The 144,179-nt window shown below is 44.2% G+C and overlaps 1 long non-coding RNA gene across 1 annotated transcript; it reads left to right on the top strand.

Annotated features, from left to right (window-relative positions):
* The first annotated feature begins 39,186 nt into the window (after positions 1 to 39,186).
* On the top strand, positions 39,187 to 94,627 carry LOC141221110 (uncharacterized). Its single transcript, XR_012289185.1, has 3 exons — positions 39,187 to 39,365; positions 59,950 to 59,978; positions 94,313 to 94,627. It is a non-coding gene; the product is annotated as an uncharacterized lncRNA (long non-coding RNA).
* The last annotated feature ends 49,552 nt before the right edge of the window (positions 94,628 to 144,179 follow it).

The following is a 144,179-nucleotide window of genomic DNA, read 5'->3' as shown; positions in this document are numbered from 1 at the left end:
GTCACGGTCTACCTCCACATCGACCCGTGAACGGTTACCTGCTGTGATGACCGATATGAGCACAGCCGTGGCCAAAGGTCAACAGGCCGTATTAAAATTAATTTCTTTGGGGAATCGAAGCCACACAGCGCAGGAGCTCTGGAATGCCATCAAGCAGCAGAGCGACGTGTGGTTTGTGCCAGCGAATCTCCAGCCAGGCATGGTAGTGTGTGACAATGCCCGAAATCTGGTGGCAGCTCTGGGCCTAGGCAACCTCACTCACATCCCATGTCTGGCACATGTGCTCAACTTGGTCGTGCAGAGTTTTTTGAGGGACTATCCGAATCTTGATGCACTGCTTCACAAGGTCCACATAGAGTGCCCTCACTTGCGGCGTTCCAGCATCGCAAGATCGCGCATTGCAGCTCTGCAGCGGCGATTACATCTTCCGGAACATCGCATCATATGTGACCTACCCACCAGGTGGAATTCAACGTTACATATGTTGGAGAGTTGTGTGAGCAGCAGGTAACAGTAATGGAGTACCAGCTGCAGCAGGCGCAAACAAGTCGCAGTGCGCGCCGTTCACACTTCACCACCACTGAGTGGGCCTCTATGAAGGACATTTGCCACGTTTTGTGTGCCTTCGATTATTCCACGTGGATGGCGAGTGCAGATGATGCACTAGTCAGCATGACTATCCCCCATATCTGCCTGCTTGAAAAAACACTGCAAGCACTAAGGGACGAGGTTTTGGAAGAGGTGGAGCATGAGGAGTCACAAATGCCATCTGCTTCTCTACAGTCTGCGCAACATGGTTCCTCACAAAGGCCTACGCAGGGGACACTTTGTGAGGAGGATGAGGAGGAGTCAATGGAGGAGGAATACATCTGTCCAGAGGAGGGAGGTACACAATGCTCTAGTAGTCAGTATCTAGAGCGAGGGTGGGGTGATGCAGAGCAGGCAGAGATCACGCCTCAAGCAGGGGACAGCGTTTCTTGGCCAGTTGGCAGTCTGCAGCACATGGTTGATTTCATGCTGCAGTGCCTGAGAAAAGACCGCCGCATCGCCCACATTCTCAACACGGCTGATTATTGGGTGTCCACCCTCCTAGATCTTCGCTACCGGGACAACTTACAAAGCCTCATAACACCGTTGAACCGGGAGTCTAAAATGCGGGAGTACCAAGACGCACTGGTGCATTCCATCATGTTCTCCATTCCAACCGAGAGCAGTGCTGTTAGTGCTTTACAAAGCAGCTCAGTGCGTCGAGACAGTGGAGGAAGCTCTACACAAAGAGGGAGCAGAAGCAGCGCCTCAGCACAAGGCAAGACCAGTATGGCCCAAATGTGGCAAAGTTTTGTGTCCCCGCCGCCACAAATGTCTACACCATCACAGACGGCTCCAGTCAGCAGGAGGCAACGTTTCCGTCAGATGGTGACAGACTACATGTCTTGCCCTCTCAGTGTACTCCCAGACGGCTCTTCTCCCTTCAAGTTTTGGGTCTGTAAGCTGGATACATGGCCAGAGCTTAGCCAGTATGCATTGGAGGTGCTAGCTTGCCCTGCTGCTAGTGTATTATCGGAACGCGTCTTTAGTGCCGCAGGTGGTGTACTAACAGACCGTCGCATGCGACTATCCTCCGATAACGTTGACCGGCTTACTTTTCTCAAAATGAACAAGGCCTGGATCTTGCATGAATTTGCCAGTCCTCTTCCAGAATAAATAATTGGTTGGCAACAGTATCCAGGTCTCCTGTTGTGTTCATGTTTCTACCACCTGAACTGTAATCCCTGAGCTCCAACACTGCCAGTTGCTGCTCAGAAGTGCTGTCTGCACAGTCAACACTTGCTGCCGTGTTATTGGGGTTCAGTAACGTCGGCTGTTCCCCTGCTGTGCGGACGGCAATTTCTCCTGCTCTGTCCTCATTCACACTACTACAGATTTTAAAGTTGCTCCAATTACACCTCTGGCTCCTCTGTTTTCAGTATTATCCCTGAGCTCCAACACCGCCAGTTGGCGCTCGGAAGTGCTGTCTGCACAGTCAACACTTGCTGCCGTGTTATTGGGGTTCAGTAACGTCAGCTGATCCCCAGCTGTGTGTCTGGCAAATTCTCCTGCCTTGTCCACATCCACTGTACTACTGATTTAAAACTTGCTCCAATTACACCTCTGGCTCCTCTGTTTTTAGTATTTACCCTGGGCTCCAATACCGCTAGTTGCTGCTCAGAAGTGCCGTCTGCACAGTCAACGCTTGCTGCCGTGTTATTGGGGTTCAGTAACATCATCTGTTTCCCTGCCGTGTGTCCGGCAAATTCTCCTGCTCTGTCCACATTCACACTACTATTGATTTTAAACTTGCTCCAATTAGGCCTCTGGCTCTACTCTGTTTTTAGTATTTACCCTGGGTTCCAGCACCGCCAGCTGTTTCCCAGCGGTGTCTTTGGCACGGGTACTCCCTCCTGCCCAGCCTGGTTCCAGCACGCCAGCTGTTTCCGGGTAGTGTCAACGTCACTTTGCCTCCAATGCGTTGTCCTGTCGTGTTGCGGTCGGGTTAGCCGACTCTGTGGTGCCTGCAGTTTAGGTGACTCCTATGTGGGCTGCAGGATCTGGCAATGAAGGCTGGTTCCATAGTGCCAATAGGACAAGCACCCCCTGTAGGACTGTGGGTTTTGGTACTGCGGCCGGCTCGCGGCCTTGCAACTTATTTTTACATGGGTACCTTCTGCTACCCATCCGGGTTCCAGTACCGTCAGCTGGTTCTCGGCAGTGCCTTTGACTTAGGTGCCTCCTTCTCGGTATCCAAGTTCCACCAACGTCTGCTGGTCCTTGGTAGTGCTTTCTGGCACAGGTACCTCCTGCTCAGTAACCGAGTTCCAGTACCGTCAGCTGGTCCTCGGTAGTTCCATTGGCTCTTGTACCTTCTGCTACCCATCCAGGTTCCAGTACCATCAGCTGGTTCTCGGCAGTTCCTCAGCCTTCTTGTACCTTCTGCTACATTTCCAAGTTCAAGCTTTTTGAAATGGTTTTTGATAATCACTCTGGATCTCCCTGACCAGGACCCTGAAGACGAGGACCCTGAAGACCACCCCGAAGAAGACGAGGACCCCGAAGACGAGGACCCTGAAGACGAGGACCCTGAAGACCAACCCGAAGAAGACGAGGACCCCGAAGACGAGGACCCTGAAGACGAGGACCCTGAAGACCAACCCGAAGAAGACGAGGACCCCGAAGACGACGACCCTGAAGACGAGGACCCTGAAGACGACCCCGAAGAAGACGATGACCCCGAAGACGACCCTGAACACGAGGACCCTGAAGACCACCCAGAAGAAGACGAGGACCCCGAAGACGATGACCCTGAAGACGAGGACCCCGAAGACGAGGACCCGGAAGACAACGACCCTGAAGACGACGACCCTGAAGATCACCCCGAAGAAGACCAAGAAGATGACCCTGAAGAAGTTGACCAAGAGGACAAAGAAGAAGAAGACAACCACCAAGATACAGAAGAACAAGAGACAGATAACCAAGAAGCAGAAGTACAAGAAGCTGCAGAACAAAAAGCGGAAGAACATTAAGCATAAGACTAAAAATCAGAGCAAAAGATAATATCTAAATTATAAGCAGAAGATGACTAAGCAGTGTATGGGGGTGAGTCTGTTCCTCCTCGTGGTGCCCCTGGAAAAGACCTGCTGCTGCAGGCCAAACTGAACGCGGACATATCCTGTTGTAAATCTTTTGTGACGGACAGAACGAAAGGTGTAATGTTCAAACTTTTATAGATAACAACTACAGGAATGCCTTTCACAAATAAGAATATGATGAAGAAGAAGAAGATGAAGAAGATGAAGAAGTAAAATATGAAGAATAATAGTTGAATAAGAAGAATATGAAGAATGTAAAAAAAAAAGAATAATAGGAAGAAGGTGAAGAAGAAGAAGAAGAAGAAGAAGAAGAAGAAAAAGATGTAGAAGGTGAAGAAGAAGTTGATGAAAAAGATGCTGATGCTGAGGATGATGAATGGGGAAAGTGTGGGAGAAGTAAAAAAGAAGGTGAAGAGCATGGAAGTAATGAAACATAAATATCTGACAAAATATAAAAAAACTTAACATAGTCAATATTTCCGTAACTCAGAACGTCTTAAAAAATATTAATTCCTGCTATTCCATTTGATTGGGCTAAACCTCTATGCCTTTATTGTCTCCCCCACCTCCCCCAATACATTATACATTATTCTTAGTTGTTTTCCTTCATGTAGAATTAACCTACAAGGAAAGAAAGGGTTTATTTTTATTCCGATATTTCTGTCCCATTGACTTGCATTGGTTTCCGGTATCGGTATCGGAATCGGCGATATCCGATACTTTTTGGGTATCGGTCCGATCCGATATTTCCCGATATCGGAAGGTATCGCTCAACACTAGTCAAGAGGTTTTGTTTACGGTTGGTGACATGGTTTGGTTGTCCTCTAAGAATCTGCGGTTGAGGATTCCTTCTAAGAAATTGGGCCCGAAGTTTGTAAGGCCGTTTAAGGTGCTTCAGGTAGTTAACCAATCTGCTGTTAGGTTGGAGGTTCCTACCTCCTGGAAGATTAATCCGGGTGTTTCATGTTTCCTTATTGAAAAAAGCTGATGTTTCTGATAGGGACGCCACTGTCTCTGTTCCTCCGGTGGTGAAAGACGGTGAATATGAAATTTCTCGCATTCTTAATTCTAGATGGCATAGAGGGAGATTGCAGTATCTCGTCGCTTGGAAAGGTTTCGGTCCCGAGGATAACTCCTGGGTAAGGGCGGATGATGTCTCTGCTCCTAGACTTGTCGGAGCGTTTCACAGGAGGTTTCCTGATAGACCTGGGCCTGGAGGATCCAGAGGATCCTCATAGAAGAGGGGATACTGTTAGAACCCTCCTGTTAGTTTTTTTCCTATTTTGTTGGTCACATGACTTTCTGCCTATATAATCCAGCTCCGCCCTTCTGGCCTTACTGGACTTCAGTGTTACATTTACTCTTAAGCTAGCCAGGTTCCTTGTACCTTACTCTGTAGTTTGCTTGGTCTTTTGACCACTAGTACTTTTTGTTTGTTTGTCTTTGCTCTGCTACAATTTCTGTTAGGAGGTGTCCAACTATATCCCAGTCCTTAGTTCTTGTAGGGACCCCTCCATTAGATCTATAGATCTGTGTTCAGACTAGCCGAGGACTTAGGCGGGTCTGTTCACAAGGAACAGGTCCCCCGCTGCATCGTAGGGAATCAGCTTAGTCCTATTGTAGGGACAGTTTTCCTATCTTTCCTTAGTGTTTGTAGCAGTTCGTAACAAAAGCATCTTAAACCTCTGCTCAGCATGCTCCTGGATAAGAAGATTCCCTATAGATGGGGCTTCCCCTTTGCTTTAATGGCTCGCAGGGATGGGGTGTCAGCAGCGCTCCGCTCTATGGGGGATTTGGACAAGTTTTGTGGGGACCTCTAACTAACAGCACCGAACATTCCGGAATGGAACAATCTTTGCCCCACGGAGGCTCCACCTCCCGTATGGCAAAAGGTGGGGAGGCGGGGCAAAGAGGGAACGACGCCTCGCAGGCCTGGGGAGCAGGGCCCGTCCTCTGGAGTGCATAAGAATAACTATGGTTGACTGTAAAACCCAGAGCATAAGCGGCTTCGCTAGAGGGTTTACTTTTTGTCTTTATCGCTCTTTTTCACTTACAAGCCGGTACTCAACGTCAAGTTCTGAAATACTTATGTTTGATTTTTTTCTATGCCTTAAATGAATGAATATTTTAAAGTGTCACTTTGACAACCTGTTTATAAATGCCCAGTGGGGTTCCTTGGGTTTCAGGACAAGGATTTTGGTTATTGTTTCTCATCTCACAGGAAAGTTTTTTTTCCCCTTTTTCTGGACTCCCTCCAATATATTTTTCCAAAGGGTTGTTGGATAGCAAGAACATTGTGATTTCCCTTAACTGCATACTACGTTTTTGAAACTTAGTGGGCTCACCTTGTGCCACAGTAATAACCCTTTTCCAAGAGTTACTCTTGGGAAAATTGTTCTGATCTGTATTGATATTTGTACATGTTTTCTCTTTATGTTGGTTTGTTTCAGTCTGTGTCTCCCCCGCATCCCACTGTCTTTCCCCTCCCTCCTTTTTACCTTTTCTTTTCCTTATCAAGAGAGCAGGGGTTATTCATGGAGCTCCTTGGCAGGTCATTATGGGGCGGGAGGCTGCAACGATTGTCAGTGAGTATGATTATAAGCAGTAGCTCACCTTTTCTCACTAGCAATGGTTAAGTTGATCACTTTGAATGTAAAGGGGCTTAATTCCCCTAGAAAAAGAAGGCTCACACTGCAGGAGTTGAAGGCTCAGAGAGCGGACATTGCCTTTTTACAGGAGACGCATTATAACCGGAGTGGGACGTTTAGATTTGCGGTGCATCATTACCCTTTTGCCTACTCTGCCTATAACAATAATAAAAAGGGTGGAGTGGCCATACTTATATCATCTTTATGTCCAATTCAAATCTCTAAATCTCATGAGGACCCGGCAGGTAGATTCTTGATACAGGAGGGCTTTTTTCAGGGCAAAGCAATAATATTGTGCAACATTTACGCCCCAAATTCGGGCCAAATACCCTTTATTCGCAAGGTTCTAGCTAGCCTTCGACGGCTGCAGCCTGGGGCATTGTTGGTGGGGGGGGACTTTAATATCCCGTTCTCAGAAATAAATGATAGGCTTGCCTTGAGGGGGAACCCTCCATCTGCTGGTTCGTCCCGATTATCATTGGAATTTAGAAAATTGATCCGGGCAAATTTCCTTTTTGATATGTGGAGAATAGATCATCCCAAAGAAAAAGCTTACACTTTTTATTCAAATCCGCATCAGACTCATACCAGAATTGATTACTTTTTTGCTAATATTGTCACACTTAGAATTATAGAGAATGTAGAGGTGGGGTCCATAACATGGTCGAATCATGCGCCGGTAATATTAAATTTTAAGTTGGGTCTCAGTTCATCCAGAGCCTGTCACTGGCGACTGCATGAATTTCTGGTAAAGGATCCCTGTATTCGAAAATCTTTATCAGATCATTTAACCCAGTATTTTGAACTAAATTTGGGATCTGTGCCCTCCCTTCCTATTTTGTGGGAAGCGCATAAGGCGGTAATAAGAGGGTGCTGTATTGCAGAGGGAGCGATGCTTAAAAAAAATTCAAGGCAATTTTTCTCGAATCTTAATTCTCAGATTCGCCTTCTGGAACCTAGATTTGCCTCTTCTCCGTCAACTGGGACTCTGAGGAAGCTGTTGGCCACTAGGTACAAATTGAAGGATCTCTCCATCTGTAAAGTGGAGAAGATGCTTGTATTTTCAAAACAGAGATATTATGAAAAGGGGAACAAGGCCCATACCTTGTTGGCTAGGCAATTGCAGGATCGCTCTGTGGCCGCGGCTCCTCAGGCTCTTAGAGACGATGAGGGAACTACCCACTATGACCCGGGGGAATTGTCAAATATCTTTTATAAATTTTATAAGAAATTATATAATCTTCAGGACCCACTGGCAGGCAATCCAGAATATATGCGATCAAAGATAGACAGCTGTTTTCGGAAAATTAGTCTACCAGTTCTTTTGACGGAGGCACAAGATTCCCTTAACAAACAGATCACTCTTGAGGAATTAACTGACATTTTGAAAGATTTGCCCCTGGGTAAGTCACCAGGACTGGACGGTTTGACCTATCTATATTATAAAACTTTTGCGGATATACTACTCCCCTATATGGTTGACCTTTTTAACTCCTTCCTGACGGGAACCCCGATTCCTAGCTCGCTGTCTCATTCATATTTGGTGTTAATTCACAAGGCTGGTAGAGATCCCCTTGACTGCGCCAGCTATAGGCCCATAGCCCTCTTGAACTCGGACTTAAAAATATTTACCCGTCTCCTTGCAAACAGACTGAATGTCTGGCTTCCGCACATGATTCATAAGGATCAGGTGGGGTTTGTGCCCTTCAGGCAGGGAAGAGACAACACAAGGATGGCTGTGGACCTGGTGGATGTGGTCAATAGGAATAAGTCTCGGGCGCTTCTCCACAGTCTTGATGCGGAAAATGCTTTTGACCGCCTTAATTGGCCCTTGTTAAATGGTTAATTATGGAAATTCATTTGGAATGTTAATCGATAATCATTTTTCTGAGTTCTATGCCTCAGTCATCGTGTCTAGTTGACATGCGCTATTTGTGTGTGTATTTTTGGTTCACTACCATATGTAGAACAGGTGTCCATAAAACTGGCTATAAAAGCCCATGGTACAGAAAGGGGGGGCTCTCTTGCTCTTCCCACCCCACAAGAAGAATCTTCATGCTGAGAAGTATCTGACATGTAGGCCTGGACACGTGCTGGACAAAGACATGATTTACCAGCCAGGATCCAAGGAAAGATGGGTGAATCTCAACAATTAAGCTAATTATGGACAAATGGACAATTACTTTATAACTAATTATTGTATGTACCTGCTGCAATCTGATTCTTTTTAATGGACAATCCAAGAATAAATAGATACATTTTTTTATAAGAATATCGTGATATTGATACTTTGCGAAGTCCTCAGTAGGAAAAAATAATACAGGAAGAGTATTATTTTACAATGGTGAGCCAGCCAGTCCTGTTTTTTCGTTTTTTTTTTTAATTAAGTAAGTGAATTTCTTCAGTGAACAAGGGGGGAAGTCCTGACGAGCTGAACAGCTGTTGTTCACGTGTCAGTAAATTCACTAATTTGTCACGAGAAGCAGAAAGGACCTACACACAGGAAAAGAATCAGACGAACTAAAGACAGGACGTGCTGATAAAGAGAAGCTAAGGAATCTTAAGGTAAGCAAAATATGGATATAATTTCTTCTTTTGCTAAACAAAGTAATATTAATTTCAAAGTTAATGTAGGAGATGATATAGAAGTTTTGTGGCTCAGTTTATACAAAGAATGTGAATTGCAGAATTTACAGTTAACTTCTAAATTGGTAAATAGAGACAAACAGAAATTGAGAAATATTCTACATTTGGTAGATTTTTTTCATAGTCTTGTGTTAGAGATTTCTAAGCAGGAAAATAGTGTAGAAGTGTCAGATGGTGATACTGATTCTGACTGTAATGTGGAAAATGAACAAGAAGTAAGACACGTGTCTGTAACTGAAGGTGACCTTGGGTCTGACCAAGAGACGGACATACAGAAACCTGACATGGGAGGAGACATGACTGACATACGAGAAACTGACATATTAGGTGAAGTGGGAGGAGACGTGAGTGACGTAGGAGGAGCGGACGTTCAAGAGCCACTAAAAATATCAGAGAATTCAGGAATTACCCAGGCTCAACTACAAATTAAAATGAGGAAAAATTTGCTGAAATTATACAAAATCATGCCAAAATATGATGTCAAAATCCATGCCTGTAGAAATTCAGAGACATTTGAGAGCTTCTCTGATAAGTTTGATTTATCCAATGAGGAGAGGAATCAATTATTTAAAATATGGATTCCTGTCACATTGTCCAGACGTTTACATTTAATGCCCTGTGAAAATGACTCTCCTAATGGATGGGAAAATGATTCGGACAGATTAAGATATTTGATTTATTGTGTCACAAAAGATTTTCCCAACATAGAAGATCTGCAGAAACTAAGGATTGGTAGGAAGGAATGTACATATACATTCATGTCCATATTTGAACGGTTGTACAAAGCTCTCATCAAAAATGGAAAAGTACAACAAATGATAACAACTTTTGTACAAAAATTCAAATTCCTAGATCCAGTATCTAGAGTTATAGCGTCACAAAAAGAATCCCTATTCAAATGTGCGCAGTTGCTGGATTCTGTTAGAAAACATGAGAATCGTGCAAAGAAAATAAATCAAGTTAATTTTATAAAACCAGGAAAGGTAAAATCTTACCAAAAGCCAATATCAAACTCTCCTAGACTGAGTCATCCCCATAGTGAACTCTATCAAATACGCAGGAGATTTCATATCTGTTATAAGCCATATCAGCCAGTGTAAGGATCCATCTCTCCACAGAATGAGTTAATTCTCAGTCAGAACTGTGATTCTCTAAAAAGGAAAATGGCCGAAATAGACGGACAGAGACAGGTGAGACGACCGGCTCACAGTGACGTCATGGAATGTGGACAGAAGAACAGACAGTTCTCTGAGGTTTTGAAGGATAGAAAAATGTCTTTCCTAAATAGGGCGTTCCTGGAGATATTTGAGAGAGACAGAAGATTTGGTTTAGGGAGTGGCTAAGGAAAAACTGTAATTATGATGTTGTATCAAAATGTTATACAATGTCTCAATATTTATTTATAATCTTATGCAGTAAAATTGTAGTTACATAGTTTCTAGTAGTTCATGTATGTATATATATATATACACTTGTCTAAGTAGAGATTGTGTATAATTGTATTTATATATATGTTTATAAAATATATATATATTAATTAATAAATTAGAACTTCATATATAAATTTAAGTAACAATATTTTGAATTACATTAGAACCAACCAATATATGTATAAGATATTTAAATAATTCTGTTTCTGTATGAATTTGATATTTAATTTTATTTTCTTATATTTCCTTAGAGTTTTCATTCCAAAGCAGGATTTGATCAAACAACTCTAAAATGGATTTATTTCTTTATTCACACAGGAAGTGGAAAAAATTGCATGATTTTATGTGTGTTACATTTTAAAATAATAACAATATAACTAGTTGGACTATAATATATATGTAATACTTATTAATTCTTTTGTGTTGCTAATATTTTCTGTGCATGAAGTGTTCGTTTTAACCTGTAGCTTTACAGCATGACGTGTGACAGCTGCGGCCTTGAATTTTGAGCTAATAGTATAGGATCCCATTCATTCTATTTCCAGCTGATGTAACTTAAAACCTGGCAGTCAGTGAGTAAAAAAAAAAAAAGGAACCTAAGGACATTTCTATTTTTGCAAGACAATAGTTTTTTTAAGTGTCTGAAATTTTAGTGACTTACTCTCATATTATATAATATGTATTTGGGGAATATTCAAAGAAATATTAAGATATTAAATCCGCATTAATAAATTGGGATACAACAATTTTGGGTTAAATATATATATCTAAAACTTCATATGTGGAATGTTTGAGTTGAACAGATCTGTGAATGTCAGAGTGAAGGTGACAGATGAGCAAATCAGCAGCTGCTAAGCGTGATTGATGTGACAGAGGGCTTGTACGTTTGTATGTTTGAAAAAAAATAAATAAATGTTTCTTTATGTGAAGGTACACAAATATATTTAATTCTGAGAAAAATTATAATACATAATTAGGTATTATCTACATATATATATATATACTTCTATATTTCTTAATAATTATTATTTCTTGATTTAACTAATAGTGGATAAGAGCAACCACACATCAAAATGGTTTACAAAGCAAATTTATATTTAGAATAATTTTCCACATGATAATATTCTTGAATAACTATGATATTATTTTTAATGGTTACCTAAATAGGTACACACCTCTCTTTAGACAAATCTATGCTACTCATCGATATGAAATTTATGCACAATATTTCTAGAAGAATAACTATTTTTAATTTGGTTCTGATATATACATAAATTTTATAAAATAATATTTTTGGTATTAAGGGGGAAAATGTGTTTTTGATCCTGATTACATAATCACTTTTGATCAATACTTATTTTCCACACATTTTAATAAAGAAGAAACAATAATAAGGTACAATGATATAATTTAGAAGGGTATTACATGCAAAGTTGCATAGTTTAATAATTTTTTGGTGATACAAGGTTATGACAAATATGAAATCATCCAGATAATGGAGATATAAGGGTATTTTTTATGGAGAATATAATTACTCTGCATTTGTCATTAAAATTTAAAGGCCTTATTTTTATTTTTATTCTTATTTTTACTCTTAATTTTATTTTTCATTTTTCAAATTTTATTCTTACTTATTTTCTTATTTTTCCATTTTTCATTTTTAATTTTCAATTTTGATTTTAATTCAGTTCAATATTTCAATTGAGAAAACACATTAATATTTAATGGGGTAATGTCAAGTACAAAGAATATTGCTTCATTAAATATAATGATGATATGAATAACTATAAGAAAAATGTTTACATTTTCTGAGTAAACACAACAATTCATTCATTCATTTATTCATTCATTCATTCATACATACATACATTCATATATTTATTCATTTTTGATCCATGAGTATACATACATTCTTTGGTATTATTGGTTTAATAAAGATATAAACACTTGTTGTTTCAAAACACACTGACACCTATGGGTTGAAAAAGGTAATTACACCTATGACATAAAAATATTTTATCACATGGAGAACTTGATTGAATTATTATCTATTATTGTTTATTATTCCAAACATAATTTATTTTAATATTTTGCTAATAATTAGATGGATATTATTGATTGCTATGGTACGCTGTGATATTAGAGGTTAGGAAAATTGCCAGATTTGGCATCAGATTAGGGAATGAAGACTTCAATCAAGACATCGCAATTATGAATTCTATCTTAATAAAGACTTTTAATTTTTATAAATCAAAGAGATTCTCAAAAGTTACAAAAAGAAGCAACTGATATCCGGACGTCTCAGAAGGTGTGAATGCTGAGTGATAATAGACTGTGTCAATTACATACAATACAATTCACACCACTGATCACCAGGACGGCAGAGGACGATGATCCTGAATGAACTGTGTTGTGTTCAAGTTTCATCACGTTCCAGTGGTTTCTTATCACCTGTAACGCTTCAATGAAAGCTGGTGAACAGGTAATACCTGGCATATGTGTCCTGTATATAAAGGACTGAGTACTGGTTATGGTGCTATATAAAGCAGCGAAGTGTCAAGTTAACCCTTGCTTTACTGACCAAAGACGTCACATCTGTTCCAAAAGTGACACTAGACCAGTGCGGACATATGGAAGATTCCAGAATATCGCACAGATATTAAAGCTACATTTCATCCATGGACTTTGTTTTCTTATCAGTTGATACACATGATCTTTCTAATAAAGAGTACAGTTTATGGACTGCACAATAATGAACACAATTATGGACTGTACCATATCTACACGCTGTAATTTATTTCAAAGGAGTTTTCATCTAAAGACTGTGTTATAAAAGAACCAAGAAGAAGATAAGACGAAGACCCGATGACATCAGATGATGACGATTGAACCCGCGATTACTTCAATTTAGATATAGGGAAGTATAATTATACATATTAAATGAATATTAGTCACGGCTTACCATAACATGAATTCACATCATTATATAACAATAATCCGATATTGATACTATTATTACTATTATTATTATTATTATGGAAATTTAATGATATTGCCAAGGAAGAAGGAAAGAAAAAAATGATTGATGAATGTATCTTCTTTTGAGAATTTTCAGTTAAAGTCCTTTTATTCTCAAAAAAGGGGGAAATGTTAAATGGTTAATTATGGAAATTCATTTGGAATGTTAATCGATAATCATTTTTCTGAGTTCTATGCCTCAGCCATCATGTCTAGTTGACATGCGCTATTTGTGTGTGTATTTTTGGTTCACTACCATATGTAGAACAGGTGTCCATACGACTGGCTATAAAAGCCCATGGTACAGAAAGGCGGGGCTCTCTTGCTCTTCCCACCCCACAAGAAGAATCTTCATGCTGAGAAGTATCTGACATGTAGGCCTGGACACGTGCTGGACAAAGACATGATTTACCAGCCAGGATCCAAGGAAAGATGGGTGAATCTCAACAATTAAGCTAATTATGGACAAATGGACAATTACTTTATAACTAATTATTGTATGTACCTGCTGCAATCTGATTCTTTTTAATGGACAATCCAAGAATAAATAGATACATTTTTTATAAGAATATCGTGATATTGATACTTTGCGAAGTCCTCGGTAGGAAAAAATAATACAGGAAGAGTATTATTTTACAGCCCTTTATGTTTGAGACAGTGAAGACTTTTGGGATATCAGGTGCTTTTCTAACAGCACTAAAGGCCCTTTATTCTTCTCCCACAGCGTCCATTAAACTTCCCCATTGTGTATCACCCAGTTTCTCTATAGTAAATGGCACAAGGCAAGGCTGTCCTTTATCCCGGCTCTTGTTTGCCATGTGTATCGAGCCTCTAGAGGCAGCAATAAGAGTTAATCCTGACATATCGGGGGTGGAGGTAAGGGGTAAAGTATTTAAAATTTCCCTATTTGCAGACGATGTGCTACTGACCCTTACGAATCTGCATATCACCCTCCCTAATCTTAAAGTGATATTTCGGGAATATGGCATGATCTCAGGATATAAGATTAATTCTAAAAAAACAGAGGCACTTCCACTAAACCTTCCCCATTGTAGCATCGGCAGCTCTGCCCCCCTGCCAGGCAGAGACGCCATCCCACTCACCTCCTCGCTCCCCGCTCTGCGTTCACCAGCGCTCCTCTTCCTGCTGCTGGCGCGCGCAGCTCCCCGGGCACTGTGCTTAGGACACGCGCGCTCCCTCCCTCTTAAAGGGGCCGCGCACGCCGTCCTAAGGAGTCCCCGGCCAATAGCCGTGGGTCCTCCCATATATAAAGCACCTCCTCCAAAAAGGAGGTGCCCGAGCAAAAGTTGTTGCACAGTGTTTCTGACCTCTGCTTCAGCCCTCAGGTCCCGCTGCTAGCCTGACTACCAGTCTTGCCCGCCAGCCTGTTACCTGCCTGTTACCTGTCGTGCCTGCCAGCCCGCTCACCTGGGAGCACTTGCCTGTTACTTGCCTGTTACTTGCCGTGTCTGCCAGCCCGCTCACCTGGGAGCACTTTCCTGTTACCTGCCTGTTACCTGCCGTGCCTGCCAGTCTGCTCACCTGGGAGCACTTGACTGTTGCCTGCCTGTTACCTGCCGTGCCTGCCAGCCCGCTCACCTGGGAGCACTTGCCGTGACCACCTAGAGACTCCTGCAGTCACTTGCCGTGACCACATCGAGACTCCTGCCGTCACTTGCCGTGACTACCTGCCAGCCCACCTAGAGACTCCTGCCGTTATTTGCCGTGTTTTCCTGATAGCCTACCTGGAGGCTTCCGCTCGCCACCCTGCCTGCTGTTCCGGTCAGTCCCTGCCATCTGTACCGTGGGAGTCACCTGCTCCCTTACAAGGTGGTCCCCAGAGTAGCACCTGGTCCCTCGGCTCGGTCCCTCCCTGGTCACGGAGTTAGCCGCCGTACGACCAGGGTCGGTCCAGCAGGTTGATACTTAGTTACGCCCCTCTGGGTCCCTCCTTGCACCGTAGCACAGAGGTTCCACCCCCCGGACCCGTAACACGCATGAAGAATTAGATCATCTTAAGCTGAATTAAAAATTCCGGTGGAAGTCAGAGAGTATCAAATATCTGGGGATTAACATAACGTCAGACTATGGGACCCTGTTTGCTCATAATTTTCTGCCCCTTTTTAAAGAATTGAAGGGTCTTATGGTCAAGTGGGCCAATCTTCATATCTCATTTTTGGGGTGGATATCGGCGGTGAAAATGTCCCTTATTCCTAAACTCAACTACTATTTTGAAACTCTACCAGTTGGGGTTCCTATGGGGGAGTTGAGGGCTCTCCAATCCTGCATAATGAAGTTTATATGGAATAATGGGAGGCATAGAATCTCCAAGCAGGTACTGATCTCGGGGAGGGAGCAGGGGGGGTTATCGGTCCCGGATGTGGTAAAATACTATTGGGCGGCTCACTTGAGAAGGATTCCTTCGTGGTCATCCCTTTGGGCATATAATTAGTGGACAGAAATTGAAAAATTATGGATAGCCCCAGTTCATCCGAATTCACTGCTGTGGTCTGAGAAATCTGTTAAACTCCAAACCACTTTACTGGGCCCTATGCAATTCACTAGAGACATATGGGACACCTGTAGGGGGAGATTTCCTCTTTCTTCTAAACACTACCCGATGATATCGTTTGTCTTTCAGCCTTTGCTCCCTCAGAGCCTAGAATCATCGATGGTTCACCCCTGGATCAATGCGGGATTATTTAGATTTGCGGATATAGTGGACAGAAACACCTTAGTAATAATCAGTTTGATTATTTAAAAGAAAGTTTTAACATCACTAATCGGGAATTCTATAAGTACATACAGATTCAGTATTTTGCAAGATCCCTGTTTGGCTAATATAAAGTGTCCATCCCCACGGAGTTTGAGAGGCTGTGCAGGAGAGGTCCCTCTACCAAGGGGTTGATCTCGGATAAATATAAAACAATCAATTCACCGGTGGGTGGACCCATCTTCCAGCACCCCTATATGTCTAAGTGGGAGGGATTCTTGGGAAGGAGGCTTTCCCCTCAGACATGGCAGACAATATGGTCTAAAGCAGCTAAGACATCAATTTGCACCCTATACAAGGAGAACCAATATAAAATTTTAATGCACTGGAACCATACGCCGGATATCCTGAATAAAATAAACCCGCAGGTCCCGAGTATATGCTGGAGATGTGGATCATCTGTCGGCACTCTGACACGTTTTCTGGACCTGCAGCAAAATAGTTCCTTTTTGGGAAACAATAAGAAAACTGGTTCAGGAGGTGCTATTTACAGAGATTTCTCTGGAGCCCTCTGTTTTCATTCTCAATGTGACCCCTAGGGGAATGGGTAAACATTCTTCCAAATTGCTCCTCCACTTGTTGACAGCAGCGAGATGCATGATTGCTCTATGCTGGAAAAGGGACTCACCACCCTCTAGACAAGAGTACTACGCTAGGGTCTGTGATGTGAGGTGGATGGAGTCTTTGAACACAAGTCTTAATGCAAAGATGGACCTGTTTAAGACAGTATGGGCCCCATGGAACTACTATTGGGCGCAGCGTAGTGAATGACCAACTGTTTCATGATCTTTGTCTATATCATTCTTCTTTTCCCTTCTTTCTCTCAGTGTTGTCTTAGTTTTTTTTTTTTCTCTTTTTCTGTGTTTCATGGACTGTTATTTAAAATGGATTTCATATCAGATATTTGAATTTGAAAACTTTAAAGTGATCTCTAATGGGTCGTCCTGTTGGAGGCCTAAGTGTTTTCTCTGATATGAAAATGTGAATGACTTCTCTGTGTTCTATGTTTCCTAAAAATATGTGAAAAATTTTAATAAAAATTACAGTTATAAAAAAAAGACATCCCAAATGATGACCTGAACGTGGCACACAAAGAGTTTGTGAACAAACTGAAGGATATGGAGAAAAAATTCAAAGACTTCCAAAACCCTCTGAACACACCAATTACATTGGCAGAAATAACAGAAAGGATCACACTGATGAAAGGTAAAAAAAAAAGCCAGCGGCCCAGATTGGATACTCCCAGAAATGATAAAATACAGCCCGCCAGACATCCAGGGTGCGATAGCAAAACTATTCAATATTGTACTGCAGACTGGCTACTTTCCCAAAAACTGGAACTGAGGACTCATAACCCCGATACATAAAAATGGGGATAAGTACGACCCAGCAAACTACAGGGGAATATGTGTCAGCAGCAACCTGGGGAAACTCTAAAACTGCATCCTGAACAAGAGGATCATCATCTTCCTCAACCAATACAATGTCTTCAGCAAAAGCCAAGGAGGTTTTATGCCAAATCTCTGCACCACCGACCACATCTACACCCTGCACAGCCTCATCAAGAACCATTTCCACAATACAAAGCATGAGAGGGTCTATGCCTGCTTTATAGACTTCAATTAGGCCTTCAAATCAGTGTGTTACCCAGGGCTAGTCCTAAAACTACTGGGGAGCAGAATATGATGCAGAACATATGATGTCATCCAAAGCTCCTACACTGAGAACAGCTGCAGCATGAGGGTAAATGCAAGGAGGATGGCCTGTTTCCAACAGAACTGAGGAGTAAGACAGGGCTTCAGCCTCAGTCCAACGCTCTTCAATATTTACATCAACAAGCTGGTGGTGGCTCTGGAGTCCTTCTCAGCACCAGGACTCACCCTGACACAGAGGTGAAATTTCTGCTCTATGCTGATGACCTTGTGCTGTTATCACCAACTAAGAGAGGCCTCCAAGTTAATCTGAAATTCCTAGAGACCTTCAGCACCACAGGGGCACTGCCAATCAACCGGAAGAAAACTAATACCATGGTGTTCCAAAAAAGAAAGCAGATACCAGCAGGCCGCACCCCCTTCATAATAGACAGCTGTCTACTTACGGAAACCAACAAGTACACCTACCTGGGCCTTGAACTCGGCCAATCAGGGAGCTTTAAGCAAGCCATACAGTTGCTGAAAAACAAGGCGTGCAAAGCCTTCTATACCATCAGAAGACATCTTTACCATCTTAAGGCGCCTGTAACCATCTGGCTAAAAATCTTTGATACCATCATTGCCCCAATCCTTCTGAATGGCAGAGAAGTCTGGGGTCCAGTCTCATACCCGAACTGATCCAAGTGGGAACGTTGGACCAACAGAAATATTCCACCTAGAGATCTACAAACTGCTCCTCCAAGTCCATCGGAGCACATCAAACAGCGCCGGCCAAGCAGAGCTGGTCATATTCCCATTACACCTTGTGACCCAGAAGAAGGCAATATCATTCTCATCTATAAAGTAGTAGTCCCAGCTACTACCATCAACAAAGCCTCGCTACATCAGGAAGCCCCAGGAGAACGAACCCCCCAACACAAATCATCCCAAACCAGCCTGACCAAGCCACCAACCTGCATGGCCTGACAAAAGGTTAAATCCGGAAGATGGTACACAACGGCAAAGAGGAATATATCAGTGTCTGGAGGAACGACATAAACAAATCACAGAAACTGATGATATACCAGAACCTACAGAAGGGATACAAACTGGCCCCATAGCTAAAGAAACTAGCAAACTCCAAAGAGCGACAGATTCTGAGCCAGTACAGACTGAGCGCCCACAGTCTATTCATCCAATCCGGGAGGCACTGACAGAACTACATGCGGGAAGAGCGCAGACTCTGCCAGCAGTGCCCCCAGGAGGTCTTGGAGAATGAGGTCCACTTCTTGCTGAGGTGCCCCAAATACTCAGCAGTGAGGGACACTCACTTCAGGACACTGTCTGATCTCCTCCCAGACTTCACCTCCATTGAGGAGGAAGAGGAAAGTGCAGCGGCCACAGCAGTGCAATATGTCAGTGCCTGCCACAAACTTGGGAACTCCCTATAGTTCCAGTGACAGATGACTAACCTGACTGGAGGTTGGCTTTGAGCAGGATAAGTTAGGGTTTTTATTGGTAACATTTTGGGGTACATAACATTTTTGATTGCTTTCAGTATAAGTTCTACGCTGAGCACTTAAGTTGGGGTTTCCGTGTAAATCCCGCAAAAATGCGATATAAACTAAATCCCCCACGGAACCACTCACTGTAATGAGGCAGATGGAGATACTTTGGACTCTGTTTGCTATCTGTTCCATGGTATCCGTCTTCAGACGTGCACAGAACTGTGGTCGACCACACGTGTGCGCTAAAAAGACACTTAAAATGATAAAACGTTGCCGGAACAGAGACCAGACTGAGTCTAAAGTGACTCCATCTGCCTTATCTGAATCACATTTTTTGGGGGGATTTGTGTGTCACCCCAGGCCTGGATGCCACAAATATTAAAGGCTGTGTCTGAGAGCAGGAGGGAGGTTACCTGGTCAGGGACAATTAGCATACAGCACCTGCTGTCCCAGGCCAGTAGGGGGAGCTGGCTGCCCCTATAAAAACTGGAACTGAGGGCAGGGTTAGGGAGAACTGGATGACTTAGCTCAGGACTGAGACTAGTCCGAGAGAAGTAGGGACAGTTCAGCTGTAGCCGAGGAGTCCGTGATGCAGAGGAGAAGCTGCGAGCCAGGGACAGAGGGGACGAGAGCCGGTCCAGGCTGAGAGAACTACACTACCGGACATTGGGGTCCGAGGCTGTCAGGGTTGCAAGCCCAGCAGCAGAGAACCAACCCGCGAGGGATTTCAGGTCCCTTGGCCTAAGAAGCCTGGAGGCTCCGCCACACAGAGGGACCAGTACAGCACGGAGAAGCAAAAGGTGCCTAAGGCCCGAGTCACAAGCCATACAGGCGAAGTACACGGCCAGCTCAGGGACGTGGGCTATTACAACACGAAAAGGGGGATAGTCAGCAAGGGCAGAGAGAGAACGGTAGGCCTTCACACTCACCCTGACCAGTGGGTCTCGCCCGAATGCTCTCAGACACCCAGGCCCATTCCTACCCGGTACTCCTTTTGGGTCATTAGTAATACCTACAATAAAGACCCTGGACTGTTTGAAGCGGATTCTGAACTCTTATTATTGCGGCCTGCACTATCACCTCCAGCATTCACATACGCTGCCCTGAGGCTACACTCTTCCCGTGGGGAGTTATCCTATCCCTGTGCAGCACACCAACATCAGCCTCAGCGGTCTGCCTTGCAGCGGCTGTCATCCCTGACCGCAATCCACGGGTAGCGTAGTCGGACATTCATAACTCTACAAATAGACTGCCACAGCATTTGGTCTGACCACCCTGAGCCACGGGATCGGGTTGCCACTACTACCCCCATCATCGCACTGAAGCCCGGTTCCGGGTGCCCCACGGCCCAGGGGGCGAGTCAGCTTTTGGCGTAGTCGGCAGGATTGTGACCAACCCGCCACAAACGGGTATTGCGTGCCTGAAAAGACTGCAGAGATTTCCTGCCATCCGGAGCCGTTTCCCGCCATCGGACGCCATCTTCAGGACGCCGCGCGGGAAGAAGAGGGGCATGGACGTCAAAAACGCGTGAGACTTGAAGCTCCGCCCTATGCTGAGACGCTGCGCAAGGTCCTGGAAGGGGAGAGAGTGACGCTGACGTTATCACCCCGCGACGCAAGGTCCTCATCCAGAGCATCGCGAGCGGAGCCGCGGCCTACAGAAGAGGATCGTCGGAAGGTAGGCCACGGTTAACTAGGGGGGAGGAAGATTCGGACGCGGAGGGACCCTCTACCACCAGCGTAGCCGCTGCAGCTGTGATGCCGTTTTCCATGCCCTATATCCTGGCTACCACAGTATGCTGGCGAGTCGCATACCTTGGGCGACTTTAAAGAAAGACTGTATAGCTTATTCAAGGTTTATCCCCTGACAGAAGAACAGAAAGTAAGCATACTAATAGGGCAGTTAACTGGTGCGGCCCAACGTGAGGTAAACTCTTGGAAAGCTGAGGAGAAAAGGACTGTAAAGGGGGTTCTGACCCGTCTGCGGGACACCTTTGACACCCGTACCTCAGCAGAAATCAAAGTGCGGTTCTATGGCTGTAAGCAGCGAGCCCAAGATAGTATCAGAGACTATGCCTTGAACCTGCAAGAAGCTCTGGGAACAATCAAGCAAGCTGACCCTGGCAGCGTGCAGGACACTGATAAACTGTTGACTGACCAGTTCATAGAAGGTCTGCTGTCCAGCGCCCACAGAACCCAGCTGTGCCTCATGGCCCTACAGAACCCCGTTTTGACTTTTGCGCAGTTCAAAGATAGGGCCATCCGGGTGCTCCGAGAACCCGCACCAGGTGGCGCTGTGGTTTCCCGGCGCCCCGCCATCACTTTCCACCAGGGGGTGGCGCCCTACCCCGCAGACCTTGTGGGGGCTGATGCGCAGGCCCTAGATCCATCCCAGCCTGCAAACCTGCACCATCAGGTCCAAGAACTAACAAAGAGTGTGGCTGCACTGACCAGGACCGTACAGTCGTTGCAGATGGAACCGTCAAGACCAATCAAGTTGGCTTCCAGTCTGGAGGATGTCCCGTGGTGTCGACAGAGAAGGATCCCGTCGTTCAGAGGGAGGCCCACCGACCGTTACACTGAGGATGGACAGCCGATTTGCCGCCGTTGCAGCCAGCCAGGACACATAGCCAGGTACTGTACTTTAAATGGGTCCGACCTGGGGCAGAGGGCCAACCCCCAGGCATAAGGTCATCAGGCCCGTCTAATTGGCGCGATAAGTACGTGGGGGGACGCCCGGTCTTACCCGTAGTGCTGGACGGTATCCTCATGAGTGCACTGCTGGACACCGGGTCTCAAGTGACTACCATCCCCTACGTACTTTTCAAGCGGTACTGGAGTGACACTGATATAACCCGTTATCCAGACGATGACTTAAGCATCATTGCCAGCAATGGCCAACCCGTGCCGCAGGTGGGGTTCAGAGAGGTGACCATCAAGATTGGTAAGGTTGAACTGCCGGCACAGGGAGTGATCATTGTGGACATTGACCGTCGTGAAAGTCACCCTAAAATAACCTTGGGTACTAATGTGATCGAAAACTGTCTTTCAGAAGTAATTGTGATTTTGCAGCAGGTGGCGATGAATGCGAGCTCCAGTCAACAGAGGGTCCTCCAGAAAGAGATAAGAGCCCTGATGAGACGGCAACAGATAGAACTGTCTGGTGGTGAGATCGGTAGCGTGAGGATAAGCGACCCGTTCCCCATTGCCATGCCTCCCAAAAGTGAAGGGAGTGGAACACCACATCCCCACGGGGAGCCACCCACCAATAAAAGAGAGACACAGACTTGTACCCCCTGCACATTATCAGAACGCAAAGGGCATGCTGAGAGAAATGAAAGAAGCTGGGGTCATTAGAGATAGCTGTAGCCCCTGGGCAGCTCCCTTAGTTTTGGTTAATAAAAAAAGACGGTACCATGAGAATATGCGTGGACTATAGGAAGGTCAACCGTATCACCCATAAAGACGCGTACCCGTTACCTAGGGTAGAGGAGTCTTTAGCAGCCCTAAAATCAGCTAACTTCTTCTTTACTTTGGACCTTACTAGCGGGTACTGGCAGGTTCCTGTGGCAGAGGCTGACAAGGAGAAGACCGCCTTCACCACCCCGATGGGATTAAGTGAATTCAACTGTATGCCATTCAGGCTCTGCAATGCACCAGGGCCTTCCAGAGGCTGATGGAATGCTGACTAGGGCACCGAAACTTTGAGACGGTCCTACTCTACCTGGACGATGTTATTGTCTATTAAAAGACCTACTAGGACCATCTAAAGCACCTGGCCGAGGTGTTCGAAGCCCTGGCAGGCTATGGCCTGAAGGTGAAACCCTCAAAGTGTCACCTGTTAAAACCGAAGGTACAGTACCTAGGGTACGTGGTGAGCGCTGAGGGAGTAGCCCCCGACCCCGACAAGGTCACAGTAATCAAGAGCTGGCCAAGCCCCTCTAACATCAAAGAAGTGAGGCAATTCCTCGGGTTGGTAGGCTACTACCGAAGGTTCATCCCCGGGTTCACTAAGATGGCAGCCCCTATGCAAGACCTCCTGATAGGGCAATCTAAGACCAGAAGCCAAAAGCCACCCTTCAAGTGGGACAAGCCGGAAGAGGAGTCGTTCCGACAGTTGAAGATGGCCCTCACGGGGGATGAGATCCTGGCCTACCCTGATTATGGCCAGCCTTTTATTCTCCACACCGACGCCAGTAATGTGGGGCTGGGAGCCGTACTGTCGCAGAACCAACAGGGCAGAGAAAGGGTGATCGCGTACGCCAGCCGGAAGCTGAGGCTCACTGAAAGAAACCAGGAGAATTACAGCTCCTTCAAGCTAGAATTCTTGGCAGTGGTGTGGGCCGTCACAGAACGGTTTAAGCATTACCTGGCCTCCGCAAAGTTCACTGTGTACACGGACAACAACCCGCTGACACACCTGGACAATGCAAGACTTTGTGCCCTAGAACAGCGGTGGATGGCCCGGCTATCCAATTATGACTTCACAATCAAATACCGGGCCGGCAGAACCAACGCCAACGCAGACGCCCTATCAAGAATGCCCCACCTACCTGAAGGAGAAGACGACTCGGAAGAGCTGGAGGAAGTAGAGCTCCCTGCGTTCCACCGGTATGGGGCCACTCAGTACTCTCACCGGGTAAGAGACAAAGACCTAACCACCGTCATGTTCAACCCCTTACCCCACCACGGCTGGGCCGAAACGCAAGATAGTGACCCTGCAATTCGCCTGGTGAAAGACCTGTTAACCCAGGCAGATGCTAGCCCTGGATTGGATGCTCCAGAGGGAGCCAAGCAGTTGTGGAAGGAGAAAAGCAGGCTATTCCTCTATGAAGTTAAGCTGTGCAGAAGGCTTGTCAACCACCGGACGCACGAGCTGACCTGGAAGGTAGTGGTCCCAAGGCGAGATGCGGCAATGGTCCTGGAGGCCTACCATGACAGAGCGGGACACTTCGGGCGGAAGAAACTGGAGTTCTTACTGAGAGAGCGGTTCTACTGTGGATCGGTATGAGAGGGGCCATAGAGAACTGGAGCAGGGACTGCAGCCCATGTCACCTCAGAAGGAAGGACCGTACCAGCCAGAAGACACCCTTGAGGCCCATCGTCACCAGGCAGCCTCTTGAGCTGGTAGCTCATGTGAAGTTGGCTCCAGCCGGTCCGGCTACATCTATGCCCTCACGATTGTGGACCATTACTCCTGGTTCCTGGTGGTGGTTCCTGTTAAAGACCTGACAGCCCAAACAGCGGCCAGAGCCTTCCAGCAACATTTCTGCCGTCCAAACGGGTATCCGGAACAGGTCTTGACAGATCAAGGTCCAGCGTTTGAGGCGGAAGTCTTCCAGGAGTTCTGCAACCTCTACGGCTGTAGGAAGATTTGGACAACGCCTTAGCACCCGCAAACCAACGGGCTGTGTGAGAAAATGAATAATATCATCATTGATCTCCTCAAGACGTTGCCCCTGGAAGAACGCAGCCTGTGGCCGGAGAAGCTGCCAGACCTGATTGACTTGTACAACCATACCGCGGTGAATGCTACAAATTGCACCCCGGCTTACCTGATGCGGGCAAGACCAGGTAAGCTGCCGATAGACCTGGAGATGGGAGTCCTGACACCCGAGGACACCTCCCCAGAAGCGGACTGGGATACGGAACGGCGGCTACAGTACAAGAAGGTACAGGAGAGTGTGGAGAGGAGTCTGGCTCAAGCGAGAGAAAAGCAAGAGAGGCTCTTCAACCAACACGCCCCTGCTGGCCCCCTGGAACCTGGTGAGCAGGTCCTGAAGTGCAAGAGAAGGCTTCACAAGCTGGACGAACAGTGGGAGAGAGACCCGTACACAGTACTGCAGTCCGACCACGACAACCTGAAGGTATGTGTGATTACCAAGGATGGAGGAGAAACCACTAACACCGTCTCCAGAGACCACCTAAAATGGTGCCCCGAGCAACTGCAGAGTCCAAGTGGAGATCAAGCTGACCTTGAACCCGCAGAGGACAAGGAAGAAATGATCAGCACCATTCTCGGAGAGTTCCCCCGGACCCGGACTCGGATAAATGACGCGATAGTGGTACCCGTCCTACACTTCCTTCAACCTACCCAGCAGGAGCCTACAGGAGAGCAGGAAGAACAAGCGGAACAAGCAGCGCCGGAGGCAGAAGGACCCATGCCAGCAGCCCAAGAGAGTCAACGCTCTGCTGACAGTGAGCCTGCCGTGCCTGCGGTAAGCCAAAGAACCCGCAGACAGCTGCCTGCCCTGCCTGTGAACCCAGCTAGTAGCTGTACCATAAATGATAGTGGGGAAAGCCAGGGTAAACCACCACCAAACAGTGGGTTACGGAGGTCAATCGGAGCACTACTGGTCAAATACCAGCTCGCTGGAAGATCTAAATGCACAGTGTATATATTTAATGTTTTATGTTTGTACCCTGGGTATTAATACTGTTTTCCAGCTTTCCTAGATACAATGGACTGACAGGTTATGGACAGTAAATAACCGGAACTACCATGTAGATAGTTGCACCTGGTGCCCTCTTTCGACGATGACCACGGAAGAAAAACCTGTCCGGCGTGGCCCCCTTGTGGTCGAAAGTAGTTAGCTTTTACCTTGCTGCCACGCCCAAGGCCAGGAACTTGGGGTTTATACGGACAGGTCCCCACATTGTGGAAAACTATACCTAGTTGGGTGATATGGACACCCGGTCACGGAAGCGCCGTGACCTTAAGGACAAAATGTACTTGTATATATGTTATGTTATTGTTTCTACCTTGTATTTGTGTTTCCTGTTAGTCCCGGAGTACTAAATTTTACTAGGGGGGAATGTGTCACCCCAGGCCTGGATGCCACAAATATTAAAGGCTGTGTCTGAGAGCAGGAGGGAGGTTCCCTGTTCAGGTACAATTAGCATACAGCACCTCCTGTCCCAGGCCAGTAGGGGGAGCTGGCTGCCCCTATAAAACTGGAACTGAGGGCAGGGTTAGGGAGAAGTGGACGACCTAGCTCAGGACTGAGACTAGTCCCAGAGAAGTAGGGACAGTTCAGCTGTAGCCGATAAGTCCGTGAGGCAGAGGAGAAGCTGCGAGCCAGGGACAGAGGCGACGAGAGCCGGTCCTGGCTGAGAGAACTACACTACCGGACATTGGGGTCCGAGGCTGTCAGGGTTGCAAGCCCAGAAGCAGAGAACCAACCCGCGAGGGATTTCAGGTCCCTTGGCCTAAGAAGCCTGGAGGCTCCGCCACACAGAGGGACCAGTACAGCACGGAGAAGCAAAAGGTACCTAAGGCCCGAGTCGCAAGCCATACAGGCGAAGTACACGGCCAGCTCAGGGACGTGGGCTATTACAACACGAAAAGGGGGATAGTCAGCAAGGGCAGAGAGAGAACGGTAGGCCTTCACACTCACCCTGACCAGTGGGGCTCGCCCGAATGCTCTCAGACACCCAGGCCCATTCCTACCCTGTGCTGCACACCAACATCAGCCTCAGCGGTCTGCCTTGCAGTGGCTGTCATCCCTGACCGAAATCCACGGGTGGCGTAGGTGGACATTCATAACTCTACAAATAGACTGCCACAGCATTTGGTCTGACCACCCTGAGCCACGGGATCGGGTTGCCACTACTACCCCCATCATCGCACTGAAGCCCGGTTCCGGGTGCCCCACGGCCCAGGGGGCGAGTCAATTTGCCCTTCACGACCTTGGACGTATCCATACGTCATGGAAGGGAAGGCTATGTCCTGAAGATTCTGCACGCACAGGAGTTGTGTGCGCGCGATTGCCACCGGGTGTTCATCTGATATAACAGTTGACACCCGGTTCTCACTGCTAAGAGCGGTCTCTGGCACTTTAACCCCATAAATGCTGCGATTAATATTGATCACAGCATTTAGAAGGCAGGGAGAGGGAGGTTGCTCGCTCTCCCCTCCGATCCGCGCTCCTGCAAAGTCATTGCGAGGGCCCGATCGTTGCCATGGTAACCTGAGCTCGTCATGACAACATCCGGATCAACATCCAGGCTACGGCAAGCCCCTTAGACCATGCTCAGATTATGGTCTAAGAGGCTTGTGTCAGTGCACCACTGCACAACTGACAGATAAAGCACTGTAATTAAGGTTGAGCGAGTATGTTCTGTACGAGTATGTTCTGTCTGAGTATGCTCGGGCCGAGCTCCGAGTATTTACAGCTGCTCAGTGATATGTTTGAATCCCTCCCGTGTGCATGATTTGCGACTGCTTGACATCTTTATTACATGTGAGGAATGTGTAAGAAACAGACATTCCTCACATGTAATAAAACTGTCAAACAGTTGCAAATCATGCACACAGGAGCGATTCAAACATATCACCGAGCAGCTGTAAACACTCGGAGCTCGGCCCGAGCATACTCGGCGAAAGGGTTAATAGAACATACTCGCTCAACACTAACTGTAATGCTTGGGCATGCTTTATAACAGCGATCAAAGTGAAAGTCCACTTGATGGACTAAGTCGAAAGATTTTTTAAAAAGTTTAAAAAATTTGTAAAAATGTAAAAAAAAAAAAATAGTGAAATAATAATTAAAAATTACATTAAACCAATAAATAAGTATTTTTATGTAAAAAAAAAAACAAAAAAGTAAACATATTTGGTATTGCCGCGACCCGACCTATAAAACTGTCAAACTAGTTAACCCCTTTAGTGAACACAATAAAAATAAATATTTTAAAAAAGAGGCAAAAGCTATGCTTTTTTATCATACTGCCGAACAAAAAGTGGAATAAAACAACAATCAAAAAGACGAATGTAAATAAAAATGGTATAGCTGAAAATGCCATTTTGTCCGGCAAAAAGCAGGTTGCCAAACAGCTTCATCAGGAAAAACATAAAAAAGTTATAGCTCTCAGAATAGAGTAATGCAAAAATAATTATTTTTTCTATAAAATAGTGTTTATTGTTTACAAAATAGAGTCACTGATAGGGGTTTTTCACTGTTTAGGCACATCAGGGGCTTTCCAAATGCGACATGGCGTCCACTCTCGATTCCAGCCATTTTTGAGTCCAAAAAGTCAAACTGAGCTCTTTACCTTCCGAACCCTGCCATGTGCCTATAGAGTAGTCTTCTCCCACATATGGGGTATCAGCAGGGCCAGCATCAGCACTTGGGCAAGCGGGGGTGCTCACTCACCGTTAGGGACCCTGGTGCGCTATGGGGCCAGTGAGTCGGGGGAGCATGGTGCCAGCATTCGCGAGTGAGCCCCCATGCTTTGTTCAGGGCCCTGGCATTTATACTTACCTCATCTCAATGCTCTGCAGCTCCGGTGTCTTCCGTGTCTTCTGACACTGTGATGTGTCAGGGCAGAGGGCGCAATGACATCAGTACACTGTGCCCTCAGCTCTGACAGTGCAGAGAGTCAGAAGACGCTGAGGAGTCCTGACCTGCCACCAGCAATGAAACGTGAGTATTTATTTATTTTTTTTAAATGTATGGAGCATTATATGTAGCCCATTCTCTATGGAGCATTATATGGGGCCCATTCTCTATGGAGCGTTATATGGGACCCATTCTCTATGGAGCATTGTATGGGGCCCATTCTCTATGGAGCATTATATGGGGCCCATTCTCTATGGAGTATTATATGAGGCCCATACTGTTTGGAGTTTTATATGGGGCCCATTCTCTATGGAACATTATATGGGGCCCATTCTCTATGGAGCATTATATGGGGCCCATTCTCTATGGAGCATTATATGGGGCCCATTCTCTATGGAGCATTATATGGGGCCCATTCTCTAAGGAGCATTATACGGGGACCATTCTCTATGGAACATTATATGGGACCCATTCTCTATGGAGCATTATATGGGGCCCATTCTCTATGGAGCATGTGCCCAGAGGCATAGCTAAGGGTTGGGTTCAGGGGGGGCAAAACTTCTGAGTGGGCCCCTAACCATGTAACCCTGATTACAAATATGGTGGTGCACCCTAATAGTGGAAGTAGGAGAACTTCAGCAGATGACCGTGCTGTTGCTAAAAGAAATCTTTATACAATGATTAACACTGATATTACTGCCATACTGTGTTGACCATATAGTAGTAGATACCAGTATTGCAGAGCATATAAGAGATTACAGTACAGATATATATAGTACCTTACAGGTGACGTCCTTTCTGCTAGAGTCATTCACTTTTCCCGTCTTTTCCACCTGTCCCAGACCGATATAACGACTTCTCCAGCCACAGCTCATCTGCAGAGATCACAACAAAGACACATATGACTTCTCACATTTCAGGCACCAGCCCCATCTATCCCAACCTGCACAAACCCCTCATCCTGCTGATACCCCAATGCTGAGCCGCTGCTGCTGAATGTGTCCCTATTACTGATCCTCTTAGTATCCCAAATAATAAAGCCCACCACTGTGCCCCCTCATAATAATGCTAACACTGTGCCTCTTACAAAGTAAAATCCCCCCTTTGTGCTCTCTAGATGGTAAAACTACCCCTTTAAAATATTACTGCCCTGTGCAAGTGCCCTAGAAAACAGTGCCCACATTTTGCCCCTAAAAGTAATAATGCGTCAGGTGCACCGTTGACGGCCACAATACCGTAAGTGCCCCTATAACAATAATGATTCTTAAGTGCCCACTTAACATTTAATAATGTCCACTGATTCCCCCATGTACAGTAATAATGACCCATGAGTCCCCAGCATTGTTTATGTGGTCGGTTAGTCATGTGACTACATGTATGTTATTTGCATGTGTTGACTAGACTCTCACAGCTTGTCTCAATTCTCTTGTATTGAGAGAAGCTAGTCGACATATGCAAATAGCATACATGTGGTCACATGCCCGCCCGATCCCACTGTTGAAATTGGGGGCTCATGACAGCAGGCGCACCATACCCTGTCATGATTTGCCCGTCTGCAGTCACATAGAGTGACTGCAGACTTTTATCCCAAGCCCGCACAACCCCTTTAATAACTTTATACAAATAATAAGCTGCTTATTATGAAATTATTATTAAAGGGATTGTCTAGTCTGAAGCTACAAGTCTGCTGTGACTATGTGACTGCAGACTTGTGAATCCTCACATTGCATGCACAGCACACTGTCTAGGCTCTCTGGTTCGGGGAGCCGGTTGTCATGAGACCTCAAGTATGCGATTTGCATACACCTGGCCACATTCCGACTAGACTGTTTCCGGTCTTGCTCAATACACTTGTATTGAATGGGGCCGCGAAGTTGGAATGGGGCCAGGAGCATGTAAATCACATACTTAAAGGGGATTTCCCACGAACAAAAGTACATTTTAATCAATAGTTACTGTAATAATAATCATTTCTACAATTGGATGTATTTATAAAAATGTTCCTGTGCTGAGATAATCTTATAAATGTTCCCCTGCTGTGTACTGTGTAATGGTTGTGTCTGACCATACAGAAACATGGTCTGATTGTACCACACCTCCTGGGCAGGGGAGGAAGCAAAAGAGCGTACAGACATTACAGCCGGGGAGCACAGCTGATTCTTTCTTTTAAGTAAAACATTGTTTAAAATGGACAGGGAAATGTTTTACCTCACAGAAAGAATCATCTGTGATCCCGTGCTATAATGTCTGTATACTCTTTTGTTTCCCACCCTGTCCAGGAGATGTGGTATGATCAGACCATGTTCCTGTATGGTCAGACATTACACAGTACACAGCAGGGGAACATTTATAAGATTATCTCAGCACAGGAACATTTTATTTAAACACATCCAATTGTGGAAGTTATTATTATTCCAAGATCTATTGATTAAAATCAACTTTGGTTCATGGGAAAAACCCTTTAACCCCTTAAGCCTCGGAGCATTTTCCGTTTTTGCATTTTCGTTTTTGCTCCCCTTGTTCCCAGAGCCATAGCGTTTTTATTTTTTGGTCAATATGGCCATGTGAGGGCTTATTTTTTGCGGGACGAGTTGTACTTTTCAACGCCATTACTAGTTTTACCATATCGTGTACGGGAAAACGGGAAAAAAATTCCAAGTGCGGTAAAATTCAAAAAAAGTGCAATACCACAGTTGTTTTTTTTTTTTTACCACGTTCACTGAATCCTAAAACTGACCTGCCCTTCTTATTTTACAGGTCATTACGAGTTCATAGACACCAAACGTGTATGGGTTCTTTTATATTTAAGTGGTGAAAAAAATTCCAAAATTTGGTAAAAAAAAAAAAAATAGCGCCATTTTCCGACACCCATAGCGTCTCCATTTTTCGTGATCTGGGGCTGGGTGAGGGCTTATTTTTTGTGCGCCGGGCTGACATTTTTATTGATAAAATTGTGGGGTAGATCCGATGTTTTGATCGCCCGTTATTGCATTTTATTGCAATTTTGCGGCGACCAAAAAACGTAATTCTGGCGTTTAGAATTTTTTTCTTGTTACGCCGTTTACCGATCGGATTAATTATTTTTTTATATTGATAGATCGGGCGATTCTGAACGCGGCGATACCAAATATGTCTATGTAGGTTTTTTTTTTTAATATTTTATTTTGAATGGGGCGAAAGGGGGTGATTTAAACTTTTATATTTTTTTACTTTTTTTTATATTTTTAAAAACTTTTTTTTTTTACTTTTTGCATGCTTCAATAGTCTCCATAGGAGACTAGAAGCAGCAACTGTCCGATCGGCTCTGCTACATACAGGGGACGAGCAGGTCCCCTGCATGCAGCAGAAATGGTCCTGTGCTATGAGCGCCGACCAATAGGTGGCGCTCATAGCGACCAGATCATGACAACCACAGGCGTCTGCTGCAGACCTTGGGTTGTCATGCCCACCCATCGGTGATCCGCGATCACGTGACGGGGTCGCCGATGGGCGGGGCTTATGCCGCGCTACCCGGAAGCGCGCGTTAAATGCCACTGTCGGAGATTGACAGCGGCATTTAACATGTTAACAGCCGCGGGTGGATCGCGATTCCACCCGCGGCTGTTGCGGGCACATGTCAGCTGTAATAATCAGCTGACATGTGCTCCGTTCAGTGCGGGCTCAGCGCCGGAGCCCTCACTGAACGGGGGGTACGCAAATGTGCGTACCAATACGGCAAGCATTGTTAAGGGGTTAAGGTCACATGACAACCCGCTCCCCGAACCAGAGAGCCCAGACAGTGTGCTGTGTGTGTAATGTGAGGATTCACAAGTCTGCAGCCACATAAAGTAACTACAAAAGACAAAAAATATATCTCATACCCTACCATCATTATACAGTTATATGAAAAAGTTTGGGCACCCCTATTAATCTTAAGCTTAATGTTTTTTAAAAATTGGTGTTTTTGAAACAGCTATTTCAGTTTGATATATGTAATAACTGTTGGACACAGTAATGTTTCTGCCTTGAAATGAGGTTTATTGTACTAACAGAAAATGTGCAATCTGCATTCAAACAAAATTTGACAGGTGCATAAGTATGGGCACCCTTATCATTTTCTTGTTTTAAACACTCCTACCTACTTTTTACTGACTTACTAAAGCACTTTTTTTGGTTTTGTAACCTCATTGAGCTTTGAACTTCATAGCCAGGTGTATGCAATCATGAGAAAAGCTACTTAAAGTGGCCACTTGCAAGTTGTTCTCCTGTTTGAATCTCCTCTGAAGAGTGGCATCATGGGCTCCTCAAAACAACTGTCAAATGATCTGAAAACAAAGATTATTCAACATAGTTATTCAGGGGAAGGATACAAAAAGCTGTCTCAGAGATTTAACCTGTCAGTTTCCACTGTGAGGAACATAGTAAGGAAATGGAAGAACACAGGGACAGTTCTTGTTAAGGCCAGAAGTGGCAGGCCAAGAAAAACATCAGAAAAGCAGAGGAGAAGAATGGTGATATCAGTCAAGGACAATCCTCAGACCACCTCCAGAGAGCTGCAGCATCAACTTGCTGCAGATGGTGTCACTGTGCATCGGTCAACTATACAACGCACTTTGCACAAGGAGAAGCTGTATGGGAGAGTGATGCGAAAGAAGCTGTTTCTACAAGCACGCCACAAACAGAGTCGGCTGAGGTATGCAAAAGCACATTTGGAGAAGCCAATTTGTTTTTGGAAGAAGGTCCTGTGGAGTGATGAAACCAAGATTGAGTTGTTTGGTCATACAAAAAGGCGTTATGCATGGCGGCAAAAAACCACAGCATTCCAAGAAAAACACTTGCTACCCACAGTAAAATTTGGTGGAGGTTCCATCATGCTTTGGGGCTGTGTGGCCAATGCCGGCACCGGGAATCTTGTTAAAGTTGAGGGACGCATGGATTCCACTCAGTATCAGCAGATTCTTGACAATAATGTTCAAGAATCAGTGATAAAGTTGAAGTTACGCAGGGGATGGATCTTTCAGCAAGACAATGATCCAAAACACCGCTCCAAATCTACTCAGGCATTCATGCAGAGGAACAATTACAATGTTCTGGAATGGCCATCCCAGTCCCCAGACCTGAATATCATTGAACATCTGTGGGATCATTTGAAGAAGGCTGTCGATGCTCGGCGACCATCAAACTTAACTGAACTGGAATTGTTTTGTAAAGAGGAATGGTCAAAAATACCTTCATCCAGGATCTCATTAAAAGCTACAGGAAGCGACTAGAGGCTGTTATTTTTGCAAAAAGAGGATCTACTAAATATTAATGTCACTTTTCTGGTGAGGTGCCCATACTTATGCACCTGTCAAATTTTGTTTGAATGCAGATTGCACATTTTCTGTTAGTACAATAAACCTCATTTCAAGGCAGAAACATTACTGTGTCCAACAGTTATTACATATATCAAACTGAAATAGCTGTTGCAAAAACACCAATTTTTAAAAAACATTAAGCTTAAGATTAATAGGGGTGCCCAAACTTTTTCATATAACTGTATATAAATGTAAAGCAAAGTTGCATATTAAATATAGGGTACTTAGTGAACTATTTTTGATCAAAAAAAGTATACAAAAATAGTTCACTAAGTACCCTATATTTAATATGCAACTTTGCTTTACATTTATATATAATGATGGTAGGGTATGAGATATATTTTTTGTCTTTTGTAGGTTTTGCTTCTTTTTGCTAGTGTGAACATGCTCCTATTTCTTGCATGTGTACCATCTTAGACCTCAGTTCACATTGCTTGGTTTTTTAGCCACATAAAGTAATTGCAGACTTGTACATTTAGACCAGACAATCCCTTTAAATGTTGTACAGCTCATGCCATGGTTAGTGTATGGGGGTTTGTTATACTATCAGGCAGGGGCTTATAATAAGACCTAAACGGTAAATATAATAAGGCTGGTTTCACATGTCCGTATATTTCCGGTATCGGAAAAACCGGTACTGGAGATATCTGTTTCTTGTATGCCGGTGTGTGTTATACGTGTTGCACCCGTGTGCGGCCCGTGTGCCGCATCAGGATCACACGTACGGGCGGCTGGGAATCAGTGTCCAGGTAGCGCTGCCGAACGCTGCCCTCATCATGGTTCAGTGCCATCACTGCGATCATCACCAGCAGTGGCAATGATGAGGGTAGTAGTAGTGTCTGCTCCTGCAGTGTCCCTGTGTAAAAATAAGAATAAAATAATAAAATCCGTGTGGTATGTTTTGCGGAACGTGCATCTGCAAAAAAACGGACATGTCAGTGTGTGGAGCACACGGACACACGGTCTGTGAAAACACACTGACATGTGATCAGACCCATAGATTTGAATGGGTCTGCGTGTGTCAGTGTCTCTAGTACGTGTGGAAACTGTCACCACTCGTACCGGAGATCCTGACCTGTGAACGAGCCCTAAGTCCCCTACCTCCCTATCTCCACCCTCCCCAGACAGCAACTATGACATGAGATTGCACATAATCTCAGAACACAAGGCCCTCAGCGCCACCCCCACCCCCACTACCCCAATTCAGCTCCCCCTCTTCCCCTCACATTCACCCCACTGTCTCCCACAGTAACATCATATGCTGTCATTTATTTTAAAACTAAAAAAACTGGTTCCAGCAGCACTTACATATGAAGGTGATTGATGACTGGTCCGGGCCAGGCCCTGTCTTGGCACAGGTTGCACAACCTAACTGCAGCAGCTCACTAGGACCCAGGGTCCAGCGTGGACCAATCAGAGCACTGATGGTGTGGAGCTAACCGCAGCGCTGCCAGCCTGTAGAAGAAGATGAGGTTAGCAGCACTTTAGCCCTCACCGTGCACTGCACTGAGACTCTGCATTTGGCTGCTGTGCTGTGCAGCCTGCAGAGTCTCAGCTCAGAAAGAGAACAGCAGCGTCACCTCAGAGAGCCGCGGTCGCCTTCTGCTTAACAGGGTGGGCCCCTCAACGTGACGCCCCCTTTACCCCCCAGTAGGTACGCCACTGATGGGGCCCATTCTCTATGGAGCATTATATGAGGCCCATTCTCCATGGAGCACTATATGGGGCCCATACTGTATGCAGTATTATATGGGGCCCATTATTCTGTATGGAGCATTATATAGGGCCATTATACTGTATGGAGCAATATATGGGGCTCATTATACTGTATGAGGCATTATATGGAAGCCCTTATTCTGTATGGAGCATTATATAGGGCCCATTATTCTGCATGGAGCACTATATGGTGCCCATTATTCTGTATGGAGCATTATATGGGGTCCATTATTCTGCATGGAGCAATATATAGGGCTCATAATACTGTATGGAGGACTATGTGGTGCCCATAATACTGTAAGGAGGACTATGTGGTGCCCATAATACTGTATGGAGGACTATGTGGTGCCCATAATACTGTATGGATGACTATGTGGTGCCCATAATACTGTATGGAGGACTATGTGGTGCCCATAATACTGTATGGAGGACTATGTGGTGCCCATAATACTGTATGGATGACTATGTGGTGCCCATAATACTGTATGGAGCACTATGTGGTGCCCATAATACTGTATGGATGACTATGTGGTGCCCATAATACTGTATGGAGGAATATGTGGTGCCCAGAATACTGTATGGAAGACTATACTGTTCGGTCTAAAATGAAGACTTTAGAATCCTCCCAGGTCACGCCCTGTGCGCTGCGGGGATTCACCAGTTTCTGAGCTATTTACAATAGATATCACTCATGTAATGTAAGAAATAAGTGAAATCTTGGGCATTGTACTATACCTACAGTATATTTCTCTGCTGTATCTGTGCATCATGTACCATGGTATGTGGAAAAGGGGCCCATGAGACACTTTCGCCCAGGGTCTACGAAAAACTGGAGCCGGCCATGGGTATCGGAGTACTCTGGAAAAATTGCACAACAAATTTTGGGGTGCATTTTATCCTGTTACCCTTGTGAAAATATAAAATTTGGGGCTCAAGCAACATTTTTGTGAAACAAAGTAAAATGCTAATTTTTTTCTTCCACGTTGTTTTAATTCCTGTGAACCAATTGAATGGTTAATAAACTTCTTGAATGTGGTTTTGAGGACTTTCAGGCTATGTGCCCACGATTAGGCTATAGCAGTGCTTTGGGCACAATGTATTTTCGGTGCGTCCAAAAAGCTGGGACCGATCACGCAGGTGTTCATTAAACACATGCGGATTTACAGCATCCAATACATTCTATTGGGGAAATTTCTGTTGCGGAAATGCTGACATGCTGCGGCTCGTAAAAACCGCGCCACGGGTGAGTTTACGCGGCATCAAATAGAAGCACAGTGGGCATGGGATTTCTATAAATCCCACCACTATGCTTCCAATATGGAACAAAGCGTTTTGGACGCAGCACTGCTATTACGGATCGTGGGCACGTACCCTGAAGGGTTCAGTTTTTAGAATGGAGTCACTTTTGGGTATTTTCTGTCATATAGGCCCCCCATAGTCACTTCAAGTGTGATGTGGTCCCTGAAAAATGGTTTTGTAAATTTTGTTGGAAAAATTAGAAATTAATGGTCAACTTTAAACTCTTCTAACTTCCTAAAAAAAAAAAAGTTTAAAAAAATAGTGCAGATGTAAAGTAGACATGTGGAAAATGTTATTGATTAACTATTTTGTGTGACATAACTCTCTGTTATAAGGACATAAAAATTAAAAGTTTGCAATTGCGAAATTTCAGATTTTTTCACAAATAAACGCAAGTCATATTGAACAAATTTTACCACTGGCATGAAGTACAATAAGTTAGCAAAATAAAATTTCAGAATCACCGGGATCCTGTTGAAGCGTTCCAGAGTTATTACCAGATAAACGGACGCTGGTCAGAATTGTAAAATTTGCCTGGTCAGGAAGGTGAAAACAGGCTTTTAGGGTGAAGGGGTTAAAAGGAACCCCCAATGTAAGCGGTCAATGGAGAGCGCAGGATAAACGTGACCTGAGTTTTATTCTGATTTTTGGTAGGTAGAATGAACAAAAAAATAGCAGTACAATAGTCCTTATTTTTATTTTTGTGCGGTTCCTCGTGCGGTATAAGAGATAAGGTGGATTTATTCTTGGGTCGGTACAATTACAGCGAAACCAGCGTTATATATATTTTTTATGTTTTGCTGCCATCACAGTGTAAAATGCTTTTTTATAAAAAATATTTTTTTCATCGCCATATTCTGAGAGCTGTATTTTTTTTATTGTTTGGCGAACAGAGCTGCACGAGGTCTTATTTTTTGCGCGAAGCCCCATTTTGGGGAACAACATTTTTTTGATCACTTTTTATTCAAATTCTTTAGATGCAGAATGAAGAAAAAACAGCAATTAAATGATTGATTGTTTCAATTTATTTTTGTGTGGTTGATGTTATATAATTTTTATGCTTTGCTACTTTTATACACTAAAAACAATATTTTACAAAAATGGATTTGTTTTTGCTCCGCCATGTTATGAGAGCTATAAGTTTTATTTTTTTCTAGAGTAAGTCATATTAGGGCTTGTTTTTTGCGGGACAATTTTGAGTTTTCTTTTATACCATTTTTCTTTATATATGTATTTTTGATAACTTTTTATTCCATTTTTTGTGTGTTAGTATGATGAAAAAGCGACATTTTTGGTGTTATTTTTTTTTTTACTGTGTTCACCATACGGATTAAATAATGTGACAATTTTATAGATCTGGTCGTTTCAGACGCGAAAATTCCAATTATGTGTACGAGTTTTTATCTTTGTTATAACGCAAATGCTGCTTTTTGTGATTTGTGTGTGCTTCCTTTTGGATTTTTACAGACATTTTATTTTTTTTTTGTTTTACTTTTTCACTTAGTCTCACTGCGGGACATATATAATTTTTACTTTGATCGTCGTTGGTCTCTAACAAGCCACTGTACCCTGTGGTCATCACATGGGGTCATTTAACCCTTTAGATACAGCTGTTGCAAGTAACAGCGTTATTTAACGGGTTAATCGGACCCCATCGGTTCCAAATCCGTCCGGGCCGATGCCACAGAATGCCAGCTGTCATTTAAGGGGATAATAAATATTTTTAATCTTGATTCAGGCGTCGCTCCCTAAACACTGGACCCCCGTGCCTAGTGGCGAATACGGACCTGTGGACTGTGCATATAGTGTACATGGATGTACACATGTGGGTGACTGTGCTGTGTGTCAGCGCAAGGATTTCCATATGTGTGGCTATATACACATTACTCCAGGATAAAGGCCTGGGAGAATAGCACTGGGGACTCTCTCAGCAGCCTGCTCTGTAGGCAGACTAGAATCCCCTCCATTCCAGCAGCCATGTCACTGATAAACTGTCTACAGCTGGTGCCTGCTGTGATAGCCTCCCCTTCAGGGGCTCCAGTCTGGTCACCTCTATTCAGAATGGAGACCTGTTGGAAGCCATATTCCACACACAGCAAAAGCAGCTTCCCTTCCTGGAGACAACAGCAATGAGAGCCGTGTGACGTGGAGGCTCCGCCCCTCCCGATGACGTCACCGCAGAGTCTAGCATCTCGAGCTAACGCCCGCAGAGGCAGTCGCTGGTATACTGCGTGCAGTACACAACGTATCTGGCGGGAGCGGGTGAGAGAGAGCGACCGTTACTACAGATACAGCGACATCCACTGCGAACAAGAAGACATCTTCTCATCTCCAGGAGACTGTGGCAGCTGGCAGGAGATGGCCATTCTATCAACACCTAAAATGGCGAGGCTGGTAAGTTACAAGATGGAGGCGCTGTGTGCTGATGGGCTGTGAGAAGAGCAGGCAATAGAACTTCCCTGCCTAATCAGCCCTGATGTTACTGAGTGGAAAAAAGCTTTAGAAATCATTTCTACTGTCCCTGTTTCCTGTGCTAATGAGGGCTTTGCCTAGTGGGTGTTAGGTCCCTCCTTCCCATGTTGTCAGGCCCCTGTTGGTGTGATAACATCATTTGCGCGAGTGACATCATCGCCGCTCATGCAAATCTCGCGCATGCGCCGCTCATTCCGGCAGCGTCACTGCATCTCTGAAGCCAGGTGTACAATTCCCCGCATCAGAGGCGCACTGCGCATGTTCGGAGGTTTAGAAGATGGTTTGCGCCTCTGATGCGGGGAAGCGTACACCCGGCCTCGGAGAAGCAGTGACGCTGCCGGAATGAGCGTCGCATGCGCAAGATTAGCATCAGCTGGCGATGACGCCGCTCGTGCAAATTATGTCATCACGCCAACAGGGGCGTGACAACATGGAAAGAGGGCTGACTAGTCTGGGGAACGAACGCCCTATCGACTAGTCAAACCTTCGTTAGCATAGGTAATGGGGAACTTGTGAATGTTTTTTAAACCTTATTTTCACTCAGTAACGTTATACGGGGCTGGTTAGGCAGGGAATTTGCTGATACATAGGTGAATGCTTCTGGGTTGGAGGGCATGGGGGACCTGACAGGTTCCCTTTAAGCATATTCACATAAGGGCAGCACGCTGCATTGTATTTTATTAATGTCATTTTTTTGTGGTAAAACCTGTAAAAAAACAGAAAAAAATAAATTGCAGAATAAGAAACCTACTTCAGCATCGTGCTTGGGCTTCTGATCTTTTCTGACCTTAAAGCGCACCTGTCAGCAGGATTGTGCTCAGTAATCTACATACACTGTCAGGTGGGCGCCATTACCATGAATAATATGACACCTTGGCTGATGAAATCCATCCAGTGGTTCTTGTTTAACCCCTTCATGACCAGACCAGTTTCCATTTTTGTGTTTTCCTTTTTTGCTCCCCTTCTTCCCAGAGCCATAACTTTCTTATTTTTTGGTCACTATGGCCATGTGATGGCTTATTTTTTGCGGGACAAGTTGTGCTTTTGAACAGCACCACTGGTTTTACTACATCGTGTACTGGAAAACAGGAAAATTACAAGTGCAGTGAAATTGCAAAAAAGTGCAGTTCCACAGTTGTTTTCTTGGGGTTTTGTTTCACCATGTCTGCTGAATGCTAAAACTGACCTACCATTATTATTCTCCTGGTCATTATGAGTTCGTAGACACCAAACAGGTATAGTTTTTTTACTTAAGTGGTGAAAAAAAATCCAAAGTTTGCTTAAAAAAAAAAAAAAAATGGCTCCATTTTCCGGGACCCATACCATCTCCATTTTTTACGATCTGGAGCTAGATGAGGGCTTATTTTTTGCGCGCCAAGCTGACGTTTTTATTGATACCATTTTGGGGTAGATCCGATGTTTTAATCGCGGTTATTGCAATGTTGCGGCGACCAAAAAAAAGTAATTATAGCATTTTGAATTTTTTTCACGTCACACCGTTTATCGATCGGATTAAATATTTTTTCATATTGATAGATCAAGTGATTCTGAATGTGGATATGTGTATGAGTGATTTTTTTTGTTTTATTGTGAATGGGGCGAAAGGGGGTGATTTAAACTTTAATATAATTTTTTTAATATTTTTAAACTTTTTTTACTTTACACTAGCTTCAATAGTCACAATGGGAGACTAGAAGCTGCAATTCTCTGATCGCCTTTGCTACACACAGGGGATGATCAGATCTCCTGTGTGTAGCAGAAATGCTCACCTGCTATGAGCGCCGACCACAATCTGGCAATGACAATGGCTAGGGTCTCCTGCAGACCTGGGTTGTCATGCCAACCTATCGGCGACCCACGATCATGTAACACGGTCGCCGATGTGCGGAGCCAACGACACGCTTCCGGGAAGCGCGAGTTAAATGCCGCTGTTAGAGATTGAGAGCAGAATTTAACTACACTGTGTTCCAAATTATTATGCAAATAATATTTTCTCAGATTTTCCCAAATTACCTATATGAATTGCAGTCATTGTAATTTTCCAGTCAAATAACTATTAGAGTACAATTGAAAGGTTTTTGTACAAACTGCCTATGATAACAGTATAGTTTTAAAAAATAAAAAACTCAACTGCACTCAAAATGCATGTTCCAAATTATTATGCACAGCAGAGTTTTCAACCTTTTCATTTTAATAAAGAACAAAAAATTGTCATTTTTGAAATTATAAGCATTAGCAGGTTATTACAAACTGAAATCAAACAGTTTTCAACTCAAAACTTTATTCTAGGTGATGTTACATTTGCACATAGGACCGCTTGTTCGAAAGGAGCTTCTGAACTTTTTCATCCATTGAATTTGTCAGGTTTTGGATGGTTTCTGCTTCCAATTGTTTTGCCTGAGGACAGAATACCCTCCCAGAGCTGTTGCTTAGATGTGAACTGCCTCCCGCCATCATAGACACTCCTTTTGATGATGCCCCAGAGGTTCTCAATGGGGTTGAGGTCAGGGGAGCATGGGTGCCACACCATTAGTTTGTCCCCTTTTATGCCCATAGCAGCCAGAGATGCAGATGTGTTATGTGCAGCATGAGACGGGGCATTATCATGCATGAAATGATCTCGATGGTCCAGATGGATGGATTGGAGGATGGCTGGTTGATGGACACCCCATGCAAACACGGCTACGGCGCTAACAAGGAGGAGGTGGAGTAATGTTTTGGGCTGGAATCATGGGGAGAGAGATTGACGGCCCTTTTAGGATCCCTGAAGGGGTAAAGATGAACTCCATAATGTATGTTGAGTTTCTCAAACAGCACTTCCTTCCATGGTTCAAGAAGAAGAACCGTGCATTCCGCAGCAAGATCATTTTCATGCATGATAATGCCCTTTCTCATGCTGCACATAACACATCTGCATCTCTGGCTGATATGGGCATAAATGTGGACAAACTTATGGTGTGGCACCCATGCTCCCCTGACCTCAACCCCATTGAGAACCTCTGGAGCATCATCAAAAGGAGTGTCTATGATGGTGGGAGGCAGTTCACATCTAAGCAACAGCTCTGGGAGTCTATTCTGTCCTCAGGCAAAACAATTGGAAGCAGAAACCATCCAAAACCTGACAAATTCAATGGACGAGAGAGTTCAGAAGCTCCTTTCGAACAAGCGGTCCTATGTGCAAATGTAACATCCCCTAGAATAAAGTTTTGAGTTGAAAACTGTTTCAATTGTACTCTAATAGTTATTTGACTGGAAAATTACAATGACTGCAATTCATATAGGTAATTTGGGAAAATCTGAGAAAATATTATTTGCATAATAATTTGGAACACTGTGTAGTTAACAGCCACGGGGGGGGGGGGGGGTGGATCGCTATTCCACCCGCAGCTGTTGCGGGCACATGTCAGCTGTATATATCAGCTGTCGTGTACCTGGAAAGCTGCGGGCTCGGTGCTGGAGCTCGCACCAAACAGGGGGTTCTCACGTTTGTCATACTATTATGGCACACGTCAAAAAGGGGTTAATTTTTACTTATAGTTTGGAGATGATGATATGCTCGTGCTCTGGGACAGCCTGTAGGGTGGGCTCTATCTGGTGCTCTGCTTATACAGTCAGCTATATGCTCTTATGACAGGTCACTGATCGTTCAGTTACCTGCCTCCTATTTTACATGTTATATACATAATGTGGGGTTAGAAAAAACAAACAAATCAAGCAAAATGGCGCCCGCACAGGCACAATAGCATCTATCGCTTGGCCATAGATGCTACTGTGCACGTGCCGTGGCCATTTTGTTGGAGCAAAAGAAAAATTTGTCTCCAGAAAAATGGCCACGTCACGTGCGCAGTGGCATCTATCAGCAATCGAGGCTCTTAATCTGCGCAAGCCCCGCCCACTGGTGGCTGGCTCTTGCGCATATTGAGAGCATCACTTGGCGATAGATACTATTGTAATTGCTCCGCTGTCATTTTGTTGGAGCAAAAAATCTGGCTCCAGCAAAATGGCCACAGCACATGAGCAGTTGAATCTATCGGCAAGTGATGCTCTTACTTTGCGCAGGCCTTGCCTACTGGTGGGCGCCGCTTGCGCAGAATAAGAGGATCACTTGCCGATAGATGCTACTGCACTTGCGCCGCAGACATTCTGCTGGAGAATAATTTTTTTACTCCAACAAAATGGCCGTGGCATGAGATAGATGCGCCTGCGCGAGCGCCATTTTGATTGATGTCATTTTTTTCCCCCCATAATGTATACACTATGTAAATTAAAAATTGGAGGCATGTCAGTGATCGATCAGTGAGCTGTCATAAGAGCATACAGATGTAAGCAGAGCACCAGATAGAGCCCACCTCACAGACTGCCCCGGAGCACGAGCATATCATTATCTCCAAACTGAAAGTAAAAATTACACAAGAACCACGGGACGGATTTCATTAACCAAGGTATCATTTTAATGTGTGTAACAGCGCCAACCTGACAGTGTATGTAGTTTACTTAGCACAATCCTGCTGACAGGTTAATTTTCAAGGAGTTGTCTGCTCTAAATCATTAAGTCTGCAGTCACTCTGTGTGCCTGCAGACTTCTGAATCCCCACAGAGCACAAGGTTTAAAAAACATTTATATGGTCCTCATTTCCTATGCTAATCAGGGCTTCGACTAGTGGGTGTTAGTTGCTCCCAGAAGAGTCAGCCTCCTTTCCATGTTATCACGCCCGTGTTGGCGTGATAATTTGCCGCTCATTCTGGCAGCGTCACTGCATCTCTGAAGCCAGGTGTATGCTTCTCCGCATCAGAGGCGCACTGTGCATGTTCGGAAGTTTAGAAGATGACTTCCGTACATGTGCAGTGTGCCTCTGTAGCCAAGAAGCGTACACCCGGCCTCAGAAAAGCAGTGACGGTGCCGGAATGAGCGGCGCATGTGCAAGATTTCCATGAGCGACAATGACGCCGCTCGTGCAAATTATGTAATCATGCCCCATCAACTAGTCAAAGCCCTCATAAGCATAGGCAATGGGGAGCATGTGAATGTTTTGTAAACTTTGTTTTCACTCAGTAATGTTATACGGGGCTGGTTAGGCAGGGAAGTTGCTGATACATAGGTGAATGCTGCTGGGTTGGAGGGTATAGGGGATGTGACAGGTTGCCTTTAAGCTTACTCACATAAGAGCAGCGCACTGTTTTGTATTTTATTAATGTAATTTTCTTTGTCGTAAAACCCGTAAAAAAACCCAGAAAAAATAAATTGCCGAAAAAGAAATCTACTTCAGCATCGTGCTTATGCCTCTGATCTTTTCTGACTTTAAAGCGCACCTGTCAGCAGGATTGTGATTGTGTGCCCACACTGTCAGGTGGGCGCCATTACACTGATTAAAATGATACCTTGTTTGACGCTTGGCGATAGATAATACTGCTCATGGTCTGCGGCCATTTTGTTGGAGCAAAAAAAATTAGTCTTCAGCAAAATTGCTGCATCGTGTGGGCAGTTGCATCTATCAACAAGCGATGCTTTTAATCTGCGCAAGGTGGGCGGCGCTTGCCCAGTTTGAGAGCATCTCTTGGTGATAGATACTACTGCACACGCACCACTGCCAATCTGGCTCCAGCAAAACGGCCACGGCGCATGCTCAGTTGCACATATCAGCAAGCAATGCTCTTAATTTTTATCATTTTAATCAGCGTAACGCTGCCAACCTGACAGTGTATGTAGTTTACTTAGTACAATCCTACTGACAGGTGCACTTTAAAGGGGTTGACAACTCTAAATCTATAAGTCTGCAGTCCCTCTATGTAACTGCAGACTTATGAATCCCCCAGAGCACACACTGTGAGCTGCGGGGATTCGCCTGTGTCTGAGCCATATGCGTTATACATACTCCTGGCCAGATTCCGACTAGTGGGTGTGGCTTCGCTTCATGCACTTGCATAAAGTGAGGCTGCGCCCCAACTAGTGACTCGACTGTTCAGTGAGCGTGGCTTATATGTAAAGATGGTCTGAGATCAGTGGCCCAAAGTCATTTAACCCTTGAAAAACACCAGTTACTGGCTATTTGCCCCCTTTGATGGCAGTTCTCATGCCCAGAGCATATTTAAACGGGCTAGAATGACCTGAACTTGATGCGCCCATCACTATGTATGTAATGGTGGTCAGAGATCAGTGACCCAAAGTCATTTAACCCTTGAAAAACACCAATTATTTATTCAAATATGTGAAAATTGGTTATATCTCCACTTTGATGTCAGTTTTGATACCCAAAACTTATTTTGGCCAGGCTGGAGTGACTTGTATTTGATGCGGGCAATCACTATGTAATGGTGGTGTGAGATCAGGGGCCCAAAAACACTTAACCCCACTGCCCACTTTGATGCCCATTTTTGTGCCATTGTTATAACTTTTGTAGCTGCTCTTAATTGTATTCTAATCAGGGCACCTCGCTGCATTGTATTATATTAATGCATTTTTTTTTGTCAAAGCGCACCTGTCAGAAAGATTGTGCTCAGTAAACCACATACACGGTCAGGTGAGCGACATTAAACTGATTAAAATGATGAAATCCATTCTGTGGTTCTTGTGTAATGTTTACTTTCAGTTTGGAGATAATATGCTCGTGATCAGGGACGGCCTGAGGAGCCTCCTATTTTACATAATGCATCCATTAGTGCGGGGTAAAATAAGAGTCAGGTCAGTGAAGGCACAGTGACCTGTAATAAGAGCATACAGATGAATATGTAAGCAGAGCACCAGATAGAGCGCCCCCCCCCCCCCCACAGGCCGCCCCGAAGCACGAGCATATCATTATCTCCAAACTGAAAGTAAAGACTACACAAGAACCACAGGACGGATTTCATCAACCAAGGTATAATTTTAATCAGTTTAATGTCGCCCACCTGACAGTGTATGTGGTTAAGGCTGTGTGCCCACGATGCCTCCCAGCCTATGGCCCCGATGCTGCGGAGGGGCCGCATGCGGATATTCAAATGAGCGGCACCTTTTTTTTTTACCTACGGACTTTCCCCATAGAGGTTAGGTCTATGGGGAAAGCCTGCAAGCGGACCTGCAACTGAAATTGACATGCTACGGTCTGGAAAGACGCGCCACATGTCAGTTTCCGTGAGTGAGCCACAGACGCATAGTAGACATAGAATTTCTAGAAATGCCATCCACTATACTGTAACATTTGTCTCCTGCTTATTTGACGCTGCATAAGTCCGCAGCGTCAAACCTGCAGCGGCTCCGGATCGTGGGCACACAGCCTACTGAGGACAGTCCTGTTGACAGGTGCGCTTTAAATCTGTAAAAAACAGAAAAAAATAAATTACCTAATAAGAAACTGCCTAATAAGAAACCAACTGCAGCATCGTGCTTCACACAGCTTCATACTACTACAGTGGTGGCCAAAAGTATTGTCACCCCTAAAATTCTGTCAGATAATACTCAGTTTCTTCCTGAAAATGATTGCAATCACAAATTCTTTGGTATTATTCTCTTCATTTAATTTGCTTGCAAGGAAAAAACACAAAAGAGAACGAAGCAAAAATCAAATCATTGATCATTTCACACAAAACTCCACGGTATGCGTGGCCCCCTCAACCCCCAATCCTAGGATGCGTGGCTCCCTCATCCCCCAATCCTGAGATGAGTGTCCCCGTCATCCCCCAATCCTGGGATGCGTGGCCCCGTCATCCCCCAATCCTGGGATGCGTGGCCCCCTCATCTCCCAATCCTGAGATGAGTGGCCCCCTCATCCCCCAATCCTGGTATACGTGGCCCCCTCATCCCCCAATCCTGGTATGTGTGGTCCCCTCATCCCTTTCACGCTGCACACATACAAAAAAATAAACATTTATACTCACCTTTCTTCTCTGTGCTCCAGCGCTGCGGTGTCCTGTTCTTCTGAGGAGTGCGGCGCCGGAGTACGCACGTGCCCATACTTTGCTGTCCTGTGCCATTTTGCTGAAGACACACTGAAAATGTGTCTTCAGTAAAATGGCACCGGATAGCGCTATACGCATACGCCGACTACGACACCTTCACTCCTGCCCTGGTCTCTGGCGAGAAGAGAGGTGCTGTGGCAACGCTCCTCCCGGTCAGGTAAGTATGTAAGTATGGCGCCGGAGATCATGGTATGCGTTCAGTGTCTTTTCATACTGCGAACTTTGGCGCCATATACTCCTCTTACCTGTAACAGCTCCATGCATTTATCTGTCTGGAGCCAGACTGCGCAGGCGTGTCTAGCTTGTGCAGTCTATAGAGGCTTCAGACAGAGGGACGCTTGTAGTGTTATATTATAGATACACATGCACAGCTTCACACTATAAGGTATGATAGTAGTGTGACGCTGTGCCTGTGTATATAACATCTAGTGGGGAGTTCACACTATAAACTATAAAGTGTTTACATAGCTCTATACTATATACTATTATATATTATATACCTCGTCGTGTAAAGCTGTGCATGTGTATATAATATATAATGAAGCGTTCACACTACATACCATAAAATGTATACATATCACTATACTATATACAAGAGCATCTCACTAAATTAAAATGTCATCAAAATGTTAATTTCAGTTCTTCAATACAAGAAGTGAAACTTATAGAGTCATTAAAAACAGTGATCTATTTCAAGTGTTTATTTCTGTTAATGTTGATGATTATGGCTTACAGCCAATGAAAACACAAAAGTTATTATTTCAGTAAATTAGAATAATTAACAAAAAACAAGCTTTTAAAAATGTCCCTTAGTCTGTTTCAGTAGGCTCCACAATCATGGGGAAGACTGCTGACTTGACAGTTGTCGAAAAGACAGTCATTGACAAACTCCACAAGGAGGGTAAGCCACAAAAGGTCATTGCTAAAGAAGCTGGCTTTTTACACACTGCTGTATCCAAGCATATTAATGAAAAGTTGCGTGGAAGGAAAACGTGTGGTAGATAAAGGTGCACTAGCAACCGGGATAACCGCAGCCTTGAAAGGATTTTTAAGAAAAGGCTATTCAAAAATTTGGGGGAGATTCACAAGGAGTGGACTGCTTCAAGAGCCACCACACACCGACGTATCCAGGACATGGGCTACAAGTGTCGCATTCCTTGTGTCAAGCCACTCATGACCAATAGACAACGCCAAAAGCGTCTTACCTGGGCCAAGGAGAAAAAGACCTGGACTGTTGTCAGTGGTCTAAGGTGTTGATTTCAGATGATAGTAAATTTTGCATTTCATTTGGAAATCAAGGTCTCAGGAGTCTGGAGGAAGAGTGGGGAGGCCACAATCCAAGCTACTTGAGGTCTAGTGTGAAGTTTCCACAATCAGTGCTGGTTTGGGGAGCAATGTCATCTGCTGGTGCAGGTACACTGTGTTTTATCAAGACCAAAGTCAGCGCAGCCGTCTGCCAGGATATTTTATAGCACTTCATGCTTCCCTCTGCCGACAAGCTTTTAAGAGTTGAAAATTTCTCCAGCAGGACTTGGCACCTGTCCACACTGCCAAAAGTATCAATACCTGGTTTAAAAACAACAGTATGGCTGCGTGCACACGATGCTTTTTTCATGCGTTTATGCTGCGGATTTTCCGCTGCTTAAACGCATCAAAAACGCATGGTAATCCGCACCCCATGGTCCCCAATGGCATTCCGCAATGTCAATGCACATGCTGCGGATTTTTCCGCAGCGTTTCTGCAGCGCAAATAAATCCGCAGCATGTTCATTAATTTTGCGGAGGCGCCGCCATTGACTTGCATTGAGACGCATATAATGCGCGTCTGTACATTTATACAAGCGGATTATATGCGTCTCTATGTGCGGATGGTACCCAGTTCTGGAGGAGAGGAGACTCTCATCCAGACCTGGGTACCATTGTACCTGTAAAAAAAAGAATAAAATAATAAATAAAGTTTATATTCACCTGTCCGGCGGCCCCTGCAGCGCTTCTCCTTCCAGGACCTGAGATGACGTCGCGGTCATGTGACCGCAGGCTGTCTCGCGAGATGCCGGCAACCCGGAAGAAGCCAGGACGAGCGCGACAGCACACGCGGCGGGGGATCGGGGGTGAGTATAGCTTTATTTTTTTATTTTTACGGTCACACTATGTAAATCCATGCCTTTTGCATGGATTTAAATTGTGTGACCTAGTTGTCAAGCACTTTCCAAGTGATGCTATCGCTTGGAAAGTGCTCGTCAGTCCGCATGCAGAAACACATGCGTTAACGCATGTGGGTACGCATGTGAATCCGCATGTATTCTGCAGGAAAAACGCATGCACAATCTGCATGCGTTTTTTCTGCCAGGGAGATGCAGAAATGCTGCAGAAATTTTCTGCTTCATTTCTGCATCGTGGGCACATAGCCTATCACTGTGATTGATTGGCCAGCAAACTCGCCTGACCTTAACCCCATAGGCAATCTATCGGGTATTATCAAGAGGAGGATGAGATACACCAGACCCAACAATGCAGACGAGCTGAAGGCTGCTATCAAAGCAACCTGGGCTTCCATAACACCTCAACAGTGCCACAGGCTGATCGCCTCCATGCCACATTGCCGCATTGATGCAATAATTGAGCCCCGACCAAGTACTGAGTGCATTCACTGAACATACATTTCAGTAGGCCAGCATTTTGGATTTTAAATTAATTTTTCAAGACGGCGTTATGAAGTATTCTAATTTACTGAGATAATGACTTTTGTATAATGATTGGCTGTAAGCCATAATCATCAACATTAACAGAAATAAACACTTGAAATAGATCACTCTGTTTGTAATGACGCTATATAATATATGAGTTTCACTTTTTGTATTGAAGAACTGAAATAAATTAACTTTTTGATGATATTCTAATTTAGTGAGAAGCACTTGTATCTTGTATACAGTACTGAGCATAAGTGAGTACACCCCCTGTATTATCAGTACATTATTTTTACAATGCTCAGCATAAGGGCGGTTTCATGCGTCTGGATATTTCCGGGACTGGAAAAACCCATATCGGAGATATACATATCCGGTGTGTCTGTGTGTGTCACACTTGTGGCGCATCAGGATCACCCGTACCGGCGCCTGGGAATCAGTGTACAGTTCCCAAGCCCTGGGTGCTATATTCTGCCCTCATCATTGTTCTTTGCTCGCGCTGTGATCAGCACGAGCAAGAGACAAAGTTGGGTGTAGTAGTGTCTGCTCCTACAGTGTCTCAGTGTAAAATAAGATTAAAATAATAAAATACATTTACTCGCCTGTCACCACACGTACTGGACACACTGACATGTGAAAGAGCCCTAAGTAGGTACTCCCCCTTATTATTGGTACATTATATATACAGCACTCAGCTTAAGTAAGTACACCCCTCTATTATCAGAACATTATATACAAAGTGCTCAGTGTGTGTACACCCGTTTATTATTAGTACTTTATATAGCACTCAGCATAATTGAGTACACCCCCATATTATCAGTGCATTATATATACAGCAATCAGCATAAGTGAGTACAAACCCTGTATTATCAGTATATTATATAGAGTGCTTAGAGTAAGTGAGTGCACCCCCTGTATTTTCACAAAATTATATATAAAGCTCTCAGAATAAGTGAGCACACTCCTGTATTATCAATACATTATACATAAAGTACAGACCAAAAGTTTGGACACACCTTCTCATTTAAAGATTTTTCTGTATTTTCATGACTTTGAAAATTGTACATTCACACTGAAGGCATCAAAACTATGAATTAACACATGTGGAATTATATACTTAACAAAAAAGTGTGAAACAACTGAAAATATATCTTATATTCTAGGTTCTTCAAAGTAGCCACCTTTTGCTTTGATCACTGCTTTGCACACTCTTGGCATTCTCTTGATGAGCTTCAAGAGGTAGTCACCGGAAATGGTTTTCACTTCACAGGTGTGCCCTGTCAGGTTTAATAAGTGGGATTTCTTCTTGCCTTATAAATGGGGTTGGGACCATCAGTTGTGTTGTGCAGAAGTCAGGTGGATACACAGCTGATAGTCCTACTGAATAGACTGTTAGAATTTGTATTATGGCAAGAAAAAAGCAGCTAAGTAAAGAAAAACGAGTGGCCATCATTACTTTAAGAAATGAAGGTCAGTCAGTCCGAAAAATTGGGCAAACTTTGAAAGTGTCCCCAGGTGCAGTTGCAAAAGCCATCAAGCGCTACAAAGAAACTGGCTCACATGAGGACCGCCACAGGAAAGGAAGACCAAGAGTCACCTCTACTTCTGAGGATAAGTTTATCCGAGTCACCAGCCTTAGAAATCGCAGGTTAACAGCAGCTCAGATTAGAGACCAGGTCAATGTCACACAGAGTTCTAGCAGCAGACACATCTTTTCAACAACTGTTAAAAGGAGACTTTGTGCAGCAGGCCTTCATGGTAAAATAGCTGCTAGGAAACCACTGCTAAGGACAGGCAACAAGCAGAAGAGACAAGTTTGGGCTAAAGAACACAAGGAATGGACATTAGACCAGTGGAAATCTGTGCTTTGGTCTGATGAGTCCAAATTTGAGATCTTTGGTTCCAACCACCGTGTCTTTGTGCGACGCAGAAAAGGTGATCGGATGGACTCTACATGCCTGGTTCCCACCGTGAAGCATGGAGGAGGAGGTGTGATGGTGTGGGGGTGCTTTGCTGGTGACACTGTTGGGGATTTATTCAAAATTGAAGGCATACTGAACCAGCATGGCTACCACAGCATCTTGCAGCGGCATGCTATTCCATCCGGTTTGCGTTTAGTTGGACCATCATTTATTTTTCAACAGGACAATGACCCCAAACACACCTCCAGGCTGTGTAAGGGCTATTTGACCAAGAAGGAGAGTGATGGGGTGCTACGCCAGATGACCTGGCCTCCACAGTCACCAGACCTGAACCCAATCGAGATGGTTTGGGGTGAGCTGGACCGCAGAGTGAAGGCAAAAGGGCCAACAAGTGCTAAGCATCTCTGGGAACTCCTTCAAGATTGTTGGAAGACCATTTCCGGTGACTACCTCTTGAAGCTCATCAAGAGAATGCCAAGAGTGTGCAAAGCAGTCATCAAAGCAAAAGGTGGCTACTTTGAAGAACCTAGAATATAAGACATATTTTCAGTTGTTTCACACTTTTTTGTTAAGTATATAATTCCACATCTGTTAATTCATAGTTTTTATGCCTTCAGTGTGAATGTACAATTTTCATAGTCATGAAAATACAGAAAAATCTTTAAGTGAGAAGGTGTGTCCAAACTTTTGGTCTGTACTGTATATACAGTATATATATATATATATATACACACACACACATACAGCGCTTAGCATAAGTGAGTACACCCCTGTATTATCAGTACATCCTATATAATGCTGGACTCGTCTTTCTTTCCAAAGCCGGGATGGGCGGAGACTGCTCAGTGTGGCGCCGGAGTCAGCACGTGCGCATACCGCACTACGGCGCCATTTTATTGAAGACACTGTGCTTGCGAATTCGCAGATACAGTGTCTTCAACAAAATGGAGCTGGATATCGCAGGATGCGCACGTGTCTACTCCTGCACCATTTTATTGAAGAATTCTACTACAACATCAGTATAGCAGTGCTCACAAGCCGGCCATCACCATTATCCTTATAGTCAGCTTGTGCGCACTGCTATGTTGACGTTGGAGTACATTACTTCAATAAAATAGGCGCTGTTTTATTGAAGACACTGTGTATGCAAATTTGCAGACCCAGTTTCTTTAAAAAAATGGTGCAGGATAGCGCTGTATGTGCACATGCTGACTCCAGCGCCATTAAAGGGGTTGTCCAGTACTTTATATTACCCCCCCCCCCCCCAATGTATCCCCCCGGGTCCCCTAAGGATTTTTGTAATTACCTTATGTTGCAGATACTGCCTGTGAGCAGCACGATCACTGGCCGCTCACAGGCATGACGTGAACCCCGACTACAGCCGGCTCTGACATCCGCTGATGTCACGACAAGTGCTGGCAGCAGCCAGGGGTCTCTGTCTTCTGCGTTCCGCGGTGGATGCCAGGCTGTGAGCGGGGTTACCCTCTACCCGCGTCACACCCGGCATCCACTGTGTGCTCTGCCTCTCCCCATTCATTGGGAAAGCGCGCGGTGGATGCTGGGTGTGACACGGGGTAGCCCCGCCCACAACCCAGCAGCCACCGCGGGGACCGCATCACTGATGTCACTCCTCACTTGTTGTGATGTCAGCGCGGGGTCACGTGATGCCTGTGAGCGGCCAAGGATAGCACCGCTCACAGGTAGAAACAGCAACCTAAGGTATTTACAAAAATCCTTAGGGGCCCCGGGGGGGATCCATTGTGGGGTAATAAAAAGTACTGGACAACTTCTTTAATAAAATTAAAAATGTACCAGTAAAAATGCTTGCCACGTGGGCGTAGAACGTGTTTAATAGCTAGTGCAATATATAGTGAGGCATTCACACTATAAGCTATACAGTTTATACATAGCTCTATACTGTCATATAGTAGATGCCTCGTTGTGTGAAACTGTGCCTGTGTATATAATATATAGTGGGTAGTTCACACTTTATATTGTATACATAGTAATACGCTATACTATCATATAGTATATACCTTGTATATAGTATAGAGATCCGTAGATCACTACTAGCTTCACGATCACCCAATTAAGATTATTAGCTGCCACCACCAATCAGTTCCGGTCGATTGGATGCCTTATAGGTAGCGTGTGGCTTTGGGGGAGGAACGATTACAGAGCAAAAGAAACAGAACTATTACATTTTATATTTAATCCAAAGGGAGACAGTGTTTATGAAAAAATATACAAAAGATTTTACAAAGGGAGACAAAACAATACAGCATATACAGTTACAGAAATAAAAGGGATTAACAGAAAAGCTTACTATACCGATCGCAGAGACGATTCAGTTTAGATGAAGGAAAGCGCTTCGATTTTACTGTTAAGGAACGTGGCCCTTGCTTACACGAAAATATGTATCTTCCAGCATGAGCGAAGATCAATATTCGGCTTGATCTTTTATGCCTGATTGGGCCCTGCCCACACACTCCCCTGTGATGATGTCACGTGGGCTGGTCTGCGCCCTTCATGTTTTTTTTTAAATCTCTTAATTTCTGTGATATCTCCTCGCTCGATGATCGCAGAAGTTAGCAAGTGAATCCATATTTTTTATTGTGATTTTACTTTTCCTTAGAGATCAAACATGACATGGCTGCTTTCAGTTATCTTTGCCCTGTTGCGTTACAGCTCAACGGCAGGGCTCGCAGATATGGAAAAATATGCATACTGTTCCCCACATAGCCCCGCTGCTAAAAATATAGGTCCCATCACAATCAGAATTATAGAAATTCCCCTATTCCACACTTACTTTCGGTACCTAAAAGTCTGGAGATTAAACGCATTTGCAACTGGAAATGACCCGGCTATTCTCAGGAGTGTGATAGATTCCCTTTGAAGCCTAAGGAGATGTTTCCTATCTCTCTCAGGTGTCATACTGGTTACCTTTACACAACTCATTCAGTCTCTAGTCCAGGGGTCCTCAAACTTTTTAAACACGGGGCCAGTTCACTGTCCCTCAGACTATTGGAGGGCTGGAATATAGTTTTTTTTAAAAAAAACTATGAACAAATTCCTATGCACACTGCACATATCTTATTTTGATGTAAAAAAACAATACAGGAACAAATACAATATTTAAAATGAAGAACAAGTAAAGTTAGATAAACCGGTATTTCAATAGGCAAGTAAATGTCCCCAATAGACACCATAGGCCCCAATAGGCAGGTAAATATCCCCAATAGGCAGCATAGGTCCCCAATAGGCAGGTAAATATCCCCAATAGGCAGCATAGGTCCCCAATAGGCAGGTAAATGTCCCCAATAGGCAGGTAAATGTCCCCAATAGGCAGCATAGGTCCTCAATGGGGAGGTAAAAGTCCCCAATAGGCAGCATAGGTCCTCAATGGGCAGGTAAATGACCCCAATAGGCAGCATAGGTCCTCAATAGGCAGGCTATTTCCCCCTTATAATGCCCCATGCAGGCTGTTCCCCCCTTATAATGCCCCATGCAGGATGTCACCCCCCATATAATGCCCCATGCATGATGTCCCTTTCTCCCACCATATAATGCCCCATGCAAGATATCACTCCCCTGTCTTTATAATGTCCCATGCAGGATGTCACCCCCCCATATAATGCCCCATGCAGGATGTCACTCCCCTGTCGTTATAATGCCCCATTCCGGATGTCACCCCCATATAATGCCCCATGCAGGATGTCCCTTTCTCCCACCATATAATGCCCCATGCAAGATATCACTCCCCTGTCTTTATAATGCCCCATGCAGGATGTCACCCCCCCCCCATATAATGCCCCATGCAGGATGTCACTCCCCTGTCGTTATAATGCCCCATGGAGGATGTCACCCCCCCATATAATGCGCCACGCAGGATATCACTCCCCTGTCGTTATAATGCCCCTTAAAGGATGTCACCCCCCATATAATACCCCATGCAGCATGTCACTCCCCCATATAATACCCCATGCAGGATGTCACCCCCCCCATATAATGCCCCATGCAGCATGTCACCCCCCCATATAATGCCCCATGCAGGATATCACTCCCTTGTTGTTATAATGCCCCATTCAGGATGTCACCCCCCCATATAATGCCCCATGCAGGATGTCACTCCCCTGTTGTTATAATGCCCCATTCAGGATATCATCCCCCCATATATTGCCCCATGCAGGATGTCACTCCCCTGTCGTTATAATGCCCCATGCAGGATGTCACCCCCCCCCATATAATGCCCCATGCAGGATGTCACTCCCCTGTCGTTATAATGCCCCATTCAGGATGTCACCCCCCCATATAATGCGCCACGCAGGATATCACTCCCCTGTCGTTATAATGCCCCTTTCAGGATGTCACCCCCCCCATATAATACCCCATGCAGCATGTCACTCCCCCATATAATGCCCCATGCAGCATGTCACCCCCCCATATAATGCCCCATGCAGCATGTCACTCCCCCATATAATGCCCCATGCAGCATGTCACCCCCCCATATAATGCCCCATGCAGGATATCACTCCCCTGTCGTTATAATGCCCCATTCAGGATGTCACCCCCCCCATATAATGCCTCATGCAGCATGTCACCCCTCCCCCATATAATGCTCCATGCAGGATGTCACCCCTAATATTATGTCCCATGCCTCCATACATTAAAAAAAAAAATGCAATACTCACCTCCCTCCTCCTCACCTGCTGCAGCTGCTCAATTCCGGACTCCAGCGTTGCCGGCCTCATCCTGCTCTGCGCTGCCTGTGATGGCTCAGGGGAGGGCACGGTGTAAAGACGTCACCGCACCCTCTGACCTGACACGTCACAGGGAGCGTGCTCCAGGAAGACAGTGGATCTGCGGAGGCACGAGAGGTAAGTATCCGGCTGCCGGGGCCATGAGCAAGCGGGGGGAAGGGCGGGCGCTGGCACCGCTCTCCTCTGCCCCCAGCTCGGCGGGCCGGATAAAAATCCTCCGCGGGCCGTAGTTTGAGGACCCCTGCTCTAGTCCATATGTTTCAAGGTGTCTATTCATCGCATGTGTCTTTTACTAAGGGCTCCATTTCTTATGGTAATTAGCCTGAATAATTAAGTTTGGCACTTCTTGTGTGCACTGCCACTTTACATTGAAGCAGCTTTTTAGATTGTCAGCTTTACTCCTTACTATGGTATAGGGTTTGTGGGGATGAGGGGCTTGGAGAGAGAGATATTTTTTATATTTCCTGACAAATAGTATACAGTATGGAGCTATGTATACAATATGTAGTATATAGTGTGAACTCCCCACTATATATTATATGCACAGGCACAGCTTTACACAATGAGGTATATACTATGTGATAGTATGTGGTATAGCACTTTGTATACAAGATATAGTGTGAATGCCCCACTAAATATGATGTACACATGCAAAGCTTCACTCTGAGCTATATACTATACAATAATATATAGTATAGAGTATGTATACATTAGTATATAGTGTGAACTCCCCACTGCATATTATATACACAGGTACAGTTTTACACTACGAGGTGTCTACTAGATGATGGTATATAGCAATGTTTCCCAAACTCCAGTCCTCATGGCCCCCACAGGTCATGTTTTCAGGATCTTCTTAGTATTGCACAGGTGATGGAATTACTATCAAGGCATCATGAATTCTCTAACCTGTGCAATACTAAGGAGATCCTGAAAACATGACCTGTGGGGGCCATGAGGACTGGAGTTTGGGAAACACTGGTATATAGTATAGTGCTATGTATACATTATATGGTATGTAGTGTGAACTCCCCACAATAGTGATGGTCCGAGTCAAAATCAGGTCACTTTAACTTGTCTCAAGCATTAGAACTGGTATTTTTAGGGGTTAAATTACTTTGGTTCACTGATCTCACACCACTGTTACACATATAGGGATGCCCTTCATCAAACATAAATTCTCTAGCCCAGCTTAAACGGGTTCTGTGCATCAGGACTGACATCAAAGTCGGCAATTAGCCTATTTTTACAGATTTGCATAAGTTACTTTTTTTAATTGGTTAAAGGGGTACTCCGGGGAGATAAAAAAAAAAAAGTTGTACTGTTCCTGCACTCATACACTATAAAGATGATATGCCCAGCGCGCTATAATAATCTTTATAACTCCTGCTCCCTGCTAGTAGCCCTGTGAATGAGACATTATCAAGGGGCTGCTATTAGAAGCTGTGAGCAGGCGATGCCCTCGACATGTCCCCTCACCTGGGACTGCAGACAGGGAGACATTATGGGGCTGGTGTGACAGGCGCTGCTTTTCACTGCACTGCTCACCCCTCTGTCTGGGATATTACAGCAGTGTGCAGCTCCTCGCTGTTATTACCCAGTCTAATAGTTGTTTCCCTGCCGACAACGGGAGTTGCCTCGCCTCCTCTCCTCAGGCTACCTGTTCCCTACATGCGGGAGCAGCACTTAGTGTATGATGTAATGACCCAGGCGGGAGGGGGTAGCAGTGAAAGAGCAGATCCTGTCACGGAATTAAAAGGGTTAAAAAGATTATGTATCTGCACTGGGCATCTCCTCTTTATAATTTGAGTGCAGGAACAGTCCAAAAAAAATGTCTATCTCCCTGGGGTACCCCTTTTAAATAACTGTGGGCCAGTGATCTCACATCACTGTTATACAATAGTGATGCCCTGCATGAGATTCAGGTCACTCCAGCATGGCCCAAATGGGTTCTGGGCATGTGAACTGGCATCAAAGTGGGCAAATGGTTGTATGACTTAGTACTACTGGTTTTACTGCACCACCACACAGAAGAGGAAGACCCACATCACAGTTTCCTTCCGGATGGCCAAAGTGGTTATTAATCAGAAAAGCTGGCATCAAGGTGGGCAAATTTCAACTTTGTCGTGGGTTGAATAAGTTACTGATTTAGTTTTTTTTAGAGTTTAAGGGGTTGTCCGGCCTTAGGCTACTGTATGTACCTGCAGACTTGTGAATCCTCACATCGCAAATATTGCTCACTGTAAGATTTCTCCGATGGCGGCACAAGGAGTTGGCGGTCATGTGTAATTTGCATACTTCAGCCATATCCTGACTATATGAGCGTGACCTCCCTCAATGCAAGTGTATTAAGTGAGGCTGGATACAATCTAGTCAGAAAGTGGCTGGAAGTATGCAATTTGCATACTTGTGGTCACATGACTGCCCACTAATGGCGCTGGCACCGGAGGATCCTCACAGTGAGCAGTGTGTGCATTGTGAGGATTCACAAGTCTGCAATCACATGCAGTGACTTCAGACTTGTAACCTAAGGCCGGACAACCCCTCTAACTCTAAAAATAAACCAGTAACTTCTTCAAATCAGTACAAAGTTACAATTTTTGTCCACTTTGATGCCAGCTTTTCAGATCAGTAACCACTTTGACCATCCTGAAGGAAATTGATTATAATATGGGTGTTCCTCTTCTGTGTGCTGGTGATGTAAGACCAATATTCATTCAACCATTTAGCAACACCAGATACTTATTCAAATCTGTGAAAACTGGCTAATTGCCTACTTTGATGCCATTTTTGATACCCAGAACCCATTTGGACTAGGCTGGAATTACCTGAATTTGATGCAGGGCATCACTTTTTCTGTAATTATGGTGTGAGATCAGTGGCTCAGGGTTATATAACTCTTCAAAAACACAAGTTATTCGGCTGTGTGCCCACGATGCGTTTTTGGTGCGTTTTTTGTTGCGTATTTGCAGCGCATAAACGCTCCAGAAACGCATTGCATACCTTTTCCCATGACTTCCTATGACATTCTGCAAGTTCTGTGCACATGGTCAGGATTTTTTCTGCGCAGAAAATTTTCTAATAACTCAATTTGGTGACAGTTCTATTGCCCAGAACCTGTTTGGGCCAGGTTGGAGGAACGTGTTTGATGCGTAGTATCACTCTCTGTGTAAATCCTAAATACTTGACATTTTTTTTTCTTCAGCAGACAAAGCTTAAACGGCACAGAAGAGGGTAAGTCTGATTTCATTCTCTTATGTCCATTACTAGGACAATATCTTTATAAATACTGTGTTTTCCTGGATATAAAACCTACACCTAAAATAAGCCTTTGCATGATTTTACAGAGTTTTTGGCGTATGCTTGAAATATAATCCCCAAAAATAAGCCCTAGTTACAGTTAAGGCCAGCATTAAAGTGGGTGGAGAGCAAACTGGGCAATTGACCAAGACCCCAACTCTCGTCGGTTGTGTGCCCACGATGCGTTTTTTAAGTATTTCCGCAGCGGCAAAAACGCTGCAGAAATGCTTAAAAAACGCATGGTAGAAGGCCTGCCATGTTCCCCAATGATAATCCGCACGTGCTGTGCACATGCTGCAGAAATTTCCGCTGTGGATTATCATTGCGGAAAAAAACGCAGCACTACCAATTATTTTGCGGAAGTGCTACGTTTTCGCCGCCATTGACTTGATATAGAACGAATGGATTACGCATCACTGTATATGTAGATGCACATTCCATGCGTTCTAATGTGCGGCTGGTACCCAGGTCTAGAGAAGAGGAGACTCTCCTCCGGACCCGGGTACCATAGAAACTGTGAAAAAAAGAATAAAATAAAAAATAAATATGATACTTACCTTCTGGCGGCCCGCGGCGCGCTCCTCCTTGCTTGGTGGCAGTTCGCGATGGAATGAAGGACCTGCGCTGACGTCACAGTCATGTGACGGGTCACGCGACGCTGACGTCGGCAAGTCCTTCAGTTTACCACTGCCAGCAGTCGGGACGGTGAAGCAAGCCAGCATGGGCCATCGGAGGGTAAGTATATATTTATTTGTTTATTTTTTGACATTCTCTCGGGTCACACTATATGCCGGTTGCATGGATTCATATAGTGTGACCAAGTTGACAAGCACTTTCCAAGTGATGCTAAAATCGCTTGGAAAGCGCTTGACAACCCGCATGCGGAAATGCCAGTGAAGAACACTTCACTTCCGCATGTACCTGGCAGGAAAACCGCATGTACAATCCGCATGTACAATCCGCATGTACAATCTGCATGTACAATCCGCATGTACAATCCGCATGTACATTCCGCATGTACAATCCGCATGTACAATCCGCATGTACAATCCACATGTACACTCCGCATGTACATTCCGCATGTACAATCCGCATGTACAATCCGCATGTACAATCCGCATGTACAATCCGCATATACAATCCGCATGTACAATCCGCATGTACAATCCGCATGTACAATCCGCATATACAATCCGCATGTGTTTTTTTCTGCCAGGGAGATGCAGAAACGCTCGGGAAAAATCCTGAGCATTTCTGCATCGTGGGCACATAGCCTTAGAGGTCACCAGCGTTTTTATTCCGAGGTTAAGACTTCCTAAGGACGTTTGGTGACATCAAGGTCATTTGACCATGATCTCACCAAATTTTATTTAACCCCTTCACCCCCCAAGCTTGTTTTCATCTTTCTGCCTGCCCAATTTTTACAATTCTGACCACTTTATGAGGTAATTACTCTGGAACGCTTCAACGGATCCCACTGATTCTGAGATTGTTTTTTCATGACGTATTGTACTTCACGTTAGTGGTAAAATTTGTTCAATATGACTTGCGTTTATTTGTGAAAAAAATGGAAATTTGGTGAAAATGTCGCACTTTTCAAACCTTTAATTTTTATACCCTTAACCCCTTTACAACCTTGGACGTATGAGTATGAATCCTGAACAATTTACCTCCCCCACTATTATGCCAAAACCAGAATGAGATTTTTTTTTTCACTGTACTTAATTTACATGCATAAAAGAGACAAAGCATGAACAAGAGATAATTCTGCAAAAAAAAAATCCAAAAACGCACCAAAACAACATAAATAATGCAGCAAAACCTCTGTTTTTGACCCAGCTGATTTCCTTCCAGAGATCAGTTTTGCTGCAGATTTTTGACATAAAAAAACAACATGTGTGAACAGGGCCTAAAAATTACACGCCTCAAAGTCCTCAAAACCACATTCAAGAAGTTTATTCCTTCGCAGGAATTAATGCATCACAAGAATTAATGTGGAAGGAAAAAAATTAACATTTTATTTTTTTTCTAAAATTTGTAACTTTAGCCCCAAATTTTTTATTTTCACAAATGGACTCCAAAATATTTTGTGCTATTTCTCCTGAGTGCGCCAATAACACATATGTGGGGGAAAGCTACTGTTTTGTCGCACAGCGGCTCGGAAGGGAAGGAGCACTGTTTGACTTTTTGAATGCAAAAAATGGATGGAATCGACTGCGGACGCCATGTCACTTTTGGAGACCCCCTGATGTGATTTAAAAATGGAAACCTCCATAAACTAGACCATTCAAGGCGGGGGCGAACACTGACATCTTGGGGACCCTGTGCAAGAAATGTGCCTAGAACCCCTCCTTTTATGGCATTTTATATATGTAATAAAAGAGGGCACTGTGACTAACAGAAATAACAAGAATACACTTGTTATACAGTACAGACCAAAAGTTTGGACACACCTCATTTATAGATTTTTCTGTATTTTCATGACTATGAAAATTGTACATTCACACTGAAGGCATCAAAACTATGAATTAACACATGTGGAATTATATACTTAGCAAAAAAGTGTGAAACACCTGAAAATATGTCTTATATTCTAGGTTCTTCAAAGTAGCCACCTTTTGCTTTGATGACTGCTTTACACACTCTTGGCATTCTCTTGATGAGCTTCAAGAGGTAGTCACCGGAAATGGTCTTTCAACAATCTTGAAGGAGTTCCCAGAGATACTTAGCACTTGTTGGCCCTTTTACCTTCACTCTGCGGTCCAGCTCACCCCAAACCATCTTGATTGGGATTAGGTCTGGTGACTGTGGAGGCCAGGTCATCTGGCGTAGCACCCCATCACTCTCCTTCTTGGTCAAATAGCCCTTACACAGCCTGGAGGTATGTTTGGGGTCATTGTCCTGTTGAAAAATAAATGATGGTCCAGCTAAACGTAAATCGGATGGAATAACATGCCGCTGCAAGATGCTGTGGTAGCCATGCTGGTTCAGTATGCCTTCAATTTTGAATAAATCCCCAACAGTGTCACCAGCAAAGCACCCCCACACCATCACACCTTCTCCTCCATGCTTCACGGTGGGAACCAGGCATGTAGAGTCCATCCGTTCACCTTTTCTGCGTCGCACAAAGACACGGTGGTTGGAACCAAAGATTTCAAATTTGGACTCATCAGACCAAAGCACAGATTTCCACTGGTCTAATGTCCATTCCTTGTGTTCTTTAGCCCAAACAAGTCTCTTCTGCTCGTTGCCTGTCCTTAGCAGTGGTTTCCTAGCAGCTATTTTACCATGAAGGCCTGCTGCAAAAAGTCTCCTCTTAACAGTTGTTGTAGAGATGTTGCTGCTAGAACTCTGTGTGGCATTGACCTGGTCTCTAATCTGAGCTGCTGTTAACCTGCGATTTTTGAGGCTGGTGACTCGGATAAACTTCTCCTCAGAAGCAGAGGTGACTCTTGGTCTTCCTTTCCTGTGGTGGTCCTCATGTGAGCCATTTTCTTTGTAGCGCTTGATGGTTTTTGCAACTGCACTTGGGGACACTTTCAAAGTTTGCCCAATTTTTCGGACTGACTGACCTTCATTTCTTAAAGTAATGATGGCCACTCCTTTTTCTTTACTTAGCTGCTTTTTTCTTGCCATAATACAAATTCTAACAGTCCATTCAGTAGGACTATCAGCTGTATATCCACCTGACTTCTGCACAACACAACTGATGGTCCCAACCCCATTTATAAGGCAAGAAATCCCACTTATTAAACCTGACAGGGCACACCTGTGAAGTGAAAACCATTTTGGGCGACTACCTCTTGAAGCTCATCAAGAGAATGCCAAGAGTGTGCAAAGCAGCCATCAAAGCAAAAGGTTACTTTGAAGAACCTAGAATATAAGACATATTTTCAGTTGTTTCACACTATTTTGTTAGTATATAATTCCACGTGTGTTAATTCATAGTTTTGATGCCTTCAGTGTGAATATACAATTTTCAAAGTCATGAAAATGCGGAAAAATCTTTAAATGAGAAGGTGTGTCCAAACTTTTGGTCTGTACTGTATATATATATTCAGTCAGTCTGAAAAATTGGGAAAACTTTGAAAGTGTCCTCAAGTACAGTTGAGGCCTCTCCTCACTCCATTCATTGTTCTCTCCCCACCCCCATCATTGACCTCTCTGCACCCCCCCATTATAATCTCCCCCACTCCTCATTGTCCTCTCCCCACTCCATTCATTGTCCTCTACCACAGGCGCGCACTACATGCTGACGTCATCAAGCCGTGCGCGCCTGTATGAGAGAGAAAGCACTGGGCAGGAAGCAGAGGATGGATTCGTGCAGCTCCGCAGCCATTATCTTATCTCCTGTTGGCAACGGAGATGCATCAATCGCTCCCTGCCCGCTGCTCATAATGAGGGCAATTGCCCTCATTATTAGCCACCCTGCAAGGGCCCCCCTGCACCTCCGAGCCCACGTGCAGCTGCACCGACGGTATGTCCGCCCCTGTTTCATGGAATGTATATAGATGTGTGTTGAACACGTTGAACTTCCAGATGCTTCACAGAAGTTTATAATGTAGAGCCGTGAAAATAAAAAGTCACATTTTTCCCACAAAAATGTTCATTAAGCCCCAAATGTAGATTTGATGAAAGCCGGCCGGTGGGTGCAGCTCTCTGGCTCCCCCTTACCTCTCAGGTGAGTCAAGGTACTGCACCTAGAGTAAGTGGTGCCAGGAAGCTGCTACCAGGGGGGGAAAGCACGGTGGTGTGTTGTCCCTTACACGTCACCAATCCGTGACGCCACGATACAGGCACAACTCTCTGGCGCCCCCTTGCCTCTCAGGTCAGTCAAGGTACTGCACCTAGAGTGAGTGGTTGCCGGAGAGGCCGTCCTGTAGCCCTCTGGGTATTTGAGGCCCTCTTCAGTGAGGGCGGTATATATATTCCCCTGGCTGCGCCAGTAATATATATCCACACCTCTGACCGTCACTGCCAGCCTTCCTCAAATCCCCCAGATGGTATGCTGCCACCAGTTCTCGTTTGATACAAGCCCGGTCCGTTAATAGACTTGTATCGGGTCAGGAACCAACCCAGTAGCGTTTCAGCCAAGCGTTTCCGGACCAATGGATTCGTATATGCAGAGTAAAGGATACAGCCCACGATTAATTTATGATTTAATCGATTATAAGAATACACTAGATTACAAGGCTATACCATTAACTATACAATGGTATTTTGGCCAGAATAAGAAATATAGCAATTAGAAGTACAAAACACAGGAATAACAACGATAAATCAGTTACCGTTCTTGTGGTGCAAGGGAGGATTGCGATCCCACAGGTTCAAGCTTAGTTGCAGTCGTCCAGGCCTCAGTAGCACATGGCAAAGGTGCTCCTCCCACTCAGATACCTGGACCCGACGGTAGGAGTTGTTCACATCATCTCCTGGGTCAAACTGAGGGGGTTTCTGACTGTCGGCTATACTAAAGTCCTGTCACGCCCACTCTTGGTGATGTCAGTTTACTAAAACCCGCCCCCCAACCAATGCTCATTTTAGCTTCATTTTAGAAAAGTACCCATAACTTTCCCTGGGGTGACCTCATTGTATCACCAGAGGTCTCATCGTGATCCTCCTCTTGTGGGGAAGCCATTGACTCTAAACATGCCTCCCCTGAGACCTTGTATATGGTTCTTCTAAATATCCAGCTTTCCAGGCCACTCAGGGATTTATGAGTCCCATGATTGTGTCCGCGGGCACCTTCCTCACATGATACATTTTATTTGGGTTCCCTAACTTGTATCGTGTGGTTAGAAATTGATAGTGTATCTTGTAGCTTTTGGGTGGCCATTTTCCACAAAGAAAGCACATGGTTCCTGGACAATGGAAAGGTTTGCAGGCATGCACAAATGGTTTGCTTTTGGTTTCCAGTGACATCAAGGTGTTAATTACCCCCCTGGGGCCTAGCTGACTCTGTCCTGCTTGGACACAGAAAAAATGGCCCATCTATTTACCATATCAAAAACGTTTCTGGAGACTGATCTCCAGAGGTGGGGGCGAATTGCTCTGTTTACCAGGGGCTGCAGAAATCTGACATGGTAGAAGCTGTGTGACAATAGGGAATATCTTCAGGTATGACGTATCATACCTAAGATGGCGGCTAACTTTCATGACACAGTAGAATTTTCACAAGGGTAAGAAAATGCACAATACAATTTGCTGTGCAGTTTCTTCTGAGTACGCCAATACCCCATATGTGGAGGAAAAGTACTGTTGGTGCGAATATCAGGTCTCGGAACAGACGTGCCATTTGAGTTTTTGAATGCAATATTGGCTGGCATCATTAGCGGATGCCATGTGGTGTTTGGGGAGTTCCTGGTGTGTCTGAATAGTGGAAAGCCATCCCCCACAAGTGAACCCATTTGGGAAACTAAACCCCTGAAGGAATGTATCTAGATGTGTGTCGAGCACCTAGAATTCCCCAATACTTCGCAGAAGTTTATAACATAACTTATGAAAAAAAAAAAATCACATTTTTCCCAACAAAATTTTTAGCCCCAAATTTTGCATTTTCACAAGGGTAACAGGAGGAAGTGCACTTTACAATTTGTTACGCAGTTTTTCCTGAGTACACCGATGACCAATATGTGATGGAAAACTACTGTTTGGGCGCATGGCAGGGTTCGGAAGGGAAATAACTATTTGACTTCTTGAATGCAAAATTTGCTGGGATCACTAGCGGACGCCATATCGCATTTGGAGAGTCCCTGATGTGCTTAACCCCTTACTTACCGGGGACGTATTAGTACGCATATTTGCGTACCGCCGGTTCAGTGAGGGCTCCGGCGCTGAGCCCTCACTGAACCGAGCACATGTCAGCTGATTCTTACAGCTGACATGTGCCCGCAACAGCCGCGGGTGGAATCGCGATCCACCCGCGGCTGTTAACCAGTTAAATGCTGCTGTCAATCTCCGACAGCAGCATTTAACGCGCGCTTCCGGGTAGCGCGTCATAAGCCCCGCCCACCGGCGACCCCGTCACGTGATCGCGGGTCGCCGATGGGCGTGCATGACAACCCAGGGTCTGCAGCAGACGCTTGTGGTTGTCATGATCTTGTCGCTATGAGCGCCACCTAGTGGTCGGCGCTCATAGCACAGGACCATTTCTGCTGCATGCAGGGGACCTGCTCGTCCCCTGTATGTAGCAGAGGCGATCGGACAGTTGCTGCTTCTAGTCTCCTATGGAGACTATAGAAGCATGCAAAAAGTAAAAAAAAAAAGTTTTTAAAAATATAAAAAAAAATAAAAAAATATAAAAGTTTAAATCACCCCCCTTTCGCCTCATTCAAAATAAAATATATAAAAAAAAAAACACATACACATATTTGGTATCGCCGCGTTCAGAATCGCACGATCTATCAATATAAAAAAAGAATTATTCCGATTGGTAAACGGCGTAACGAGAAAAAAATTCTAAACGCCAGAATTACGTTTTTTGGTCGCTGCAAAATTGCAATAAAATGCAATAACGGGCGATCAAAACATCGGATCTACCCCCAAATGGTATCAATAAAAACGTCAGCCCGGCACGCAAAAAATAAGCCCTCAACCAGCCCCAGATCCCGAAAAATGGAGACGCTACGGGTCTTAGAAAATGGCGCTATTTTTTTATTTTTTTTTTTACCAAATTTTGGAATTTTTTTTCACCACTTAAATATAAAAGAACCTATACATGTTTGGTGTCTATGAACTCGTAATGACCTGTAGAATAAGAAGAGCAGGTCAGTTTTAGCATTCAGTGAACATGGTAAAAAAAATAAATAAAAAACAACTGTGGTATTGCACTTTTTTTGCAATTTTACTGCACTTGGAATTTTTTTCCCGTTTTCCCGTACAGGATATGATAAAACTAGTAATGGCGTTGAAAAGTTCAACTCGTCCCGCAAAAAATAAGCCCTCACATGGCCATATTGACCAAAAAATAAAAACGCTATGGCTCTGGGAACAAGGGGAGCAAAAACGAAAATGCAAAAACGAAAAATGCTCCGGGGCTTAAGGGGTTAAACAATAGAAACTAGACCCCTCAAGGAATGTATCCAGATGTGTGGTGAGCAACTTGAACCCCCGGGTTCTTCATAGAAGTTTATAAAGTTGAGCTGTGAAAATAAAAAAAATCAAATTTTTACAAAAAAAAAGTTCTTTTAACCCCAATTTTTTTTTTTTTCACAAGGGCAACAGGAGAAATTGCACCATACAGTTTGATGTGCAATTTCTCCTAAGTTTGCCGATACCCCATATGTTGTGGAAATCTACTGTTCGGGTGCAAGGCTCAAATGGGAAGGAACGCCATTCAACTTTTTGAATGCAAAATTGTCTGGAATCGGTAGCGCATACCATGTTTTTTTTTTCATTATTTTGTGATTCTTTAACCCTTTCCTGACTAGCAGTATATGTACGGCGCCACGGGAGCTGCTTTCCCGCAAACCGCCTACATATACTTCCTCGCATCGGGCGGGCTCACAGAGACCGCCACCGCGATCAAGTGCGAGTGTTAGCTCTATATGAGGACTGACACCCTGTAGCAGTGCCCATGATCAGTGCTAGCACTGATCGCGGGCTTTTAACCCCTATGATGCTACTATCAATAGTGACAGCGACATCGAGGAGTTTCGCAGAGGGAGGGAGCTCCCTCTCTGCGCCCATCGGCGTTGTGCCGATGGTCTCCATGGTGACCCTGGGCCGAAAGATGGCCGCGGGGTCACCCAGGGGCGATGACCTGTAAGCTCCTGAATTTTATTTAAGAAAAATGTCCCGAAAAGCTAATTTATGAATCATAATAGGACCAGTTAAAACATAAATTTTTATTGACGAGGGTTTTTAAAATGTCAAAAATATGACCACGAACACACAGACACCATAAAGTGTTAGGGTGCATGCACACGGTCAGTGTTTGCTGCGGATTGGACGCAGCACACTTGGTCTGCTTCCAATCTGCAGCGGCCAGATGTTACAGCATAGTGGGTGGGATTTATATAAATCCCATGCCCACTATCCGTCTGTCTGCTCCTGCGGCTCACCCGCGGAGAAGGACATGCGACACGTCTTCACAGACCGCAGCATGTCAATTTCTCTTGCTGAAATGCTAGTCTCCGCAAGAGAAATTGACATGCTGCTGTCTGTGAAGACTATACATTACACTAGTAGAATTTCTCTTCCATACTGCAAAAGAAATTCTACTAGTGTAATGTATAGGCTGCGGTGACGCCGCATGTGTTCAATAAACACATGCGGATTTACCGGTGTGCAGCGCTTTGGACGCAGCATCAGTATGCTGCTTTCAAAGCGCTGCCATTCCTGACAGTGTGCACATACCCTTACCCAAAAGAAACTTTTCAAATACCTCAAAATTCTGTATATTGACTATCTAAATGACCCTAATTTAACACCTATCAATTTCCCTGCCTAACAGCGGAGGTTGGCACCCTATCGGGAAAGCGTTACGGCGCCCCCGCTCCACGGCGGCTAGCCCTCAGATGCCCTGGATGACCCGAGTCAAATGTCTATATCCAACAGGAGAATGGAAAAAATCTTCAGGCACCACTGTGTGATATTTATATAGCTGAACACCAGCAGTGATAAAGGACAATAATAGTGGTGCAAAGGCTAAAGGATGGCATCTATGCAACAAGTAGAAAAATGAATAGCAGTACTCACCTTAGTCCTTTGGCTAAAAAGTCCTTTATTTCGATGCAGCGGTCTATCGGAGGTGCAGCGCAGACAGCGGGGAGACGAGAGGACGACGGCCGTTTTGCGTCTTACAAGCGCTTCTACACATAGGAGGAGTTTAGTATACATAATTAAAAGTTAATTGATTAACATAAAAACATTCATTAAAAAAAACATACAGATGCTATACAATATTTTAGAAAGAGACTGCCATATCTAGGTTTTCATTTAGCCCTAGCGGGCCCTGGGCTTCTGCTTTTAATATCCATTTCCCTTCTCTTGCTAACAGGAACTGATTGTGATTTCCCCCTTGTATGGGGTATTTTAACTGTTCAATGCCTGGAAATTGCAGTACACGAGGGTTTGCATTGTGACACTCCCGAATGTGTTGAATCAATCTAGGTGAGCCTTTACCAGAGGAAATGGAATCATAGTGTTCTCTAAATCTGACAAATGGTTTTTCCAATATAATAGAATTTACATGGACAGTATAATATTATAATATAATATTTATTCCTTCTATATGAAAATAATGGTTTGTTCAAAGCTATATCACAGAGATCCGGATCACTTTCAAGTAAATGCCAATTGTTCCTTACTGCATTCTGTATTAGATTTGTGTTGGCACTTTGTTTAAAATTAAAAATACATTTTCTCTTTTGGTTAGAATCTACTTTTGCATTTTTATGTTGTTGTTTGATTAATTCATGTTGTTTTTTCTTGTGTGCTCTATCTTGTGCTTCTCTCGGTAGTGTAATTGGGTATCTATCCTCTCCTAGAGAACCTGTTAGTTCCTCTGCCTGTTTCAAAAAACCTTGATCAGTATTGTTAATTTTTCTTATGCTCAAGTATTGACTATATGGTACAGTTCTTTTAGTATGAGAAAGATGTGCACTGTCATAATGAAGTAGCATATTGGTAGCTGTTACTTTTTTTCATATAAAAGGAATAAAAATTTGGGAGATTTATTGATACATAATAGATTTAGACGCACTACCGAAAAAAAGACATAGTTAGAAGAAAATTCGTTGACTGGAAATTACAGGTGTGGTAATTGTTCTTTTTGCCAGGCACACATTACAGGGAAAAATCTAAAAATAGGAGCTATATGGCACGAAGTAAAATAATTTCTCATGCAGGACCAAACATGTGGTATATACACTGCTCAAAAAAATAAAGGGAACACTCAACACATGATCTGAATGAATGAAATCTTCTCATTGAATACTTTGTTCTGTACAAAGCTGAATGTGCTGACAACAAAATCACACATAAATCACCAATGGAAATCAAATTTATTAACCAATGGAGGCCTGGATTTGGAGTCACCCCCAAAATTAAAGTGGAAAAACACACTACAGGCTGATCCAACTTTGATGTAATGTCCTTAAAACAAGTCAAAATGAGGCTCAGTATTGTGTGTGGCCTGCACGTGCCTATATGACCTCCCTACAACACCTGGACATGCTCCTGATGAGGTTGCGGATGGTCTCCTGTGGGATCTCCTCCCAGACCTGGACTAAAGCATCCACCAACTCCTGGACAGTCTGTGGTGCAAAGTCACGTTCGTGGATGGAGCGAGACATGATGTCCCAGATGTGCTCAATCAGATTCAAGTCTGGGGAACGGACGGGTCAGTCCATAGCTTAAATGCCTTCATCTTGCAGGAACTGCTGACACACTCCAGCCACATGAGGTCTGGCATTGTCCTGCATTAGGAGGAACCCAGGGCCAACTGCACCAACATATGGTCTCACAAGGGGTCTGAGGATCTCATCTCATTACCTAATGGCAGTCAGGCTACCTCTGGCGAGCACATGGAGGGCTGTGCTGCCCTCCAAAGAAATACCACCCCACACCATTACTGACCCACTGCCAAATCGGTCATGCTGAAGGATGTTGCAGGCAGCAGATCGCTCTCCACGGCTTCTCCAGACTCTGTCACATGTGCTCAATGTGAACCTGCTTACATCTGTGAAGAGCATAGGGTGCCAGTGGTGACGTGCCCAATCCTGGTGTTCTGTGGCAAATGCCAAGTGTCCTGCACGGTGTTGGGCTGTGAGCACAACCCTCATCTGTGGACTTCGGGCCCTCATACCATCCTCATGGAGTCGGTTTCTAACCGTTTGTGCAGACACATGCACATTTGTGACCTGCTGGAGGTCATTTTGCAGGGCTCTGGCAGTTCTCCTCCAGTTCCTCCTTGACCAAAGGCGGAGGTAGCGGTCCTGCTGCTGGGTTGTTGCCCTCCTAAGGCCCCCTCCACGTCTCCTGGTGTACTGGCCTGTCTCCTGGTAGCACCTCCAGACTCTGGACACTACGCTGACAGACACAGCAAACCTTCTTGCCACAGCTCGCATTGATATGTCATCCTGGATGAGCTGCACTACCTGAGCAACTTCTGTGGGTTGTAGAGTCCGTCTCATGCTACCACGAGTGTGAAAGCACAACTAACATTCAAAAGTGACCAAAACATCAGCCAGAAAGCATTGGTACTGAGATGTGGTCTGTGGTCCCCACCTGCAGAACCACTCCTTTATTGAGGGTGTCTTGATAATTGCCAATAATTTCCATCTATTGTCTATTCCATTTGCACAACAGCATGTGAAATTGATTGTTAATCAGTGTTGCTTCCTAAGTGGACAGTTTGATTTCACAGAAGCTTGATTTACTTGGAGTTACATTCTGTTGTTTAAGTGTTCACTTTATTTTTTTGAGCAGTGTATATTATACTGTCCATGTAAATTCTATTATATCGGAAAAACCATCCGCCCTTTATTTGTCAGATTTAGAGAACACTATGATTCCATTTCCTCTGGTAAAGGCTCACCTAGATTGATTCAACACATTCGGGAATGTCACAATGCAAACCCTCGTGTACTGCAATTTCCAGGCATTGAACAGTTAAAATACCCCATACAAGGGGGAAATCACAATCATTTCCTGTTAGCAAGAGAAGGGAAATGGATATTAAAAGAAGAAGCCCAGGGCCCGCTAGGGCTAAATGAAAAGCTAGATATGGCAGTCTTTTTATAGAATATTGTATAGCATCTGTATGTTTTTTTAATGAATGTTTTTATGTTAATTAGCTTTTAATTATGTATACTAAACTCCTCCTATAAAGGAAGAATCTTTTGCACTTCCTTTATAGTTTGGACCCGTAGAAGCGTTTGTAAGTCGCGAAACGGCCGTCGTCCTCTCGTCTCCCCGCTGTCTCCGCTGCACCTCCGATAGACCGCTGCATATGATTGTCCAGAATGCTATGACAAAAAGGACTTTTTAGCCAAAGGACTAAGGTGAGTGCTGCTATTCATTTTTCTATTTGTTGCATAAATGTCTATATCTCCTAACAGGAAGCTCTGTTTCTATACATAGATCACTCCTAGTGTGCTAAGGGTAAGTCATAATGCAACAAATGATAATCAATCAAATTATATGAAATTAAAGTAGTGTCATTATCACACACCTCTGTTTGAAATCACTATCTTACTGATAATAATGGAAAGAGAAGTGATTCAAAGTTCATAGTGCTATAACAATCAGGTCCATAGCAGATCAATATTTAGTTGATCAGACCTATACATTTTAAAAGATTATACCATAGTTTAAGTGCACTGTGCATGAGACAAAATTGACCATATAAATGTGATTTAACCAATTGCACCAGCAGCCCATATGGATCACACTTATATCGATTTATGAATACATATAAGGAGACTTTAATAATATCTTCCTTAGCAATGTGAGCAATTATACTTCAAGGATAATAAACCATGATAGAAACAAAGTACTTATCAATGTGTGATAAAGATGCTCTACATCGCCTCTACATGTTTCGCCCTGTTAGCTCTTCAGGAGGCCTGATGGCAGGTAAATGTGGTGGATATTTGCATGTCTGTCTGATTCAACACATGTCCTTTTATACATAAATAGGAGAACTATTGAGTATAATGGCATAAGAAGCTTTATTTCATAAATAATTCATTTAAAATTAGTACATCACATCAAAAATATGAAATATTATAAAGACAGAGACATGCAGACAAATAGTCCCAATTTTTATTGCTGACCTCTACGAAGGGTCCATCCAAGGGGTCATAAAGCATACTAGTGCAGGGATAGAGAGAGAAGCAAGTGATCAAACGGCTTACATGCAATTATACTAAGTTCATGGAGCCCACTCTACCACAAGAGCTAAATTGCACCTCACTCACCGAGTAAAGGAGAGCCCAAGTCTGAGAGGAACGGCACAGGGACTGGTCAATGGCAAAAGAGAGCCTCGACGCGCGTTTCGCCGGTGATTATCCTTGGCTTTCTCAAGAGACGTGTGTGGTTGCGCTTTCAGGACCTTTAAATATGCCCCCAAGAGATCATGTGTATTGTCACGTGACTCTCCAATATGGCCGCCGAACATCAGATGAAAGGCTGCGCATGTGCTGCTGCTACCACCGCCTCCATGTGCGCGCCCCAGCCGTCATGACTTCGGCACGTGACTGGAAGTGCGGGTAAGCGCTATTCCCGGCGACGCGCTGAAGGCTTATTGACAGCTGAGCGCGGCCATAGGGCGGGAGAGACCGGGCGCATGAGCACAACATCTGCTCACAGACAGGCATAGGGGGAAATATGTATGTAATGGACAAATCTACTCCCAAGAATCAATGTGGTAGCAAATTAAAGTGCCATCCGATCATAATAATATTCATGCATTGAACCTAATATCACAAAGTATGAGGGATTATAGCACTCAATGATAATCATAAGGATGCTAGCAAACATCAAAATGCAAAGGGGAAACATACATTATACAAAATATATGTGCATATATTCTTCGCCATCTATCCAATCTATTACAGATATCAGGATGAGAGGGGTCCACAGACAAAGTTCGTCTCTACAAATGGTATAGAGTAGACGGTTTCTAAAGCGCAATCACTATATAAAAGAAGTGAGTACAAATAATAAGAACAAATAAAAACATAGAACCATGGTCCCTAAATTAGGGACCATGGTTCTATGTTTTTATTCTTAATTTTTTAAAATTTTATTTGTTCTTATTCTTTGTACTCACTTCTTTTATATAGTGATTGCACTTTAGGAACCGTCTACTCTATACCATCTGTAGAGACGTATTCTGTCTGTGGACCCCTTCCATCCTGACATCTGCAATATATTGGATAGATGGTGAAGAATTTGTGCATATATATTTTCGTATAATTGATGGCGCCTTAAGAACCGTCTATCCCATACCATTTGTAGAGACGAACTTTGTCTGTGGACCCCTCTCATCCTGATATCTGTAATAGATTGGATAGATGGCGAAGAATATATGCACATATATTTTTGTATAATGTATGTTTCCCCTTTGTATTTTGATGTTTGCTAGCATCCTTATGATTATCATTGAGTGCTATAATCCCTCATACTTTATGTGATATTAGGTTCAATGCATGAATATTATTATTTCCCCCTATGCCTGTCTGTGCACAGATGTTGTGCGCATGCGCCCGGTCTCCCCCGCCCTATGGCTGCGCTCAGCTGTCAATAAGCCTTCGGCGCGTCGCCGGGAATATCGCTTACCCGCACTTCCGGTCACGTGCTGACGTCATGACGGCTGGGACGCGCACATGGAGGCGGTGGTAGCCGCAGCACATACGCCGCCTTTCATCTGATGTTCGGCAGCCATATTGGAGAGTCACGTGACTATACACGTGATCTCTTGGGGGCGTATTTAAAGGTCCTGAAAGCGCAACCACACATGCCTCTTGTGAAAGCCAAGGTTAATCACTGGCGAAACGTGCGTCGAGGCTCTCTTTTGCCATTGACCAGTCCCTGTGCCGTTCCTCTCAGACTTGGGCTCTCCTTTACTCGGTGAGTGAGGTGCAATTTAGCTCTTGTGGTAGAGTGGGCTCCATGAACTTAGTATAATTGCATGTAAGCCGTTTGATCACTTGCTTCTCTCTCTATCCCTGCACTAGTATGCTTTATGACCCCTTGGATGGACCCTTCGTAGAGGTCAGCAATAAAAATTGGGACTATTTGTCTGTATGTCTCTGTCTTTATAATATTTCATATTTTTGATGTGATGTACTAATTTTAAATGAATTATTTATGAAATAAAGCTTCTTATGCCATTATACTCAATAGTTCTCCTATTTATATATATATGGTTTTGAGTAGGCACTTGTGTGTGAAGATGGGGGTTGGCCCTCCTCTTTAGACCCCCTACCCACACTATCTATTATGTGGGCCGCAGTTTGTTTACATGTCCTTTTATATAGAGCTCCCTCTCAAACAGTCTCCTCCCCAATCATTTTGATAACTTCCTGTGTAACCGCCCCTTTGACCCTCTCTAGATATAACCCCCATTACTCAATAATCGCCGCTCAGTGTGCCCTGATATAAACCACATATGAAGCAGTCAGGCTAAGATCATTTAAAGCTCAGAAAGCGCAACCCATCCACCACCATACATTATCACGGAGTACGCGCCTATCAGCCACCGCAGGAAGTGACGCGTCCCACTGATGCGATGCGTTCCGACTCAGGATGCTCACCTTAATGCTATGGAACACACAGTACTGCACATGACCGGAAACTTTACACCGGAAATAACGTGTGCAGATGAAGCAGTGCGATCCAGCCTCAGACATTCTCCTTGCTACTGTGGAGCGCACGGTACTGTGCATGACCAGAAACTCCGCTGGATAACAGCAACAACCAATTTAGGTGTGCCCAACCCTCTGATTCGCTCCAAACGGGAGCGCAACCACTGACCACCAATATACATAGCCAAAGATAAAACTGTGGATACCATATTTATCACAACTACTCTATTGGTTGATAAACGTGGGAAATTGAGAGACAGATAAAATTGCAATTACTCTCTAAACCTCACCTTCAATACTTATACATATGATAGAGTATTTTATAATCACATATATTTACAGAGCGGCAAGGCAAAAAATTATACTAAAAATAAGGGGATGATGAAGACTGATGATACAATAACTTTTTTTAGGGAGGGGTAGAGGACAAGACAAGAAGAGGGGAGAGCAAGGAGGAGCTCCATTGACCATATAGGACAATCAAATGTGTATGTGTGTATATCTGTAAATATATATACACTACAGACCAAAAGTTTGGACACACCTTCTCATTTACATATTTTTCTGTATTTTCATGACTATGAAAATTGTACATTCACACTGAAGGCATCAAAACTATGAATTAACACATGTGGAATTATATACTTACCAAAAAAGATTGAAACACCTGAAAATATGTCTTATATTCTAGGTTCTTCAAAGCAGCCACCTTTTGCTTTGATGGCTACTTTGCACACTCTTGACGAGCTTCAAGAGGTAGTCAACGGAAATGGTTTTCACTTCACAGGTGTGCCCTGTCAGGTTTAATAAGTGGGATTTCTTGCCTTATAAATGGGGTTGGGACCATCGTTGTGTTGTGCAGAAGTCAGGTGGATACACAGCTGATAGTCCTACTGAATAGACTGCTAGAATTTGTATTATGGCAAGAAAAAAGCAGCTAAGTAAAGAAAAACGAGTGGCCATCATTACTTTAAGAAATGAAGGTCAGTCAGTGCGAAAAATTGGGAAAACTTTGAAAGTGTCCCCAAGTACAGTTGCAAAAACCATCTAGCGCTACAAAGAAACTGGCTCATATGAGGACCGCCCCAGAAAAGGAAGACCGAGAGTCACCTCTGCTTCTGAGGAGAAGTTTATCCGAGTCATCAGCCTCAGAAATCGCAGGTTAACAGCAGCTCAGATTAGAGACCAGGTCAATGCCACACAGAGTTCTAGCAGCAGACACATCTCTTCAACAACTGTTAAGAGGAGACTTTGTGCAGCAGGCCTTCATGGTAAAATAGCTGCTAGGAAACCACTGCTAAAGACAGGCAACAAGCAGAAGAGACTTGTTTGGGCTAAAGAACACAAGGAATGGACATTAGACCAGTAGAAATCTGTGCTTTGGTCTGATGAATCCAAATTTGAGATCTTTGTGCGACGCAGAAAAGGTGAACAGATAGGGTATGTGCACACGATGCAGAAATGAAGCAGAAAATTTCTGCATCATTTCTGCATCTCCCTGGCAGAAAAAACGCATGCAGATTGTGCATGCGTTTTTCCTGCGGAATACATGCGGATTCACATGCGTTTCCGCATGTGGATTGACAAGCGCTTTCCAGGCGATTTTAGCATCACCTGGAAAGTGCTTGACAACTAGGTCACACTATATAAATCCATGCAAACAGTATGGATTTATATAGTGTGACCCGAGAGAGTGGTAAAAATAAAAAATAAATGTATACTTTACCCTCCGATGGCCCGCGCTGTCCAGCTCACTCCGTTCTCCCTTCCGGCAACACTGAATTTAAAGACCTGCCGACGTCAGCGTCACGTGACCTGTCACATGACTCTGACGTCAGCGCAGGTCCTTCAATTCACTGCAAAGTGCCGGGAACCAAGCAGGAGCGGTACGCGGGCCGACAGTAGGTAAGTATACATTTATTTTTTATTTTATTCTTTTTTTTACAGATTTTTTAATGGTACCTGGGTGTGGATGAGACTCTCCTCTCATCTACACCCGGGTACCATCCGCACATTAGAACGCGTGGATTACGCATCTACATATACAGTGATGTGTAATCCATGCGGTCTAATGCAAGTCAGTGGCGACGAAAACGCCGCATTTCCGCAAAATTAATGGACATGCTGCGGAGTTTTGAGCGCAGCATAAACGCTGCGGAAAAATCCGCAGCATGGGCACAGCATATGCGGATTTCCATTGGGGAACATTGCTGCCCTTCTACCATGCTTTTTTAATGCGTTTCCGCAGCTTCTCCGCAGCTGCGGAAACGCATAAAAAACGTATCGTGTGCACACAGCCATAGACTCTACATGCCTAGTTCCCACCGTGAAGCATGGAGGAGGAGGTGTGATGGTGTGGGGGTGCTTTGCTGGTGACACTGTTGGGGATTTATTCAAAATTGAAGGCATACTGAACCAGCATGGCTACCACAGGATCTTGCAGCGGCATGCTATTCCATCCGGTTTGCGTTTAGCTGGACCATCATTTATTTTTCAACAGGACAATGACCCCAAACACACCTCCAGGCTGTGTAAGGGCTATTTGACCAAGAAGGAGAGTGATGGGGTGCTACGCCAGATGACCTGGCCTCCACAGTCACCAGACCTGAACCCAATCAAGATTTGTTTGGGGTGAGCTGGACCGCAGAGTGAAGGCAAAAGGACCAACAAGTGCTAAGCATCTCTGGGAACTCCTTCAAGATTGTTGGAAGACCATTTCCGGTGACTACCTCTTGAAGCTCATCAAGGGAATGCCAAGAGTGTGCAAAGCAGTCATCAAAGCAAAAGGTGGCTACTTTGAAGAACCTAGAATATAAGACATATTTTCAGTAGTTTCACACTATTTTGTTAAGTATATAATTCCACATGTGTTAATTCATAGTTTTGATGCCTTCAGTGTGAATGTACAATTTTCATAGTCATGAAAATACAGAAAAATCCATAAATGAGAAGGTGTGTCCAAACTTTTGGTCTGTACTGTATATATATGTGTAAATGTGTAAAAAGAACTGACCAGCACATCCTAAATGTGAACAGGTGCAAGCTGCAGAAACTGAATAAGATATATGAAAAGAAAGCACAGCAGCACTCCATTATGGCCAAAATACATAAAGACAATAAAAACGTTTGATATAAACTGTGATATTACTCAATGGACTTTACTTACAATAAACGGAGGTTCTTAGCGCATAAATTGGCCAATTCATGTGTGCCCATCAACCGCTGCAAGGTGACCTCCCGTCTGATGGGTACTTCTCTGCCTACGTGCCTCTCTTGGGCTACAAGCCTATAACTCTGGACAGAACATGTCACTTCTGGGCTGAAACACCTACAATTCAAATGGGCTGGTAGAATAGAATATACATCACCTGCTGGTTAAATGGGGGGAATGCCAGGTCAGACAGGAGGCAGTTACAACCTCCTATAGTAATATATAATAAGAAAACTGACCAGCACATCCTAAATGTGAACAGGTGCTAGCTGCAGAAACTATATATAATGATGAAGTCTAATCCAGATAAAAAAATAGACAAGAATTTGTGCAGCCCACAATGAGGGGACAAAAAACTAGCTTATATGGTCAGCCAAAACAATCCAATCGATTCAAAGGTCCATCATAACGTCTCATGGTTATAAGAAACAGGCCTATGTAATTTGTTTGTTTATCCACTTAGGGGTAAGGGAATCCACTCTAAAGGTCCATTCACATTCATGTTTCAATAGGTCCTTATCCTGATCGCACCCTCTGGGGCTAGATTTCACAACCTCAATAACTGTAAAGAGAATTTCATCTACTTCACCCAGATGTGTTGTTCTCATATGTCTTGACAGTGGGGTATGTCGATCATTCCTGATGTCACCCAGATGTTCACTCACTCTCCTCCTCAGTTCTCTCTTAGTTTTGCCCACATAATTAAGTGGATATGGGCAGGTTGCCATATAGATCACACCTGAGCTCTTACTGTGGAAAAAGCACGGTGGCTCAATAGTTAGCACTGCAGCCTTGCAGCACTGGGGTCCTGGATTCAAATCCCACCAAGGACAACATCTGCAAGGAGTTTGTATGTTCTTCCCGTGTTTGCGTGGGTTTCTTCCGGGTTCTCTGGTTTCCTCCCACACTCCAAAGACATACTGATAGGGAATTTAGATTGTGAGCCCCAATGGGGACAGCGATGATAATGTATGTAAAGTGCTGTGAAATATGTTAGCGCTATATAAAAATAAAGATTATTAATATTGTTAATATTTTACCCATGCGGAATCAAACACAAAATTTCAAAATGGATTTCCAAAAAATCAATCTAATATTAAATTTGCAAAAAAAATAACATGTACCTCCTATGTTCCTAGCCACATCTGTACCAAAATTCAAGTTGGCATCTCAATGGGATCATACTTAACCCCTTAACCCCCGAGGGTGGTTTGCACGTTAATGACCAGGCCAATTTTTACAATTCTGACCCCTGTCACTTTATGAGGTAATTACTCTGGAACGCTTCAACGGATCCCCCTGATTCTGAGATTGTTTTTTTCGTGACATATTGTACTTCATGATTGTGGTAACATTTCTTCGATATCACTTGCGTTTATTTGTGAAAAAAACGGAAATTTGGTGAAAATGTTGAAAATTTTGCAATTTTCACAATTTGAATTTTCCCACATGTCTACTTTACATCAGCACAATTTTGGAACCAAAATTTTTTTCTGTTAGGGAGCTATAAAGGTTAAAAGTTGACCAGCGATTTCTAATTTTTCCAACAAAATTTACAAAACCATTTTTTTAGGGACCACATCACATTTGAAGTCACTTTGAGAGGTCTTCATGGCAGAAAATACCCAAAAGTGACACCATTCTAAAAACTGCACCCCTCAAGGTGCTCCAAACCACATTCAATAAGTTTATTAACCCTTCAGGTGCTTCACAGGAATTTTTGGAATGTGGAAGAAAAAAATGAACATTTAACTCTTTTCACAAAAATGTTACTTTAGACCCAATTTTTTTTATTTTCACAGGGGTAACAAAAAATGGACCCCAAAATTTGTTGTGCAATTTCCCCTGGGCACGCAGATACCCCATATGTGGGAAAAAACACTGTTTGGGCACACGGCAGGGCTCGGAAGGGAAGGAGCGCCATTTGACTTTTTCATTGTAAAATTTGCTTGAATAATTAGCGGACGCCATGTTGCGTTTGGAGAGCCCCTTTGCGCCCAAACATTGGAGCTCCCCCACAAGTGACCCCATTTTGGAAACTAGACCCCCAAAGGCACCTATCTAGATTCATAGTGAGCACTTGGAACCCCCAGGTGCTTCACAAATTGATTCGTAAAAATGAAAAAGTGAAAAAAAAAACACTTTTTCATTTTTATGAATCAATTTGTGAAGCACCTGGGGGTTCCAAGTGCTCACTATGCATCTAGATAGGTGCCTTGGGGGGTCTAGTTTACAAAATGGGGTCACTTGTGGGGGAGCTCCAATGTTTGGGCACACAGGGGCTCTCCAAACGCAACATGGTGTCCGCTAACAATTTGAGCCGACAATTTGTTAGCGGACACCATGTTGCATTTGGAGAGTCCTTGTGTGCCCAAACATTGGAGCTCCCCCACAAGTGACCTCATTTTGGAAACTAGACCCTCCAAGGCAGCTATCTAGATGCATAGTGAGCAGTTGGAACCCCCAGGTGCTTCACAAATTGATTTGTAAAAATGAAAAAGTGGAAAAAAAATCCTTTTCCATTTTTACGAATCAATTTGTGAAGCACCTAAGGGTTCCAAGTGCTGACTATGCATCTAGATAGGTGCCTTGGGTGGTCTAGTTTCCAAAATGGGGTCACTTGTGGGGGAGCTCCAAAGTTTAGGCACGCAGGGGATCTCCAAACGCAACATGGCGTCCTCTAACAATTTGAGCCGATTTTCCATTCAATTTGTTAGCGGACACCATGTCGCGTTTGGAGAGCCCCTGATTTGTTAGCGGACACCATGTCGCGTTTGGAGAGCCCCTGATGTGCCTAAACAGTGGAGCTCCCCCACAAGTGACCCCATTTTGGAAACTAAACCCCTCAAGGATTTTATTAAGGTGTATAGTGAACATTTTGAACCCAGAGGTATGACACAGAATTTGATAACATTAGGTCATTATATTGAATAAGTTGTCATTAGTCTTGAGCGCAAGTGCTCGCTACTTGAGTTTGCATCGGGTACTCAGGTATGCACCATGTACTGCGTGTGCTCGAGTGACATGCTTGAGTCCCCGCCCGGATGTTTCACGGTTATTAGACACCCAAAAAAAAACATGCGGGGATCGCTCATGCATGGCAGACAATCCCCGCAAAGTTTTTTGGGCCGTGAAGCTTATGGGGCGGAGACTCGAGCATGTCACTCAAATACCCACGATACTCAATGCATACCAGAGCACCCGATGCAAACTCAAGTAGCGAGCACTTGCGCTCAACACTAGTCGCGTTATTGTCATGTTTTTTTCTTTTGTAAAAAATCACAACCCCATCACAACCCTAACCCCAACCCAGCCCTAACCCTAGCACAACCCTAACCCTAGCACAACCCTAACCTGAGAGTTTATTTTTTACGTCGTTCCTCATGCGGTATAAGTGATTAGACGACCTTATTCTTCGGGTCGGTGAGACTACAGCGATACCAGAATCCTATGGGGTTTTTCTGACTGACAGCTGTCACACACTAAAAGACGCATTTTTTGTAAAATCTAGTTTTTGCATCGCCATATTTTGAGAGCTATAATTTTTCCAGATTTTGGCAGACAGTCATATGACGGCTCGTTTTTTGCGGCATGAGTTGACGTTGTTATTGGTGCCATTTTCAGGCACGTGATATTTTTTGATCGCTTTCTATTCCGATTTTTGGGAGGCAGAATAAACAAAAACCAACAATTCAGGAATTGTTTTTTTTGTTTTTTTTATTCTGTTCCGCGTGTGGTAAAATTGATAAGGTAGCTTTATTCCTCGGGTCAGTACGTTTACAGCGGTACCACATTTATATCGTATTTCTATGTTTTGCACTTTTACATAATGAAAGCAATTTTATAGAAAAAAATATTTTTTAGCATTGCTTTATTCTGAGAGCTGAAACTTTTTTATTTTTCGGCTGATGGAGCTGTGTGGCAGCTTGTTTTTTGGGGGACAAGATGACGTTTTCAGCGGTACCATATTTATTTATATTCGTCTTTTTGACGCGTGTTATTCCATTTTTTGTTTGGCGGTATGATGATAAAGCATTGTTTTTTGCTTCGTTTTTTTTCATTTTTTTTACCGTGTTCACTGAAGGGGTTAACTAGTGGGACAGTTTTATAGGTCAGGTTGTTCCGGACGCGGCGATACCAAATATGTGTACTTTTATTGTTTGTTTTGTTTTTTTTTATAATAATATTTATTGATGGGTACATTATATTTTTATTTTTGGTGGATTATTTTTTTAATTTTTTTTTATATATTTTTACAATTCTTTTTTTTTTTTCACTTTCTGATAGTTTTTATACTTTATTACTTTGTCCCACTATGGGACTTTCACTTTTTTTTCTCTGATCGCCTGCATGGCACAGGAATGCAGCACCATCCCTGTGCCATGCAGGCTGTCAGTGCTGGACAGGGAGAAGATAGTTTGGAGATGCACTGAGCATGTCCAAACAATCTTCCTGCTGTCTGGTGACCCGGATGTTGTCATGACGACATCGGGTTGTCATGGCAACATCCTGGAAGCCACGGCAGACAGCGCTGGAAGCCAGAAGAGGAGGTGAGTATCTGCGATCACCTCCCCTTGCCCCCGCAATGCTGCGGTCGACTTCGATCGCAGCATCGCGGGGGTTAATGTGCTGGGAGCGGTGCCTGAGCGCTCCCTGCACATAGTACCGGGTGTCAGCTGTGACAATCAGCTGACACCCGGCGGCGATCGCGCCTGCACAGCCTGTGTGCGCTCATGATCGCCATGATTTACTAATACGGGTCTGGCTCTAAAGTCCCAGGGCACAGACGCGTATTAGTACGTCAGATGTTGTTAAGTGGTTAAAAAACAAACTAAAATAAAACAGTATAAACACTGTCAATTCGAAAATCTTGAATTCAGATCTGTTCAGTCTGTGGTCTAAAAGTATAAGGTCTTTTTTTACAAATAAAAAACTCATGTTTTTATAAATGTCTGCCATCACAAGAAAGAATTTGGAGTGGAAGCTGAATGGCTCTTTTTTCTACAGCTCATGGCAAAGGTGTATGTGATGGTTAAGAAGGCAGCGTGCAACGTCTTGCAGCTCGGGCTAGCCTCCAGAGGCCATATTCAGACCACATCTTAACACACCGCCAACTATTCAGCTGCAGTGAGAAAATATTCCTAACATTCAGTTCATGTACTGTACAAACCAGGACTACAAAGAAGAGGAGATTTTGTTAAAACATTAGTTACAGGAAGTAGAACCCATCACAAGAACTTCACAATACCACACTTTCATTCCACTGAGTGACACAGAAATAAAAACATTCATTCAGCAACGACAGTGAAGTCCATGAAGTGATTGAAGATGGCACAAGATTGGCAATGGTGACATAACTGGTTATGTGACCTGTGAATATGATCAGCACTGGTGGCTGCCGGCTAATGTACTCTGCCAAGATTATGCTAATGAAGAAGTAGAAGGGATTTTTCTGCATCCTTCTGGTCCGTCCCCTTCCTTTGTGTATCCAAGAAAACCAAAGCAATTAAAAGTAACCAAAAATCAGATATTAACTCAGGTGGACTCTAACACCATAACAACCATACATACTGACACAAAAGGAAACGGCCATTGTTATAAGAGATTGTTGACAAGATTAAATCTTGCCCAGTAGAAGGGACAAATTGATGAAACAAAAGGACTTACTATTAATTCAATTGTTCATACTAGTTAATTTTGTTTTATTTTAAAGCTTGGTGATTTAACTACTATACTCTGTTTAAAAACTTGAAAAAGTACATATCTAGTGTTGTAATATTAATAATAAAAAAATTGAAACACGTGTATTTAAATAACCCTTTCTGACATTGTACGTAATAATACTGTCCTGTGCCCTGGGTCTTATGGACCAGGTACTTATTATTACTTCTCATCTTTAATGAGGCACCGTGACCGGAGTCGTAGTGATCACATTTAAATTCTGGTGCATCTTACCTCAGGGTAGATGGCGTCGTCATCCTAGGAGGATGTCACCGCCCCCCTGCAACTATGACCGCTGTGATTGGCTGTAAGAGCACCGATCACAGGCTGGTGCCTGACAACGCCAGGCCTCACCTGAGCCCGCTATGATTGGTGTTATCGACGATGACATCGATCGCACCAGTCACAGCGCACAGATGCGCTGTGACCTGGCTGTGACTGTCCTGCACTTCCTCATAGTAGCTGAGGACTTGTACAGGGCGGTCACGCTGTCAGATTGTGTGCCGTGCTGGGCCTTGTGGTGCGACAAAAGCCTGTGACCCCACAATTGCTGCTCCTGCTGCTAGCAAATAAAGAAGATAGAAGAAAGAAGATCCCTGCCTGATCTCTCCTCATCCACCTCAATCCCCCTCTTCCTCCTTTCCCCCTCTTTTTATCAAACTCCCCACCTCCCCCTTTCTGCCACCGAGTGATGATCAGTACTTGATTTTTGGCAGATTTTTTTTTTCGTGCGTCCTGCAGCGGCTGAGCATGGATCAATGACGCAAATCACTGATCAACGTCTGTGCTCGCTGTTTTCCAGGACTTTTTTTTGTCTCTGTCCATTCCCCCTCTCCTTTGCACTACCTCTGTGCGCACATCCAGCAGCTGCCGAGCATTACACTTTTTTTCTCCCCTCCCTTTGCACCACCTCCTTGTGCACATCCATCAGCCATCGAGCGTTAGTCAGTGATGCAGATCACTGATTCACACTCGTGTTTGCTGTTTTGCACTCCCCCTCCCTTTGCACCACCTCCGTGCGCACATCCAGCAGCCGCCAAGTGTTGATCAGTGGCGCACATCTCTGATCCGCACTCATGCTTGCTGTTTTCCACTGTTTTGTTTCATAGACTTTTTTTTCTCCCCCCCCCTTTGCACCACCTCCTGTTATTGCTTTTTTTCTTTAAAAAAAAAAAAGTTTACACCAAGCACTCTCACACACACAACTGAATAAAGTACTGATACAAACACCACATACATGAAAAAAAAAATGTTGTCCCGCTTGTCCCACACACGGTATTCAGTGAAGGAGCCATACACTACTTTCCTTGCCTTCAACACTGACAGTAAGGGAGAGGATCCCACCTTTCTTTATTTTTCCTCATCCTCGTCCCCCTCTTCCTCCTCGGGTGATTCTGAACCGCCAAAAAGACGCCCTAGGACAGAAGCTGAACCAGCGCCAGCCATTATTGACCCCATGTGGACCTAGACCCTCGAAAATTATGAGCCACAGATTCCGCATATTCTGGTGCAATAAGGAATCAAGTTTGACACCACCCGCCTCACAGAAATAGACTTTTTCAAAGTCTTTTTCTCTGAGGATTTTTTAAACCTGATGGTGGGCGAAACTAATTTGTACGCTCAACAATTTTTGTCACAAAACCACTCATCATTTTCTAACTTGAAGTTAGAAGTTTTGGGGCCTGGTCCTTCACATGGGGATACTGAAGAAGCTAGAAGGGGGGGAGTTGATCTCTCTGATCAAGTCCACCAGCCGTACAGTGCTTTGAGAAAGGCCAAGGTGTGGTACAAGAAGGTGGCCGTGCACATCGTACAGATGGCAATGCATAACACTTTTCTTTTATCACGATGTGCAGGCCAGACCGCTACATCGTATTTTCGGTTCCAGGAGGTAGTGATCAAGGCCCTGTTATTTGGCAGTGAGGAAGGAGCAGGCCCCAGTAATTCCGGAACTGAAGGTGCTCGTATAGTACAATGCCAACATTTCCCGGGGGAAGTCCCTCAAAGCAGAAAAAAAGGTAAGTCACAAAAGAGGTGCTGAGTGTGCTACGGAATGCGACACCTGCACTGACAAACCTGTCCTGTGTATGAAAGAATGCTTCAGCCTGTACCACACATCCATGGGCTACTAAATTCATTTCTGACTTACACAACTGATATATGACAACTAGTGTTGAGCGATACCTTCCGATATCGCGAAATATCGGATTGGATCGGACCGATACCCAAAAAATATTGGATATCGCCGATTCCGATACCGGAAACCAATGCAAGTCAATGGGACACAAATATCGAAATGAAAATAAACCCTTTCTTTCCTTGTAGGTTAATTCTACATGAAGGAAAACAACTAAGAATAATGTAGAATGTATTACATGAAAAGCCGGCAATTCAGCAGCGGCATACAACGTTACCCGACAATTTAGAACAGAAAGAATAGAGCATCACACATAGATTAGATAGATAGAAACATGTCAGTCACATATATAAGAAGTACAGTGACAGTGTTGCTTACTGTACTTGTCATTTAGTGTTAAAGGATTTATTAAAAAAAATAATAGTGTTTTCATGCACAGTCTCTTTAAAAAAGCCGGCCGGCAATTCAGCATCGGTACCCGACAATTTAGAATAGAAAGAATAGAGCATCACACATAGATTAGATAGATAGAAACATGTCAGTCACATATATAAGAAGTACAGTGATAGTGTTGGTTACTGTGCTTGTCATTTAGTGTTAAAATAAAGGATTTATTAAAAAAAAAATTGGCGTGGGGTTCCCTGTAATTTTAGTCTTTAGCGGAGGTTAAGCAGATGGCTGGGGCAGATGTTTGAAGCCTGGGAAGGGGGTAATACCCACGGAGCTTCCCAGGCTACTAATATCAGCCCCCAGCTGAATACCTAGCCTTTACTAGCTATTAAAATGGGGGACCCCCAAAAAAATGATGTGGGGAATCCCCTATTTTAATAGCTAGCAAAGGCTAGGCAGACAGCTGGGGGCTGATATTAGTAGCCCAGGAAGGGTGCCATGAATATTGGCCCCCTCCCAGGCTAGAAACACCAGCCGTCAGCCGCCCCAGAAATGGCGCATCCATAGGATGCGCCAATTCTGGCACTTAGCCTCGCTCTTCCCACTGCCCTGTAGCGGTGGCAGTGGGGTAATAGGGCTGGGGTTGATGTCAGCTTATAATGCCAGCTGACATCAAGCCCAGGTTAGTAATGGAAAGGCGTCTGTAAGACACCCCCATTACTAACCCCATAGTCAAAGTTAAAAAAAAAAACACAAACACCCAGAATAAAGTCCGTTAATTGAAATAAACACACAATTCTTTATTGTTCTAAATTAAACCATACTTACCATCACGCCCATTCCAGCTAAAGCCAACGATCTCCTGCAATAAAAGTAAAATAATAAAGCAACTTCATCCTTAGCTTTCGATGGTTCCCAGGATGGCTCCAGCTCTGCTACATTCACATGACAGGCTGGATCGCAGCCGAAAGCTGCCATCCAGCTTGCCATGCCGCAGACACTGAGAAGCGCAGGCATGCTTGCGCTCCTCAGTGTCTGGCTGTGACGGCATAAAGATGAGCCGAAGTCATGTCCAATGAACTCAGCTCACCTCATGCACGTCACTGACAGCGTCGGAGAATTCTACTGCGCATGCGGTGAGCGTGAGAGAATTCTCCCAAGGTGTCAGTGACGTGCATGAGGTGAGCTCATGTCCAATGAACTCAGCTCACCTCATGCACGTCATTGACAGCGTGGGAGAATTCTCCCATGCTGGGATGGCATTGAGATGACAGGCTGGATCGCTGCTGAGCGCTGCCATCCAGCATGCCATCCTTCATAGACACTGCAGAGCGCAGGCATGCTTGCGCTCTGCAGTGTCTCTGAAGGATGAAAAGCTGGATGGCAGCGTTCAGCTGCGATCCAGCCTGTCATCTCAATGCCATCCCAGCGTGGGAGAATTCTCCTGCTCAAGAGCTGAGTGCAGGAGAATTCTCCCACGCTGTCAATGACGTGCATGAGGTGAGCTGAGTTCATTGGACATGAGCTCACCTCATGCACGTCACTGACAGCATGGGAGAATTCTCTCACGCTCACCGCATGCGCAGTAGAATTCTCCCACGCTGTCAGTGACGTGCATGAGGTGAGCTGAGTTCATTGGACATGACCTCGGCTCATCTTTATGCCGTCACAGCCAGACACTTTCTCAGAATCAGTGGGATCCGTTAAAGCGTTCCAGAGTTATTACCTCGTAAAGTGACACTGGTCAGAATTGTAAAAATTAGCCTGGTCATTAACGTGCAAACAGCCTTTAAAGGGGTTAATATTGCTTCTTTTACTTTAGTATTAAACATATAAAAGTATTGTCCCAAGGAGAGATCCCAACTTGAGTCCTTGTACAAATGTAACCAAAAACACAGGTAACACTTATACCTATTTAAAATTTTTTATAACATAATAGCTATTGAACCTGTTCTACGCCCGGGTGGCGAGCATTTTTATTGGTATATGGTCCCCCATCCTGTTATGTGCTGCCCCTATTCTGCGCCCCCATCCTGTTATGTGCTGTCCCCATCCTGATATTTGTGCTGTCCCCATCCTGGTATTTGTGCAGCCCCCATCCTTGTATTTGTGGCTCCCCATTTTGGTATTTGTGCTACCCAATCCTGTTCCCCCATCCTGTTATGTGCTGCCCCATCTTATCCTGGTATGCATGATACCCCTCATCCCTATCCTGGTATGCATGGTACCCCCTCATCCCTATCCTGGTATGCATGGTACCCCTCATCCCTATCCTGGTATGAATGGCACCCCTCATCCCCAATCCTGGTATGCATGGCAGCCCTTATACCAATCCTGGTATGCATGGCACCCCTCATCCCAATCCTGGTATACATGGCACCCCATCCCTCATCTTGGTATGCATGGCTCCCTCATCCCCAATGCTGGTATGTATGGCCTCCTTAGCCTTATCCTGGCATGCATGGGCCCCTTACCCCCATCCTGGTATGCATGGCACTCCTCATCCCCAATCTTGGTATTCATGGCACACCATCCCTCATCCTGGTGTGCTTGGTACCCCTCATCCCTATCCTGGTATGCATAGTACCCTATCCCTCATACCTATCTTGGTATGTATGGTACCCCCTCATCCCCATCCTGGTATGCATGGCCCCTCATTCGTATCCTGGTATGCATGGCCCCTCATCCCTATCCTGGTATGCATGGTACCCCTTCATCCCTATCCTGGTATGCATGGCCCCTCATTCGTATCCTGGTATGCATGGCCCCTCATCCCTATCCTGGTATGCATGGTACCCCTTCATCCCTATCCTGGTATGCATGGTATCCCCTCATCCCTATCCTGGTATGCGTGCCACCCCTCATCTTCAATCCTGGTATACTTGGGACCCCTCATCCCCAATCCTGGTATGCATGGCCCCCCTCATCCCCAATCCTGGTATGTATGTTCCCCTCATCCTCAGTCCTGGTAAGCATGGCACCCCTCATCTCCAATCCTGGTATGCTTGGCACCCCTCATATCAATTCTGGTATGCATGGCTCCCTCATCCCCAATCCTTGTATGTATGGCCCCTCAGCCTTATGCTGGTATGCATGGTACCCCTCATCCCCATCCTGGAATGCATGGCATCCCATCCCTCATCCTGGTATGCATGATACCCCTCATTCCCAATCCTGGTATTCATGGCACCCCTCATCACCAATCCTGGTATGTATGGTATCCCTCATCCTCAATCCTGGTATGTATGGTACCCCTCATCCGTATCCTGGTATGTATGGTACCCCTCATCCCCAGTCCTGGTATGCATGGCAAATGTGTCTTCAGTAAAATGGCGCCGGATAGCGCGCTATGCGCATGCGCCGGTTCCAACCCCGCATTCCTGACCCAGTCTCCGGCCAGAACAGAGGCGCCGGGGCAACACACCTCCCGGTTAGGTAAGTATGAAAGTATGGCGCCCTAGATCGTGGTATGCGTTCAGTGCTTACGCTTACCGCGATCTCCGGCGCCATACACTCCTCTTACCTGTAATGGCTCCTTTTTAATTTGACTCCTCAAAAACAAAATATTAGCAAACATAATCTTGTGACATGTCAAATTAAAGCTTGTACCTTTCTAAACAGAACGGTGGGAGATCTCTTTATCTTATTTCTAACCCGAGATATGACATATCAAAAATTTATCATTATGCAAGCCCAAAATTCTAACTTTTTCAAAACTTTAGAAATCTATATAAAATTAACTACCTTATTTTGCAATTCACTAAATTAGCACTGAAAAAAAAAACAAAGAAAAAAAAAATCCGAAGACATCAGGTAAAAAAAATATTCAGATTTGGATCACTTGACAGAAAATGACCCATATGGGGTATTTCTACATTCAGCTAAAATTGTGGGACAATTTTTTTTGTGCCATTTTTGCCCAGTGTGAATGTGTAAAATCTGGGGCTAAAACAAAATTTTGGTGGTAAAAATTTAATTATTTTTCTTCACTGCCCAATGGTATGTGGAGTCGGTAAGCCAAACCTTCGACTCCTCAATTTCCATGACACCGACTCCACCTTCGACTCCACGACTCCGGCTCTGACACCCTCATACATGGCTCATGTTTAAGTGATAAATTTACGGTATAAATTTCCCTTCAGAGCTTTGCACTGTGCCTCAAAAGTAGTTTTGGACCACATATAGGGTATCTGCGTACTCAGGAGAAATTGCACAACACATTTTGGGGTCCATTCTCTCCTGCTATCCTTGTAAAAATGAAAAAACTTGCGGTTAAAGCAATATTTTTGTGAGAAAAATATATATATTTTTTTTAATTTTCACAGATCAGTGTTGAAAAATTCAGTGAAGTACCTGGGGGTTCAAGGTGCTCAACACACATCTAGATAAATTCCTTAAGGGGTCTAGTTAACAAAATGGGGTCTCTTGTGGTGGGTTTCCACTCTGTAGGCACATCAGGGGCTCTCCAAATGTGACATGATGTCCTCCAATGATTTCAGCACATTTTGCATTTCAAAAGTTAAATAGCACTCCTTCCGTTCTGAGCCCTGCTGTGCGCCCACACAGTAGTTTTCCCCCATCTATGTTGTACTCTTGGGAAATTTTACAGTGTTTGGGGTCCATTTTCTCCTGTTACCCTTGTGAAAATAAAAACATTTGGGTCTAAAGTAAATTTTTTGTGAAAATAGTTAAATGTTAATTTTTTCCTTCCACATTCCTTTAGTTCCTGTGAAACAACTGAAGGAAGGGTTAATATACTTGAATGTGGTTTTGAGCACCTTGAGGGGTGCAGTTTTTAGAATGGTGTCACTTTTAGGTATTTTCTGTCATATAGACCTCTCAAAGTCACTTCAAATCTGATGTGGTCCCTAAAAATGAGAAATCGCTGGTCAACTTTTAACTTTTCTAACTTTCAAACAGAAAAAAAATATGTTTTAAAAATGATGCAGATGTAAAGTAGACATGTGGGAAATGTTATTTATTAAATGTTTTGTGTGACATATCGCTCTGATTTAAAGGCATAAAAATTACAATTTTAAAAATTGCAAAATTTTCGCCAGTTTTCAGATTTTTTTCTCTCAAATAAATACAAGTCATATCGAAGAAATTTTAACATTATTATAAAGCAGAATATGTTATGAAAAAAAGAATCTGAGAATCAGTGGGATCCGTTGAAGCGTTCCAAGGTTATTACCTCATAAAGTGACAATGGTCAGAATTGAAAAAAATGGCCTGGTTAGGAAGGTGAAAACAGGTTCTGGGTGAAGGGAATAAAAAATAATTTACAATATTTTTTTAAACCTTTTTACTTAATCTCTCTATGGGACTTTCGCAGCTCTGATCACCATAATAAAGATTCTAAAGCATAGCAATGCACAAGCATTGCAGTGATTTATAAACTGTCAGTGCTAGTTAGATCATGCACTGCTCTTGATCTAATTGGCTTGCTAGCACTCGTGACCCAGATGTCATCATGACAACGTCGAGTCACCATGGCAATGATCGGCCCCTGCCTTGTAAATGCCGCGATCGATATTGATCGCAGTGTGTAGGGGGTTAAACTGCCCTTCAGTGAGAGCTGGGTGTCAGCTGTCAGAATCGCTGAACACCCGGCGGTGTTCGTGCTCCCACAGAGTCTGTGCGTGACAAATCTGGAAGTACTTACCAACCTGGACTTATGGATACATCGAAGGTCGTGAAGGGGTTAAAGTAAAGTCTGTTAAATGGAAGCTGTGACATAAGTGCTCAGCGCAGAGCATGGGATAATTGTGAACTTAGCCTTAAAAGCAAAATGTTATCTACTGCAAAATGGTACCAAGAAAAGCTGCCACTCAACTCACAAAAAACAAGTTTTCACTCAGTTTCATCATCATGCAGTTGAAATATACAGATTTCACTCTGCAACACCAATTGCATTCTGATTTCTGGAGAACACCTGTGCAGTCCAACCGCAACTGAGAGGGTGTAATTTCCAAAATGGCTTCACTTGCAGCAGGTTTCTGCTGTTTTGGCAACCTCGAGGCTTCTCAAATGTTACATGGCAGTCTCAAAGCATTTTTGCCAAAATTCTGCATCAGAAGTCAAGTAGCCCTCCTTTTCTTCCGAGCCCTATGGTTATGGTGTGCCCAAACAGTAGTTTCCGGCCACACATCGGGTGCCGGCATATGCAGGAGAAATTGCACAACAAATTTTGGGCTCCAATTTCTATACTTGAAAGGTTAACAAACTTTTGAATGTGGTTTTTAATACCTTGAAGGGTGCCGTTATTAAAATGTGGTCTTGATTGTGGGGTTTCTGAAATATAGGCCCCTCAGTCACTTCAGAACCGAAGTGATCCATTCTAAAAAAAAAAAAAAAAAAGATTTGTAAATGTTATTGAAAAAATGCTGCTGAACATTTAAACATGTTAAGAAAAGGGATGTCAGAAATGTTGCTGACGTAAAGTAGACATGTAGTAAATGTTAGTAACTATATTTCGCATTTTGCTTGCTGGCAGGTATGAGCTTGTAAGGAGAGTCAGCGAGAGGCTGAAAGGGAAGCCTAAACCCATCTACGTGTTTGAGGAGAAGTACCCCGACTACTATTTTACTGATGGTAAGGTGTATATTTGTGTGTGTTTTGTTGTACACGTTTGTACGTATGTTTTCCTATGAAGTGCTGCATCGGGGAGTAATGTTTAGGGCTCACTCACACTGGCGTAAAACACGGCCTTGAGCTATCCAATATTTTATCGAATAGCACTCAACCCAATATTATACTAAGGGGCAGTACATAGCACCGACTATTTTCTCATGCCAATTCAGTATGAAAAAACAATTGCAGCCTGCACAGGTATGCAGCGATTGGGTTTATGAAAATGTTTTCAAATTCAATGACTGTTTTAATAAATTTAACCATCACATATGGATAATGCACAAAATGCGCATGAAATTACCTACAAGTGAGATGAACAAGGAAAATTTTTACTGTAGGCAAAAATGCAAACAATATTATAATTTAAATTTATTGAACATTCATTCTGCAACTTTATTGCAAATTAATTCTTATTCCTTTTCTTTTTCTCTTCAGTTCTCCTCTCCATGTTAATGTGGAGTGGTGGCAGGAGAACTTTAGTGGAATTAACTAAACATTCCGCAACTATGTTCTTGAATCCCAGATTGCAAAGATGTTCTTATTGACCCACTGTTTTGGCTCCAGTAATGAGTCCTATCCCGGCTGTGCCATTCTCACAAAAGCATTGGTACTTCACGCATCCTTCTTGCTGCTTAAGGAGCAATGAGAGAACTTTCAGATCACCACATATTGACCTTCCTTGATCCTTGTAATTAAAGCGGTTGTCCACTACTTTCACATTGATACCCTATCTTTAGGATAGGGCATGAATGTATGATCGGCTGGGGTCCTGAACGCGGCACCCCCGTCGATCAGCTGATATCGGTGCCTTTCGGAAGTCCTTACCTGCGGTGCTTGGCAGTCAAGTTGTAGTGGCTGGCGCTTGTTACTGCTCATCCACCTCCCATTCAATTGAATGTGCAGTACCCCCCGGCGGCCACTACAGATGGACAGCCAAGCACTGCAGGTAAGGACTTTCGGCTGGGACCGATAACAGCTGGTCGGCGAGGGTTCCCCGGCCGATCATACATGGATGCCCTTTCCTACGGGCATCAATGTGAAAGTAGTGGACAACTTCTTTAAGTTTCTTTAGAATAAAGTCAAAATTCTCATAGCATTTCTTCAAGTGCATAGAATGCTCTACAGGCACTAAAGCATACTTGCTGCCATTGTGCAGTAGCACAGCTTTCATACTTTTTCATGAATCAATAAAGAATCTCCACTTGCTCACATTGTACTCAATGTTACATTTTTCCATCAGCCTAGGAATATCACTGCAATACACTAGAGCACCGTCTTGAGTAAAGTATGGAAGGAATTCCTTTTCTCTGCTTCTGTACCAAGAATTAACAGTTAACAGGAATAGTGGGTTCTTTTCCTTTAGTCTAGAGCCTAAAAGTTGTGCAGAATATTTAGGAAGTCCTTGACTAAATCATTTTATTCAAAGTGTGAAGAAAAAGCTGTGGCTCATTGGGACTAGTATGAAACCTTCGTCAGAATCCTGCTCTTCATGTTCTGAATCAGGTGTATCTGCAAGTGTATCCAGAGATGAAAGGACAGGTATTCCTGGACCGTGAATCACAGGGCAAATCACTATGATTTCACTATGATTTCGCTACGAGTCAATGGGTGTGTGTGAAATATCGGACTGCACCCGGACTTAATCTGAGTGCAGTGTGATGTATGCGCACAGAGACAATGGAGAAGATTGAGAAATTAAGTTCTCCGTCTTCTCCACACCTGTGCTGAGATTCTCTCATGTGAGAGAATGGGATCACACTAACATGACACCCAGATCAAAATGAGTGTGAGCCGAGTGTCCTTAGCATAATCAGCCCGATTCTCTCGCATGAGAGAACTTACAACAGTACAATAAACCTCATTTCAAGGCAGAAACATTACTGTGTCCAACAGTTATTACATATATCAAACTGAAATAGCTGTTGCAAAAACACCAATTTTTATAAAACATTAAGCTTAAGATTAATAGGGGTGCCCAAACTTTTTCATATAACTGTAAGAGGGATTTAGAGCCCCTTTAACATAATGTGGGTCACTTTTGGAGAAAAACTCCATAAAATGTTTTTAAAAAAGTATGTTGCTGCATCTGTAATAACTTGATAGATAATAATGTCATTATTTATCCCACACAATGAAAACAACAAAAAAGACAGTGTAAATTGAGTGTCTCCGTAATCATATTGAACCAAAATAATAGCATGAACATTATACTGCATGGTGAACACAATAAACATTAAGAACAATTGCACATTTATTCTTTGTTTTGTTCATCCTTGCTAACAAAATTGATTAAAAATGAGAAAATACCCCAAAATACTAGTAAAAAATACATACAGCACGCTGGCTCGGTGTTTAGTACTGCAGCCTTGCAGCGCTGGGGTCCTGGGTTCAGATCCCACCAAGGAGTTTGTATGTTTTCCCCGTGTTTGCGTGGGTTTCCTCCGGGTTCTCCAGTTTCCTCCTATGCTCTAAAGACATACTGATAGGGAATGTAGATTGTGAACCCTGATGGGCACAGTGATGATAATGTATGTAAAACACTGTGGAATATGTTAGCGCTATATAAAAATAAAGATTATTATTATCCTATTCGGCAAATACACTGTGTTCCAAATTATTGTGCAAATAATATTTTCTCAGATTTTCCCAAATTACCTATATGAATTGCAGTCATTGTAATTTTCCAGTCAAATAACTATTAGGGTATGTGCACACGATGCAGAAATGCTCAGGATTTTTTCCTGAGCGTTTCTGCATCTCTCTGGCAGGAAAAAACGCATGCGGATTGTACATGCGGTTTCCTGCCAGGGACATGCGGATGTGAAGCTTTCTTCACATGCATTTCCGCATGCGGGTTGACAAGCGCTTCCCAAGCGATTTTAGCATCACTTGGAAAGTGCTTGTCAACTTCACACTATATAAATCCATGCAACCGGCATGGATTTATATAGTGTGTGAATGTCAAAAAATAAAAAATAAATCTATACTTTACCCTCTGATCGCCCCCGGTGTCCTGCTTCATCGGTCCCGGCTGCCGGCAGTGAAGACTTTAGGACCTTCCGACGTCAGCGTCACGTGACCCGTCACATGACTCTGACGTCAGCGAAGGTCCTTCATTCAACCGCGAAGTGCCCGGGAAGCCAGCAGGACGCAGCGCGGGCCGTCAGAAGGTGAGAATATATATATTTTTTATTTTATTCTTTTTTTTTTAATGGTACCTGGGTCTGGATGAGAGTCCTCTCATCCACACCCGGGTACCATCCGCACATTAGACCGCATGAAAAGCGCATCAACATATACAGTGATGCGGATTCCATGCGGTCTAATGCAAGTCAATGGCGGCAAAAGAGCAGCGTTTCCGCAAAATTAATTGACATGCTGCGGATTTTTGACCGCAGCGTTTACGCTGCGGAAAAATCCGCATCATGGGCACAGCACATGCGGATTTCCATTGGGGAACATTGCTGCCCTTCTACCATGCGTTTTTCATGCGTTTCCGCGGCGTTTACACAACTGCAAAAACGCCGCGGAAACGCATGAAAAACGCATCGTGTGAACTCAGCCTTAGAGTACAATTGAAAGGTTTTTGTACAAACTGCCTATGATAACAGTATAGTTTTAAAAAATAAAAAACTCAACTGCACTCAAAATGCATGTTCCAAATTATTATGCACAGCAGAGTTTTCAACCTTTTCATTTTAATAAAGAACAAAAAAATGGTCATTTTTGAAATTATAAGCATTAGCAGGTTATTACAAACTGAAATAAAACAGTTTTCAACTCAAAACTTTATTCTAGGTGATGTTACATTTGCTCATAGGACCCCTTGTTCGCAAGGAGCTTCTGAACTCTCTCGTCCATTGAATTTGTCAGGTTTTGGATGGTTTCTGCTTCCAATTGTTTTGCATGAGGACAGAATACCCTCCCAGAGCTGTTGCTTAGATGTGAACTGCCTCCCGCCATCATAGACACTCCTTTTGATGATGCTCCAGAGGTTCTCAATGGGGTTGAGGTCTGGGGAGCATGGGTGCCACACCATAAGTTTGTCCCCTTTTATGCCCATAGCAGCCAGAGATGCAGATGTGTTATGTGCAGCATGAGACGGGGCATTATCATGCATGAAAATGATGTTCCTGCGGAATACACGGTTCTTCTTCTTGAACCATGGAAGGAAGTGCTGTTTGAGAAACTCAACATACATTATGGAGTTTATCTTTACCCCTTCAGGGATCCTAAAAGGGGCCGACAATCTCTCTCCCCATGATTCCAGCCCAAAACATTACTCCACCTCCTCCTTGTTAGCGCCGTAGCCGTGTTTGCATGGGGTGTCCATCAACCAGCCATCCTCCACTCCATCCATCTGGACCATCGAGATCATTCAATGCATGATAATGCCCAGTCTCATGCTGCACATAACACATCTGCATCTCTGGCTGCTATAAGCTTTGAGTGCAGTTTGAGTTTTTTATTTTTTTAAAACTATACTGTTATCATAGGCAGTTTGTACAAAAACCTTTCAATTGTACTCTAATAGTTATTTGACTGGAAAATTACAATGACTGCAATTCATATAGGTAATTTGGGAAAATCTGAGAAAATATTATTTGCATAATAATTTGGAACACAGTGTATTAAGCCGGTGACCAAATAAAGATAACAAAAAAATGACATTGTCCAGCAGAATAGATATAACATGTCTGCTATACTGAACAATACACAATGGTGTCAATTAAATCTACAGTTCATTATGCTAAAAAATCCCTTAGGCTATGTTCACGCATTTTTGCAGCGTTTTTTATGCTTTTTTTAGTGCAAATTTTCAGCTTTTTTTTACAGTACCAGCAAAGTCTATGAGATTTCAGAAATCCCATGCACACACCTTGTTTTTTTTCCTGACTGTTTTGTCAAAGAAATGCGTTTTTGCAAAATGTAGCATGTCACTTCTTTCAGCGTTTTTGCCGCGTTATTTACTTAGTTGAAAGAAATGGGTAGAGCAAAAAACGCAAGTATCAGGTTTTGCTTCGTTTTTTGGTGCCAAAACCTCATGACTTTGAGTCAATTATTTTTTTATGCACTAAACTTTATCAGCATGCAGAAGAGACAAATGTACACTGACAAAAACGCCACAGAAAATGCTGTCAAAAACTCAGCAAAACCTGCTTTTTTTTACTTGCTTCTTTACTGCCAATAGAGCAGGTTTTTCCTGCAGAAAGAAACACATCAAAACGCATCTAGTGAACATAGCCTTGCACAGCTCTGTAGACTAAAATATATATAAGATATGACTCTCAGAATATGAAGGCACAGAAAATATTTTTTTTATCTAATTGTATGTTTCTCTATGTTAGCATTGGGGACACAGGATCATGATTGTACCTCCTTCCACTAGGAGGCTTGACCACAGGTGAAAAAATTAAGTGCGATATCTGCCTGGTGGCATATACCCTATCTTAGGCATCATTCCCACGTTGGTATCTCCAGTACGTGTGGTGCCAGTTTTCACACGTACTGGAGGTACTTACACATCTAGAACCATTCAAATGAATGGGTCTTTGCACATGTCAGTGTGTTTTCACGGACCATGTGTCCGTGGGCAAAACACACTGACATGTCCGTTTTTTACATGCAGCACGGGCCGCAAAATGTCCCACACCTGTGCACATTGATGACACACTGATGACATCCTTGTGTCATCAGTGTGACACTTACCCGCGCTTAGGAATCAGTGGTACAGTTCCCGCTGTTCCCAAGCGCTGGGTGTTGAAGGCACGTCTCATCATAGTCCCCTGGTTGGGGAGCGATCAGCGCTAGCAACAGACAATGTTGAGAGTAATATTCTGCTCCCGCTGACTCCAAGTGTAAAAATAAGAATAAAATAAAAAAATCCTTATACTCACCTGTCTGAAGATTAAATAAGTGTGCCACCCTGTAATCCATCTGACTGACATTTCTTCATCAGTGTGATCGGCGCCGTGAGGCGGCCGCACACGCTGAGGAGCTGAGTAGAATGATTCGCTACAGCGAGCGGGCCCCTGAACTGCGCTGAGCTCACTGAGCTGTGTCCTGTCACTCAATGATCTGCATGTATAGCTTCATGTGTAATTGTGAGCAGCGACTGTTTAAGTAGGCACAGAAGCGAGATTGTTGCACTGACTATGGCGTCATCGCTGCTCACCATCTTTGTGGAGTCCTCAAAGTCTTGGAGAACTGCACATCTGTCAGACATCCATGCCTACTCTTCAGTTATTATGTGTGGAGGCTAACCAGAATAACGATGGGAGTGTTGGAGCTGGTACTCAACCACTAGTCTCTGCTGCTCACAAAGCCTTGCCAGCAAGTGCAGTACGGAGTTCCAGCAAGTGGGCACATTGCAAACCAGTCAATGAGCTGGCATTTCCATGCACTGCTGCAGAACTGCCAGAGAGGTGGCAGCTATATATGACTTGCATAAACGGGCGCTGACGCGGTTTACCTTGACCAGAAGCTCTGGCAAATCTGGGTATGTTTTCAGAAACCGCTGAACTACCACGTTGAGCATGTGTGCCAAGCATGGTACATGTGTGAGCTTGCCAAGCTTCACACCTGCCACCAAGTTGTGCACATTATCACATACGACCGTGCCTGTTTGACGGTTCAGCTTCAAAAACCACAGATTTGTCTGGTCTGTTATTCCTTTAAGTAACTCTGCCGCAGTGTGCGGTTTGTTTCCTAGACAAACTAGCTTCAGCAGAGGCTGTTGCTGCTTTGCAGAGGCAGTGCTACAGAGCTTCCTGCTGATATGTGGATGATGTGCTCTGAGATAGCACATCAGAGGTGGAGGATGAGAAGGAGTAGGAGGGGATGCAGGAACTGGTGTAGAAGGTGGAGGAAACCCTGAGAGAAGTAGGGCCAGCAATCCTCGGGATTGGGAGCACATGCGCCGTGCCAAGGTGTGACTTGGCCCCAGCCTTCACAATGTTCACCCAGTAGGCTGTTACGAAAATATAGCATCCCTGGCCACAAGCGCATGTCCACATGTCGGTCATTAAGTGGACAATGTTAGTAAGTACGTTGGTAAGGGCGCAGTTGATGTTCCTGTACACATGCTGATGCAAGGCGGGGACGCCAAATTGAAAGAAAAATTGGCGGCTGGGAACCAAGGAACGACCACCGCCATAAATTGGCGTAAATCCTCCGTGTCTGCCAGCCGAAATGGCAACACTAGAAACTTTCATTTTCGTTCCAAGCACTGAGGTAGGGACAGCTAAACGCTAGGCTGGGAGAAAGATTTGGAAGTGCCTGTTTATTATAAGTCACAAAGTGCAAAGATAGGTCAGTGTTTTGGACAGGGGATTGGGAATCGCCTAGCATAAGGGAAGAGGCAGAGGTGTCACCCAGGTGTCGGCCCACCGAGTCAGGTGCTTAGATGACATGTGCCTGATCATGCTGGTGGTGGTTACATTTTTAGTGGTCAGGCCCCTGCTGATCTTTGCATGTCATAGGTTACAAATGGCCATTTTGTTTGTCTTAGAACTCTTTAAAAAGAGTCCCAGACTGGGGAACACCTAAGTCTTTGACGGAGAAATTCAGAAGTGTCGGTGTTCTGCGGAACAGTTGCCCGCCTTCTCCCTCTGGTCACCCCACTGCCTCTTCCTGTCTGTTTCAATGTTGCCAATCTCTCTCCCTCAGCGTTGCTGGCCTCGCTGTGCATGCCAGCTTCCTAGGTAAGGATGATGACTTTGTCATCCACCACCTCGACTTCCAGCATTGCACCTTGGTTCTCTTAATATCGTGACTTAACAACAAGACTTAACAGCTACTGTGTCTCATCATCATCTTCCTACTTATCCCAAATCCAGGGTCATTTTTTGTGGCCATGACTGCTGTAAGGTAAGTGCATCACTAAACAGCATGTCCCTCTTGGAACATGCAGGTTGAGAGGCCACAATCAAGAAATCATGTTGTAAAGAGCTTCTCAGTGTGTCTGTGCAATGGTGTCAGTGTGCCGGGCACCGCCTGTCCTTTTATAATGCCTAATGGTGTTAGATGGCTAGCCAATCACAGTAATGCCACAACCAAGATCGCTACAGCATTACAGTGACTCACAGGCAATCCCCGCATGCTTATTGGCTGTGCAACAGGCGGAGGTAACGGTCCTGCTGCTGGGTTGTTGCCCTCCTATGGCTCCCTCCACATCTCCTGGTATCTGCTCCATGCTCTGGACACTGTGCTGACACACACAGCTACCCTTCTTGCCACAGCTCACACTGATGTGCCATCCTGGATGAACTTCACTACCTGAGCAACTTCTGTGGGTTGTACTGTAGACACCACCTAATGCTACTGTACATCTAGGGGTGAGAAAAATGAAAAAAGTGACCAAAACAACAGCCAAAAAGGATGAGAACAGAGAAATGGTCTGTGGTCACCACCTGCAGAACCACTCCTTTATAGGGGGTATCTTGCTAATTGCTTATCATTTCCACCAGTTGTCTGCTCCATTTGCACAACAGCAGGAAAAATTGATTCACAATCGGTGTGGCTTCATAACTGGACAGGTAGATTTCACAGAAGTGTTATTGACTTGGAGTTACATTGTGTTGTTTAAGTGTTCCCTTTATTTTTTTGAGCAGTGTATATAGGAGGCTATGTGGGGGCTCATACTGTATATAGGAGGCTATGTGGGGGCTCATACTGTATATAGGAGGCTATGCAGGGCTCATGCTGTATATAGGGGACTATGTAGGGATCATACTAAATATAGAGGGTTGTGTGGGTGCTTATGTGGTATATAGAGGGGCTATGTAGATGCTTATACTTTATATAGTGGGGCTATGTGGGGGTTCATATTGTTTATGAGGCTGTGTGGGGCTCATACTGAATAAAGTGGGTTATGTTTGTGCTTGTACTGTATATAAAGGGGCTATGTGAGTGCTCATACTGTATACAGAGGGGCTATATGGGGGCTCATACTGTATTCAAGAGGCCGTGTGGAGGCTCATGTGGGATGTAGGGGGTTTTCCGCATACTTAATTCTGCTCAATATTAAGGGAGAATATTAATATAATTATAATTAATATGTTAATATTAATATTGAGCATAATTAATTCCAGCCTATTGGTTTGGCCATCAAGATCAGTCACAGTCTCTCATGTGGACCCTCAGGAAAATTAAATGCCCACCCCTGATATATGCCATCACATCTTATCCTGTATATGCCGTCTGATGTCGGTAGCCACAGTATATGATATACCAGTGACATATTGTTCCATATACTGGACGTGCACAGACATCCTGTTATATAGAGGATAAAATGTGGCTGGTGTAATATATGATGTCTGTAATCATAGGATAATATGTGACTATTGTATATTATACCGTGTGATGGCTGTAGCCACATTATGACATATACCAGTCACATATTATTCTCCTGTATGTAATATATTATGTGTAGCTAAATGGAGAATGAGCCTGCACCACCTTCTAAGCGCATAATGACCGCACCTGAATCTTAACGGCAAATTCACATCGCATAAACCTGCGGTGCCAGCTTTAAAATGCAGAAACAATAGTCCAATAGAGAGAAGATGATGAAAAGCTACACTCACCGTTTATGTAAAAATAAGAGTCCTTTATTTCATATTCCAATAAAATGAATGGAAAGCAGGGAGTGCGGGGAGGAGATGGAGGACAGCTGTGTCACATGGACCCGCAGAAGCGCTAGTCAGAGCGTGAAACAGCTGTCCTCCACCTCCTCCCCGCACTCCCTGCTTTCCATTCATTTTATCGGAATATGAAATAAAGGACTCTTATTTTTACATAAACGGCGAGTGTAGCTTTTCATCATCTTCTCTCTATTGGAATATATTATGTGTACTGACATCAGGTTGCATATACTAAATAAGATGTGGCTGGTATAATATCTGATGTTCTGTACTCTTAGTATAATATATACCATCAGATACTATACTCTATCACATCTGATATTTGTATATCATCATATTAGTACACCATCATATTATATCATATACCAGTCACATATTATCCTGTGCACTGTATGTGGTATATTGTGGCTGGTGCATGATATACGGACTACAGAGGTTATATTCAGGATAAAATGCAGCTGGTAGAATATCTCATATTCTATGCCTTTATATACAATCACATATTATCCTGTATGTGACATGGGGTGTCAGTATATCATACACCAGACACATATTCTCCTGTATACTGGATGAGCATCAGATGTTACATACAGCATAAGGGTTCATGCAGACGTCTGTGGATATCAGTCCGATCACGGACCACAATGCACGGACTGGCCACGGGTCTACCAACCAGAACAGAAATATATGAAGCTGGAACTTTGACCAGTCCGTGCATTGTGGTTCGTGATCCACATTTGTCTGCATGAGCCCTAATATGTGATATTTCACTCTATGACCATTTTTCATGTTCTAGAGTTCAGGCGTGCATTGATATCTTGTCCAAGTGAGTAAGTTTGAAAAAAACACAAAAAGCTATTCAGAGTTACCGCTTTGCAGAATCATGGATTACAATGGTCAGGTGTAACACTACTATACTTATGACCACCTTTAGGGCTCATGCACACAACTGTTTAAATGAAACGAGCGCTGTCTGTGGTTTTGAAGGCTAGCACTCATTCCCATGTTGGCAGCACGCATGATTTGCCACAGAAAATCGGATGGCGGTTGACCATTCTAGTCTATGCGTCTGTGAAAAAAATGGGACCGGACTCAGATTATCCAGACTAACATACTGGTGAAGGTGTAGAAACTTTAGTTTTCTCTCCACCTCTGAGAAAATCAGATCCCACTCTGATTAGCAAAATTGGAGCATTTTTCTCCCCAGCCTCACACTGAGTACATGCTGATGTTTAACAGCTAAGATAACTAGTTATATTGATCCTTTATCACTGACCTCTGTTCACCTACATGATTGCACTGGTACAGACAGCAACATTTATCTGTAATTGCATAGCTGAATCCCAATAACCTTGTTACCTCTAATTTATGAAGAAGTCATGTAAATATGATACCGATGGGCTGCGACTCATGGGCCACTGTTGTGTGCTGGTTGTGTTGTATGCTTTACATTGTGAAAATCGATAGCACAATTTTACCAGAGATGCCTACATATTTACATAGAACTGTAATTCAAGTGACACACAATAGAAGTTCAACCGAACAAATTGTGGGATGAAGTAGATGTCTATGATGTCTATAATACATGAGTAATATTATGTGGCATACAGTGTGCAAAGTACAAAGCTGTCTTACCTATAAGCAGGTTACATTGTCGGTGATGAACACACTACTCCATAGCTGAGCCGTGCAGACAGATACAGTGATAACCGAGGTACGGGAGTACCCCGGTATGGAGGAAGGACCTGCTGAAGAATATACTAAACAATCCTCTCACTGAGAAGAGACAAACATAAGTGACATGAGCACCAATGGGAAATCTGGAACTGTGTGCTTCACTTGTGGTACCTATAAGGCTATGTTCACACATGGCATTTTTTAAGAGTTTTTTTATGCTGTATTTTACAGTACCAGCAAAGTCTGTAAGATTCCAGAAATCTCGTGCACACACCTTGTTTTTTGTTTGATCAGTATATTGTGCTTTGCATGTTTTTTTTTTTGAGAACAGAGCATGTCACTACTTTCAGCGTTTTTTCAGCATTTTTCATCCATTGGAACTAATGGGTGCTGAAAAAACACCTAGTGTGAACATAGCTATCAGGTTTTTCTGCGTTTTTAGTGAAAAAAGCAAGTAGAGCAGTATGTGAAACTCATTTATTTTTGTGGTTTTACCATCTTGTCTTGGTCACCTGAGATGGCAGTTTGGATTGTACAGTTTAATTAAATTAGTGATGCGTAAACATTGGCTCAGCTAGGTGTAAGATTGAACTATTCCTGTGGCCCATGTAAATTTTCACAGTATACGTGTGAAATTGAATAATGCCTGAGCAATTCATTGACAGATCATAATGTGAAAATAAATAGTATCATACAAACTCAATGCACTGCCAGTGTTTTAGTTAAACTATTCTTAAACAATTCACCTCCCCCACTTTTACATTTGAAATTATGGTTAACCCCTTAAGGACCAAGCCACTTTGTAGGTTAATGACCAGGCCTTATTTTTTTAAATCTGACCACTGTCACTTTATGAGTTAATGACTCTAGAACTCTTCAACGGATCCCACTTATTCTGAGATTGTTTTTTCGTGACATATTGTACTTCATGATAGTTGTAAAATTTATTAGATATGACTTGCGTTCATTTGTGAAAAAATGGAAATTTTCAAATTTAGAATTGTTATACCGTTAAATCAGAGCGATATGTCACACAAAATAGTTAATAAATAACATTTCCCACATGTCTACTTTACATCAGCACAATTTTGGAACCAAAATTTTTTTCGTTATAAAGTTATAAGGGTTAAAAGTTGACCAGCGATTTCTCATTTTTCCAACAAAATTTATAAAACCAATTTTTAGGGACCACATCACATTTGAAGTGACTTTGAGGGGCGTTTATGACAGAAAATACCCAAAAGTGACACCATTCTAAAAACTGCACCCCTCATGGAGCTCAAAACCACAATCAAGAAGTTTATTAACCCTTCAGGTGCTTCACAGGAACTAAAGCAATGAGGAAGAAAAAAATTAACACTTAACTTTTTCTCACAAAAAATTGAATTTAGACCCAATTTTTTTTATTTTCACAAGGGTAACAGATAAAAATGGACCCCAAAATGTATTGTGTCATTTCTCCTGAGCACACTGATACCCCATATGTGAGGGAAAACCTCTGTTTGGGCACACGGCAGGGCTTGGAGGGGACGAAGTGCCATTTGACTTTTTGAATTCAAAATTTGCTGGAATAATTAGTCGACACCATGTCGCATTTGGAGAGGTCCTGATGTGCCAAAACCGTGGAAAACCCCCACATGTGACCCCATTTTGGAAACTAGACCCCTCAATAAACTTATCTAGATGTGTGGTGAGCACTTTGAACTCCCAGGTGCTTCACAGAAGTTTGTAACGTAAAGCCGTGAAAATAAAAAATCTAATTTTTTCCATCAACAAAAATGTTTAGCCCCAAATTTTTTATTTTCACAAGGGTAACAGAAGAAAATGGACCTCTCATTTTGTTGTGCAATTTCTTCTGAGTTTGCCAATACCCTACATGTAATTAGGTCCAATATTTTTATTTTCACAAGCATACCAGGAGAAAATTGACTGAAAAAGTTGTGCAATTTCTCCCGAGTACGCTGATACCCCATATGTGGGGGAAAATCACTGTTTGGGCACACCACAAGGCTCGGAATGGAAGGAGCACCGTTTGAGTTTTTGATCGCAAAATTGGCTGGAATTGAGAGCAGACCCCATGTCACATTTTGGAGAGCCCCTAATGCGCCTAAACAGTGGAAACCCCCCACAAGTGACCCCATTTTGGAGACTACACCGCTCAAGGAACTTATCTAAATGTGTGGTGAGCACTTTGAACCCCCAGGTGCTTCACAGAACTTTATGACATAGAGCCATGAAAATGAAAAGATCATTTTTTTTCCACCAACAAAAATGTTTAGCCCCAAATTTTTTATTTTCACAAGGGTAACAGAAGAAAATGGACCTCTCATTTTGTTGTGCAATTTCTTCTGAGTTTGCCAATACCCTACATGTAATTAGGAACTAATTTTGAGGCATAGTGCAAAGGTCAGAATGGAAGGAGCATTATATTGTAGTGCAGATTTTACTGTTATGGTTTGCAGGTGCCATCACCCACTGGGAGATTCCTTGAGGTGCCATAACAGCAGAATTACCCGTAAGTGACCCCATTTTACAAACTATGATCATATTGACACCACAGATGTCACAGAATTTTATACCATTGGGCAGTGATCAAAAAATAATTACATTTTTATCGCAAAAGTTTTGCTTTAGCCCCAGATTTTACATTTTAATGGATAAAACTGGCACCAAAGTGTGTACCACAATTTCTTCTGAACTTGGCAATACCCCCCCATATGTGGCTGTACAGTACTGCTTAGCCACACGGCGACACTCGGGAGGGACGGAACGCTATCTGCCTGCTGGAGTGTAGATTTTCCTAGAATAGTTTGCGGACTCAATATACAGAGCCCCTAAATGCTAGAAGAGCAGAATCCCCCCCTCAGGTGACCCTATTTTGGAAATTATACCCCTGCCAAACATGTGGATGCTAACTGTGGTTTAGGCACACACTGGAGCTCAGAAGTGGGGGGGGGGATTAGAATTTCAGAGTGCAGAATTTGCTGAATTTCTTTTGGGGGCAATTTCACTTTTCCAGATCCTTTGTGCTACCAGTGACGTGGAAGCCCCCTGTGTTTCCATTTATAGATGGATTTTTTGTGGATTGAGTTGAAGCTTTTATTGGGAACATTTTACATAACATTTGGGATCACATTTATCCTGCGCTCTATGCTGGGCAATTGCTTTGGGGCTTCCATCCTAATCTCTGAGTGACGTGATTCAAATAACACCCCTGCAGGGATCCATTCACTCTAACGAGGTAGCAGAGTTACTCTGGACTCTGTCTGGCCTCTGTTCAGCGTTGTCCTTCTTTTCAGAGGTGCCCAAAACTGTGGCCGACCGCGTTTTCATGCACGCATAAAGACAGACGCCGCCGGATCACAGGTCAGACGGAGTACACAGTGCCTCCATCTGCCTCATTATAGGGAATCTTCCTTGGGGACAGTCGTGTGAAGGCTTGTTTTTTGCGGAATGAGTTGATGTTTTTATTTGTACCATTTTCGGGCACATGACATTTTTTGATCGCTTCCTATTCCAAATTTTAAGGAGGGAGAATGAACAAAAACCGGAAATTCAGGAATTGTTTTTTTTTTATGCTGTTCTGCGTGTGGTAAAATTGATCAGGCAGCTTCATTTTTCAGGTTGGTGCGATTACATGGGTACCACATTTATAGCTTTTTTTATGTTTTGGCGCTTTTACACAATAAAACCTTTTATAAAAAATTTTTTTTTTTTTGCATCGCTTTATTCTGAGAGCTATAACTTTTTCATTTTTCAGATGATGGAGCTGTATGGCAGCTTGTTATTTGCGGGACAAGATGACATTTTCACCAGTACCAACATTGTATTATATTCGTTTTTTTATCTCGTTTTATTCCACTTTTTTTCCAATGGTATGATGATAAAGCATTGTTTGCCTCTTTGTTTTTTTTTTTTTTTTTTTTCGGCGTTCACTGAAGGGGTTAACTAGTGTGACACTTTTATAGGTTGGGTCGTTCTGGAAGTGGCGATACCAAATATTTGTATTTCATTTATTTATTTATTTTTTACTTAAAAATGTGTATTTATTAGTGTAATATTTTTATTATTATTATTTTGTAATATTTTTTTTACTTTTTTACTTTGTATCTTTATGGGACTTTCACTTTTTTTCCTTTGATCACAGGTACAATGTATTGCAGTGCACTAGATTGTAATGCATTATACCTATAGTGAAAGCTACTGAGACCATACTGTGGGCATGGTCTCAGCAGCTTTCTGTAGCAAAATCCTGAACAAACCTTCCTGACAAGAGATCAGGCTTTGCTGCAGAAAAAAAAACGCACTGTGTGAGCATAGCCTAATGTTGATGTCTTCTTATATGGTAGGAGGGCCTGACAGCAACTTCTAACTTTGCAAACCCCCCTCTCTCCCCCCAAAAGCTACACCAACCACGGGTTATCCCTCCAATAGCTATGAGGACCCTCATTGAATTCTAATCCAATCAGCCAAGCTAGAAACAGAGATTTCACTTTTTTTGGCCTTTTTTTAGTACAAAAATGTCAAAGTGTTATTGCTTAATAAACTAGATATATTGGGTCAGCCTTATATTGGGAACACAGGTATTCTTGTTGTACCATCAGCTGTAATATCTCCTTACAGAAAATGTAGTAACAGTTTTTGGCCTGAACCTCTATGTGTGGTGAAGGGATGTTACCCACTTGGGAGCGTCGAAGGCAAACAGGAAGCGTTTTCATTTAAATGTCCATAGCGGTTTATTTACTTCATAAACCGGTCAAAAGCAAAATGCAAACAAAAAGCCTTTAGTGTAGGCAAAAACAAAGAAAACAGTACTTTAAGAAAAGTCTCTAGTAAACCGGTCCTGTGGTCACACAGGCTGGATAGCATCCAGTACACAGCTCAGTCGGGAAACAACCACACACAGGAGGCCTTCTCCCTCCAGATACACAGACAATGTGCCAAACAACAGCCTCCATTATATAGGCTGTTGACCACACCTAGAGGTGAGGTATGTCGGTAGCTAGACCCGTCCAACTCTCATAGCTACCAATAACCCGGTCCCAGGTGCACCAAATAATTTTCTTAGTGCTTACGTGCACTAGAGAAACACTCCGGGCTGCATCACGTAGGGCAGCCATCTCTATGACACATACCTCCCATCGACTATGCGACCATTAGCCACCTTTCAGTGGATAGTAAATTTTGTCCAGTGTAACAACATCATGAAAAGTGACAAAATGTGCCATCCACACACACGGGAGGGCATCCCAATAAAAGAATGCTTCACATGTGAATCATCCTTTTTGGTATATGCCATAAAATATCTATGTGGACTGATTTATAAATGATAACAGATTTATTAAGTACCTAACACATAAGGGACTGCATATCCTGCAAAAGTTGCAAAAAAAAAGAATAGATGCAATTTTCATATAGTCCGTCGCCAGCACGTTTTCCCATACTGTGCTGCCTATAGACTCCCGGTAAAAAGGTCTTTCAGCTCTATGCCATTTCCATCAAGCTAATTACACCATTGCTCAATTTAGATTTCAGGTATTGGAACACATTCACAACACAACGCTTAGACGAGTTGGTAATTATCAACAGGATTTAAAGCGAAAGGAAGCATTATAGATCCATCGGTTACAAACTCTTCACCCTAAGGGTCTTATGGGGAGTATCACATTTCCAGTTTTATACACAAATTTTTTCCCATCGCTTATAAATTGATTACTATATGGGTTTACTCACATCCCTCTTTCTACAGAATGGCTAGGACACAGATCATCCATATTATTGGTATATTCCTTTCCTTATAACAGTTTCTATTCCTCATTATCTTTTTTCCTTATTTCCCCTTTCTTTACAATATGGGCCTTTTTATCTTTCAACTTATAATCTTTCTCCTCTATCCTCTCTTTTTTTATTTCTCTGTTTAATGCATCCATATATTCCTCTCCCTTCCTCTTCTACCTCTAAAAGTCATATTCTCGATACGAACACCACTTTCCAATCTGTGACATACTCCTTATGCATGCACCACCCAAATACTTGGCAGAGGAATACTATCTATATGTAAGACAGCTTAGGACTCCCATACACCCTGTACCCATGTGTATTTTACAAATAATCTCAGTATACATAATGCACATGTGCAGTTACTACCTCTCGTCATCCAAAACACGTCCCTTTATATCCGCCCAATATCACACGCTGATGTTAATCACATCCTATACAGGTGTATACAAATAGACCACAGAGGACATAGTAGAACTCCATAAATAGTAACTATGGCCACCTTTATCCAGCATTAACTTCACAATTTCTTGCCTGTGTTCTACTGTAAAAAGAAAGCCATTTTTGAAAGCAAACCATAAGAAATCCCATTTACAGTTTGCAAAAAGTCATGTAGGTGCCACAGCTAGCATATGTAAGAAGGTGCTCTGGGCAGATGAGATCAAAGTAGAAAATGTTGGGCTAAATTCAAATCACTGCGAGGTGGAAAACTAACACTACACATCACCCTGTAAACACCATCCCCACTATCAAACATGATGGTGGCAGCATTATGATGTGGAGTGGAAAGAGGCTTTTTTCAGCAGGGAGAGAAGATGGATGGAGTTAAATACAGAACAATCCTGGAGGAAAACCTGTTTCAAGGTGAAAAACACTTGATACTGAGGCGTAGGTTCACTTTCCAGCAGGACAACGATCCTAAACATACTGCCAGACTTACAATGGTATGGTTTAGATCTAAGCATATTCTTGTGTGTGAATGGCCCAGTCAAAGTCCAGACCTACATCCCATTGAGAATCTAAGGCAAGATGTGAAAATTTCTGTTCACAAACACTCTCCATCCAATCTCACTGAGCTAGAGCTAGTAAGGAAGGAAAGAGGGGGAAGAGCTCACCACTCTGTGTAGTCACTATATCCCGGTTGTAGACTGTGTGGAGGGTGCCTGATACTGCTAGTAGAGCACAGCCAATGGCAGGAGAATTGAAAGAGTGCGGCACTTCCAACTAACGATTTAGTAAAATGGAAATTTTATTGAAATAACATTAAAACTTTGGAATCCAAATCACATGTTAAATTCCTGATGCGTTTCCAGACTACGGCCACTGTGCACCAGAAACGCATCGGACTTTTAACATGTGATTTGGGTTGCAAAGTTTTTCAATAAAGTTCCCATTTTAGTAAATCGCTGGATGGAAGTGCCGCACTCCTTTTTGTTCTCCTTCCATGAGCTAGAGCTAGTTTGCAAAGAATGGGCAAACATAGTCTCTAAATGTTCAATGCTGGTAGAGAACTACCCCAAACGACTTGTAACAGTAATTGCATCCTACAAAGTATTGACTCAGGGGGGCTGAATACAAATGTCATTTCTGGGGCAGCTGCGAGCTGCTATTTTTAACCTAGGAAGGCAAACATGTTCAGCCACTATCCCCATGATTAGCAACCAGCAGCACTTTGGATGCAGCATATTTTTGCTGCATCCAAAAAGCTGTGTTATTATGCTGCATATTGTTTTGTCAATACATGCGGATCCACCGCATGTAATGACATTTCAATCAGTCATAATCTGCAGTGGAGAGTAACGTCTCCGCTACAGAAATTGATCTGCTGTGAGTGAGTTTGGGTATGTGCCCATGATCAGGAAATGCTGCAAGTTTGAAGATGCAGCATCAGTTCTGCAGCGGCCAGATGTTACAACATAGTGGATGGAATTTCTGTAAATTCCATGTCCACTATGCATGCATCTGAGGCTGCGGAGCACCCGTGGAAACTGACGTGCTCGTGTCTCTCAGGACCACAGCATGTAAAATTTACTTGCCGAGTCGCTAATCTCTGCAACAGAAATTTAGCAACTTTAATGTATTGAATGCTGTAAATCTGCATCCGTGAACACATGCAGATTTATCTGTGTTCACTAGAACGCAGCATTTTGGACACAAAAAAATATGCTGCGTCCAAAGCGCTGCCATGTCTGGATCGTGGGCACATAGCCTAAAATTAAAAGAAATGACTTGTGCTCCCACATTTTCATAGCCAGTAGAGGGAAAGCCGACTGCTGGGAGCTGATATTAGTAGCCGGGAAAGGGGCCATTAGCCAAAAATGTTCCCTGGCTATTAATAACAGCCCACAGCTATTTGCTTAGCCTTTCAGCAGCAGAAGGGAAGAAAGGGAGACACAGATCCATTACTAGTGGGTAGGCGGAGCCCCACAGGATAGTTCCCCTCAGATTAGAAAAAGTGACGACCGGCCCCTCCAGCTTAGGCTCCTCCTACTCCCATGTTCTTCAGTCTAAAATTTGAGGTCGCAGAGGATAGTCGCTGCCTTTGCAGCTCCTCAGAAGAATTTTTTATTTTACTCCGGAGACCTGGACTCCCCGTGGTCTAGAGGTCTCAGGGGGTCTCGGTGCTGCTGGGACCCCTGACCCTCCCCTGGCAGATCTGTGTACCCCCTAAGGAGGTCCCCGCAGAAGCCTGCCGGCCCCGGGGGATACAGGGCGCTCCCTGGCGGAGACGCACACCGCTTCTGTGGGGTCCCTGCGCGCTCCGCCGTGGGGGGGAGCAAAGGGCCATGGATCCACACATCCCTGGGGGTCCCTGTGGCGCTCAGCTGGGTAAGTGCTCTCTGTGGTCTGAGGGCTTCAGCGGCTGCTGCGGCAGCCGCTGTTACTGTTTCATGTGGTGACTGCTTTTTTTGTCCCTGCAGGAGGATATCTCCGCTGCAGGCGTTTGTGTTATCGGCAGGGGAGCGGGGACAGAGGAGAGCGGGCTCCGTTAGTAGCGGCAGCAGGGGGCGTGGCTTCGCGCCTCTCTGCTGCCTGTCATCATAGCCTCAGACAGGAAGTGCCAGGAAAGCGCGCGCTGGAGCTGACCCAGCTGTGGTAGCAGAATCACACATCCTCGGTTCCTGTACCCATTGTAAGGGGTTATTACCGCCTTATCCGCGACGCTCGCAACTGTGTGGCGGCATGTCGGATCAGGGGGCGCGGACCTCTCTCCCGGCCCGCTTCAGGATCGGTCACGCGTAACTGATACGCCGGGGTCTTCGGCGTCAGGTTCGACACTGGTCGGGGGTCTCAGTGATGTTAAAGTGGAGGCGCTCACTCGCTCCATTGACAGTCTGACCTCCTGGGTCATTGGGTATCAGCTAAGTCCCAACCGACGTCACGAGGCAAGAAGCGACACAGGCCTGTGGTGGCGCTGTCTCCTCCGCGCAGTGCGTCGGAGGCTACGGAATCACCGACAGACTTTGCTGGTGAGATCTCCGACTCTGATGAAGAGGATCGGCAGGGTCGCTCTGCTTCGCTTTCGGGCCGCGTGGACGCCTTTATTGGAGCTATGCGGGAAGCGTTACAGCTGTCTGAAGAGGCGCCCTGGCAAGTCGGCCCGGCTGTATCAGGAGTCGTGTCGGGCTCGCTCGATGCTGCCAGCGCACGACGAACTTAACGAGGTGGTGGAGAAGGAACGCCTGTGTCCGGATAAACGCTTCCAGGGGATGCGGTGTTTTGATGCCGTGTATCCCTGCTCCACGGAGACGATCGCTAATTGGGTCCCCTCTCCGGAAGTGGACGTGCCATTGTCTCAGCTGAGCAAATCCTCTTTGCTTCCTGTTAAAGGGAAGGCGAGTCTACAGGAACCGCTGGACAGAAGGACGGAGTTAGCGGCGATGTCCATCTACGAGGCCGCGGGTCATGGATTTCGAGCGGCCTTGGGGGCCATGTGGGCTAGTGAGGCTTCTCTGCGGTGGTTGGCTCAGCTGCGGACGGCGTGGCAAGATGGGACTCCGCTGTCTGAGGTGGAAAGGCTTTTCCAGCTGTTGGAAGAGGCGGCCTGATATGGCAGGGACGCAGTGCTGGATACTACTTCGGTTCTGTCCAGGACTCAATCCTCGGCCGTCACAGTCAGGAGAGCACTGTGGCTTAAACAGTGGACTGGAGATGCAGTATCCAAACAAGGTCTGCTGAGTCTGGCGTACAAGGGCGGTCAGCTTTTTGGTTCGGACCTCATGGAGCTGATTGCTAAGGCCAAGGCCAAGGATTCGGCTTTGCCGCAGCGGAAAGCAGCGGTTTCTACGTCTGGCAAGTCAAGTTCCGGTAGTGGTCATTGGTCCTTTCGGCCCAGGGGACGGTTCGGTCAGCCCTCTTGGAGATCGGGTCGTCCCTCGTCTTCCGGGAAAAAGACCACCCAGAAATCCCGTACTCCCTGGAAACAACATTTCCGTCAGGACAAACGGGAGGTTGACAAAAAGCCCGCTAAGGCGGACTGACGCCAGGAACCCTCTCGAAGGCTCTCGGGTGGGAGGTCGTCTGCTACAATTCGGGTCGATTTGGGCGTCCCACGTATCGGACGCCTGGGTGACGCGGGTTATGTTGGCAGGCTATTTCATAGAGTTTCATTCTCGACCCCCGGACAGGTTTCGTCAGTCATGTATCCCGTCCGAGCCCAAGCTAGCTGCCGCACTGCTGCGGGAGGTCGACTCTCTTCTGCAGCAGGGTGTGGTGGTTCCGGTTCCACCGGAGGACCAGGGAAGGGGGTTTTACTCCAACCTTTTTGTGGTTCCCAAAAAGGAGTACAAGTTTCGCCCCATTCTGGACCTAAAAGAATTGAATGTTCATGTATGGACCCGGAAATTCCGTATGGAGTCTCTTCGCTCTGTTCGTGGCGGCCCTGTCACAGTACGATTTCTTGGTGTCGATCGACATCCTCGACGCCTATTTGCATGTCCCTATCGGCAGGGCTCACCAGCGCTTCCTACGTTTCGCCATAGTTCAGGCCCATTACCAATTTGTGGCCCTACCATTCGGGTTGGCCTCGGTTCCCAGGGTTTTTACAAAGATTCTGGCGCCGCTCATGGCGCTCCTTCGAAGGCAAGGAGTTACGATTCTCCCCTACCTGGACGACCTGTTAATTGTGTCGCCCACAGCGGAGGAGGCGGTGACAGCTCGCGATCTCTCCCTTCAGCACCTGGAGGACTTCGGGTGGCTGGTCAATTGGAAGAAGTCGTCATTGGAGCCGTCGCAGTCAATCCTGTTCTTGGGGATGCATTTCGACACTTTAGGGGCAGTGGTGTCCCTGCCTCCGGACAAACAAGCGAACCTGCGTCACCATGTCCAGGCTATGAGGTCGGCGATGGCGATGTCCCTTCGGAAGTGTATGCGCCTTCTGGGTCTGATGGTGGCGGCAATGAAAGCGGTACCGTTTGCACAATTTCATTCCCGGGGTCTCCAAGATCTTATTCTGACCCGTTGGGATTGATCGCTGGATCGCTGTATCGGTATCTCCCGCAGGGTGCGAGAATCTCTTGGATGGTGTTTACGTCCGGAGGCTTTATCCCTGGGGAAATCCTTCCTCCTCCCACGGATGTCGGTCATTACCACCGATGCCAGCCTGACTGGCTGGGGGGGTTTGGAACGATCTCTGGGTTCAGGGGGTCTGGTCGTCAGAGGAGTCTTCTCTGCCGATCAACATCCTGGAGTTGAAAGCGATATTTCTCTGCCTCCGACATTGGACGGTCCCTTTGAGCGGTCTGCCGGTCCGGATTCAGACAGACAATGCGACAGCTGTCGCGTATATCAACCATCAGGGCGGGACGAGGAGTTCCAGACTCATGATGGAGGTCTCTCGGATCCTGGTTTGGGCTGAGTCCAGGGTTCCAGCCATTTCCGCGATTCAAATCCCAGGAGTGCTGAATACCATGACGGACTTCCTCAGTCGCGAGCAGGTGGATCCCGGAAAATGGAGTCTTCATCCGGATGTTTTTGCACTGCTGTGCTCCCGTTGGGGACTTGATGGCATCCAGGCTGAACGCCAGGATTCCGACGTTCATGTCCAGGTACAGGGACCCGGAGGCTGTGGCGGTAGATGCTCTAGTGGCCCCGTGGGACCAGTTCGAACTGATTCCGCCGGTATCCTTACTTCCTCTGGTCATCCGGCGGATCAAACTCGAACGAATTCCGTCAATTTTGGTGGCGCCGGATTGTCCACGGAGGGCGTGGTATTCAACGCTGGTGTCTCTCCTGGCGGCGCCTCTGTTTCCACTGCCTCTTCGCCCGGACCTGTTAACCCAAGGGCCCATTTGTCATCCGGACCTGAAGTCGCTTTGTTTGACGGCGTGGCACTTGAGACCGAGATCTTGACCCGTCGTGGGTTTTTGGCCGAGGTCATTGCCACCTTGCGGGCAGCCAGAGGTCCAGCTACGACTAGGATTTATCACAGAACTTGGGAGGCCTTCTATTCATGGTGTTCTGGATTGTCAAGGAACCCGAGGGTTTTTTCCATTCCCAACTTCTTGGCTTTTCTGCAATCCGGTTTGGCCAAGGGTCTGGCGGTTGGTACCTTGCGGGGTCAGGTATCTTGCTTTTTCGGAAGGCGATTGCCTCGCGCAGGGATGTGCGCTCTTTTTTTCGTGGGGTAGCACGTCAGTTTCCGCCTCGGAGGGCGTTTGTGGCTCCTTGGCAGCTCAATCTAGTCTTGGAGGCTCTTCAGCATGGGCTGTTTGAGCCTATGGATTCAACTACGCTTTACTTGCTTTCTTGGAAGGTGGCCTTCCTGATGGCGGTCACCTCTTTTCAGAAGGGTTTCTGAGTTGGCGGCACTGTCTTGCTCGCCCCCTTTTCTCGAGTTCCACTCGGATTGCGTGGTGCTTCGTACCCGTGGCGATTTTCTGCCTAAAGTGGTGTCGCGTTTCCACGTCAATCAGGACATCGTGTTGCCCTCCCTCTGTCCGAATCCGAAAAGTCCAAAGGAGCGAGCCTTGCACTCGTTGGATTTGGTGCGGGCTTTGAAGTTCTATCTTTCAATCACACAACGGTTTCGGAAGTCGGACTCTCTTTTTGTGATTTCTGCTGGTCGTCGGCGTGGTCAGCGGGCCTCCAAGGACACTATAGCTTAGTGGATACATTCGGCTATCCTGGAAGCGTACCGGCTCAAGGGCAAGCCTTGTCCGGTTAAGGTTCGAGCTCATTCCACGAGAGCTGTTGGTTCGTCGTGGGCTTTTCATCAGGGGGCCTCGGCAGCGCAGCTCTGCCGGGCGGCTACCTGGCGCTCCATTCACACCTTTACTAAATTTTATAAAGTGGACGTGAGTGCTTCCGCCGATGCGGCCTTGGGACGCAGGGTCCTGCAGGCGGCGGTGGTTTAGGTTATCTCTTTATCTAGTTTTTGCGCTTGTTGCTCGCTTTTCTAAGTTGTTGGGGTGTTGGCGATTCTGCCACTGTTTCCCACCCTTGAGTTCTGGACTGCTTTGGGACGTCCCACTAGTAATGAATCTGTGTCTCCCTTCCTTCCCTTCTGCTACTGAAAGACGGATTTTGGTAAGACCTTACCTGTAAAATCCTTTTCAGCGAAGGAAGGAAGGGAGACACAGCACCCTCCCATGGCAGAAGTGCATTATTGTTTTCCAGATGCGGCGCGACTCCTCTCTGATGGCGGTCATCTGGGCTGGGGTCGGCGCGCTAGGGCTCTGTTCCAGTATTGCCAGCTCATCGCAGTTGTCAGGTCCAGTGAGTAGTGCCTGGGACTGTGTGTTTTTTTTCTGTTATATGCATAACCTGTTCTCTTGCATTTCTGAATTTTCGGAAGGGGTTGTGTTGTTCCGCTGGTGTTGTCTGCTCTTCCTTAGCTTGTGTACGGACTGAAGAACATGGGAGTAGGAGGAGCCTAAGCTGGAGGGGTCGGTCGTCACTTTTTATAAATCTGAGGTGAACTATCCTGTGGGGCTCCGCCTATCCACTAGTAATGGATCTGTGTCTCCCTTCCTTCCTTCGCTGAAAAGGATTTTACAGGTAAGGTCTTACCAAAATCCGTCTTTACTGGCTAGATTACAGAGGACCCCAGAATAAAATTGACATAGGGTACCCCTATAGAATCTAACCAGCAGACAGCTGTGAGCTGATTTTAATAGCGAGAGAAGGGGCCATGTATACTAGTCCCCGCTGAGGCTAATAATATCAGCTCTCAGCAGCCCCACTACTGACACGTCCATGAGATGCACCAAATCTGGCGCTTAGTCTATGCTCGCCAACTTGCCCTGGTGCGGTGGCAAGTGTAGTAATATGGTTGAGGTTCATGTAGGCCGTGTATTGGCAGCTGACATGAAGCCCAGGTTAATAATGGATGGTGTCTATAAGACACCCCCTTAATAACCCCGTAGTACAGTTTTTGACATTTTTTAAATAGACACGGCCAGAATGAAGTCTTTTATTTTAAATAAAATTCCACACGGTTTTTAATCTTTTATTTAAAAATAAAAAAACACTGTATACTCACTTAACTCCTAATTGCTGATGCCCTCATCTCCTGTAAGAAAGCAAAAATAAAAAAACACCCTAACCCGCCATGATGATGTAATCAACAGTGTCCCACAATGATCCGGGTCACTTCTACAGCAGCCACATGAGCAATCACCAATGTGGCTGTTGTAGAAGACAGCGCTGCAATACACTGACAGGAGTGTAATCACAGTGTACATTGCTGTGCTGCAGGATAGAGGTCGCTAGAGTTCAATCAGCCGATGATTAGCTGAGAGCTCCAGTGACCTCACTTACTGCATCAGTGTTGCGTGACAAAATTCACACGCAGCATCGGTGCCACAAGTGAGGTCTCCGGAGCTCGTCAGCTGGTTTTCAGCTGATGAACTCCGGTGAACTCAGTTCCAGCAGCGCTGTACACTGCCGGGAGCGATCACGCTCCCGTCAGTGTATCGCCGGATGATCAGATTGCCGTAGTACACCCTGGGTATAGCAGACAGGTGTTTTTATTTTAATATTGATTTATTTTATTTTTTTACACAGACTACTCATCCCCTCAGCCGCACCTGATCACGCTATTGTCAACGGGAGCGGCCGTCGGATCATGGGAGGAGTAGCCTCCCCCAGGCAATTCTTTGTGCTTTTATGCCACAGTTTTGACTCATTGACTTAAATTGAGTCAGTCAAATATGAAGCAAACCTCCGCAGCAAATCCACAAATATTTTTATACCTGCATTTTTGCTGCGGACTTGACTGACTCAATTCAAGTCTATGGGTGAAAAATGCCGCAAAAACGCACAAAGAATTGACAAGCTGCCAATCTATACGCAGTGATAATTCTGACAGGATTGTCGTTGCATTAGCTGGCACACCGATTACCTAGCACTTTTGGTGCATTTCCGCATGGAAAAAACGCTGCAAAAACACATCAAAAATGTACAGTGTGCACATAGCCTTAGAGTGAACGCAGACAAGGAAAGAAGTCAGGACACCCTCTGGTCAAGGTGATCTGCAGCGGTGAGTGTATGTGTGGAAGAGGAAAACAGAGAAGCAGACAGACAGAGAAGGAAAGCGACTAAGAAGAGCTTGAGTGGTGACTGTGGAATACTCCTTGTAGGCGAGTTGGGGAAGTGAACTCTGATTCAGCAACTTAGGAGAGATCCTATGGGACTCCGTGAATGCTAAGGGTCAGCCAAAGCTTGAGAGCTGTGGGTCTAAGAAGAGACTAGTTAGCGAGATTGGGGGCACATACAGTTAAGAAGTTAGCCACAGACTCTTTCTTTACGTGGTTCTTGAATGTGGCTTAAGCTTGAGAAAGTAGGAAGAAGCAGCCAAAGAGGCTGTCTAGGAAGCTTGAAAGCTACTAATTCCAATAGTTTGTCTCTGTACTGCAACCTAAAGAAAGATGTCTCCTGCTGTACTTTGTGTAAAGTTTAAAATGTTCCTGTACACTGTGGTGGTCTCCCATTTGTGGGGTCGCGGGAAATCACAGCCACGCTAAGGCAGACCAGAGTGGGCAAGAAGTGTCCACAGCCACAACAGCAACAGACACACTGGAAACAGACCACTGTTTTCAGTAGCATGCCGGAGTGTCAAAGTCATGACACGTGCCTACAACTACCACCTGGTGCAATGTTACACAGTCAAGAGTAGGAGATTAAATGGAGAGAGCAGTATTTGGAGGTCTGAGGGCACGAGGAACACGGGTTGTTTAGCAGCAAGAGAACGTCAGCCATAAATTTAGAGCGGACATTCCTGGAACATCCGGGGGCCTGCAATCGAACTGAGGCACTGAGAAGTGTGTCTGAATATCTTCCTATGAGAGGCAGTCGTAGGGGTAAATGCCTAGGGGACTTGGGACTGGACTCATAAAAGATGCAGAAGCGGTCAGAGATTCCCAGAGGTCAGAGATGCCAGACAGGAAAGGGTTAGCTCAGGGCAAGCGAACAGTGGACATCAGAACGTGCTGTGCTATGGACTTTGAAAACAGAAAAGTTTGTGCCCAATACTGTTTCAATATGATGAAAATGGAGAGTTAAGGAAACTTCTTTATTATAATATGAATTTGATGTCCCCTAATGTGTGTGCGAAGGTTTCTGAAGTTGAAGAACCGGAGACAGCAGAGGCCTGTGACCAAAATGTGAGTGTTACGCACCACACGCATAGCACAGGTGAATCAGGACACTGTTTATTTGTAGGGTGCCAGGGTGTGTGAACACAGCAGCCCCTCACCCATGACTACTGCCCTGTGCACCATACACCAATGGTACGAGGAACAGTTCACGGTTAGAGGGAAAAATGGATTCAATGAAATTTCAACAAATTCATGATGCAAACATAACACCATTTGTAATAAAGCTAAAGTTGAAAAGAGGATTTCTTCTACAAATGGATAATGATTCTAAACACAGGGTAAAATCCATAATAGACTACCTCAAAAGGCGCAAGCTGAAGGTATCACAATCCCCTGATCTGAACATCATTGAAAATATGTGGTTAAAATAGCAGTGCAGGCAAGACAACCCAGGAATCTCACAGAACTGGAAGAATTTTCCAAGGAAGAATTGATGAAAATCCCTCAAACAAGAATTGAAAGACTCTTAACTGGCTACAAAAAGCGTTTTCAAGCTGTGATACTTGCAAAAGGGGGTGCTACTAGGTACTAACCATTCAGAGTGCCCTAACTTTTACATTGGACCATTTACCTTTTTGTAATTTTTAAAATGTAAAATATGATAATATATATTTTGCCTAAAAAACAAAGGAAATCCATCATCTTTAACTTTAGGCATTTTAGAGATCATTTCATCTTCAACTTGCTTAACTGTTCACAAAAACAGTAATTTTGACCAGTGGTGCCCAAACTTTTACATGCCACCGTATTTGTGACTTGCAGAGATCGGGGCAGATTTAAATCTGCAGCATGTCAATTCTTTCAGCTTTTTGCTGCAGATTTCACTCATTCTACTGAGTTTGGAAAAAATCTGCACCAAAAAATTCATGTAAAAAACACCGCAAAAAAGCAAGTCTTTGATGACGTGTCTTTCCTGCCAAGAGGTGCAGAAATTTCTGCTCCAAATACTTAACGTGTGCACATTCCCTTGCACTTCACAAATACTTTCTACTTTGTGTTGGTATAGCATATAAAATGCAAATAAAATATATTTAATTTTGTGGGGGAGATGTGAAAAAAATGTGGAAAAGTTCACGGGATATGAATCTTGTTTCCCGACCTTCCTGTCCCAATTACTAGGGTACTGCAGCACTCCACTATTGAACCCAGAGCAGTGTCAAAAGGTTGTTGGTTGGATAGCAGATAATGCTTTCAGTGACTTTGCCACCACCACCATCCTCTCTTCCACATGGTCAAGTCTCAGTAGTGAGACCGCAAATTCCTCACCCTGATCCTCCTTCCTCCCACCATGCCGAGTGACCGAAGACAAATGATCTCACACTTGGACACTCTGAAGAGCTGTTCACTTTTCCATTTATAGATTCGGGCCTCTCTTCCGGCCAGCTTCAAGCGGGCAAGAGGAGATCGCATGTAGCGATGCCCACATATTTAAGCAGCCACGGTCACACGAAGGCGACGGTGGGAGAGTGCAATTACTGTCACAAGAGGAGGATGATGATGAGACACAATTGCCAGAAAGTCAGCAGGAGGACCAGAGTGCGGAAATCGAAGACGAGGTGGTGGATGATGAAGAACCCTTGTGAGACCATATGCTGGTGAGGTTGGCCCTGGGTTCCTCCTAATGCAGGACAATGCCAGACCTCATGTGGCTGGAGTGTGTCAGCAGTTCCTGCAAGATGAAGGTGTTGAAGCTATGGACTGGCCCGCCTGTTCCCCAGACCTGAATCCGATTGAGTACATCTGGTACATAATGTCTCGCTCCATGCACCAATGTCACGTTGCACCACAGACTGTCCAGGAGTTGGCGGATGCTTTAGTCCAGGTCTGGGGGGAGATCCCACAGGAGACCAACCGCAACCTCATCAGGAGCATGCCCAGGTGTTGTAGGGAGGTCACACAGGCAAGTGGAGGCCACACACAATACTGAGCCTCATTTTGACTTGTTTTAAGGACATTACATCAAAGTCGGATAAGCCTATAGTGTGTTTTTCCACTTTAATTTTGGGGGTGACTCGAAATCCATGCCGCCATTGGTTAATAAATTTGATTTCCATTGGTGATTTTTGTGTGATTTTGTTGTTAGCACATTCAACTTTGTACAGAACAAAGTATTCAATGAGAATATTTCATTCATTCGGATCTAGGATGTGTTATTTGAGTGTTCCCTTTATTTTTTTGAGCAGTGTATTTTACTTTATATACAAGTCATTATAATGGAAAGGATGATCTTTAACATTTTTCCCATGAAAATCCACTTTGGTTTAGTTTTTGTATGTTTTATTGTGACCCTGTAAAAGTGGCAAAATACTCTGACAACATTGTTCACAGCAGTAACCTGGGAGTCAGAGATGCTTCCAGGGGTCTTCCCCATGCTGTTCCCATAGATTTGGGGAATTTTTAGGCTCCCTGCAGACCTCTGGAAAAATGCTTCAGTTTCCCATAGACATACATTGGACCCATTGCCCGGGTCAAGCTCCTGAGCATTACAATTTGCTGAACCCGAGCAATGAGCATTTTAGTGCTCGCTCATCCCTACTGGTGACAGATTCCCTTTAACCCCTTAAGGACCGGGGCCTGCTCACTGGAGCGAGTCATTTACCTTGACTCCTTGGCATGAGCGGACACATGAATTACAGTGGGGGACATCTCTGTGAGTATAAGGATTTTTTATTTTATTTTTTACACCAGGACACAGAGGGAACAGAATACTACACTCATCATTGTCCCCTGCTGGCGTATCTCGCAGCACAAGCAGGGAACTATGATGAGGACAGCATTCAGCATCCGGTGCTTGAGAATAGCACTAACTGTACACTGATTCCCAGGCGCCAGTACTGATGTCATCCTTATCAGTGTGGGACGTTTTGTGGTCTGTGCAGCGCGAAAAAAAACGGACATGTCAATGTGTTTTGACCACGGTCACGGTCTGTGGAAACACACTGACATGTGCGCAGACCCATTCATTTGGTCATCTGCTTGTGTATGTGTCTCCGATGCGTGTGAAAGCTGTCACTACACACACTGGAGACACTGACGTGTGAAAGAGCCCTTGTGTCATGCAAAATAGTTAATAAATAGCATTTCCCATATGTCTACTTTACATCAGCACAATTTTTGAAATAGAATTTTTTTTTTGTTAGGAAGTTATAAGGGTTAAAAGTTGATGAGCGATTTCTAATTTTTCCAACAAAATTTATAAAACTATTTTTTTAGGGACCGCATCTCATTTAAAGTGACTTTGAGAGGTTTGTATGACAGAAATACCCAAAAGTGACAGCATTCTAAAAACTGCACCCCTCAAGGTGCTCAAAACCACATTCAAGAAGTTTATTAACCCTTCAGGTGCTTCACAGGAACTGAAGCAATGTGGAAGGAAAAAATTAACTTTTTACTCTTTCACAAAAAAAATACATTAGACCCAATCTTTTTATTTTAACATTGTAACAAGAGATAATGTACCCCAAAAATTGTTGTGCAATTTTTCCTGAGTACGCTGCAGGGATCGGAAAGGAAGGAGCAACATTTGACTTTTTGAATGCAAAATTTGCTGGAATTGAGAGTGGACGCCATGGTGCACTTGGATTGCCCCTTATGTGCTTAAACAGTGCATAGCCCCCACAGTTGACCCCATTTTGGAAACTAAACCCCACAAGGAACTTATGAAGATGTGTGGTGAGCACCTTGAACCCCCAGATGCTTCACAGAAGTTTATGACGTAGAACAGAGAAAATAAATAAAATCAAATTTTTTCCACAAAAATTATCTTTTAGCCCCAATTTTTTTATTCACAAGGGTAGCAGGAGAAAATGGACCCTAAATTTGCTGTGCAATTTCTCATGCATTTGCCAATACCCCATGTGCGGGGCAAAACTACTTTTGAGGCAAGGTGCAAAGCTCAGAAGGGAAGGAGCGCCATATTGGCACATGCATGAGAAATTGCACAACAGATTTTGCTGGAATAGTTTGAGGGTGCCATGTCACATTGGCAGAGCCCCTGAGGTGTCAGAACAGTAGAACAACCCTATAAGTGATGTCATTTTACATGCTACACTTTTCAATTATTTCATCTAGGGGTGCACTGATCATATTGACGCCATATGAGCCTCACAAAAATTTATACCGTTCGGTGGTGAAGAAAGAATAATAACATTTTTAACACAAAAATTTTGTTTCAACCCCAGATTTTACATTTTAAAAAGAGGAAATGGGTAAAATTGGCACCAAAATTTGTCACACTATTTCTGCTGAATGTGGCAATACCCCAGATGTGGCTGTACAGTACTGCATAGCCACACGGTGAGAATCGGAAGAGAAGGAGCGCTATTTGCCTCTTCGAGCGCTGATATTCTTTGAATTGTTTGCTTACTTCATGTACAAAGCCCCTAAGTATTAGAAGAGAAGAATTCCAACTCCAGTGACCCAATTTTGTAAATTATACCCCTGCCAAAAACATGGATGCTATATGTGGTTTAGTCACACTGTGGGGCTCAGAAGGGATTGGGTCATTTGGATTTGAGAGCACATAATTTGCTGTATCTTTTTGGGGTTACAATAACAATGAGCTGGACAGTATGCTTAGTTGACAAGCACACACCTCTGCAGAGTTGTTGAAAGCTGTAACAGCAGGATGATCTGTGGTTCTCACCACTGAACCTACAGCCAGGCATGGTCGTGTGTAACAATGGCTGGAACCTGGTGGCTGCTCTGAGGCTTGGCAACCTCGCACACATACCATGCCTGGCCCATATGCTCAACATAGTAGTTCAGCAGTTTTGCAAAACCTACCTGGATCTGCCTGAGCTGCTTGTGAAAGTACGCACATGTGTGCCCATTTCAGAAAGTCAGCAACAGTTTCCGCAGCCCTTGCCGTACTTAAGCAGCGTTTGCAGCTTCCAGCTCACCAACTGGTAAGTGATGTCACCACACATTGGTTGCATATGTTGGGAATGATTTGTGGGCAGCAGAGGGCAGTTGTTGAGTACCAGCTTCAACACGCCCATTGATATTCAGGTCAGCCTCCACTCATAAGACCTGATGAATGAGCATGTGTTATGTTCTGCTACCAGAGCTAAGGAAAGAGAGGAGATCTGTCCCTACGATAGAACTCAGCTTAATCCCTACGATGTAACAGGGGACCTGATCCTGCGATCAGACCTGCTAAAGTCCTAAGCTAGTCTGTACGGAGACCTATAGATGTGGGGAAGGAATCCCTACAAGTACTAAGGACTGGGAGGAATATGGGACACCTCCTAACAGAAATAGTAGCAGACAGACGAACAAACAAAATATATAGAACATAGAGGTCAGTAGACCAAGCAAACTAACAGAGCAAGACACAGAGCACAGGCTAGCTAGAAAGTAGATATACAATGAAGTCCAGCAAAGCCAGAAGGGCGGAGCAGGCTTAAATAGGCCAACAAGGTCATGTGACCAGCAAAGGAAAAAAAAACTAAGAGCAAGGTTCTAACAGTACCCCCCCTTCTAAGAGGATCCTCCGGATCCCCTAGGACCAGGCTTATCAGGAAATCTCCTGTGAAACGCTCTGATAAGTCTGGACGCGGAAACATCATCCGACCTCACCCAAGAGTTATCCTCGGGTCCGAAACCTTTCCAGGCCACTAGATACTGCAAACTACCTCTATACAGTCTAGAGTTAAGGATGCGAGAAATTTCATATTCCCCGTCCTCCACCACCGGAGGAACAGAGGCAGAGGCGTCACAATCCGAAACAACAGCTTTTTTCAACAGAGAGACATGAAATACCGGATTAATTCTCCAGGAGGTAGGAACCTCCAACCTAACAGTAGATTGGTTGACAACCTGAAGCACCTTAAAGGGCCCTACAAACTTGGGACCCAATTTCTTAGAAGGAATCCTCAACCGCAGATTCCTAGAGGACAACCAAACCATGTCACCAACAGCGAACAAAACCTCCTGTCGTTTCCTATCAAAGTAGTCCTTAGATTTTCTGTTGGCCTCCTGAAGATTACCACGCACATCCGTCCAAACTCTCTCCAAATCACCGGAAAAATTCTCCTCCTCAGGCACGGCAGATCCCAACTTGGAGAACGACCCAAACGACGGATGTCTCCCAGAACAACAAAAAAAAGGCGAACAACCAGCAGAAGAAGATGTATGATTGTTCAGAGCAAATTCAGCAAGTGGCAGAAACTCAGACCACCCCTCTTGATTGTCTGTCACAAAACAACGCAAGAACTGCTCAACATCCTGGTTTTTCCTTTCTGTCTGGCCATTAGATTCAGGATGATATCCGGACGAGAACGATAAATGAACTCCCAACCTGTCACAAAAGGCACGCCAAAAACGAGCCACGAACTGAGGACCCCTATCAGAAACAATGTCAGTAGGAACGCCATGAAGTCTGACAATTTCCTTGACAAAGGCCTTAGCGAGAGTTTTAGCGCAGGGCAGTTTGACAAAGGGAACCAAGTGACACATCTTGCTAAAACGGTCCACGACCACCCAGATGACAGTAAAACCCTCAGAGGGGGGAAGGTCAGTTATAAAGTCCATAGCCAAATGTGTCCAAGGAGCACTGGGAACCTCCAAAGGACAAAGCAACCCCGCAGCAGGAGTATGTGAGGACTTAGATCTAGCACATATAGTACATTGACGCACCCACTTAATGACTTCCTTCTGCCATCCAGGCCACCAAAAACTGCGACCCACAAGTCTCTTGGTCTCAGAGATTCCGGGATGACCTGCCAACCGAGATTCGTGACACTCAACAAACAAATCTCTCCTAAAGGTCCCAGGCACAAACAACCTCCCATGAGGAGTGTTAGAAGGGGCATTCTCCTGTGCTTTAAGAATCTCATTTTCCAAAACGGAGTCCAAAGCAGCTATCACAACACCTTCTTGTAAAATGTTCTCCTCTTTCTCAGCACCGACTATGGGAGAAAAACTGCGAGACAAGGCATCCGCCTTAACATTCTTAGTACCAGGGATGTAAGTAACGGAGAAATTAAACCGCGAGAAAAACAGTGCCCACCTAGCCTGACGGGCATTCAGGCGCTTGGCAGCATCAAGATATATCAGATTTTTATGATCCGTAAGAACCTGAACGGGAAATTCCGCACCTTCCAAGAAGTGGCGCCAGTGTTCAAATGCGAGTTTAATAGCCAATAATTCCCGATTACCAATATCGTAATTCAGTTCAGTCTCCGAAAAATTTTTTGAAAAAAAGGCACAGGGATGTAATCCATCCCCGTTATCCTGAGACAATACTGCGCCAACCCCCACAGAGGAAGCATCAACCTCAACCAAAAACGGCCTAGTAACATCAGGCTGCATAAGGATGGGAGCAGAGGTGAACCTCTCCTTGAGATACACAAAAGCTTCAATGGCCTCAGAAGACCACTGAACAGCATCAGCACCTTTCCTGGTGAGATCAGTCAGAGGTTTGACAATACTAGAAAAATTTTTTATGAATTTTCTGTAGTAATTGGCGAAACCCAAAAACCTCTGTATCGATTTCAAACCAATAGGCCTAGGCCATTCCTGCACAGCCTGAACCTTAACCGGATCCATCTCAAAACCTTTGCTGGAGATAATGTAGCCCAAAAAACTAATTCTCTGTACAGCGAACTCACATTTCTCCAGCTTAGCAAAAAGCGAATTGTCCATTAATAACTGTAATACCTCACGCACGCTCCGCCAATGAGACTCCAGATCCGGCGAATAAATCAAAATGTCATCCAAATACACAACCACATTTTTGCCGATCAAAGGTCTAAGGATGTCATTAATCAGATTCTGAAAAAATTCAGGAGCATTAGTAAGACCAAAAGGCATAACCAGATTCTCAAAATGACCCACAGGAGTGTTAAAAGCAGTCTTCCATTCGTCACCCTCCTTCATGCGCAACAGATTGTATGCCCCCTTAAGGTCAATTTTAGAGAACCACTTGGCCCCCATTAACTGGTTAAACAGATCAGGAATCAATGGCAGTGGGTAAGGATTGCGTACAGTAATTTTGTTAATCTCACGAAAATCCAGACAAGGACGTAAACCGCCGTCCTTTTTTTTTACAAAAAAAAATCCAACCGCCACAGGAGACTTAGAGGGCCTAATGTGACCGGCGGCCAAACTTGTCTGTATGTATTCCTCCAAAGCCTTCCTCTCAGGAATAGTAAGGTTAAATAAACGACTTTTAGGAAGAGTCGCTCCAGGGACAAATTCAATAGAACAATCATAGTCTCTATGGGGAGGCAAAACCTGCGATTCCTTCTCAGAAAAAACTCTCCAAAAATCCTGAATAGGAACAGGCAATTCTCCCCTATCCAAAGCTGCAATACGCCCGTTACAACACTTGTCATAACATTTATGGCTCCAGGATTTAATTTCACTGGTAGACCAATCCAGTACAGGATTGTGAAATTTTAACCAGGGCAATCCCAATATTACTGGAGAAGGCAAGTTATTCAAAACTACCAAATCCAATTTCTCATGGTGAACACCATTAATAGTGAGAGGAAATTCACAGACCTTGAGAGTAATATTCTTCAAAGGGGAACCATCCACAGAAACCACAGCAATGGGGGATGATAAAGGTTCAGTTTTTAAATTGAGTCTTTCCACGAATCCCCCATCAATTACATTCAGAGTAGACCCGCAATCAACAAATACCCGAAATTCCATTAATTTTTTCTGAGCAATCGTGGAAGCAGCTAAAAATATACCCTTGGAATTTAAACAGGCAATACGGGCGTGACTGACCATTTTTTTTTCTTTCTTCATACGAAGCTCACAGCCTTTAATCAAATGACCAGATTTTCCGCAATAGAAACACAAGCCTTCAGAAAATCGACGGTCTTTTTCTTGAGAGCGAGGTGTCACCGATCCAATCTCCATCGGTTCACCACTGTTAGTACACACATTCTCATAACCAGAAACTGACATAGCAGAGGATTTGCTCTCATTAACCCTTGCACGCAGTCTTCTATCCACCCGTATAGCTAATTGCATAGCCTGTTGCAAATCTTCAGGTGTAGGATAAGCAATTAGCAGGTCTTTAACCCTTTCACTGAGCCCAGCAAGAAAAAGACTTTTCAGAGCAGAATCGTTCCACCCTGTTTGAGTAGACCAACGACGGAAATGAGTACAATATTTTTCCACATTACCTGATCCTTGTTTTAAACGTCTCAACTCAGTCTCAGCTGATGCGACACGGTCAGGATCATCATATAATAGTCCCAAAGCAGAAAAAAAACTATCCACTGATCTGAAGCATGTATCACTAGGTTGCAAAGAAAAGGCCCACTCCTGAGGCTCTTTGCGCAAAAGTGACATTATGAACCCTACGCGCTGGGATTCATCCCCAGAGGACTTAGGTCTCAAACGAAAATACAATAAGCAAGCATTTTTAAATGAAAAAAAATTCTCGGTGTTCACCAAAAAATAAATCCGGCAAACATACCTTAGGCTCCAAGAAATGTGCTCCAGGACAGTTACTCACGTGCTGACGGAGCTCGGCCACCTCCAGAGAGAGTCCCTGCAGGCGATGAACCAAATCCTGAACCGACACCATGATGGAACAGAAAAATCTTTCCTTAGAGAATTTGCAGGCTGGACTTACTGTTATGTTCTGCTACCAGAGCTAAGGAAAGAGAGGAGATCTGTCCCTACGATAGAACTCAGCTTAATCCCTACGATGTAACAGGGGACCTGATCCTGCGATCAGACCTGCTAAAGTCCTAAGCTAGTCTGTACGGAGACCTATAGATGTGGGGAAGGAATCCCTACAAGTACTAAGGACTGGGAGGAATATGGGACACCTCCTAACAGAAATAGTAGCAGACAGACGAACAAACAAAATATATAGAACATAGAGGTCAGTAGACCAAGCAAACTAACAGAGCAAGACACAGAGCACAGGCTAGCTAGAAAGTAGATATACAATGAAGTCCAGCAAAGCCAGAAGGGCGGAGCAGGCTTAAATAGGCCAACAAGGTCATGTGACCAGCAAAGGAAAAAAAAACTAAGAGCAAGGTTCTAACAGCATGGATGTCTGACATCTGTGCCATCCTCCAAAACTTTGAGGAATCCACCAAGATGGTGAGTGGCGATAACGCCATAATTAGCGCCACCATCCTGCTTCTCTGTCTACTGTAATGCCCGCTGCTCACAATTAAAGTGGTGTCATTACAGGCAGAGCACAGTGAGATGGAGCAAGGCACTATACTGAGTGATCCAACACACCTCAGCCTCATCTCATCTCAATGCGGATTGGGTGTAACAGCAGCTGGTTTCCTGCGCTACAGATGGTACTACCCACACCACATTCATACCGTCTGTTCCGCGTGGATGGCCTGAGGAGGAGGGTGAGGAGGAGAGCATGGACCGTCATCCTCTTGGTCGTGATAGAAAAGTCTTGGCTTTTGGCAGTCTGGCAAACATGGCTGACTCTATGTTCCGCTGCCTTTACCGTGATTCTCGCGTTGTACGCATTTTGGGCAACAATAATTACTAGCTGGTCACACTTAATAAAAATTTTTTTTATTTATATAGTGCCAGCATATTCCACAGCACTTTACAAGTAGGGACATGTACAGACAATGAAAACAATATAATGTATCACAATTCAACAGTTATAGGAGGAGTGAGGGGCCCTGCTCGCAAGCTTACAATCTATATGGAAATAGGGGGACACAAAAGGTAGAACATGGTCATCAGCCAGTATCTATCTAAGTGCAGTTACTGTGTGCTATTGGGTACCGAGTATGTGGAGTTGCGGTGATAGGCTTGTCAGATGTGTTTTTAAAGCATCTTTAAAAACATGGGGACTAGATATTAGTCACATCGTTTGGGGTAGTGCAGCAAACTGGTGCGGCACGAGTGAAGTCTTGGAGACGGAGGTGTGAGGTTCAGATTAAGGAGTATATTAGTCTTAGATCAGTTGCAGAACGGAGGGCACAGGAAGGGTGATAGACAGAAATGAGGGATGAGATATAGGGCAGTGCAGAACTGTGTAGAGCTTTGTGGGTGAGAGAGATGAATTTGTTTTGTATTCTCTAGTGAATGGGTAACGAGTACAAAGACTGGCACAGGGTAGAGGCATCGGTGAAGCGGCCTGATAGAAATACAACCCTATCAGCTGGATTCCGAATGGATTGGAGAGGAGAAAGTTTGTTTAGAGGGAGACCGATTAGAAGAGAGTTGCAGTAGTCCAAACGAGAGTGAATAAGAGCGACAGTATGTGTTTTTGTAGTATCAAAGGTGAGAAAAGGTCGGATTCTGGAGATGTTTTTAAGGTGAAGGTGACATGAGCGAGTGGGTGATTGTATATGGGGAATAAAGGAAAGTTGTGTGTCAAATATGACTCCAAGACAGCGGGCGTGCTGCTTGGGAGTTATGTTGGCACCACCTCAGGAAATTGCAAAGTCAGGTATTGGTAGGTTAGTAGAGGGAGGAAACACAAGGAGTTCAGTTTTGGAGAGATACAGATTCACATAGAGAGAGGACATGATGTTAGAGACAGCAGAAAGACAAGCACTGGTATTTTGTATTAGAGAGAGGGTGATGTCAGGTGAAGAGGTGTATAATTGGGTGTCATCAGCAGAGATGAAGAGATGATGCTGGAAAACAAATCTGCTGATGGTTTGTCCAATAGGGGCATTATACAAAGAGAAGAGGAGGGGGCATAGGACTGAGCCTTGATGAATCCAGATGGTAAGGGGAAGGTTAGAAGAAGAGCCGGCAAAAGATACTGTAAAGGAGCAGTCAGAGATAGAAGGAGAACCAAGAAAGAGCTGTTTCCTTGAGGCCTATAGAGCGGGACATAGTGAGGAGATGCTGGTGATCCACAGTGTCAAATGCGGCAGAGAGATCCAGGAGAAACAGCAGGGAGTAGTGACCATTGGATTTTGTTGTTAGTAGATCATTAGAGATTTTAGTAAGGGCAGTTTCAGTAGTGTGAAGAGCGGAAATTAGATTGTAAAGCGTCGAGAAGATTGCTATCTGAGAGATAGCAGATGAAATGGGAGTGAACCAAGCGTTCCAGGAGTTTAGAGATGAAAGGAAGATTAGAGACCAGTCTGTAATTAGCAGCGCAGTTCAAGTCCAGGGATGGCTCTTTAAGTAAAGGGATTATGATTGCATGTTTGAATGAAGAGGGAAAGATACCCAAAGAAAGAGCGAGGTTAAATATTTTAGGTGGGTATTGACAACTGGGGAAAGGGACTGAAGGAGATATGAGGGAATAGGGTCACTGTTGCAGGTTGTAGGACGAGAAGAAGAGAGGAGTCTGGTCACTTTTTTTTCTGTGACAGGCTCGAAGATAGAAAGTGAACTTGAGGTGCGAGAGAGAAAGAAATCCCGATTCTGAGGGCATTGTGCAAAATTGTCTTGACGGATATGATTGATTTTTTTGTAGGAAATAAGTAGCCAGACTGTCAGCACTTAGGTTGGTGACCGGGGCCTGTACTTTAGAGCTCAGGAGGGAGTAGAAGGTTTCAAAAAGTCGTTTAGGATTGTTGGCTAGAGATATGATGAAGATGGTAAAGTAAACATGTTTAGCTAGATGGAGAGCAGAGTTGTAAGTTTTGAGCATGAACTTATAGTGGATGAAGTCTTCTGCTGAAAGTGATATTCTCCACAGACTCTCAGCGCACCTTGAGCAGCGCTGGAGAAAACATGTTTGCATATTGTGCCAGGGCTGCCTTCTATGCCGGGTCATTCTGCATGTAGCAGGTGCTGCTTCATCCAGGGGACTCTGCAATGTGTTGTTATAGTGTGACAATGCTGAGTCTGGACAGGAGAGGGAGAGGATGGGAGAAAAGATGACGGTAGATTGTTCATAAGCTGCTGGGTATTGATGGCACATAGATTTCTGTGTGTATGGATCTAGACCCACACAACAAGGAGAACTTCTAGACCCACACTTTCTATCTCTCCTTCCCTTGGTGGAGAGGTCTAATAAAATGTTGCAGTACAAAAAGGATTTAGAATATTCCCATCTGATAACGCTGGCGGCAGAGGTCACAGTTCATTGGACAACCAAGGAGTATAGGTGACGGAGACACAAACCAGATGCGGGGAACAAAGGTCTGGGACAGTGCCCAGGCCCTGATACGCGGGTTACTCTGACAAGGAGGGAAAAGTTTTGGAATATGCTCAAGGGCTACCTTAGTGACCACATCAGCATCCTTTGTGACTCCTCTTTGCCTTACAACTATTGGGTGTCCAAGCTGGACTCGTGTCAAGAACTGACTCTCTATACCTTGGAGGTCCTGGCCAGCCCTGCCGCTAGCGTTTTGTCAGAGAGGGTTTTTAGTGCCGCCGGGGGCAGTATATTGAAAATGCTGACCGGCTGAGTCTTATCAAAATTAGCAAGGGCTGGATTGTGCCAGACTTCTCAACACCAACGGATAATAGCAGTGGAACATAAAGTTAAATCCAGTGTTTATTTTTTGGGGGTCTATTCCAATGCAACCCTTCACACCCAAACATGGGTATACGCTTCAGGATTTCTTCTATTTTAGGTCGCTCGCTTCCTTCTCCTCATCTTCCACCACCATATCACCAGGGTGACCATTATGCCACACCCGCATCATTTTTTTAAGGGTGTTTATGATGCCTGTGGGAACTATTTTTAGAGGCATACCTCTAACTTTACATATTATATATGTGCACCCCCCAGGGGTCAATGTTTTTCAGACCATGCACTTAGTGCATGGCCATTACCAGTCTAGGAGACCCACTCCTTAATAATAGAAATTACATTTTTAACTGAGACCCTCCACTATGTCTCTTCAAATTGGTATTGGAGTGCGTCCTACTTTTTGGCTGCTCTTGAACTTTCTGCATATGGAATAACAGGATAGGAGACGCACTCCTTAATAATACAAAATACATGTAAACTGAGGCCCTCCGCTACGTCTCTTCAAATTGGTATTGGAGTGCGTCATAATTTTTGGCAGCCCTTAAACTTGCTGCATATGCAATAACAGTAAAGGAGACCCAATCCTATGTTGTGTGTTGTAGTACCAGATTGACCTTGTTGAAGAATTATTATAAAAATTCCCATCTGACAACGCTGGTGGCAGAGGTCACAGCTTCTTGGACAACCAAGGAGTACAGGCGAAGGATGAAAGAAAGATGCAGCAGGGGCAGGGGAATGCTGTCAAAGGTCTGGGACAGTTTTCTCAAACCCTTAGAGTGCCCAGGCCCTGACGCTCAAGTTACTCTGTCAAGGAGGGAAAAGTTTTGGAAGATGCTGAAGGACTACCCTTGCCACCGTACCAGCGTCCTCTGTGATTCCTCTGTGCCTTTACAACTATTGTGGTATGCACGCTGGACACGTGGCATGAACTGTCTCTACACCATGGAGGTCCTGGCTGCTGGCGTTTTGTCATTGAAGGCCGCTGGGGGTAATATAACATATATGCAATAGCAGTATAGGAAACATACTCCTAAACCCCTTAAGCCCCGAGGGTGGTTTGCACTTTAATGACCAGGCCAATTTTTACAATTCTGACCACTGTCACTTTATGAGGTAATTACTCTGGAACGCTTCAACGGATCCCCCTGATTCTGAGATTATTTTTTCGTGACATATTGTACTTCATGATTGTGGAAAAATTTCTTCGATATCACTTGCGTTTATTTGTGAAAAAAACGGAAATTTGGCGAAAATTTTGAAAATTTTGCAATTTTCAAAATTTGAATTTTTAAGCCCTGAAATCAGAGAGATATGTCACACAAAAGAGTTAATAAATAACATTTCCCACATGCCTACTTTACATCAGCACAATTTTGGAACCAAAATTTTTTTTTGTTAGGGAGCTATAAGGGTTAAAAGTTGAGCAGCGATTTCTCATTTTTCCAACAAAATTTACAAAACCATTTTTTTAGGGACCACGTCACATTTGAAGTCACTTTGAGAGGTCTTTATGACAGAAAATACCCAAAAGTGACACCATTCTAAAAACTGCACCCCTCAAGGTGCTCAAAACCACATTCAAGAACTTTATTAACCCTTCAGGTGCTTCACAGGAATTTTTTGAATGTGGAAGAAAAAAATGAACATTTCACTTATTTCACAAAAATGTTACTTTAGACCCAATTTTTTTTATTTTCACAAGGGATAACAAGAAAAAATTGACCCCAAAATTTGTTGTGCAATTTCCCCTGGGCACACAGATACCCAATATGTGGGGAAAAAACACTGTTTGGGCGCACGGCAGGGCTCGGAAGGGAAGGAGCGCCATTTGACTTTTTGATTGTAAAATTTGCTTGAATAATTAGCGGACACCATGTTGTGTTTGGACAGCCCCTGTGTGCCCAAACTTTGGAGCTCCCCCACAAGTGACCCCATTTTAGAAACTAGACCCCCAAGGCACCTATCTAGATGCATAGTGAGCACTTGGAACCCCCAGGTGCTTCACAAATTGATTCGTAAAAATGAAAAAAAAAAACACTTTTTCATTTTTATGAATCAATTTGTGAAGCGCCTGGGGGTTCCAAGTGCTCACTGTGCATCTAGCTAGGTGCCTTGGGGGGTCTAGTTTCCAAAATGGGGTCACTTGTGGGGGAGCTCCAATGTTTGGGCACACAGGGACTCTCCAAATGCAACATGGTATCCGCTAACAAATTGAATGGAAAATAGGCTCAAATTGTTAGCGGACACCATGTTGCGTTTGGAGAGCCCCTCTGTGCCCAAACTTTGGAGCTCCCCCACAAGTGACCCCATTTTGGAAACTAGACCCCCCAAGGCACCTTTCTAGATGCATAGTGAGCACTTGGAACCCCCAGGTGCTTCACAAATTGATTCGTAAAAATGAAAAAGTGAAAAAAAAAAACACTTTTTCATTTTTAGGAATCAACTTGTGAAGCACCTGGGGGTTCCAAGTGCTCACTATGCATCTAGATAGGTGCATTGGGGCGGTCTAGTTTCCAAAATGGGGTCATTTGTGGGGGAGCTCCAATGTTTGGGCACACAGGGGCTCTCCAAACGCAACATGGCGTGCGCTAACAATTTGAGCCGATTTTCCATTCAATTTGTTAGTGGACACCATGTCGCGTTTGGCGAACCCGTGATGTGCCTAAACAGTGGAGCTCCCCCACAAGTGACCCCATTTTGGAAACTATACCCCTCAAGGATTTTATTAAGGTGTATAGTGAACATTTTGAACCCAGAGGTACGACACAGAATTTGTTTACATTAGGTCATCATATTGAATAAGTTGTCATTAGTCTTGAGCGCAAGTGCTCGCTACTTGAGTTTGCATCGGGTGCTCAGGTATGCACCATGTACAGCGTGTGCTCGAGTGACATGCTCGAGTCCCTGCTCCGCATGTTTCACGGTTATTAGACACCCAAAAAAAAACATGCGGGGATCGCTCGTGCATGGCAGGCAATCCCCGTAAAGTTTTTTTGGCTGCGAAGCATATAGGGCAGAGACTCGAGCATGTCACTCAAATACCCACAATACTCAATGCATACCAGAGCACCCGATGCAAACTCAAGTAGCGAGCACTTGCGCTCAACACTAGTCGCCATATCGTCATCTTTTTTTCTTACTTTTGAAAAAAATCCCAACCCCATCACAACCCTAACCCCAACCCTAACCCCAACCCCAGCCCTAACCCCAGCACAACCCTAGCCCCAGCACAACCCTAGCCCCAGCACAACCCTAGCCCCAGCACAACCCTAGCCCCAAACCCAGCCCTAACCCTAGCCCAATCCTAACCCAAGAGTTTATTTTTGACGCCGTTCCTTGTGCGGTATAAGTGATTAGACGACTTTATTCTTCGGGTCGGTGTGATTACAGCAATGCCAGAATCATATGGGGTTTTTATGACTGACAGCTGTCACACACTAAAAGACACATTTTTTGTAAAATCTAGTTTTTGCATCGCCATATTTTGAGAGCTATAATTTTCCAGATTTTGGCAGACAGTCATGTGACGGCTCGTTTTTTGCGGGATGACTTGACGTTGTTATTGGTGCCATTTTCAGGCACGTGACATTTTTTGATCGCTTTCTATTCCGATTTTTGGGAGGCAGAATAAACAAAAACCAACAATTCAGGAATTTTTTTTTTTTTTTTATTCTGTTCCGCGTGTAGTAAAATTGATGAGGTAGCTTTATTCTTCGGGTCAGTACGTTTACAGCGGTACCACATTTGTATCATTTTTCTATGTTTTGGCGCTTATACACAATAAAAGCTATTTTATAGAAAAAAATATTTTTTTGTATCGCTTTATTCTGAGAGCTATAACTTTTTTATTTTTCGGCTGATGGAGCTGTATGGCGGCTTGTTTTTTGCGGGACGAGATGACGTTTTCAGCGGTATCATTTTTATTTATATGCGTCTTTTTGATCGCGTGTTATTCCACTTTTTGTTTGGCGGTATGGTGATAAAGCATTGTTTTTTGCTTCGTTTTTTTTTTTTTTTTTTTTACCGTGTTCACTGAAGGGGTTAACTAGTGGGACAGTTTTATAGGTCAGGTTGTTCCGGACGCGGTGATACCAAATATGTGTACTTTTATTGTTTTTTTTTTATTTTTTTTATAATAATATTTATTGATGGGTACATTATATTTTTATTTTTGGTGTATTATTTTTTTTATTTTTTTATAATATTTTTGCACATTTTTTTTTTTTTTTTTCCACTTTCACACAGTTTATACACTTTATTACTTTGTCCCACTCTGGGACTTTCACTTTTTTTTTTCTGATCGCCTGCATGGCACAGGAATGGAGCACCATCCCTATGCCATGAAGGCTGTCAGAAGTGCACAGTGTGAAGATTGCTTGGAGATGCACTGCGCATGTCCAAGCAATCTTCCTGCTCTCTGGTGACCCGGATGTTGTCATGACGACATCGGGTCGTCATGGCAACACCCGGGAAGCCTTTGCAGACTGCGCTGGAAGCCGGAAGAGGAGGTGAGTATCGCCGATCACCTCCCCTTGCCCCCGCAATGCCGCGATCGACTTCGATCGCAGCATCGCGGGGGTTAATGTGCTGGGAACGGTGCAGGACCGCTCCCTGCACATAGTACCGGGTGTCAGCTGTGACAATCAGCTGACACCCGGCGGCGATCGCGCCCGCACAGCCTGTGTGCGCGCGCGATCGCGATGACGTACTAATACGGGTCTGGCTCTTAAGTCCCAGGGCACAGACGCGTATTAGTACGTCAGATGTTATTAAGGGGTTAAAAGGACTGTTAGTGTAGATTTGTAATGCTGTGAAATACCTCACACAGAAACAAGCACCAATTCTCTTTGTCGCTAAGCAGCACCTCTCCCTACTCTGCCTGTGTCCAGAGTAGACTGTGGTGAGCATACGGCCTTTTTTTTAAATGTTTTTATCATGTCTTGTTCAATAAACTTTTTTTCATACTTTTCTATACTGGAGGTGTGCTCGTCTACTATGTAGTGTCTTTTCCTCCCATAAACTACTGTGGTGAGCATACGGTCTCAGATCTTAAATCGACCCGATGACGCTGTGCGGCTAGCCAATCACTGCAATGCCACAATCAACATGGCTACTGCATTACAGTGACTGGCAAGCAATCCATGCAAGTTAATTGGCTGTCTAAACAGCGCCAAAAGTGCGGGACGGGGATCTGCGCTCCCGCCCGAGGATTCCAAAAATACTCGTCGAGCACCGAACTTCTCGAGCACTGTGAGGCTTAGGTGAGTACCAAATAGTGGCGAGCATGCTCGCTCAGCACTTATAGTCACATGACAACTAGCTTCTCTTCCTGCTTCTCTAAGTTTTTACCTGAACATTGAGAGAATTAGGGAGAGCAGCTTGTTGGCAGGAGACTAAGTTTGCAAATCAAATATGTGCTTGGTGGGAGGCATCAAACTGAATTTTTGCCCCTGGTGCCAGAAAACCTAACTACACATCTGGATCAGACAGTGTTCCTGTAAGATCAGACAAAGCCATTACTCAGAACACAGCAGGTGCATATTTATAATCTCAGCACAGGAACATTTTTTTTTTTTTTAAAACATCCAGTTGTGGAAATTATTAATTAAATTAATTATTGATTAAAATGAACTATTATTTGTGGGATATCCCCTTTAACTTGGCTTTGTTAGAACTCTCCTGTTAGTTTTTTTTTAGTTTGCTGGTCACATGACCATTTTTGCCTATTTAATCCGGCTCCGCCCTCCTGGCCTTGCTGGACTTCATTGTATTTACTACTCTTGAGCTAGCTTGGTGCTCTGTTGCCATTCTCTGTTAGTTTTGCTAGGTCTTCTGACCTCTATGCTTTTTGTTGTGTGTTTGTCTTTGACTGCTACTATTTCTGCTAGGAGGTGTCCAACTTATCCCAGTCCCTAGTTCTTGTAGGGATCCCTCCCTCACATCTATAGGTCTTCGTACAGACTAGCCGAGGACTTTAGCGGGTCTGATCGCAGGATCAGGTTCCCCTTACATCGTAGGGGTCTAGTTTAGTTCTGTTGTAGGGACAGATCTCCTGTCTTTCCTTAGTCCCTGTAGCAGATCATAACAGTAAGTCCAGCCCTAAAAGAAAAAAAAAAAAAATTTCTCTAAGGAAAGACCTCCAGTTTTCCATCATGGTCTCGGTTCAAGATTTGGCTGAATGCTTGCAGGGACTCTCTCTGGAGGTGGCCAAGCTCCAACAACACGTGAGTAGCTGTTCTGGAGCACATTTTGTGGAACCAAAGGTATGTCTGCCTGATTTATTTTTTGGCGAACAACAAGATTTTTTTTCTTTTAAAAATGCTTGTTTATTGTATTTTCGTTTGAGACCCGGATCCTCTGGTGATGAATCACAGCGCATAGGGTTCATAATGTCACTTTTGCGCAAAGATCCTCAGGGATGGGCCTTCTCTCTCCAACCTAGTGATCCGTGCTTTAGATCAGTGGATAGCTTTTTTTCTGCTTTGGGTTTGTTGTACGATGATCCTGATCGTGTCTCATCTGCTGAGTCTGAATTGAGACGTTTGAGGCAGGGATCAGGTAATGTGGAAAAATATTGTTCTCACTTCCGTCGGTGGTCTGTCCAGGTGGGGTGGAACGATTCAGCTTTGAAAAGCTTGTTTCTTGCATGGCTAGGTGAAAGGGTTAAGGATTTACTGATTGCTTATCCCACACCTGGAAACTTGCAGGAGGCAATGCAATTAGCTATAAGGGTGGACAGGAGACTGCATGCAAGGGTTAATGAGAGCAAATCCTCTGCTATGTCAGCTCCGAGTCCTGAGAGGGTCTGTGCTGACAATGGAGAGCCGATGGAGATTGGGGCGATGGCACCCCGCTCTCAGGAAAAAGACCGCAGGCTTTCTGAAGGCTTGTGCTTCTATTGCGGAAATTCTGGTCATTTTATTAAGAACTGTGTGCTTCGTATGAAGAAAGAAAAAAAAAATGGTCAGTCATGCACGTATTGCCTGTTTAAATTCTAAGGGAGTATTCCTATCTGCCACTACTGCTGCTCAGGATGAATTAATTGAATTTCGGGTATTTGTGGATTGTGGTTCTACTCTGAATGTGATTGATGGGGGATTCTTGGAAAAACTTAGATTAGAACCTAAAACTTTGTCATCCCCTATTGCTGTGGTTTCTGTCGATGGCTCTCCCTTGAAGAGTGTTACTCATTAGGTCTGTGATTTTCCCCTCACTATTAATGGTATTCATCAAGAGAATTTGGATTTGGTGGTATTGGATAATTTGCCTTCTCCAGTAATATTGGGGTTACCCTGGTTAAAATTGCACAATCCTGTACTGGATTGGTCTACCAATGAAATTAAGTCTTGGAGCCCTAAGTGTTATGACAAGTGTTGTAACGGACGTATTGCTGCGGTGGAAAAAGGGGAATTACCTGTACCTATTCAGGATTTTTGGAGAGTTTTTTCTGAGGAGGAGTCACAAATTTTGCCTCCCCATAGAGACTATGATTGTACCATTGAATTTGTCCCTGGAGCGACTCTTCCTAAAAGTCGTTTATTTAATCTTACTATTCCTGAGAGAAAGGCTTTGGAGGAATACATACAGACAAGCTTGGCCGCCGGTCACATTAGGCCTTCCAAGTCTCCTGTGGTTGTTGGATTTTTTTTTGTAAAAAAAAAAGATGGCGGTTTACGTCCTTGTCTGGACTTTCGTGAGATTAATAAAATTACTGTACACAATCCTTACCCACTGCCATTGATTCCTGATTTATTTAACCAGTTAGTGGGGGCCAAATGGTTCTCTAAAAGTGATCTCCGGGGGGCATACAATTTGTTGCGCATGAAGGAGGGTGATGAATGGAAGACTGCTTTTAACACTCCTGTGGGTCATTTTGAGAATCTGGTGATGCCTTTTGGTCTTACCAATGCTCCAGCATTTTTTCAGAATCTTATTAATGACATCCTTAGACCTTTAATCGGCAAAAATGTGGTTGTGTATTTGGATGACATTCTGATTTATTCGCCTGATCTGGAGTCTCATTGGCGGAGCGTACGTGAGGTATTACAGTTATTAATGGACAATTTGCTTTTTGCTAAGCTGGAGAAATGTGAGTTCGCTGTACAGAGAATTAGTTTTTTGAGCTACATTATCTCCAGTGAAGGTTTTGAGATGGACCCGGTTAAAGTTCAAGCTGTGCAGGAATGGCCTAGGCCTATTGGTTTGAAATCGATACAGAGGTTTTTGGGTTTCGCCAATTATTACAGAAAATTCATAAAAGTTTTTTCTATTATTGTCAAACCGCTGACCGATCTCACCAGGAAAGTTGCTAATGCGGTTCAGTGGACTTCTGAGGCCATTGAAGCTTTTGTGTTTCTAAAGGAGAGGTTCACCTCTGCTCCCATCCTTATGCAGCCTGATGTGACTAAGCCGTTTTTGGTTGAGGTTGATGCTTCTTCGGTGGGGGTCGGTGCGGTGTTGTCTCAGGAAAACAAGGATGGAGTACATCCCTGTGCCTTTTTTTCAAAAAAATTTTCTGAGACTGAACTTAATTACGATATTGGTAATCGGGAATTGCTGGCGATTAAACTCGCATTTGAACACTGGCGTCACCTCTTGGAAGGTGCTGAATTTCCCATTCAGGTTTTCACT

The sequence above is a fragment of the Phyllobates terribilis genome, unplaced genomic scaffold (assembly GCF_046119375.1).
Source record: "Phyllobates terribilis strain yellow unplaced genomic scaffold, ASM4611937v1 Scaffold_316__1_contigs__length_2197552, whole genome shotgun sequence".
NCBI classification, from domain to species: Eukaryota; Metazoa; Chordata; class Amphibia; order Anura; family Dendrobatidae; genus Phyllobates; species Phyllobates terribilis.
The sequence above is the reverse complement of the archived record's forward strand: the minus strand, read 5'-3'. Positions and strand labels throughout refer to the sequence as shown.